This window comes from Cherax quadricarinatus, chromosome 19, assembly GCF_038502225.1.
Source record: "Cherax quadricarinatus isolate ZL_2023a chromosome 19, ASM3850222v1, whole genome shotgun sequence".
In the NCBI taxonomy this organism is placed as follows: domain Eukaryota; kingdom Metazoa; phylum Arthropoda; class Malacostraca; order Decapoda; family Parastacidae; genus Cherax; species Cherax quadricarinatus.
Window position 1 is genome coordinate 17,582,241 of NC_091310.1, and position 131,787 is coordinate 17,714,027.

General features: G+C 41.4%; 1 long non-coding RNA gene across 1 annotated transcript; it reads left to right on the plus strand.

The window, feature by feature from the left end:
• Positions 1 to 40,805: 40,805 nt before the first annotated feature.
• Positions 40,806 to 118,485, plus strand: LOC128688247 (uncharacterized). Its single transcript, XR_008406971.2, has 3 exons — positions 40,806 to 40,982; positions 49,948 to 49,967; positions 118,403 to 118,485. It is a non-coding gene; the product is annotated as an uncharacterized lncRNA (long non-coding RNA).
• The last annotated feature ends 13,302 nt before the right edge of the window (positions 118,486 to 131,787 follow it).

The window sequence follows — 131,787 nt, forward strand, 5'->3', positions numbered from 1 at the left end:
CTGTCCTCGTGTATTGCATCCAGAGAGCTTGTAGCAGCGATTCTCCCTGAATATCTTAGGGACAAGATTGGAGCCCAGGACCAAAAATTCATTGACGGAGCAATGATCTGGGATAATCTAACGGGCTCAGAAACCAGACCTGCTCCCCCCAACAACTACAAACAATCGCACTGGGATGGTCCAATAGTGGAAAATATAGCCTCAACGATGCTTCAGAGTGTGTCAGGGAAGGATAGAGCCCGCCTGCTGGCAGTGAGAGCCCCTCATGCTGGGGACTTTCTGTTGGCTGTTCCCAACTCCAGCCTTGGCACACGCCTCGACCCACAGACCATCCGCATCGGTGTTGCCCTTCGACTTGCCGCCCCTATTCTCGCCGAACACAGGTGTATTTGTGGCAGTGAAGCAGCAGACTGATTCGGGTACCATGGTCTTGTGTGCCGTAAAGCCGAGGGAAAGATTGCAAGACATGAGAAGGTTAATAACATTATCAAGAGGAGCCTCACAACAGCTGGATGCCCAGCAGTAAGGGAGCCACCCCAACTATGCAGATCTGATGGCAGCCAGAAGCGTCCAGATGGTATCACCCTTCAAGCCTGGACAGATGGGAAGCAGGTGGTGTGGGACTATACATGTGCATCTACCTTGGCTGATACCTATCTCCAATACACCAGGGAGGAAGGAGGGGCAGCTGCCAGCTTTAGGGAGTCCCAAAAGTCTAGAAAATATGGAGAACTTGCCCATCATTATATGTTTGTTCCCATAGGCTCAGAGACCCTTGGCTCATGGGGAAAGAGTGCATCTAATTTCCTTAAGGAGTTGGGAAAAAGACTCATCAGGGTAACTAGGGATCCCAGGGCAGCTAGTTTTCTGTTCCAGCGGCTCAGCGCGGCTGTTCAAAGGGGTAATGCATGCTGCATTTTGGGCACACGCCCCAGCTCTGAGGAGCTGGATGAGATTTTCGCCTTATAATCGGTGATACACACGTAACAACATGTATATATATATATATATATGCCACCTTTATATCAACAATGTATCTCTTAAATCTTCTGTGCCACATTATGTAATAATATATATATATATATATATATATATATATATATATATATATATATATATATATATATATATATATATATATATATATATATATATATATATGTTCCTCTGGTCCTGGCCAGTTTGTGTAAACATCTATTAATAAACGATCTTCTTTTCTAATGAAATATTAAAGATTTTTTATATGCCTTCATTGATTTTCCTCATAGTTTAATAACTTTTAACAGGAATGTTGAGCTACAGCTCATGAAGCCCTTAGAAACTACTGTGGATATTACAATGGGTTCAGTTTAGTTCCTGGGACTTTATAGGATGTCGAGCTATAATTTCTGTGTCTTTTTGAAACCTTCCGAGGAATCAAGATATTTTATCGGAATGATCACAAATTTTAAAAGTATCTGATACGGTTTAGTTTCAGTTATATGGCCTCTTACAGGTGCCCCTCTCCAGCTTCTGACCTCTTGAAGTATTAAGAGGTGCAGCTACCCTGCTTCCTGGTGGTATGAGGTACAGCTATTGGCCAACTTGCTTTCACTGAGGTATATGGGGCTGGAATCATTAGAGACTGGGAATAAATCTCTGATTGTGCAACGGTGGAAACTCATCTTGTCTTTTCAAATGTAAAATAACAAGTAAATCTGATGATCATCAGCAATAAACTTCGACAGTTTACAAGACACTGATACTCAAGGCTCCGACAAAACTTGGCATCAGCTGATTGAGGAGCTTTTACGGTGTTTAGATTTTACTAGTTTCGATTTTTTATATATGATCATTTGTTCATTTTGCATTAGTTAGTTAGTATTCTCCCGGCCCGGGCCTTTTCCAAGTGGTGGCCCGGCCTTGGCTCCCTCTTTAGGGAGTGTCTGAGACCTAAGTCTCCCATGGGAGGAGGCACAAGTACCTCCTCATCTTTGGGACCAACTGTCCCTAGGCCTAGCCACAAGCTAGGCCTCTCTTGTCTGCCATCCCCGCCCCAAGGGGGCAAATGGGAATGACAGTCTTATGAGCTAAAGGCTCGGGCTCAGGCACCTACCCTACCCTAGAAGGGTTAGGCATGGTGTCGATCTCATTTTGCATATAGTGATTTTGCATATGTAATATAGACAATTTAAATAATTATTTTTATGTATCAGTATATGTAAATTATGTTTTTTACTATCATTTTTAAAGTCTTCATTTCTGATGAAATTAATTATATTTCTCACATTTTTATCCTTATTAGCCTCGCGAATAAGGATAAAAATATGTTTTAAGGCATGCTTTAAGGCATATAAGCCTTAAAGCATACAATCACAAACGCTCACAAATACGTACTCACGAAAGCAACGAAACAACACGCCATCACGCTTATAACAAAACTCACCACATTAATATAAAATAGCATTACATTCACAAACGCACAGAAACACCCGTAAACAAGAGAGAATGCAAAGATGAGTATGATGAAACTATGTGGAAGAGAATTCAGCTAATGATGACGGTAGAGCCAGCCAGCTGACACTCCAACATTACCACTACCTCATGATTGCTACTTTCCCCACAACACTCGATTATCCACACTTAGATAATTGTTTTCATTATTCATGACGGTGTTCGTTACAAATTACCTCATCGACTGTGCTGCCTCGTCTATTGTGAAGCTCATTTTCACCTTTCAAAGGAGTCCTTGATTCTGAAGGAGGCTCTTGATAGAAGGAATTGATCTAGTTCTTCACTTCCTTTGTTCGAACATGATTGCCTCTCATAGCCTAGGCACTGCGTGACCCCTATTATACGGGCTGAACTTTTTCTTTTTAAATACAATGATAATAATATTGCAATTAATAAAAATAATAACAGTAACAAATGATATGCAGTTTATCCTTATTTTACTACGCAAATTTTCTTGATTCCCAAAGTCAATTTCTGTAAATTTACTCTTAACTTAAAAAATACCATTTTTCTCTAATTCAAGTTAGGTTGATTTTTGTCTAGAACAGATTACACGAGTCATCTGTACCATACCTGTATGGTAATGATTGGTTGGTTGTTATGAACGACTACTGAAAGGAAAATATGAGCTAATTAAACAATACATGACAACCAACCCATCTTTACCGTACATGTATGGAATAATCAAAATACATTAACACGGTAATCCAGGCAGACCCATAATTAGCTCCGTTGGCTCAATCACCTACAAATTACCGTAATGTCTAGTAGATATACTGAGCCCAATTGCAGGCAAGGTTTCCAACTTTATTAAGATGACGTTCTATGCTTAATTCCCAAGAATATAGATGCAAACCAATTCCTACTTAAATTAAATAGTCTTGTGGCATACTTTAATTTACTGCAGAAGTTTGAACAAAATAACTCATTAGCATTTTTAGATGTTTTAATTAGTAAAACGCACCAAGAATTTAAATTAAAAGTTTACAGAAAAAAACAAATATCTACTCTTATGAACAGTATTATTCATTACATTATGGCATGGTTAAATGTTTTGTGTTTTCTTTCATGTTCTTAAGAACGCGGAACATTTGTAGCCCAGAGTTCATAAATGAGGAAATATAGAAGAATTAAGAAACAGTATATGATCTAAAATATTGGGAAAGTTTTATTTTGAAATCTTTTCAAATTGCCAGAAATACATTTCACAATCTTAAGAAGTACAAAGTACAAAATTCAACCAGTAATTTGTTAGTTCTACTTTATTATGAAAAGTTTCTATATAAACTCTCTCTGCTTAAGAACTCGATACAATTAAAAAACTATTTGATTAAGAATTTCCCCAAAATTACTCATGGTTGTGTCTACAAGCTTCCCCATAAAAATACAATAAATTTTATCTTGGATAAATTGGAAAAAATCTTGAACTAAAATTACGCATAAATACAGCACTAGAACTGGACAAGAGTGTAATCCTCTGCTTTTTCATGCGAGAAGTTTCAACCACCCTATTGACTTTCAAACAGCGGAGAGAGATGTCTCAAGCAAATCCATAAATGAGCGAAATATAAAAGAATCGAGCTACGTAAAAATTAGTAATGATTGTAAATTGAATATAAGTTCCAGATTGTACAAATTAAAGTTATTTATAATAAACAAAATTTGTAAGGATTAAACTATGTTGGCAAGATTCCGTTTTACCTGACAAGTCGCTCTTACATTTTGCTTCACATGTGACCAAAACTTCAAAAACATTCCCATGTGGGGTGTGTGAGGTTATATCTTGAAAACTCTTGGAATATTACATTATTTTCCCTTGGTTAAAATGCATATAGTATACACCAAATTGCCACTTTGTTAGGAACACCTGTACACTTGCTCATTAATGCAAATCGAATGAGACAACACGTGGGAGCATCTCAGTGCCTAAATACATGCAATGTCTACAGGTTAGTTGTTGTTGAGACCAAATATCAGAATTGGAAATAAATGTGATCTAAGTGACTCTCACCATGGAGTGATTGTTGGGGGCCACACGAGGTGGTTTGAGTATCTCAGAAACTGCTGATTTCCTGGGATTTTCACACACAACAGTCTCTAGAGTTTACAGTGAACGGTATGAAAAGCCCAAAACTTCCCGTGAGTGGCAGTTCTGTGGGCGAAAACGCCCTAAAGCAGGTAGGTTATCAAATCATGGTGCAATTATGTTATTCTCACCCGAAGGACGAAACACAGTACAATAAACATCGCAGATGTTTTTGTTTTAGCAACCAGAAATGAATCCAATATAGAAGGATCGATGATCTTATAAAATACTTTGATCATGGATGTAAAAAAACGGAAATGTAATAAGTAGGGTCAAGGAGTTCTGGATTACCATCATCATAGAGATTTTAGGGCATGTGTCACCGTAATGTTGGTGCGGTACTAAAATCCCAAGTAACCACTCGAAACTGGTGTCCACCAGCACAGATACCCAAGCATGGGATGGTCATGAAGGCGACCATTTGGTGGGAGGAGTCGACGGTCCGTATGGGGCTTCCAAGACTTTGACAGTTCAGTTTTCAAGTTTTTAACTAGCAACATTTTCAACAAGGAAAGGCCAGCCAGCCAGCCAGCCAGCCTGCTGGACCAAAGAAACACGTAAACGCTCCTCACCGCCACGAGTTGGCTGGCTTGGGAAATGACTGGGAGAAAGTGTGAGAAGGAAAAATAAGCATTACTATATTTGTGTTTTTTAATGTGCAGACATAATTTTGTAAGAGGATTGTAAAACATTTAATACTGAATTTAATAATGGCTTAAAGTGATTTGTCATATACTTAGAGACGAATAAGATTTACTTACTTTTATTAAAACTGAAAAGCCTCATTTGTCTGCCTCTGCTTACACACTTCTAGTACATTCAGGTGAAACTGAATAAATAATCGCGTAGGAAAAATACATGCCGACAACCAAAAATTTTTTTGTACTTGATATTTAGATTGTATTATGATTTTTGTTAACTTAATTGGATAGTAATTTCAACTTAATAGATTATGAAAAAGACAGTAACCATTTTTCTTGGTCTATATAGGTACATAATTCAAACAGTCTTGCCAAGATGTGCATTTAAGAACGTGTTTTGCAGGGCCTTAATCACACGTATTCTCTAGAATGTTTCGTCATTTACATAAAAAATATCATTATGCCAAAAACAGGCAGTCTAAATCTTAAACAAGTAGGTGCAGCCATCGTAAATTTCATATATTTAATAATCATGACGCGAGACAGCGGAGCGTAAATGTAACCCAATTTAAGAGGCTAGACGGTGGACCACGCGAGCAGCAGCGGCCTGCACCCACAACCAATACATTAACCAGAAAATTAAAGCTCATATTAATTAATGATATCGTGTGAATAAAGGATGCTGGCACAGGAAAGGAGATCATTGTGCAGCAAAGTGAACCTGAGATAACATTGTGAGGTGTGTGGGAGACGAAAACTCTACCGCAGAGGTAAGAGTGTGGGTGATGCGGAGACAACGAGTGAGAGAGACTAATGGTAGGTGACTGGGGCCATCAGCGATAATTACGAAGGTGGAGGCTAAACTACATTTAGGGGAGCAATAAAATATGTGTATTTATGAGTAGGAAAGACATCATCCATTATTAATTAGATGACACCTCGAAAGATAATATGAAATATTAAGGAAACTGTTGGGTACGCAGAGTGATGCTGTGTGGAAAATGTTCATCTTGCTATTATTATATTCATGGAAAAGTATTAAAGTCACAAGTGACTTGTAGCACCTTAGGAATGGGAGATAACTGGGTTTGTTTCGAGCTTGTTTAGGTAGTTTTTATTAGCTGAATCAAGAGTTCTTCACCCTATGTATTGTAAAAATGTATAATATCTGCCTCCCTGTGAGAAACTCTAAAGCAAGAACTGGTGACACCGTCCCCCAAGGCTCCAAATTTGCATCTCGGTCTCACAACACTTTCATGAGTAAAACTGTAAACCCTGCAGAAAATGTTATTCACAAATTACCTGATTGTTAGACGTGGGACTGCTTATTCACCGTAAGTTAACTATCCATGATTTCCCACCCAGTATCAGTGGCCATGTGACTAGGGACAAAATATAGTTTCCAAAGTATTAGATAAAGCTAACACTAGAGTCGCCATTGTTTCCAACGCACTTCAATAAAGGATCTAACCAGGACAAAATCCAAGCACCATAAACCAGTCAATGCAGGGGTTTACACCATACCCTGTGGAGGCTGTGACAAGATTTATGTAGGTGAAACAGCAAGAAACCTCGAAACACGCCTCAGTGAACACATTAATGCATATAGGAACGATAACTTGAACAACGCCTGTGTATAACACCGAAATTCCACCAGTCATCTCATGAAACTCAGGGACGCCCGATTAGTGATCAAAGAAACTAATTTCCGCAGACGCATTAATCGCCGTTTCTAACACAATTAAACAAAACAAAGGCAGCTTCACCATCTCTGAAGTCTTAGCAAGAATCCTCCTGAAAACAGTAAACCCTGCCATCACATAGTCTCTCCTGCTAATACTACACAAGCACATTACAGAGGAGGAACACTGAAACAGGCCTTCTCTAATCCAACATCCAACAGAAATATTTGTCTAATCTATTTTTATGCTACCCAAGTAATAGCTTGTATAATCTTTTACTCATGTGCAAGTTGATTCTTCTACCATATTGTATTACTACTACTACACTAATATTACTACTACCACCACTAGTATTACACCTCACTCTAAGCCTACATATACCCTCTGTGTCCATGTATTGTTTGTAACGGCTTGATATAGCTCCTGGAGAGCGAAACGTTGCCACAATAAAATGTCACATTAGTTGCATTTGTGTCCTTTTACTTAACACATTATATTGCGTATGTGTTTATATTTCCATATATCATTATTTTAAGAAATATTAAATCAATTCAATTAGGCCTATGATATATTTAGCAGAATTTGCTTAAAACAATTATTTAAGGTTAAGCTAAGTCACGTGAGTTTTCTAAGGCATGGTGTAAAAAAAATTTTTTAACTCAAATTTCAGTAAAAAAAATTAACAATGAATCTGCAAAAAATATTTTTGGGAAAATCTAATTTTTAAGAGAATTCGTCTTCTCGTCAACATTGATAAGAACAAGATATCTGAGGAACCATGGGATGTGGAAGAGTCGCTGAAGACGAAGATGAGCTCCAGGAACATATGAGAATACTTGTGCAGCCAGTGTTGTAAGTTAAGTGAATGAAATTAGGTCTTGGACACTCACTGTATATATAATTTGGCCAGTAGATACAATAGGGCCCTAGAATCCAGGCAACAATAAATATGGTTGAGTACAACTACAGTAAATGAATAACCTGTTTTATGTGCCTCAGTAATTGGGCAACACTGATTGACTCATTACTAAGCTCTAATAGTATCGTTAGCAACATATTTTGGTCGCAAATGAGGATTTTATATTTGTCCCTGCTAATTATACTAATGACTGCATATTTATTCATCTTTTTTTCCCCGATCATATTTTCTATCTTCTCTTCCAAACGAACCAACTCTCAAATTATGTTTTTTTTTTATTTGCCTCTGTATGTTTCACATTTGTGTTAAATATAACTCGGTACATCTGTATGTATACGCATGAATACATTTTGTAATTATTATTTTCCTGTCATGTTTTGTTTTGTATATTGCATGGCTAGACAAATACCCTGGATCTATTTTTTTATCTAAACTGATTTTTATGTGTTTCGCATATTTGGAGTTGAGGCAGTTGTTATATATGTTTTATCAGAAGCAAATAATACACCATTCCCTTTACAATAACAATATTTTTGTAAACCAGTATATAATTGTGTTTAAATGTTAAACAATATATATATATATATATATATATATATATATATATATATATATATATATATATATATATATATATATATAGCCTCAAAACAGCCTGATGCCCAGCAGTAAGGGAGCCACCCCAATTATGCAAATCTGATGGCAGTCAGAAGCGTCCAGATGGTATCAACCTTTAAACCTGTACAAACGGTAAGCAGGTGGTGTGGGACTAAACATGTGCATCTACCTCGGCTGATACCTATCTCCAATACACCAGGGAGGAAGGAGGGGCAGCCACCAGCGTCAGGGAGTCCCAAAAGTCTAGAAAATATGTAGAACTTGCCCATCATTACATATTTGTTCCCATAGGTTCAGAGACCCTTGGCTCATTGGGGAAAGAGTGCATCTAAGTTCCTTAAGGAGCTAGGCAAAAGACTCATCAGGGTAACTAGGGATCCCAGGGCAGCTAGTTTTCTGTTCCAGTGACTCAGCACTGCTGTTCAGAGGGGTAATGCCTGCTGTATCTTGGGCACGCGCCCCAGCTCTGAGGAACTGGATGAGATTTTCGCATTATAATCAGTGACAAACACGTAACAATATGTACTAAACACTTATCTCTCACACCTCATGTACTGTATATGCCATCTTTGTATATGCCAATCTTTCGTACCATATTATATAAAAAAATATAGCTATTGGTAAAAAAGAATGAAAAGATGGAGTGGTAGGGGAAGTGGAATATTCAAACGGCTTCAGGAAGAAATCCAAATATTCTTCCTTGAAGCCTTTTTATCCACTTCTCCGAGGCTATGGGTCCCACAATTTACACCAGAGGTGGACCCCATAATATATATATATATATATTATATATATATATATATATATATATAAATTATATATATATATATATAAATATATATATATATATATATATATATATATATATATGTGTGTGTGTGTGTGTGTGTGTGTGTGTGTGTGTGTGTGTGTGTGTGTGTGTGTGTGTGTGTGTGTTCTCGTCTATTTGTGGTTGCAGGGGACGAATCATAGCTCCTGACCCCGCCTCTTCACTTATCGCTACTAGGTTCACTCTCTCCCTGCTCCACGAGCTTTATGAAACTTCGTCTTAACACTATGTATGGTTCCTGCCTCCACTACATCACTTTCTATGACTCGATGACTGAAGAAATACTTCCTAACATCCCTTTGATTCATCGGAGTCAACTTCCATTTGTTACCCCTTGTTTCTGTGTCCCATCTCTGGAACATCCCGTCTTTCTCCACCTTGTCAATTCCTCTCAGGATTGTATGTGTCGTTATCATGTTTTCCCTAACCCTCCTGTCCTCCAGCGTCGTCGGGCAGACTTCCCTTAACCATTCTTCGTAGGACAATCCCCTTAGCTCTGGGACTAGTTTCGTTGCAAACCTTTGCAGTTTCTCTAATTTCTTGACGTACTTGACTAGGTGTGGATTACAAACTGGCGCTGCATACTCAAATATGGGCCTGATGTACATGGTGTACAGAGTCTTGAAAGATTCCTTACTGAGGTATCGGAACGCTATTCTTAGGTTTGCCAGGCGCCCATATGCTGCAGCAGTTATCTAGTTGATGTGCGCCTCAGGAAATGTGCTCGGTATTATACTCACACCAAGATCCTTTTCCTTGAGTTAGGTTTGCAGTCTTTGGCCAACTAGACTATACTCTGTCTGCAGTCTTCTTTGCCCTTTCCCTATCTTCATGACTTTGCATTTGGCAGGATTAAATTCAAAGAGCCATACTGGACAGGGCTTGTAGCCTGTCCAGGTCTCTTTATAGTCCTTTCTAATCTTCATCCGATTTTATTCTCCTCCTTAACTTCACATCATCTGCAAACAGGGACACTTATGAGTCTATCCCTTCCGTCATGACATTCACATATACCAAAAACAGCACAGGTCCTAGGACTGACCGCTGTGGAACCCCGTTCGTCACAGCGCCACTCTTACAGAACGTCACGTACCATGACTCGTTGTTGCCTCCTTGTCAGATATTCTCTGATCCATTGCAGTGCCTTTCCGGTTATGCGTGCCTGATCCTCTGGCTTTTCCATTAACGTCTTGTAAGGATATATGTCGAAGGCCTTCTTGCATTCCATAAAAATGCAATCTACCCACCCCTCTCTCTCATGTCTTACTTCTGTTGCCTTGTCAAAAAACTCCAGTAGGTTTGTGACACAGGATTTTCCTTCCCTGAAACAGTGTTGGATGTCGTTTATAAGTCTGCGTCTTTGTAGGTGCTCCACCACTCTCCTCCTGATAATCTTCTCCTTGGCTTTGCATACTATACACGTCAATGACATAGGTCTATAATTTAATGCCTCGTGTCTGTCTCCTTTCTTAAAAATTGGTACTAGATTTGCTATCTTCCATACCTCAGGTAGTTGCCCAGTTTCAATGGATGTGAAGATTTCTGTTAGTGGCATACACGGCATCTATGCTCCCTCTAAGAACCCACAGAGAGATGGCCAGTCCCACCGCCTTTGAGGTATCATGTTCACATAAAAGCTTCTTCACCTCCTCCTCGGTTGTGTGCATTTCATCCAGCACTTGTTGGTTTATCCCTTGTTGGTGTACCTCCCTATTCCGACTTCCTGGAGTCCTTCCTATCTCCGCTGTAAATACTTCTTTAAATCTCATGTTGAACTTCTTGCATACTTCTTGGTCATTTCTTGTGAACTCCCCACCTTCCTTCCTCAGCCTGATTATCTGGTCCTTGACTCGTTTTCCTCCTGATGTGACTATATAACAGCTTCAGGTCAGACTTGACTTTCGATGCTATGCCATTTTCGTTTTGTAGCTGAGACTCCCTTCTTATCTGTGCATATTCATTTCTGGCTCTTCTGCTAATCTCTTCATTTTCCTGGGTCCTTTGTCTTCTGTACTTTTACCATTTTCTAGTGCACTTAGTTTTTGTCTCCCTACATTTTTGGGTGAATCAAGGACTCGTTCTGATCTTCTTATTATTTCTGTTTCCCTTGGGAACAAACTTCTCTCCCTCCTTCCATTTTGTTGCCACGTAGTCCATTTCTTTCACTGGTTTCCCTGCCAATTTTCTTTCCCACTGAACGTCTTGTAGCAAGTTCCTCATGCCTATGTAGTTGTCCCTTTGGTAATTTGGCTTCTCCCGTCCTATTTCTGCTACCCTCTCTACCTGTAGCTCAACTATGTATTCAAAGCACAGAACCACATGATCACTAGCTCCAAAGGGCCTTTCATATGTGATATCCTCAATGTCCGAACTACTCAAGGTGAATACTAGGTCCAGTCTATAACTTCCTGACAAACAGAATACAAAGAGTAATAGTAAACAGAGAAAAGTCTGAGCCAGCTAAGGTGAAAAGCTGATCCGCAAGGCACAGTACTCGCTCCCATACTAATCCCCATCCTAATATCTGGCATAGACAGTGATGTAAGCCATAGCTCCGTGTCCTCCTTTGCAGATGACACCCGAATAGCAAAGACAGTGACTTTCCATCGAAGACACCGCAAGATTCCAAGCGGATATCAATCAAATCTTCAAATGTGCCACTCAAAACAATATGAAGTTCAATGAAGAGAAATTTCAACTACTCAAATATGGAAAACTTGAAGAAATCGAAACTGTATCAGGGTATCCAACAAATTCTAACCATACAGTAGAGCGAAAAAGTAACGTGAACGACCTGGGAGCGATAATGTCAGAGAATCTCGCCTTCAAAGACTACAACACGGTATCTACCGCATCTGCAAGGAAAATGATAGGATGGATAATGAGAACCTTCAAAACTATGGACACCAACCCCATGATGATTCTCTTCAAATCGCTTGCTCTCTCGAGGCTGGAATACTGCTAGAGTAGTACCAAACTTGCACACGAAAATTACTCCCTAAGAAAGCAATAGACTCGGCAGGAGATGCAACATTCCCCCAACGAAAACCAGGGGCGCCACAAGTATACTGAGAGAAAACACAGTAAGTGTCTGGGGCCCAAGACTGTTCAACTGCCTCCCAGCATACATAAGGCGGATTACCAATAGAACACCGGCTGTCTTCAAGAAGGCACTGGACAGGCACCTAAAGTTAGTACCTGACCAGCTGGGCTGTGGTTCGTACGTCAATTTGCGTGCGGCCAGCAGTAAGAGCCTGGTTGATCGGATTCTGATCCACCAAAAGCCTGGTCTCAGACCGAGCCGCGGAAGCGTTGATCCCCGAAACCCTCTCTAGGTATACCTCCCTCTCTGATAGTGTCAACATGTTGATGCATGAACATCAAAATGGTATACAATACCGACAGGTTGTTAGGTAAGACACACATGCAACAGTTAGACAACTTTATTCCGAACCGTTTCGCCTACACAGTAGGCTTCTTCAGTCGAATACAGAAAGTAGGCAGGAACAGTAGAGATGTGAAGACGATGTAATCAGTCCATCACCCTTGAAGTCGTAGAATTTGAGGTTGTCAGTCCCTCAGCCTGGAGAAGTTCAGTTCCATAGTCAGGAACTATCTGAAGATCAAGCGACAGTGCGGAGACTTAAATACTGTCGGAAGGAGAGGTGCAGAGTAGTAGTAGTAGTGAGAATGTAGCCACTGAGAGGTCATGTCCTTCTCAGATCCAACACTTCTCACTTGAAAAGCTTGTCCAAGGTGTTTTCTGTACCAAGATGCCATGTGTTGCAGTGTCTGACAAGATGTTCATCTTATCTACCATTGCTATACATGGATCCAGGTCTGTGAGAATGATATTATCTATGAATACCGTCATGGACTCAGGTTTGGTGAAGATTAAAAAAAAAAACACACATAAGTGGGAATTAGCTCGTATAAAAGCATAACGTATTTTAACTTCCTATGGTATAGTTTTACCACAGCATCTCACACCGCACTGTTAGTAAATAGTTCACTGCTAAATAGTTGATAAATTACTGAACCTCAAATATAACACACTTATTTCATTTTAAGAGAAAATTTATAAATGAAAATATATTTGAATATAAATTAGTAAAGGGTGATACTACAAGGAAGGATATTGTTACACTTTATATGTTTATACGCAAAGGCATCATCTACAAATCGAAGTCAGTAGGAAGTAGAACTTTTTTGAAATGCAGTGATACCTCTCGTATCCGAACTATATGGGCCGAGACTGGCTCGGAAACATGGAGTTTCCGGATACGTGAGAGTAAAAAAATGCAATCCGTACCGTCATATCGCCATCCGTACCCCGTCATATCGCCATCGGCGACGGCGTTGTAGGTCTAAAAAACGAGTCCAACGTTGTCTGGCGGTGGGACCAGACACTCTGGGCTCAAATAACAGCCTCATGGATTTCACGGACCACAGGACCATAACTTTTCAAATGGTCTGAGGACAGTGGATGCTCCAAATACTCCAAAAGTGCTTCAACACCTGGCCATGATGCTCAAGTTTTTGGTCTTGGAGGCACTGGGTCGTAGTCATCACTTTCGGAATGTTCTGGGTGCAACACTGATTCTGCAATCGCTGCATCCGTCAGAGATTGCACACCAGGGTCGTCTTCATCACACTAACCAGTCCTGCACGTCGCCTTGAGTAACTGGCGATGGAAATCTTTCGCCTCGAATCCATCGAAATCAATAACTGGATTGATTCCGTGAAGGAGTCGATTCCAGCCATTGGCGAGAGTTGATGGCGGGACATCATTTCAGACCCGGGCGAGGTTATGAATGACTGCTCGCAGGTTGTACTTTTTAAGGTCGTCCAGCGTCAAGGATTCCACATCTCGGCCTTTTTCGTCAATTACAACCATCACGTCCTCCAAGAATCTTCGGTAATATAGCTTCTTAAAGGCCACAATCACACTCTGATCCATGGGTTGGATGAGTGATGTGGTATTCGGTGGCAACAACATAACTCAGCTACCAGTTCAGACACGTGGGGATGTGCTGGAGCATTGTCAAGGAGCAAGAGAGCGTTAACACGGTCTCGGCCCTTTCCCAGGGCCTGTTCGGATATTGGCAGGCCGGATATGCGAGGTATCACTGTACTCTGAATTAAGGTTAGCAAGGATATAGGATAGAAAAAAATCCACAGCCATACCAAAAGTTTGAGAATAAAATTTGCCTTGAAAAAAGTAAAGAGTAGAGGCAAAGGCGAGTCTGGTATAGAAAGACATCAGTGGAGATAAGGAAGTGAAGTAACCCTTCATTGACCTGAGAAAATTATTTCTAATTGTTTCACTACTACTACTACTACTTTCTACCATTACTTCGAAAGCATGTTAAACCATTACCATTACTACTGCTACTTCATTTCTACTTTCACAACTTTATTACTATTACTACCACAACTACTACTACCAATACAACTACTATCACTTTTACTATCACTATCACTACCACAACTACTACTACAATTACTAATATTACTACCTCTGATCATCATCCTTCTCCTCCCTCCCTTCCCTGGTTTGTCTTGTGGCCTTCTCTGATTCTTTCTCACTAAATTGTAATTTGACAATAGTCCAGAGAAGACAGGAACGTCATCCTAACGTTACTTTCACAGTGGAGGAGTTTGGTGAGTTATTCAGCCACGTTGCTCAGATTTTTTGCTCCTCTTTAAAAAAGAAATTAGTCTGTTAAAATGTTAACATACAATTAATGAATTAAGAAACAATTGAAATGTGTATTAAGCAATAATAAAAATATCAAAATTATTATTATTCACGAGGAAGCGCTATACCTGTAAGAGTCATACAGTACCTGATTAATGGAAGGTGTTATAAGCTGTGAGTCAAGGAAGGGCAGGATAGCTGGTATTCCTTACAGCAATAATCCTTCAAAGAGCATCAAGTCTCTGCTCTTGACGGGCGGCGGGAGCATAGAAATGCAAATTGTAACATAATATCGAAAGTCGCAGCAACAATGATCGTCAGACAAAGTCGCAGTAGCAAAGAAAATAGACAAAGTAGCAGCAACAAAGAACAGCAGAGAATATTAACAACTCGGCGGGTGAAGTGGCTTGTCAACACGGCTAGATGATCAGGTTCGATCCACTAAAAGGGAGCAGTTCCATTTCCTCGAATCAAAAGCACTTCATCAGCGCCATGATACAGCTGAAGGGTGTTGCCTGAGTGAAATCTCTTCAACATAGAACTAGTTATCTAAGATGCAATTTGATTAAATTGGTAAACTATACCGCTGGCCAGCGGTCTCCAGATATAAAAAAAAATATTTTACTGGCTTCTCCCTAACTATCTGTATATAATTAAGAAGAACAGTAAAAGAATTCAGTAATGTTCTTCACGACATACATTCACATGACAACATGCATGACATATCGACGAGCGCATGACACATCGACACACGCATGAAAGCGAAACATTAATAGAGAGAGAGAATAAAGTCACCGTGCCATTACCGCAACAATTCGTAACTAACACTAAATTGCAGATAAATACTGAAACACTGTGCTGGAAACGCTCGAATCGAAACTTCACCTGATATTTTTCTGCAGTTTGTGCATGAGTTGTAAAATGATAATACGAGTTGAATTAAATATTTAAATTTATATTATTTCAGTCTACCATTACGCGAGTACAGTGTCAGAGGTCGAATTACATGATGGTGCAAGTAACTTTTATTTCTGAGATCACGTAAACGGAACAGTACCAGAGGTCGATGACGGAATGGTGCAAGTAACGTTTATTTCTACCATCACATAAACATAGTATTAGAGATCAAACCACGTGATGGTGCAAGCAACCTTCTTGCCAATCTTCACTTAGGTGCAGTGTCAGGACTTCGGGAGTTCACTATATATATTTTCTGTTACTAAAACTAAAAAATTTCAGCACTTAACTCAGTCATAAATATACACGAGATTCATCTCATTACGACAGCGGCTGGAGGCTTTCATGCTGCATTATGCCTTGTCCAGTGGCTCTGTTCTCCATCTACATTTCCACAAAATAATGACAAAATTTCGTAATTATCTTTCAGATCAATATATCAACTTTCATAAAAGATTATTGTTAGGTAAGGCACATATGCAACAGTTAGGTATCTTTATTTCGAAACGTTTCGCCTACACAGTAGGCTTTTTCAGTCGAGTACAGAAAAGTTGACAGAAGAGACGTGAAGACGATGTAATCAGTCCATCACCCTTTAAGTTTTGAGGTGGTCAGTCCCTCAGTCTGGAGAAGAGTATTGTTCCATAGTCTGAAACAATATGAAGTTGAAGTGACAGGATGGAGCCTTATGTACCACCAGGAGGTGATATGTAGGCCACTAGTAGAGGTAAGAATGTAGTCGTTGGGAGGTCACGTCCCTCTCAAATCCATCCATTCTCACTAGTTGAAGTTGTCCAAGTTTTTTGTTCTGTACCAAGATAGAGTTGTTAGGTAAAACACATATGCAACAGTAAGAAGCCTACTGTGTAGGCGAAACGTTTCGAAATAAAGATACCTAACTGTTTCATATGTGTCTTACCTAACAACTTGTCGGTATTTTATACCATTTCGATGTTCATAAAAGATTATTCTCAGTACGACATCGCAAAAATGTATCCTACTTTATAAAAAAAAATCTCTATTACACCATCCAATAAATTACTTGGAATGGAGCAGCCGTAAATTAGCCATGTTCCAGCATTACAAAAGTATAAAGGTTTAACAACACTAAAATAACTGGAAGTCCAGCACTAAATGCAACAAAACTATACCAGCATCATTTAAACCATCCCAGCTCCAACAAGCTAATAAACATTAATTTTACACTTTTAACTTTTATCAAACTCAGTTCAGTTTTTTTTTTAGCTGCTAAAATGAACAAATTCGTTGTGGGGATCTTGTGTACACAAACACCCTAGGAGGAGTGAAAACTACATCTCCATCGCTCTGAGTTAATTAACCAAACTTTTTAAAGCCTCGTTTTACCTTTCGCAAGATATATTAAAACTTTACAAACTAAAATGCATTAGGTCATCTTTGTCAGGTAATTAAATCAGCGTCAGAATAAATTAATCTGTTACAATAAGAAACTAGTTTACGAGAATTTTAAGAGTGACAATGTATGTGTCAAACTTGCCTAATTCTTTTTTTTCATATATTTATGTGATAAACACACATTCAACAGAAGAGAAGTAACGTGAATACTTTTGGTCTAACTCGGACCCTTGTCAACCGAGAAGGAGGATTTTCAGTTACACTGATATATATATATATATATATATATATATATATATATATATATATATATATATATATATATATATATATATATATATATATATATATATATATATATATAATGTGAGTAGTCACGAAAGCGCTTGGAATTTCTCTATTCTTTCACAGTGGTTGTTTTGCATATTCTGAAATCACCTGTTTATTGTGATCTTATTGCATATATATATATATATATATATATATATATATATATATATATATATATATATATATATATATATATATATAGGATGGGGTCCACCTCTGGTGTAAATTGTGGGACCCATAGCCTCGGAGAAATGGATAAAAAGGCTTCAAGGAAAAATATTTGGATTTCTTCCTGAAGCCGTTTGAATATTCCACTTCCCCTACCACCCCATCTTATGATATATATTTTTTTTTACTAATAGGAATATTTTATTACATAATATGGTACAGAAGATTTAAGAGATACATTGTTGATATAAAGGTGGCATATACGGTACATGTTGTTACGTGTGTATCACCGATTATAAGGCGAAAATCTCATCCAGCTCCTCAGAGCTGGGGCGTGTGCCCAAAATGCAGCAGGCATTACCCCTTTGAACAGCCGCACTGAGCCGCTGGAACAGGAAACTAGCTGCCCTGGGATCCCTAGTTACCCTGATGAATCTTTTTCCCAGCTCCTTAAGGAATTTAGATGCACTCTTTCCCCATGAGCCAAGGGTCTCTGAGCCTATATATATATATATATATATATATATATATATATATATATATATATATATATATATATATATATATATATATATATATATGAAATGTGTGTGTGTGTGTGTGTGTGTGTGTGTGTGTGTGTGTGTGTGTGTGTCCTGCCGTATAGGCGAAACTTGCATTTATGGATTAAATAGCAAAGCACTTCTTGCCGAATAGGGCAAACGAAAATTTGTATATGGAATAATTTCGCAAAAATCATTCTAAACATAACGAAAAAAAATATATTTTATTGTGTTTATTATTAAATTATTGTAAACCTATATAAAATATATTTAGTTGGATTAGCCTAAATTAAGTTGCGTGAAGGACCGTTGCGTGGTTGTGTGAAACACCTGTCTAGTTAGGGCCGGCGGGCCTGCTGCAGTGTTCTCTTTCTTATGAGTTGCGCATCAGGTGTTTCTTTGTTATGGGATGTGATAGTGAGGTGTGGGCTACCCCTTTACATACCTTCCTTTGATGCTTTACTTTAATTGTTCCTTGATAATGTGAGTAGTCACGAAAGCACTTGGAATTTCTCTATTCTTTCACAGTGGTTGTTTTGCATATATATATATATATATATATATATATATATATATATATATATATATATATATATATATATATATATATATATATATATGTCGTTCTGAATATGTAAAACTGGTAAATTAGCAAGAACTCATTTAAAATTAAGTCCTTTCTAAAATTTTCTCTTATACGTTTAAAGATATATTTTTTTTATTAATGTTGAGGTAAAAATTTATAATTTTGTACCAAAAGGAACTTAGAAAACTTACCTAGCCTTATTATAACAAGAACAATTTATTTTAGCCTAACCCAACTAAATATATTTTAGATTTGTTTACAATAATTTAATACTAAATAAACACAGTAAAAAATATTTGTTTTGTTAGGTTCAGAATGATTTTGGCGAAATTATTGCATACACAAATTTTCACTTGTCCTATAAGGCAAGATGAGCGTTGCTATTTAAGCCAAGATCGCAAGTTCTGCCTATTCGGCACGACACACACACACACACACACACACACATTATTTTTTTTTTTTTATTATCACACCGGCCGATTCCCACCAAGGCAGGGTGGCCCGAAAAAGAAAAACTTTCACCATCATTCACTCCATCACTGTCTTGCCAGAAGGGTGCTTTACACTACAGTTTTTAAACTGCAACATTAACACCCCTCCTTCAGAGTGCAGGCACTGTACTTCCCATCTCCAGGACTCAAGTCCGGCCTGCCGGTTTCCCTGAATCCCTTCATAAATGTTACTTTGCTCACACTCCAACAGCACGTCAAGTATTAAAAACCATTTGTCTCCATTCACTCCTATCAAACACGCTCACGCATGCCTGCTGGAAGTCCAAGCCCCTCGCACACAAAACCTCCTTTACCCCCTCCCTCCAACCCTTCCTAGGCCGACCCCTACCCCGCCTTCCTTCCACTACAGACTGATACACTCTTGAAGTCATTCTGTTTCGCTCCATTCTCTCTACATGTCCGAACCACCTCAACAACCCTTCCTCAGCCCTCTGGACAACAGTTTTGGTAATCCCGCACCTCCTCCTAACTTCCAAACTACGAATTCTCTGCATTATATTCACACCACACATTGCCCTCAGACATGACATCTCCACTGCCTCCAGCCTTCTCCTCGCTGCAACATTCATCACCCACGCTTCACACCCATATAAGAGCGTTGGTAAAACTATACTCTCATACATTCCCCTCTTTGCCTCCAAGGACAAAGTTCTTTGTCTCCACAGACTCCTAAGTGCACCACTCACTCTTTTTCCCTCATCAATTCTATGATTCACCTCATCTTTCATAGACCCATCCGCTGACACGTCCACTCCCAAATATCTGAATACGTTCACCTCCTCCATACTCTCTCCCTCCAATCTGATATTCAATCTTTCATCACCTAATCTTTTTGTTATCCTCATAACCTTACTCTTTCCTGTATTCACCTTTAATTTTCTTCTTTTGCACACCCTACCAAATTCATCCACCAATCTCTGCAACTTCTCTTCAGAATCTCCCAAGAGCACAGTGTCATCAGCAAAGAGCAGCTGTGACAACTCCCACTTTGTGTGTGATTCTTTATCTTTTAACTCCACGCCTCTTGCCAAGACCCTCGCATTTACTTCTCTTACAACCCCATCTATAAATATATTAAACAACCACGGTGACATCACACATCCTTGTCTAAGGCCTACTTTTACTGGGAAAAAATTTCCCTCTTTCCTACATACTCTAACTTGAGCCTCACTATCCTCGTAAAAACTCTTCACTGCTTTCAGTAACCTACCTCCTACACCATACACTTGCAACATCTGCCACATTGCCCCCCTATCCACCCTGTCATACGCCTTTTCCAAATCCATAAATGCCACAAAGACCTCTTTAGCCTTATCTAAATACTGTTCACTTATATGTTTCACTGTAAACACCTGGTCCACACACCCCCTACCTTTCCTAAAGCCTCCTTGTTCATCTGCTATCCTATTCTCCGTCTTACTCTTAATTCTTTCAATTATAACTCTACCATACACTTTACCAGGTACACTCAACAGACTTATCCCCCTATAATTTTTGCACTCTCTTTTATCCCCTTTGCCTTTATACAAAGGAACTATGCATGCTCTCTGCCAATCCCTAGGTACCTTACCCTCTTCCATACATTTATTAAATAATTGCACCAACCACTCCAAAACTATATCCCCACCTGCTTTTAACATTTCTATCTTTATCCCATGAATCCCGGCTGCCTTACCCCCTTTCATTTTACCTACTGCCTCACGAACTTCCCCCACACTCACAACTGGCTCTTCCTCACTCCTACAAGATGTTATTCCTCCTTGCCCTATACACGAAATCACAGCTTCCCTATCTTCATCAACATTTAACAATTCCTCAAAATATTCCTTCCATCTTCCCAATACCTCTAACTCTCCATTTAATAACTCTCCTCTCCTATTTTTAACTGACAAATCCATTTGTTCTCTAGGCTTTCTTAACTTGTTAATCTCACTCCAAAACTTTTTCTTATTTTCAACAAAATTTGTTGATAACATCTCACCCACTCTCTCATTTGCTCTCTTTTTACATTGCTTCACACATATATATATATATATATAATATATATATATATATATATATATATATATATATATATATATATATATATATATATATATATATATATATGTCGTGCCGAATAGGCAGAACTTGCGATCTTGGCTTAAATAGCAACGATCATCTTGCCATATAGGACAAGCGAAAATTTGTGTATGCAATAATTTCGCCAAAATCATTCTGAACCTTACGAAAAAAATATATTTCATTGTGTTTGTTTAGTATTAAATTACTGTAAACAAATCTAAAATATATTTAGATGGGCTAGGCTAAAATAAGTTGCGCTTGTTATAAAAAGGTTAGGTAAGTTTTCTAAGTTCCTTTTGGTGCAAAATTAAAAATTTTTACATTAACGTTAATGAAAAAAATATATCTTTAAACGTATAAGAGAAAATTTTGGAAAGGACTTAATTTTAAATGAGTTCTTGCTAATTGACCAGTTTTACATATTCGGCACGACATGTATATATATATATATATATATATATATATATATATATATATATATATATATATATATATATATATATATATATATATAATGTGTGTGTGTGTGTAGTCCTGCCTGTGATCGTGGGGTTCGTGTTTTAATCACTGCCTCTTGTTGTAGAGTTCATTCCCTCTACTCCTCATGAGCCCAATCATGCCTGTTCTCAAAGCTATTGATGCAGTTTGCTTACACCACTTTTTCATTGAGGTTCTTCCACTTCTTGACCACCCTGAGGTTGAAGAAATAATTTCTGACATTCCTGTGTTTAACGTGCCTTTAACTTTCAACTCTTGTCATGTGTACCAATTTCCTGTCAATAGAACAATCAATTTCTGCTCGCCCAATGAGGAGCAACTTGAGCTCCAGAACCTCACTGTCACCAAAATGGAAATTTAGTCTGTTCAGTCCGAGGTCGGAGGTGTTACCCAAACAATATTGCCAAACTGACTTTTGACTGCTGAGAGCTTCCAGCCTCCGTTTAAACAGTAGGACAGCTTTTACAATTGTAAGAATTGCTCTCCCACACCTCAACATTGAAGACATATATTAATAATGATAGAGTTACCGACAAAATGTCATGGCTTCACAAAGCTCCTGGAGAGTGAAACGTTGGCACATTAAATGTCACTTTAGTTGCATCTGTGCTCTTTTACAATCAAGACTTTGCTGGTGCTTTGGCCATAAAGCCAAGTACAGTAAAAGTTCGATTAAACTGACCTCCCATCCACATAAAGCGGATATCGGATAAAACGACAAAAAAAAAAAAAAAGTAGCCGGACAAAGGCTCAACATGTATGTTTAATGATATGTCAGATTAAAATAGAAACGAAGCGCACCAAATCTGCTTAATTGCAAGTATATTCAAGTTGATGGAGTGCTTTGTTAATGAACACTTAATTTGGTGCTTCAGGGACAATAACTGTCTCTCCCCTCGTCAATCTGGGATTTTTAGTGGCCAGTCTACCATCGACCCTTAAATATTATATATATATATATATATATATATATATATATATATATATATATATATATATATATATATATATATATATAAACACTGACCTCTGGCTGAAGGAGACTCGAACCTACGAACCTTGGAACAAGGTACGCAGTGCAATACCATTCTCACCACACTGGACCAATACCTTGGCGCCCAGCTTGCGCTAGACGTTGATCCAAGGCAGCCAGCTTTCAGGGAGAAGGCTTACAGCTTTTCATCTCATCCCCTGCATGCATCAGCTTTACTAGAGATTTTAACAATGCAAGGAATTCGCAAGAGCAGGCGAAATAAACACAAACACTCATCTCTTGCATTGTTAAAATCTATAGTAAGGCTGATGCATGCAGGGGATGAGATGAAGAGCTGTAAGCCTTCTCCCTGAAAGCTGGCTGCCTTGGATCAACGTCTAGCGCAAGCTGGACGCCATATAAGGGGTCTGGCCAGCACCTCACTATCAGATCCCACAACGGTTAAACACCTGACGCGCGCCGACCCAACTTGGATAGGTCCTTTGCACAACTCACCCACAAACTATTCTACCCAGGAAAATTTAAAAATTATTGTTTGTCCAGTGTATATATATGTGTGTGTGTGTGTGTGTGACATAATCACTTGGTTATTGCAGACTTTCCACTTTTGTGATCTAGAATAAAGTTATAACACTACTTGTCTTTGTAACACGTTAGTTCAAGCCCATTTCTAGGTCCTCCGAGGCAATCTGTCACATTTTCTTAGGGATTTCTTTTGGGAAAGACACTTCATTGTCCATGTAAAAAATAACTACTCCCCTGCCTCATCCAGTCTCAAGGGGTATCCCGTCAAGGCTGTGTTCCTAACACTACTCTCTTCCTGCTTGCTTTCAAGGCCTGACCACTTTCTTTTCTTTTTTTTTTTAGTTGGTTGTTTCTGTAAGTCGACGATTTTACTATAGCTTGTACAGACACTGTCACAATATAATAGCCTCTCTCCAGACTGCTATTGATCGTACTTCCGACAGGGCCACCTCTTAAGGGTTTAAATTGAGTGGTTGTAGCTCTCCATGAATGGTTGGGGCTCTCTGTGTCTCCAAAAGTGATTGGAGGTTTCCATGTCTCCATAAGCGGTTAGGGCCCTCCGTGTCTCTACTATTGGTTAGGGCCCTCCATATCCCGACTATTGGTTAGGGCCCTCCACATCTCGATGATCGATTGATGCTCTCCACGTCTAGATGACTGGTTGGGGCACTCCACGTTTCGATGTTTGGCCAGCCATCAGCATCTCGAAGATTGGTTGGGGCCCTCCACATCATGAGGTTTGAGGCTCTTCCACTTATCCACGAGAGGCGTGAGCTAAGTCTCAATAGTAGGGCAGGGAGACACTCCCATCAAATATAGTCCCAGTAGTAGGGCAGGGAAAACTCCCATCAAATATGGTCTCAGTGGTAGGGCAAGTAACTCTGTGATTGAAGTGAGTCTCAGTGGTTGGGCAGGTAACTCTGTCACGAAATTTAGTGTCAGTGGTAGGGCAGGGAGCACTGCGATCAAGTTCTGTACGTCTAAACTCAAAAACAACAGATCTACTGAACAATGGTGAAAGCAGTCATAAGAAAAGCAGTAATATCGTACTCCAAGGCTCACGAAATCGTAATGACACGATTGCAAACAAATCATTCCACGGGCAGGGTTAGAACCCGCGATCAGAAAGCCGTAAAACTCCAGACCAGATTGTGGCTTCTTGGTCCTGTGGCTAACGCGTCGGTCTGGAGTTTTACGACTCTCTGATCGCGGGTTCTAACCCTGCTTGTGGTAGGGATTGTACACCAAGATGGTCAGTCGTGGTATACTCCAATGCTTTACTTCAAGGGAAGACAAGGAAATACAACTCTCTCCTTCATAGGAAAACAGCTTATTATCTTCTATTTTTTTTCAAGAGCTGTATGATCCCTGTGACTTGTTTTTCTTCCTTGGGAAATAATAATACTAATGAAAATAAATAATAATAATAGTAATGATATAGTAATATACTCTCTAGCTACTTCCTGGTTAGCTCTCAAACCATACCAATAATAATGAACATTTTTTACACTTTATGGAAATGAGAATTAGAAAGGCTTTAAAATCACAAAATTCAGTTTGGAGAAGAATTAAAAATTGCAAAACTTGATTTTGAGCAAAAAGTAATTTTTAAAATGGGGTGAGCTGACTGAAGAAGAATTATGGATTTATTTCTTTGGAGCTAGAAAGTAGTTTGTCATCACAAACTTTAAAATTATTGGTTCAAATCTCGTCTTATGATAGTTTTAAGTCTTTTTGGTTTATATTATTGCTTTCATAATTGTCGCTTTCGTATCAGTGTGATTACATATCCGTGTTTGTTTATATGTAGTGAAAGAATCAGAACTATTCGTGTAGCTTTGAGTATTTAGCCTCGCATATTTTTAGGCTAATAGGTAGTAGGTTGGTAGACAGCAACCACCCAGGGAAGTACTACCGTCCTGCCAGATGACTGTGAAACAAAAACCTGTAACTGTTTTGCATGATGGTAGGATTTGCTGGTTTCTTTTTCTGTCTCATAAACACGCTAGATAACAGGGATATCTTGCTACTCCTACTAACACTTTGGTCACACTTCACAGACACGCACATGCATATATATATATACATACATCTAGGTTTTTCTCCTTTTTCTAAATAGCTCTTGTTCTTTTTTATTTCTTCTATTGTCCATGGGGAAGTGGAAAAGAATCTTTCCTCCGTAAGCCATGCGTGTCGTATGAGGCGACTAAAATGCCGGGAGCAATGGGCTAGTAACCCCTTCTCCTGTATACAATTACTAAAAAAGAGAAGAAGAAAAACTTTATAAAACTGGGTTGCTTAAATGTGCGTGGATGTAGTGCGGATGACAAGAAACAGATGATTGCTGATGTTATGAATGAAAAGAAGTTGGATGTCCTGGCCCTAAGCGAAACAAAGCTGAAGGGGGTAGGAGAGTTTCAGTGGGGGGAAATAAATGGGATTAAATCTGGAGTATCTGAGAGACTTAGAGCAAAGGAAGGGGTAGCAGTAATGTTAAATGATCAGTTATGGAAGGAGAAAAGAGAATATGAATGTGTAAATTCAAGAATTATGTGGATCAAAGTAAAGGTTGGATGCGAGAAGTGGGTCATAATAAGCGTGTATGCACCTGGAGAAGAGAGGAATGCAGAGGAGAGAGAGAGATTTTGGGAGATGTTAAGTGAATGTATAGGAGCCTTTGAACCAAGTGAGAGAGTAATTGTGGTAGGGGACTTGAATGCTAAAGTAGGAGAAACTTTTAGAGAGGGTGTGGTAGGTAAGTTTGGGGTGCCAGGTGTAAATGATAATGGGAGCCCTTTGATTGAACTTTGTATAGAAAGGGGTTTAGTTATAGGTAATACATATTTTAAGAAAAAGAGGATAAATAAGTATACACGATATGATGTAGGGCGAAATGACAGTAGTTTGTTGGATTATGTATTGGTAGATAAAAGACTGTTGAGTAGACTTCAGGATGTACATGTTTATAGAGGGGCCACAGATATATCAGATCACTTTCTAGTTGTAGCTACACTGAGAGTAAAAGGTAGATGGGATACAAGGAGAATAGAAGCATCAGGGAAGAGAGAGGTGAAGGTTTATAAACTAAAAGAGGAGGCAGTTAGGGTAAGATATAAACAGCTATTGGAGGATAGATGGGCTAATGAGAGCATAGGCAATGGGGTCGAAGAGGTATGGGGTAGGTTTAAAAATGTAGTGTTAGAGTGTTCAGCAGAAGTTTGTGGTTACAGGAAAGTGGGTGCAGGAGGGAAGAGGAGCGATTGGTGGAATGATGATGTAAAGAGAGTAGTAAGGGAGAAAAAGTTAGCATATGAGAAGTTTTTACAAAGTAGAAGTGATGCAAGGAGGGAAGAGTATATGGAGAAAAAGAGAGAAGTTAAGAGAGTGGTGAAGCAATGTAAAAAGAGAGCAAATGAGAGAGTGGGTGAGATGTTATCAACAAATTTTGTTGAAAATAAGAAAAAGTTTTGGAGTGAGATTAACAAGTTAAGAAAGCCTAGAGAACAAATGGATTTGTCAGTTAAAAATAGGAGAGGAGAGTTATTAAATGGAGAGTTAGAGGTATTGGGAAGATGGAGGGAATATTTTGAGGAATTGTTAAATGTTGATGAAGATAGGGAAGCTGTGATTTCGTGTATAGGGCAAGGAGGAATAACATCTTGTAGGAGTGAGGAAGAGCCAGTTGTGAGTGTGGGGGAAGTTCGTGAGGCAGTAGGTAAAATGAAAGGGGGTAAGGCAGCCGGGATTGATGGGATAAAGATAGAAATGTTAAAAACAGGTGGGGATATAGTTTTGGAGTGGTTGGTGCAATTATTTAATAAATGTATGGAAGAGGGTAAGGTACCTAGGGATTGGCAGAGAGCATGCATAGTTCCTTTGTATAAAGGCAAAGGGGATAAAAGAGAGTGCAAAAATTATAGGGGGATAAGTCTGTTGAGTGTACCTGGTAAAGTGTATGGTAGAGTTATAATTGAAAGAATTAAGAGTAAGACGGAGAATAGGATAGCAGATGAACAAGGAGGCTTTAGGAAAGGTAGGGGGTGTGTGGACCAGGTGTTTACAGTGAAACATATAAGTGAACAGTATTTAGATAAGGCTAAAGAGGTCTTTGTGGCATTTATGGATTTGGAAAAGGCGTATGACAGGGTGGATAGGGGGGCAATGTGGCAGATGTTGCAAGTGTATGGTGTAGGAGGTAGGTTACTGAAAGCAGTGAAGAGTTTTTACGAGGATAGTGAGGCTCAAGTTAGAGTACATAGGAAAGAGGGAAATTTTTTCCCAGTAAAAGTAGGCCTTAGACAGGGATGTGTGATGTCACCGTGATTGTTTAATATATTTATAGATGGGGTTGTAAGAGAAGTAAATGCGAGGGTCTTGGCAAGAGGCGTGGAGTTAAAAGATAAAGAATCACACACAAAGTGGGAGTTGTCACAGCTGCTCTTTGCTGATGACACTGTGCTCTTGGGAGATTCTGAAGAGAAGTTGCAGAGATTGGTGGATGAATTTGGTAGGGTGTGCAAAAGAAGAAAATTAAAGGTGAATACAGGAAAGAGTAAGGTTATGAGGATAACAAAAAGATTAGGTGATGAAAGATTGAATATCAGATTGGAGGGAGAGAGTATGGAGGAGGTGAACGTATTCAGATATTTGGGAGTGGACGTGTCAGCGGATGGGTCTATGAAAGATGAGGTGAATCATAGAATTGATGAGGGAAAAAGAGTGAGTGGTGCACTTAGGAGTCTGTGGAGACAAAGAACTTTGTCCTTGGAGGCAAAGAGGGGAATGTATGAGAGTATAGTTTTACCAACGCTCTTATATGGGTGTGAAGCATGGGTGATGAATGTTGCAGCGAGGAGAAGGCTGGAGGCAGTGGAGATGTCATGTCTGAGGGCAATGTGTGGTGTGAATATAATGCAGAGAATTCGTAGTTTGGAAGTTAGGAGGAGGTGCGGGATTACCAAAACTGTTGTACAGAGGGCTGAGGAAGGGTTGTTGAGGTGGTTCGGACATGTAGAGAGAATGGAGCGAAACAGAATGACTTCAAGAGTGTATCAGTCTGTAGTGGAAGGAAGGCGGGGTAGGGGTCGGCCTAGGAAGGGTTGGAGGGAGGGGGTAAAGGAGGTTTTGTGTGCGAGGGGCTTGGACTTCCAGCAGGCATGCGTGAGCGTGTTTGATAGGAGTGAATGGAGACAAATGGTTTTTAATACTTGACGTGCTGTTGGAGTGTGAGCAAAGTAACATTTATGAAGGGATTCAGGGAAACCGGCAGGCCGGACTTGAGTCCTGGAGATGGGAAGTACAGTGCCTGCACTCTGAAGGAGGGGTGTTAATGTTGCAGTTTAAAAACTGTAGTGTAAAGCACCCTTCTGGCAAGACAGTGATGGAGTGAATGATGGTGAAAGTTTTTCTTTTTCGGGCCACCCTGCCTTGGTGGGAATCGGCCGGTGTGATAATAATAATAATTTTTAGGCTAGTGTTACAGCGGCAGCATGTGATGCAACACTAAGTTTGTAACACTAATTTTCTAGTATCCTTTTGACACTTTTTCTTCAGTTATATACTCTCTATGTAGTATCCCTTTATGTGAGTATATGTAATACTTTATATGTAACACTTATATGTAACACTGCTTTTCTTCAGTAACATACTCTTTATGTGTAGTATCCCTTTAAATGGTTATCAGGTTTTCTGTTTCAACATTATCAACCAATGAGAACCACTTTCAATCTCCCAGAAATATTTCTTAACCCAGGAGCTATTTTGAGGCATGTGATGGGAACTGAATTTGGGGGAAAAGGCGGACAAGAAATTTTAAAGATAAATTTCATTTTTGATCTAGTGTATAATGTGAACATATTTGATTTTTAAAATAAGAACTTTCACATTAATGAAGAAAGTTTTTAAGCTAGCCAACAACGCATGAGTTTCAGATCAGTTAATTATATAAGTTGATTGTCTGCATCGCTCTTGGGCCGTGTAGACCCCCTTGCCTGACGCTCCTCAGTAACCTGACAGCAGTGCTACGAGGAGGTGTTGTGCATTCGCTGCCTGGATGAGGTAGTGTGTGTCATGTAGGGGGGTAATGATTGAATAGGATATAAGTGGGGAATATGGGAGTAGGGGGATTATGTAGGCAGGGGAGAGGCAGGCGAGGTGGTAGGAGTGAGATGATTAGCGGAGGTAGGTAGGTAATGACAGGTCAGTGGTGACCACCACGACACTCTCATTAACTCTACACTACTCACTAACATATGCCTCGTCCATTCTTCACTCATATATAAACATAATAAAATATAAGAAAAAAAGACAGGGACAGTGAATATTACTATTCTACTCAAACACAGTTTATTATTACGTCTTTGTACCATAATATATTTGGGAACAGAACATTATTGTGGTTTAGATAAATGGGGTGGTACACATAAGCAGTGAGACAGGGAACACAATCAACTTGACCAAAATGAATGTAACTTACAATATAGCACAGAGGACAGTTCACTACAGGAACTAAGCCACAGGTCCCAAGACCTACACAGCACGAGTACTGCGCCAAGCCAGTACTCTGCCCAATGCCTCCAACAGTCTCCTCCAGAGACTTCAGCAGCCTTCTCCCGAGCCCTGCACCCCAGCAGCAGCTCCTCTCGAAATGTCTCTGCTCAGAGCTCTGCACCCAAGCCAGAGCTCTGCCCGAATCTTCTGCTCAGGAGCTCTGCGCCCCAGCAGCAGCTCTGCTCCAATCTCATGATCATGCTCTTCCTTGGGCTTTTATGGTGGTCCAAGCACCCTCCACAACCACGTGTACGACCTGACGCCTAGGTCTGAGGCGTCAAGAACAAAAGACCTCAGACGTGGGCGTGGCTACAGACGTTTGCCAAGGCAAGGTGTGACCATATAATTGGTTAAATTAGGTCTCCCCAGAGACCTCACAAGCCCAGCTGGACTACATCACATCCCCCTTTCTCCCCCAATTTAAAATATCTGAGAACTAGGACAATTTGTCCTAGTTATTAGACTATTTTAATCCTAATCCCTTAAATCTATTACAATACAAAGACAAAATTATACATAATACAATTATATTTCCCTCAACCTCCTCAACTACCACAAGGCAGCATAATCAGTACCTCTGGCAGTTGGCCAGCATAATAGTCGCTCTCTGGTGCAAAGCCTCCTTACCCATTATTTCTCCTTAAACCTAAATATCGGGCTCCAGTGCCTTCCCTACTTCTACTAGAAATGCACTAGCCAATGCTAGTCACCCTCGCACGTTAACCATCGGGCCAAACCTCTCTAGGCTTCTATGGCGTGGAAAACTGCTCCAACGGGTTGCATTCTTTCAAGTAACTGCAACTGGACCACTTCACGACCACCAAGGTCGCATTTTCGGCACACTTCACATGCACACTACAACATCTGAAAATCGAGACAGGGCAGGCATCGCAGCTAAGACCCTCCATTATCCTATGCCACTACTAGGATTCACTGGCCTCATAAAACAAGGCGGCCATAATCACTGGACCGTTTTCAAGGTCACCTTATTCCACACAGGTAACACTAACACTTCTGGCAAGTCAAAGTAGGCTGGGGACATCTCACACTCTTAATTGTCTCTCATGGCTGGCAGGGCATCCCCGCATACCTGTCGCACAGGTCGACCAGCAAGGCAGGACACACCTCCATGGCGCCCTTGAAAGCAGGCTGGTCCCAGCAGCTGGAGTCCATCTCCGCGGCTCACGTCCTTCCACATCTCCGAGGATGGCAACTCCTTCATAGTAGATTCTCCTGTCCTGGCACACCAGCCAGAATCCCTCACACACCACTGCAGCATCACCGCCATCTCTTGAGCTAGGCAGCATCGCAGCATCACAGCACGGCCACAGCATATCCATCATCACAGCACGGCCGTATCACAGCAGCACATAGCACGGCCGTATCACAGCAGCACACAGCACGGCCACAGCATCGCAGCACGGCTACAACATCGCAGCACGGTCCCAGCATCACAGCACGGCCGCAGCGTCTCAACATCACAGCACGGCCGCAGCATCTCAACATCACAGCAGCACACAGCACGGCCACAGCATTGCAGTACGGCTACAGCATCTCAGCACGGCCACAGCATAGCAGCACGGCTACAGCATCTCAGCAGCATCACAGCAGCCGACATCAGCAGTAGCAGGCTATGGTCAGTTGCTCGAGGTGAGGTGAGGTCACTTCAGGTCATCAACAGCAGGTGCGGTCACCCATCCCTGGCAACTGCGAGTAACTGGCTGTCCGTGGGTGATGGTCACAGAGGCTGGGTGACGCAGACAGACACCCACTACACTGGATGACAGACCAGGGCAGCAATACATCTACTGGGGCACATCAGCTGGGTGACTGGGCATATCAGCTGGGTGACTGGGCACATCAGGTGGACAGCAATTATAGGCAACTCTTCAATGGGTGACAGTTGTGGGTGAGTCTTCCAAGGTGGGCTGGGTGACTTCTCATTCCTCTGTAAATATTCAATTTCGGCCAGTAATTGCTTCCCCGAAAAGTCTCACCCAAATACTGATATTCTCCACCATTTATCTCAAACCAACAACCAACTCCACCAAATATAATAATACAACCAAACAATTATTCAGACCCACTGTCAAGAAAAGGTCAGTTAAGGTCACTAGGATTATAATATTATAATAACACACAAAATCAAATGGTAGCAAATGGTAGCATAAGTATAACCGAGCAGTCAAAAATAAGGCACGTGAGACTGGTTCCTACTATAAAAATAAGAAGAACCACCACCGCTTAGACACCATGTCATGTAGGGGGGTAATGATTGAATAGGATATAAGTGGGGAATATGGGAGTAGGGGGATTATGTAGGCAGGGGAGAGGCAGGCGAGGTGGTAGGAGTGAGATGATTAGCGGAGGTAGGTAGGTAATGACATGTCAGTGGTGACCACCACGACACTCTCATTAACTCTACACTACTCACTAACATATGCCTCGTCCATTCTTCACTCATATATAAACATAATAAAATATAAGAAAAAAGACAGGGACAGTGAATATTACTATTCTACTCAAACACAGTTTATTATTACGTCTTTGTACCATAATATATTTGGGAACAGAACATTATTGTGGTTTAGATAAATGGGGTGGTACACATAAGCAGTGAGACAGGGAACACAATCAACTTGACCAAAATGAATGTAACTTACAATATAGCACAGAGGACAGTTCACTACAGGAACTAAGCCACAGGTCCCAAGACCTACACAGCACGAGTACTGCGCCAAGCCAGTACTCTGCCCAATGCCTCCAACAGTCTCCTCCAGAGACTTCAGCAGCCTTCTCCCGAGCCCTGCACCCCAGCAGCAGCTCCTCTCGAAATGTCTCTGCTCAGAGCTCTGCACCCAAGCCAGAGCTCTGCCCGAATCTTCTGCTCAGGAGCTCTGCGCCCCAGCAGCAGCTCTGCTCCAATCTCATGATCATGCTCTTCCTTGGGCTTTTATGGTGGTCCAAGCACCCTCCACAACCACGTGTACGACCTGACGCCTAGGTCTGAGGCGTCAAGAACAAAAGACGTGGGCGTGGCTACAGACGTTTGCCAAGGCAAGGTGTGACCATATAATTGGTTAAATTAGGTCTCCCCAGAGACCTCACAAGCCCAGCTGGACTACATCACAAGTGCGGTCGTGCTTTGCACCCCTCTACTGTTTCCCAGACGAGCTACCCAGTCAACGACATGGCGCCAGGTGTGCGCTGGAGAGTGAATACTGTGGGCATTGAACTTATTAGTGGGGCTTTAACGCCTACGTCAGTCGATGTGTTATTGCCCAAAATTATACGAGAGACATATGGCATCAGAGACGAGGATTTATATGGAGTGGCACTGAACGGTGTATATAGAATTTTCGTGAAAGTGCTAACTGCTCAAGTATACGAGGCTTTGGTTGATCGTTACCAAGATGTCAGCATTAACGTAACACCGGCAGTGAGGGTCAAGTTGACTGATGTATCACGACATTATTCGTGGGTTAAGCTCCGCAACGTGCCTTTTGAGGCTGATGAGGTAGATATTCGAAATGTTTTCGAACGTTATGGAACTGTACATCTGGCCCAACCTGGCAAATGGGTAAAAGGTGCTTACACAGGATTTCCTGGGGGTTCTTTTAATCTCAAGATGACGCTTAGGCATCCTATACCCTCGTATGTATATCTCGAAGAGTTTAGAACCCAGGTAATGGTAGCGTATGCGGGGCAGAGACGTACATGCCGACTGTGTGGCGAATATGACCATATGGCGGCAGACTGTGGCAAGCGGAGTATGGCTCCTGGGCCGGCAAGGGGCGGAGCACCTGCGCATGAGCACCCGATGCCTAAGGAAGAACGGGGGCAAGGAGGAGGGCGTGGTCGCATGTGGAGTGAAGAGGTAGTGGCTCCTCCAGTGGAATCGGAAGAAGTGGTGATCCATGAATCACCTGGCCCATCAACAGTGGCTCCTGGGCCGGCAAGGGGCGGAGCACCTGCACATGAGCACCCGATGCCTAAAGAAGAACGGGTGCAAGGAGGAGGGCGTGGTCGGATGTGGAGTGAAGAGGTCGTGGCTCCTCCTGGGGAATCGGCAGAAGTGGTGATCCATGAATCACCTGGCCCATCAACAGTACAGTTGTCAAGTGAGGAGGTACAGGAGGGCGCAGCAGTGAAGGCTATTGAGGAGGAGTTGGAGACGGTGATACAGGCTATGTTACAGTCTACGGAGGTGGAGAGTTACAGCGAACAAGACCCTGGGATCAGGGCAGAAGGTGTGTGTGGGGAAGGGGAGGATCAGGTGGCACCTGTGGTGGACAGTGCGAGTGCCATGGAAGGGCATGGAGGCGGATTAAGGGTGGTAGAGGTGGAAGTCCATTGTGCTGGCTCCCAGGACTCAGATATGGAAACTGAGGGAGCTACAAGGAAAAGGGCAGCAGCGTCAGATTCGGACGATGTTCTGACGCCGGCGCAAAGGCCGGGGAAAAAGACATGGGGTTATGGTACCCAGAGTGACTCTGCGAGAGGGCCACAACAAAAGGGGGGGGGATGGTTGGGAAGGAGGGGGGAGTCTGTGGCAAAGGCACAGTCCAGGGGAACGGTCTGAAAGGGAAGAATCTTGACATGAGGCAGGGAAGGAAACCTTAAACTGGCCTCAGGTGTGTAACAATAAATATTAATGGTCTGTGTGATGGTGTTAAACGGGAGTGCTTCAGGATGTTTTTGAATAGGTATAAGGTTGACGTAGCTTTTGTGCAGGAGCACAATTTTAAGCTTGGTCGTGAATTAGTGGTGCCTGGGTATCAGGCTTATGTGTTGCCGTCTGAGCGTTTAAAAGGAGGAGTGGGTGTGTTGATCAGGGAGGCGAGCCCGTTTGTATTGCATAGGAAAGAGGGGGGAGGGGGGAGGGGGGAGAGTATTACGTGTGGAAGGATGGTGGATGGGAGAGAGAGTGGCGTTTGTGTGTGTGTATGCCCCAGCAGAAAGTGACGTGAAAGTGAAGATGAATTTTGTGCGGGAGGAGCTCGTGTATTACCTACGCACGTTACCGTCTGTGGCGATTGTGGGGGGGGATTGGAAATGTGTAATTAAGAGGACAGACGTGGAACCCAGAGGAGCGGGATATTTTTCCTCAGTCTTGGGGGGCCTGCTTAGAGATCTTCAGTTACGTGATGCTTTCGGGGGAGGTCTGTGGGAGGTGGAACATACGTTTATAAGAAGGGGATATGCGGCTCGTTTGGACAGGTTATATTTATCTCAGAGGGTTTTGGTAGAGTCTTTTAAAACTATTGAGATGGTGTCTTCCGATCATAGGGCGGTATTAGTGGAGGTGGGATGGGATGCTTTGGCTCGTAGGCAGGGAAGTTATTGGAAACTGAACACGATGGTTTTGGGGGATAGGGAGGGAGTGGAAGCGTTTGCAATATTTTGGGATCAGCTCTGTGCCGACAGAAGGACTGAGGAAGATGTGGTAGGATGGTGGGATAGTGTGGCTAAGTTACGAATACGTCAATTTTATGTGAGGGAGGGCAAACGCATTAATCAATTGCGGTATGGTTTGTCAAATTACTTAGAATCTAGATTACGGAATTGTTACGAGGGGGGGGGGCGGTGGCCGGGGTGTACCCGGTGGAGGATATACACATGTTGAAGGACAGAATACGGGATTTGCAAGAAGAACGTTTTGCAGCTGTACGGGTACAGGCGGGGTTGGACGAAGTACTCTGGGGCGACAAGCCATCAGCTTGTGTGCTGTGAGGACAGAAGGTACGACAGCGAACGACAACGATACCGGGTTTGCAAGTCATATCTTCTGTGGGGGGTTTTAGAGAGGGTCAGGTATTAAGGGACACCAAGGGGATGAGTGCATATGCAGATAGATGGTTTGAGGAATACGGGAAAAGTAGTGGGGTGGATGGTGAGGTTCTTGGGAAGGTACGTGAGTATGTGCCGTGCAAACTGGGGAGGAGTGATCGGGAGGCACTGGGTGGGGTCATTGAGGAGGGGGAAATATGGAGAGCCCTTATGGACATGAGGAAGGGTAAGGCACCCGGGATCGATGGTTTACCTAGCGAATTTTATGTACAGCACTGGGGTCTGCTTAGGGGTTTCCTAGTAAGGTTAATGAATGCCATGAAAGACGGAGGTAAGATGGGAGAATCTCAGGCAACGGCGGTGGTGGTGTTGGTCCCAAAGGGTAAACAGCAGAGTACCCTTCGGGATTACCGAGCCATTTCGTTGCTTTGTGCTGATTATAAATTATTTGCGAAAATTCTTGGGAATCGGCTTAAATGTGTTGTGGGGAGGGTCGTGTTTGAGTCTGTTTGGTTTACCTGGTAGGTCAATGAGCGTGGGCCACGGGATTATCAAGGGGTTCCTGGATGACATGGAAAGGGGAAGAGGGACGTTGGTGGCGTTGGATTGGCAAGGGGCTTATGATAGGGTGGAAAGAAAGGCTTTGAGGGATATTCTCCTACGACAGGGGTTTGGCGAAGAAATAGTGGGGTGGGTGGATACGTTGTACTCAAACGCGAAGGTAAGGGTGCAAATCAATGGGTGTGTGGGGGGGGAGTCAACATGGAGCGGGGTCTTCGGCAGGGATGTCCTTTATCACAAATATTGTTTGCATGTGTTCAGGATCCCTTTTATAGGATGGTGGAGGATCGTCTAAGGACGGGGGGGGAGGGATGGTGAGCTGAAGCCGTGGCCTGGTTTGGTGGGCTATGTTGATGATACCACTATTTTGGCAAGTGAGGAGACACGGTTAGGACTTTTGGGGGAAGTTGTACACACTTTTGGGAGAGCTACTGGGATGAAGGTAAATCTGGAAAAGTCAATGATCATGGGGCTGGGAGAGTGGACAGAGAGATTAGATTGGGGATGTGATGTTGTGCAGCGGAGGACCGGGAGTCTGAAAATCTGCGGTGTCATGTATGAGGCTGACCTGAGTGCTGCAAGGGTTAGCAATTCGAATAGGATGGTGGAACAGGTGCAGCGACGGTTGGGAATGCTGCGACCTCACCATTTAACCCTTAGGCAACGTGCAATTGTCATCAATGTATTACTATATAGTAAAGTCTGGTTTGTTTCGGCTGTGATGCCGTTAACAGGAACGGCGATCACAAGTATTCTTAGAATGGTGTTCAAAATTTTGTGGGGTTCAGGGTGCAACTGGTTGCGAAGGGAGGTAGTGACATTGCCGGTATGTAGGGGAGGGTTGGGTTTGTTGGACTTGAGAAAGTGCGTGAAATGTGTGTTTATTAAGAGGGAAGTGATGAGTGCAGGTGGATGGAGGGAGGGTCAGCTAGATAAGGTACATGCTCACCTGAGGAAATGGTATGGAGGGGCGGAAATGAAGGAATGCGAGACAGTGTTACGCGCTTTAATGTTAGCCAGGGAACCAGGAAAAGTAAAGGTGGGAACTTTGTGTAAATTATTAGAGAGACATGTAGTGGCGCCGGTTGAAGGGATCTACCCCATGTATGCATGGGATGTAATATGGCGAAGATTTAGTAAATTAAGGATACGAACTAGGGCGCGTGAGGTTATGTACCGTTTCCTGCATGGGATTTTGCCAACGGGAGCGATGCTCCGAGATAGGAGGGTTATTGAGGGTGGGGGGTGTGGCAGATGCAGTGGGGAAGAGACTACGTATCATGTCGTCTATTTTTGTGAAGGTTTGGAGTGCATCAGGGTATGGATGCGTAAGGTAGTGGTGAGGGTGGGGGGTCAAGGTGTGTCGGTATTGCGAGCGTTGAGTCTTGATATGAGTGGTGTGGAGGAGAGTGTGGTAAGAGGTTTAGCATATGTCATCGTGGACTACATATATGTTTTATGGGGTATGAGGGGGAAGGTGGGTGGGGATGTGTTGAGAAGGACTTTGGCGGCGACGTTTTATCGAACTTTGTGTCGCAATAGAGACATTTTTGGGAAAAGGTGGGAAGAGTATTTTTCTGAGGGTTATAGAGGACTAACAATAGGGAATTTATTGGCGTTATAAGGGGCTTTAACTGCCGGGGTGAGTAGGGTGGTAAAAGGGGGGGGGGGTTCAGGGGATTTCAACGGGCTCACCTCCTTGGGTATGCAGTGATGGGTGATTGGGTGTGATTGGAGGTACTAGTGTGTGACCAGATGAGAGGTTGTGCAAGATTAGTTTTGCTTAGTTCCCTTGATGGGGAAGGTGTAAGGAGCAGATTAAATATATAACATGTATTAATGTATAACCTATAAATTATATAACATGTATATTTCTTTGGTAGCGTATTATGTTCCACTTGCACTGGTATTGCAATTGAATTTGAATTTTCTTGAGAGGGTTTTCCTTTCACTATTTCCTTGAAGCACTGAGTTATTTTTGCCTTTTTTTGTAACGTGGTCCAGCATCAGTTTTGACGTAATTACCTATTATTATTATTCTTATTTAAGGTATTGTAATTTTGGTAGTCCTGTACCATTCATGGTTGTAAATAATGTTTCCTCAAGTGACATGTGTCATAATAATCCTAAATTGAGGATAATTAATGTCATGATTATTCAGGTTGGTGATAGGGTTAGTTTTCAATGTGTGTGTGTGAGTGGGGGGGGGATGATGGGTCACCTGTGTTGCAGCACAGGTTTCTTAATAAAGCATATTGTAGGTCTGGTGTAATTTGTTGCGAGTTGTATTATGGGTGATTGTCATTAAGCTTGGTGCATTATTGTGTTGAGGTTGTAATTTTAGGAGTTTTATTTATAGCCATTTTGTGGCCTATGTTATTATACCTTTATTCCTTCTTAAATTGTGATATGTTTTAAAAACTTGTATATAGCAGACTGTCAGATGTTGCCTGGATTGTTTTGTGTTTATATATTGTTTTACTGATGTTGTCCTTGTTCATTATTTTATATATGTACCTATTAATATTTGTACATGAAGTTTTAAATAAAATATAAAAAAAAAAAAAAATTATATAAGTTGGTAACTTGGTTTAATCCTATAAAATCATTGTCATAATTATTTAATTTCCAGTGTAATGGTAGAAAGCAGGAGCTGGATAAAGGGTTAGCGGAAGCAAACTTAATAAATGGTAGTAATTATTAGAGATAATCAGGATACAGAAGACTGGGGACCAAGTACCCCAATTTTAAGCTAAAAAGCTGGGCCAGGAGCTGCAACGCTACCCAACAAGCGCAACCAAACGAGTCAAAACACGTTTCTTCCCTTCTCTCTCCCCATATCCCAGAGTTTTGTTCTCGCTGCGAGTATGTACGTTGTAGACGTGCTCGTACACACACAAACCTACGTAAACGTATCTGCTTCCTACGCCCCAAGTGGCTACTGAAATCCTTGAGATAAAACCTTAAGCAGGAAATTCCGGCCCCACGCTCAACTGCTCAGTGAATTCTTTCAGGTTGATAGAATGTTGGCACGAGCTCCCGCTGGTGGGGCGATGCCTGAATTTGGTTCTTGGATTTTTAAACTATGTTCTATGATTTTCGGGATGAAATGTTTCAATAAGCCGTACCAAACACCTATTATGTTGCATTAATTGCAGTATAGGTCATACCAATACCAATTTATATCGAAAAATATATGAACTCCTTATTTAGGCGTCTTGCCATGTAGAATATGAAGAGTTCTTAGGATATGCAACTCAACAGCACAGGTCACGTAACCCAGGCAGGGCGGATCTACTATGAAACTGATGAAGACTAAGCTTCAGGGCACCAAATCCCGGAGGGGCATCTAGAAGCGACTTTAGTCCATATTGTTTAAAAAATTTAGGTTTACTGTATGAGAAGGGTTTGCGAAGGACTCCCAAAAATGTAAGTCCTCCACTGAACCCAGGTCTTCAGCTCCTCACCTGGCGGGTAGATGACCTCACGTACTCACGCCGTTCTTCACCTGACCAGATCAGTTATAAATGGATTCGATTATATGTTTTCTGTGCAACTTTCTTAAGCTTCCTTAACGTTAAAAATAAATATAATGAAAGCTTATGCTGTTTTCAGGTAGGGTGACTAGTAGAGCAAGAACGTAAATATCAAGGAGCACTGCAACAGCAGACCGACTGGCCCATGCTAGGTAGGTCTTTCTCAAATTCAGCTTCAACCTTTTTCACTCATAAGCAGTGTCTGACAGTAAAGATACTTAACTGTTACGTGTTTGACTAGTCTACTTGTCAGTATTGTGTACTATTAAAAATACTGAGCTCTGTGAAAGGACTGTTATGGGTTTCCGCAATTCAGTGAGTGGGACAATTATATTCGTTTAAGAGGAAGATAGCCTGACTCTGACTTTATGAGATACCACAATGATGGGTAAGAAACATGTCCAGTATTAGGTGTCATTTGATCAAGGCTGAGGAATTAATTTTCTCAAACTACATCTCTGGAAAAAAAAACACGGTGTGGATGGGATTAGAACCCATGGCAAGTGAGTCATAAAACTCCAGGTTCGACGTAGCAACACACGTACAAGAACCCCTTAAGATTCCTGAACACGGATGCTGAGATGAGACCATTACCAGCACAAGACGACATCGGGGACAGCAAGTGTCCGAAAAGACAGAGAACCTCTTCACAAGGCAAGACTATTGTGCAAGATGTCAAGAATAGAAGATGTACGACACTCCCCCAGTGGGAGCCACTGTTGGTCACCTCATGGATAAGACGGACCATACACAAAATCTGTGTATTCCCGATATTAGGACTCCTAGCCAATGCTAAGAAATGAGAATTATAAACTTATTTGATAAAAGGAGGGTTGGCAATCCTGGCGGTGGGCGGAGCTAAGCGAGGATTCAAATCTTTACAACCGTTGACCTGTCAGTTGACCTGTGACCTCCGTCAAGTGTGCGCCGTCTCTCTGTGTTTGTGTGTGTTATTTTTGTGGATAAATGATTCATTTAAAAAATAAGAATGGAAGAATACTGCAGCAGACCTGCTGGCACATACAAGGTAAGTCTTAATCGAAACCAGTAATTTCCACCCACCCACTTGTCCAACCTTTTCCCAAAGTTACCCAAGAATTTGCTCAGTACCTCAGATAACTGAATAAATAGTTTGGAAAACTAACAAGTTGATGCATAAGACACATGTACAACACTTGGGTATTTTTATTCTGGAAACTATATTTATTTTGCTATAGCTTGTGCAGGCACTAATTGTCATATTAAAGTAGCCTCTCTCCAGACTGCTATTGATCGTACTTCCCACTGGGCATCCTCTCATGGGTTTAATTTTTTATTATTAATTATTTTTTATTAACACACTGGCCGATTCCCACCAAGGCAGGGTGGCCCGAAAAAAGAAAAACTTTCATCATCATTCACTCCATCACTGTCTTGCCAGAAGGGTGCTTTACACTACAGTTTTTAAACTGCAACATTAACACCCCTCCTTCAGAGTGCAGGCACTATACTTCCCATCTCCAGGACTCAAGTCCGGCCTTCCGGTTTCCCTGAATCCCTTCATAAATGTTACTTTGCTCACACTCCAACAGCACGTCAAGTATTAAAAACCATTTGTCTCCATTCACTCCTATCAAACACGCTCACGCAAGCCTGCTGGAAGTCCAAGCCCCTCGCACACAAAACCTCCTTTACCCCCTCCCTCCAACCTTTCCTAGGCCGACCTCTACCCCACCTTCCTTCCACTACAGACTGATACACTCTTGAAGTCATTCTGTTTCGCTCCATTCTTTCTACATGTCCGAACCACCTCAACAACCCTTCCTCAGCCCTCTGGACAACAGTTTTGGTAATCCTGCACCTCCTCCTAACTTCCAAACTACGAATTCTCTGCATTATATTCACACCACACATTGCCCTCAGACATGACATCTCCACTGCCTCCTGCCTTCTCCTCGCTGCAACATTCATCACCCATGCTTCACACCCATATAAGAGCATTGGTAAAACTATACTCCCATACATTCTCCTCTTTGCCTCCAAGGACAAAGTTCTTTGTCTCCACAGACTCCTAAGTGCACCGCTCACCCTTTTCCCCTCGTCAACTCTATGATTTACCTCATCTTTCATAGACCCATCCGCTGACACGTCCACTCCCAAATATCTGAATACATTCACCTCCTCCATACTCTCTCCCTCCAATCTGATATCCAATCTTTCATCATCTAATCTTTTTGTTATCCTCAAAACCTTACTCTTTCCTGTATTCACTTTTAATTTTCTTCTTTTGCATACCCTACCAAATTCATCCACCAATCTCTGCAACTTCTCTTCAGAATCTCCCAAGAGCACAGTGTCATCAGCAAAGAGCAACTGTGACAACTCCCACTTTGTGTGATTCTTTATCTTTTAACTCCACGCCTCTTGCCAAGACCTTCGCATTTACTTCTCTTAAAACCCCATCTATAAATATATTAAACAACCACGGTGACATCACACATCCCTGTCTAAGGCCTACTTTTACTGGGAAATAATTTCCCTCTTTCCTATGTACTCTAACTTGAGCCTCACTATCCTCGTAAAAACTCTTCACTGCTTTCAGTAACCTACCTCCTACACCATACACCTCCAACATCTGCCACATTGCCCCCCTATCCACTCTATCATACGCCTTTTCCAAGTCCATAAATGCCACAAAAGCCTCTTTAGCCTTATCCAAATACTGTTCACTTACATGTTTCGCTGTAAACACCTGGTCCACACACCCTCTACCTTTCCTAAAGCCTCCTTGTTCATCTGCTATCCTATTCTCCGTATTACTCTTAATTCTTTCAACAATAACTCTACCATACACTTTACCAGGTATACTCAACAGACTTATCCCCCTATAATTTTTGCACTCTTTTGTCCCCTTTGCCTTTATACAAAGGAACTATGCATGCTCTCTGCCAATCCTCAGGTACCTTACCCTCTTCCATACATTTATTAAATAGTTGCACAAACCACTCCAAAACTATATCCCCACCTCCTTTTAACATTTCAACCTTTATCCCATCAATCCCGGCTGCCTTACCCCATTTCATTTTACCTACTGCCTCACGAACTTCCCCCACACTCACAACTGGCTCTTCCTCACTCCTACAAGGTGTTATTCCTCCTTGCCCTATACACGAAATCACAGCTTCCCTATCTTCATCAGCATTTAACAATTCCTCAAAATATTCCCTCCACCTTCCCAATACTTCTAACTCTCCATTTAATAACTCTCCTCTCCTATTTTTAACTGACAAATTCATTTGTTCTCTAGGCTTCCTCAACTTTTTAATCTCACTCCAAAACTTTTTCTTATTTTCAACAAAATTTGTTGATAACATCTCACCCACTCTCTCATTTGCTCTCTTTTTACATTGCTTCACCACTCTCTTAACCTCCCTCTTTTTCTCCATATACTTTTCCCTCCTTGGATCACTTCTACTTTGTAAAAACTTCTCATATGCTAACTTTTTCTCCCTTACTACTCTCTTTACATCATCATTCCACCAATCGCTCCTCTTCCCTCCCACACCCACTTTCCTGTAACCACAAACTTCTGCTGAACACTCTAACACTACATTTTTAAACCTACCCCATACCTCTTCGACCCCATTGCCTATGCTCTCATTAGCCCATCTATCCTCCACCTCTCTCATCCCTGATGCTTCTATTCTCCTTGTATCCCATCTACCTTTTACTCTCAGTGTAGCTACAACTAAAAAGTGATCTGATATATCTGTGGCCCCTCTATAAACATGTACATCCTGAAGTCTACTCAACAGTCTTTTATCTACCAATACATAATCCAACAAACTACTGTCATTTCGCCCTACATCATATCTTGTATACTTATTTATCCTCTTTTTCTTAAAATATGTATTACCTATAACTAAACCCCTTTCTATACAAAGTTCAATCAAAGGGCTCCCATTATCATTTACACCTGGCACCCCAAACTTTAATTTCTATTGGATAATTAGGGCCCTCCATATCTCTCTAGGTGGTTGGGGGTCTTCTTTGTTTCCATACGAACGAACGAACAAGTTCAGGTAAAATCCCAAATGGGATTAGCGGGGGAGACGGGACAGACGAAGACTAGCTCTGGAGAGGAGTCTTCTTAGTCGTAGAAATAGTGCCAGGGCTTAACCCAGCAGCTAAAGCGATCGTGGGACAAGCATTGAGAACAGAAATTCAGGTTCTTCTATTGTGACTCCGGTGGGGTGAGCGGGGAGGGCGAGACAGGCGAAGATTAGCACTAGAGAGGAGTGAAGAATTGAGCCATGTCTTAACCTAAAAACAAAGGCGAACGTGGGTCAGAGAATGGTACCTGTCAGAGAAGGTACCTCTCAGAGAATCCAAGGTTATTTGTAAATAGGGTTAGGAGCAGGATTATACAAGGAGTAGAAAAGGTTGTGTTGGTTTGCGGGTCTGCGAATGTCTTCGTCAAGGAGAGAGGTCCAGTAGTCATGTGTCTCAAGTTTGTTTGTCACTGAGCGTCTTCCAGTACAGATTCAGCGCAGGGATGTCTAATTGGGCATGGAGAGACTCTCTTGTGGTGAAGTCCTCCCATCTGACATCAAGCACTCAGCGCAGCACCTTGTTCTGGACACGCTGCAGTTTAAGTAAGTTTGTTTTAGCTGCAAGAGAGAGGGCTAGAGGAGAGTAAGTTATCAGAGGACGTATTAGGGATTTGTAGAGGTGTAGTTTGGTGCGTTGGGAGGCATGTTGTAGTTTGTAGAGGCCCGCAAGGGCCTTACTAGCTATTGCATACCTTGAGTGAATGTGTCCGTGTAAGCGAAGAAGGTAGTCAAGATTAACGCCAAAGACAGTGACAGATTGTGTGATGGGGATGTAAGTGCGGGTGTCAGCTGTTCTGAGCTCGACGGGTCATGGAGGATCACGTTTCCTATAGTTAAAATACGTAATGCTGGATTTAGCTGCATTGGATTTGATCCTCCATTTTTGTTCCCAGATGGCTATCCTGTCGACCTCATTTTGTGTTTTGTGTGTGAGTGTATCTACATTGGCGTGAGTGATGAGTTGTGTAATGTCGTCTACATAGGCTAGAGTGATGGAGGTGTGGTATACAGGTGTTGGAATGTCGTTAGTGTATAAAATGTAGAGGGTAGGGGAGAGGACAGATCCCTGGGGTACTCCAGCATTTAGTGTGAAGTAGTCAGAGTAACAGCCTTGGAATTTGATTCTCATGGTACGGCCGTCTAGGAAGTTGCAGAAGAGTTTACGAGTAGTGAGAGGCAGGATAAAGTTAGTGCAGAGTTTTTATTTGAGCCCTTCGTGCCAGACAGTGTCAAAAGTTTTTTCAACGTCTTTTGCAACCAGGGCTGTCCTGTTTCTTTGTTTTGTGTTTATGGATGTAGTTGAGAATGAAGTTAATGGCATGCTGTGTGGATCTGTGACTACTGACGCCAAACTGGCCATCAGAAAGTAGAGAGTTGTGTTCCAGGTATCTGCAATGGCTATGATTGGAGAGTTTTTCGAAGAGTTTTCCTAAAGTTTCGAGGAGGCTGATAGGGCGATAGTTTCTAGGATCAGAGTGGTCTTTTTTGGGTTTAGGAAGGAGGATAGCAGTAGCAGCTTTGAAGAGGGAAGGGAAGTATCCAGAGGCAAGGGAGGCATTGAGGAGGTTTGTGTAGGCAGTAATGATAGGAAGGTGTTTCAGGATAATATGGTTTAGGCCAGAGGCAATAGGAGCTTTGGGAGGAAGGTATCTGAGGAGGAGTGGGCGAAGGTGGATGCAGAGGAAGTGGAAGCTTTGGTAGGGGATGAGGAAGTGGGAGCTTTGGTTGGGGATGAGGAAGTGGGTATGGAGGTGAGGGGAGGGGTGGTCGTAGCAGCAGCAGTAGGGGTGTTGGTGGGTGGGGTGGAAGTAGTAAAGAGGGGTTGGGGAGGAGGAGAGCTGGTGGGTGTAGGAAGTGGGGGAGTGGGAGAGAGAGAGAGAGGAGGAAGAGGCTATAGGGGGCTTAGAAAAGAAGCAGGAAGGAGGGATAATTAAAGAGGGAAGATTGTTAGCAGACAAGATTAGGTTAAGGACATGTGAGTAGTCTGATTGGTAAGCTTGAGAGATTACCATCGCAGAGTGGGCAGCAGTGGCGAGTTGACAGTTAGTTTTGTAGCCTAGTGTGGGTGTAGGTGTAGGAGAGGTGCTTGTAGTCTGTGTGTTGGTGTTTGATGAGTGTAGAGTAGAAGAGGTAGACCAAGTGCGTGGAGTAACCCAGGCATTGGGGGTAGGGGAAGGAGGTATGGAAGGGGGGGGGGTTGGTGCAGGGAAGGGGTAGGGGAGGGAGGGAGGTTGGCTAGTTCTGAGGGAGGAGAGAATGTATTTTCTAGAAGGGCAGGAATTTGCAACTGTAGTGTGTGACCCGCCGCAGTTAGAACATTTAAGGGGGAGGTTGCAAATATTCCAGAAGTGGCCAGTTGCTGAACATCTGGTGCAGATTTGTGTGGATGTGCATGAGTTTTTGTCGTGGTCGAATTTGTAGCATTTCAGACATTGTGTGATGGGGTGGAAGTTCGGAGTGAAGAGTGTTTGGAGGTATGCGGATGGTCTTGGCAAGGATTCCTTGATTGAAGAGTGTAGAGGCGTCAGAAGGAGTTGAACAGCATATATTGAGGATGGTAGAGTTTTCAGGTCTGTAAATATCGTCAACAGAGACTTTGTTCTTAGTACTAATGTCTTTCATTAAGTCTTCTTTGTCTGTGTCATAGGCAGTCAGGAGAGAATATTCAACGGGTTTTGCGATCATTGTGCATTTGGCGCGGTGCTCAGGAGTCCAAATAATAGTGAAGCCTGCGTTGAGAAGTTTTTGTCTGGTCTCGGTTGAGGTGTACGTTTCGTAAGAATGTCTGTCAAGGGGTTTGAAGCCTTAGTTGGTTTTAAAGACTTTCAGCTGAGGTGCGCCAGTGATCTGGTACAATAAATTTCCAGGACAGATAGTGGCATGATCAGAATTAGAGTATTTGAGGTTAAGCGAGAAAGAATTGGGTTTGGAAGAGGTAGAGGCAGGGTAGGCCTTAGAGGTAGGAGTAGACGGAGTAGAGGCAGGTGTTGGCGGTAGAGGAGTGGTAAGGGGGAAGGAAGTGGAAGGCACTGAAGGCATCGTAAATCAGATGTGGCGGCCAAATCTGTGAGAATAATCGGCTAGGCAAGTGCGTGTGAAGTAGACACACGTACTTGCCTGGCTATAACTTTAAAGTTTTCTTGTGGAATCCGTCGCTGGAGGCACAGGACACTGAGGTGGTGAGCTGTAGCTTGATAGAGCACTGTATGCCCCGAACGGCGAAGAGAGGCAACACTGGCTGCGAACGGCGAGGAGAGGCAACACTGGCTGTGAGCAGTGAGGAGAGCCAACACTAGCTGTATGGCGTGCAGACTTCACATACAGGCTGAGGCGTGGAGACTTCAGACAGCAACAGGAGTGCAGAGGGAGGCTTCCTGCCCTTGGGTAGGCAGCCACCGACGCACCAATCCTGATAGTGAAGACGAAGGTCCAGTAACCACCACTCTGACGAAAGTTACTCGCAACATGGAGTAATTAGAGAGGTGAGATCGTTGGTCGATGAAGGTGTTCTAATGGTAGCTTTCTTCCAAGCTGCAGTGTTGTTTCCGTGGGTGATTGGGGCCCTTTATATCTCCGTGAGTGGGTGGGGCTCTCCATGGTTCCACAAGAGGTTGGGGCTTTCCGTGCTTCCACGATTGGTTCCCTTCCAGGTAATTTAATATTGATGCTTTCCAAGTAATTTAATATTGATACCTTCCAAGTAATTTAATATTATAAATGGCATCGAGTCATCTACTGATGCTCACTATACTATTAAATTGCCTTTGCTGGATTCCCGGTTACACACACGTTCCAGTGTTAACGTGTGCTTTTTTCTTCAAAATTATTTAATTCAACAGCATTATAAAACTGGCAATTAGGTAAGATTTCTTTAATTACACGGTGTTCCTCTAATAATTATCTAAATTACATAAGCGGTATAAAAAGCTTTTATGGGTTGTGTATTCGGTACATAGGAATAACATAAGTCGTCATCTCATTCTTAAGGTTTGACCTCTTCACAGGAACATTCTATGGTTTCAGAAATCTGCAAGAAATCATTAGCGTAGTTCGCCTAATGAAGAATTTCATGTAAATAGTTTAGAAACCCGACAAGTTGAAGAATGAGAGACCTGGGCAGCATTTGGGAATCCTTACTGAGGAAACGTTTCGCAAACCAGTGACTTCTTCAGTCCAATACAGGGAAGAACAGGTCTGTACATGAACGGTATACAATACAGGGAAGAACAGTTCTCTCTCTGTCTTCAAGAATTTTACGATGAAAGATTAAACTTCTTTCGTCTAACCCAATCTTGTTACCGCATTGGGTTGTAACACGATTTTAGGTGATTTACTGACCTATGTTGATAAATTAGACACACGTGCAACTCTTGGGTATCTTTATTGAGGAAACGTTTCGCCACACAGTGGCTTCATCAGTCCTTACAAAGGAGAATATTGAAGAACAGGAGGAGAATGAGGTAATCAGTCCCTCAACCTTGAGTCGATGTGGTCAGTCCATCAATCTTGAATAGAATACGGCATACGTGCTGAGAAGGAGCTTATAAACCGTTGGCAGGAGAGGTGCAGCAGTCATAGGTGGTGTAACATTTGTTCAATGTTGAAGTAGGTCGTGCCCAAGAATTAGGCGAGCGAATAATTCCCAAGTATTAAGATCCCAAGAAGTTGCAGTGTCTGACAGGTTTTAGATGAATGGTTCAGAGAACCGACATGTTGATAAATTAGACACATGTGCAACTCTTGGGTATCTTTATTGAGGAAACGTTTCCACATTGAACAAATGTGACACCACCTATGACTGCTGCACCTCTCCTGCCAACGGTTTATAAGCTCCTTCTCAGCACGTATGCCGTATTCTATTCAAGATTGATGGACTAACCACATCGACTCAAGGTTGAGGGATTGATTACCTCATTGTCCTCCTGTTCTTCAATATTCTCCTTTGTATGGACTGATGAAGCCACTGTGTGGCGAAACGTTTCCTCAATAAAGATACCCAAGAGTTGCACATGTGTCTAATTTATCAACATGTCGGTTCTCTGAACCATTCATCTAAAAAACTGACCTATGTATGGAAAGATTTACTTTTTTCATGTAAAAGTCTTGTAGCTGAGCAAATGATTCAATGGAACCAACATGTCATTATTTATTTGGATCACCATATTATATAATTGTAAAGTATGAATCATTAATGCACGGTGGAAATAATCGTACAACTTGAGAAAGAACCACTGAATTGTTTGCGTCAGGCAAAGGAAGAAGTGTTGCTAGAAGGAAAATTATTTTTCAGATAAATGTTAGTTGTGTAGATTGAGTTGTTACTTGACGTTATACGTCAAACAATGTAATTTTTTTTCAGAAAGTATGAAGGCTGTGGAATACGACAATGCACAGGAATGTTGTGTCGCGTCACAGGCTCTCCAGGGGGACAGTGTCAGTGCATTTAACTTATGCAGGTCGTGAGACGTAGCTTTCGTGAATGTAATTACGTTTTAAGAGCAAATAGCAAGGTGATATACCTGTTTATACCAACGATAGCATCAGCAAACTCGTTAGATTATTAACTCTCGTGCTTCGCTCATACCAGTAGAAAGGATGACTCAAAGACAAACTCAAGATTTTGTGGGTTAATACAAGACTTAAAATAGCGGATCTCCTAGTCCTATAGGCATAACAGGTAATCGCTAGTTCGGACTCCTGGGAAGTTTAGGCATCTATTAAGGACATGTAGAACATCATGCAACTTTATGGTTTGTTTTTGCATAAAGTACCAATGTGGTTTTAATCACTGTCTTTTATTGCTGCTTTAGGAATCCCTTGGTAATATTAGTGTAATATTCTTCCCTTTTTTATTAAGAATATTTATATTCAACCCACTAAGATTTTTGTTAATCTTTCCAGGAACCGTCTGTCCTCTCCAGGTGAGTAGACTCTTCCTTAGCATTTCCTACGTTTCCTCAATAAAGATACCCAAGAGTTGCACATGTGTCTAATTTATCAACATGTCGGTTCTCTGAACCATTCATCTATAAAATGGTTCTTATGACAATAAGAGAAAAAATCGAAAATCACATACAACTTTTGACTCTGTGATTTTACAAATTCATAAGGTCTACATACTCCGGAGCCCCCAACGGCTCCCTACAAATAAACTTTACCCACATCAACCACCTTGCAAACCAATCAACCTTCCTCATCAGGCTTCCAATCACTCCAAGAGGGCGCACCACTGAAGAGACCAACCCCTTGCCTCTCACCCCATACCCAAACGGAGTAGACGTTCAACAGTAAGTCCACGATAACCCTCCGGAAAACTAATTAACCACCTTCCCCCATATAATTGTTTGTTCCTACATGCTGTCCTATAAAAACTCGCCGCCAACGCTTTTATCCTAATGTTCCCCTCCACCTCCCTCATCCCCCAAGAAACATACAAGTAATCAACTATTACGTATCTGATAGCCCTTCCCACCTCTTTGGGTACCCCTCCCATATCTAACATTAAAGCTCTAAGGGGTGATATCTGTCCCCCCCCCAATAAAAAGAAAACCCTCTTCAACCACAATCTTACCACCTCCAATGCAGAACAAAAATATACTACATGAAAAGCCGTTTCAACTTCCCCACAAAAACCGCATGACGCCTCTCTCACAAAACCCATTCGTCTTAGCACCTCTTTCGATGCTAACGTCCCCATAAGAAATCTATATACTAATTCCCTCGCTCTTGCCGGTATTCTTAAATTACTAAATTCCACCCATATCACTCTCCAATCATATGTGGGATAAACTGCCATCCCTTGCATTAATTCATGACGACGACCCACACCCACTAACCGTTTTACCTTGAGTTTTTTAACATTGCATACCTTTAACATAAACCGCAACATATCTTCACACTCCACTAAGTCCCTGCCACCCCACCATTTGCGGATATCCCCCATCACCTCCCCCACCCGAAGACCCCTTTCCCCCGCTGCCCGAATATACCTCTGCTTCACATATAGCGCCTTCACCCTAGACCCTAATGCAATCAATCCCAGTCCTCCCTGCCTTACCGCAGTCATTACTACATCTTTGCCCAACCACGCCCTCCCATAACCCCACACATACCTTAAGACTCTTCTTTGCATTTCCATAATATCCTGACTTCGTAATGGGTAAATTTCCGCCACTCCCCACACCTTACTATAAATCAGCGTATTTACCACCACAACCCTTTGATGCAAGGTTACATCCCCGGCCCTTAAACTCCTGAGCCTACTCAAAGCTCTGTCCATTACCATTTCTGAATTAACCCTCCTGCTCTCCTGTGCATTTGCCAAAAACAAAATCCCACAAATCTTTAGCCTATCTACAGTTATCCAACCAAACTCCTCCCCCAAGGTCCCTCCTACCCAAGCGCCTACCTCCAGCAACCGTGATTTCTGCTTATTAACTCTCATCCCAGTAGCATTCCCAAAAATCTCAATTACCCTTCCCACTTTTCTTAAATCTTCTATCTCATTAAGTAAAACAGTTGTATCATCTATATAACCAACAATATTCCCACAATATCCTCCACTCTCCCCCATCCTTCCCATCCCACCATCAACCAGAACATAGAAAGGATTCTGCATACATGCAAAGAGTATTTGGGAGAGTGGACACCCCTGCCTTAAACCCCTCCCCATGCTTACAGAACTACCCAACCTCCCATTTACCTGTACTCTCATTGATGCATTCTCATACAAAGTCCTCACCCATCCAACCACCCTCCCTCCAAAACCCATTCTCACCATACTCTCAATCAAAAATTCCCTATCCACATAATCATAAGCTTTCTCCCAATCCAGACCTAGAATACCTCCCTTATTACTACCCTCAAGAAAATCCCGAATACGACCATGACCTACCCGCATACTCCTCCCCGGGATACCAAACTGTCCCCCATGTATCACCGACCCCATGACCTTCTTCAGTCTATTACCCAAAATTTTCGCAAAAACCTTGTAATCCGCGCACATCAAAGATATTGCACGGTAAGCACTCAACTCTCTACCCCCCCCTCTTCTTTGGCACCAAAACTATGACACCCGTACTTTGCGATGTGCCCAACTTCCCACTAGTTAACATATGGTCCAATAGCCTAACAAAACACTGCCTAATACACCCCCAATGTGCTCTATAAAAATCATTTGGTATACCGTCTATCCCTGGTGTTTTCCCGGTACTCATCCCGAAAACTGCCTCTTCCACCTCAACCTCACTTATACCAACCTCCAACCCCACTCTATCCTGCTCACTTAAAACGCTATGGAACCCCCCTTCAAAAATACCCTCCCAGGAACCCCCCTCCCTCCAACTCCATTTCTCCCTAAACCAACTATCAGCATAAAGACTCATACTTTCCATATTGGATAGGACTCGACCCACTGGAAACCCTCCCACCCCAGGGCTTGTCTCCAATTGTAGAATGGTGGTTACACTCTGTCGATCCCTAAATTTACGTAAAACATACCCAGACGGCTTATCACCCCACAAAACATCCTCTAACCCCGCCCTAACCCTAATTGCATCAAACCTATCATTGTGTAATTCAATGATTCTACTCCGCAGACTGTCCATTTCATCCCTCCTACCACCTCCCCCAACATAACAATCTTGCAACTGTCCCTCCAGATAATTTTGCAACCCAAAACGCCACCTCACCTCTTCTCGTCCCCTTACCTTAAAAAAATTCGCTATTCCAGGTTTGGCCTGCATTTCCCACCAATCTAACAGATCTATCTCCCTGTCCCTAACCTCCCAAAAAGGCAACCACCAATCACTGAAAAAAGGCCCCTCCCCCTCCTCCTTAAGAAGCCTTACATTTAATTTCCAGTACCCAGAATAAATACGCACCACTCCATCCCACATCAAATCTGCTATTACTGCCCTGTGATCAGAAAACCCCACGTCAAGGGTTTGCACCCTCACAACGTCTATTCCCTGCTTAATGTAGATTCTGTCCAATATCCCCTATGGACGAACGTGTGCTCCACTAGGTATCCCCCCCCTCCCCATCACATCTACAACCCCAATATCTCGCAATACATCCCTCAGAACACTCAACACACAACCCGCCCCTCTCGGTTCGACATCACCACTCCGAATCACACAATTCCAATCACCTCCAATTACTGTTATAGCAGGCAAACCTCTCAAGTGATACATCAGTACCTCCCAGACAAAATCTACTTTTACCCTGGTATTACTAGTTGCTGGCATGTAAACTCCTACGAAACTTGCTCGACTCTCACCCCAGACACCATCCACCCTCACGACCCTCCCACCCCCCCCCCCTCTTCCCAGCCGATGACACGCAAGGGGCTGGTCTCCTTTATCGCCACTGCTACCCCACCTTTCAATTGCAAACCACTGGTAACATACATCCGATATCCTTTTAACCTCAACACACAACCAGCCCTATGATTATGCTCTTGCAAAAAGCAAATGTCTACATCAAACCGCCGTAAAAACCACTCCAACCAAACTTTCTTAACCTCAGTCTTAAGTCCATTAACATTAAGCGTGACACTTCTGAAAATTATAGAAGGGGCGGCTTTCCCCTATGCCGCTGGGATTTACTCGCTGCACTTTTCACATTACGTATTCCCTTACCACTCGAGTTATCCTGTGCAGTCACCTCCCCCCTCCCTCTCCCACTGTGCAACTCAGGCGCACCTCTACCACTATGTGGCATCGGCTCCACAACCGCTGCCCATGACTTCTTCCCCGGCCTCTGCCCCGGGGTAATAACCTCGTCTATCTCTGATGCCGCAGTTCTTTTCCTAGAACTTCCACTTACACACATCTCACCCTCAGACGAATCCTCCTGGTGTACCTCCACGGCCACCACATGCTCCAGCCTTTTCTTACTCAAGTCTTTCTCCACAATTTGTTGTTCCTCCAGCTCTCCAACTTCACATAAACTGAGGGCACCTTCTGCACCGGGCTCCTCCCCATCCAAAAAGTCCTTGATCACATCTGCCAGTAAACCCTCCTGAGTCGAAGCTTCCTGGACAAAAGACTCCTCAGATATCACCTTCGACTCCCCGACTCCCCTGGGAGAGTGACACACGTCTCCGCCACCGCCACCTCCCGGTCGACCTCCTCGCTCCAGAGATCAGACCTCCGGCCTCCTGAGGCAACAGAGCCAGGCACCAAATCACACGACTGTTGAATCACAATCGGCGTTTCCAGAATTCGAGGAGCCCGCCTCCTAGGACACTGGGCCGCCATGTGCTCATAAGAGCTACACAGACGACATGTTTTTCTCTGACCCGCATAGTACACATAAACCTGTGTTCTACAACCGGTCATCGTTACATAGGATGGTATAGGCCTTGTTAAAGACATTTTAAGGGTGTAAGAACCTTCCGGCATTCCTTCATACGGACCATCCCTCCATACCCCCATGGTTGCAGAATGCACTGTCCCATAACTGCGAAAAAACTCCTGTAGGCCATACGCCGTGGCCTCGAAGGGTACATTCCGTACCTTCACCCATGTGAAGTACTTAGAAACATCATGTAACACAACATCCATCGCTGAATTCACACTCATGCGTTGTTCCTGGTACTGCTCAACAATTCTTGTGTAGAAGCCGGCTCTTAGAAATTTCACTAAGATTCTTGTCAAACCATTAAGAGCGACGCCATATAATTCCTCGTTGGGGATACCATATGTGTCCCTGATGATGTTAGGGAGAAGTACGTTCATCGTATCTCCACTTAACGTACCACGAACCAGCTCTATGCAGATAGTATTTACTCTTCGTACTGTATGTTCAGCCATTTTGATATCCCAAAATGAGCAGCGCACGTCCTCACTACTCAATGGTTGTTGATGTACTGAGGGAGCTCGCCTGAAGACAGCAGAGGGGTGCCGAGCACAACCGCACTCCACCGTGGTCAGGCAGCGAATGATTTAAAGGTTAATTGTCCTCATCGCTTCCGGGCCGTGTGGACGTGCTGCGCAGACGCACCTGATTCAGTTGATTTTCTGCACAGTTTGCTTGTTTTGAGCAATCAACATGGCGGATAGACATGGCAGACGTGTGAATACTCTCTGTGTGGAACTGGTCCGTGGTGCCCTAAGCAGTTCTACAATGCAGGTGCTACTCCCTACGATTATTCGTGATGTGTATGGGATACCCAATGAAAAGCTTTATGGTGTGGCTATTAACGGAGTTACGAGGATTTTCATCAAATTTATAAATGCTGGATTTTACTCTAGCATAGTTGACAAGTACCACGAGAAGAGGATGGCCGTGAATACAGCAGTGGAGGTATGTCTACATGATGTATCCAGCTATGTGACATACGTAATAGTCAGGAATGTGCCCTTTGAAGCTACAGAGTATGATGTGGTTGCGGTCTTCCGTCGTTATGGCAAGATTCATGAGGCGGAACTGGGAGTGTGGAAGGATGGGCCTTATGTGGGACTGCCCGAGGGATCCTTCAATCTGAAGATGGCGTTACGGCAGTCAATTCCTTCGTATGTTTTACTGGAAGAGTTTCGAACGCAGGTCTACGTATACTATGCAGGACAGAGGCGGACTTGTAGGCTGTGCGGATCATTTGACCATATGGCAGCCCAATGCCATAGGAAACCAGGACGGAGGGAACAGATGCCAACACTGGTGGATAAGAGTTGGGTCCTGTGGTGCAGGAGACAGATGCGGCCGAAAGGCAGGCATCGTGCAGTTGGAGTGAGGAAGTGGATAAAGCAGAGGCAGAGATGGACTCATGTGCTACGTTACCTGTGGGGACGGGGCCTGAGCAGACGACGACGACGAACGATGACGGTGAGCCTGTAATGCAACAGGATGGAATGCTGGATGAGGTTTTGAATACCTTCATGAGTGAGGTGGAGGGGAGTCTGGATGATGAGCAGCGTGGACGCTCATTGGAGGAGACTACAGTCTCATCGGGTCGTGGGAAAACCGTGTGCAATGAGGGGAAGAAGCACACGGTAGTGGCTGAGGTGCACAGAGCGTGCATGGAAGAGGTCACATGTGGAGACGGAGGTTTACGCAAGAGAACAGCTGGGACGTCTGATATGGATGACGTCTTAACGCCAGGGCAGAGACCTGGGAAGAAGTCTTGGAAGCCCAGGTTGGATCTCCTGGAGAGTAGGTGTAGCGGTGCTGAAGTACTGAAAGGTTCAAAGGATAAGGAGGGGGTTGGGGGACTGGACAGACAAGGTGACAAACGGGGCTCTAGTCAGCAGCCAGGTCACGCGGGTGCCATTCCAAGGCGGCGGGGCAAGCCGCCTTTACTGTCATAATTCAAGGTTGTAACGATCAATGTTAATGGCCTGAGAGCCGAGGTTAAAAGAGTATGGGTGGAATGGTTTTTAAAGAGATTTAATGTAGATATATGTTTCATTCAGGAGTATAATTATAAGTTTGGTTGTGAGTTGTCTTTGAAAGGATATAAGCTGTATGTGAGTGGCTCTTTGAGGTTGAAAGGTGGGGTTGCTGTGGCTGTAAAGGAAACCAGTCCATTGCGTATTTTCGGGTGGGAGGAGGGGGGGAGGGTCGTGCGGGTGGAGGGAGAATGGGGTGCAACGAGGGTTTGTTTTATAGGAGTGTATATGCCGGCGGATGGCAACGCACGAGTCAAGGAGGACTTTGTGAAGGAATTTTTGATGTACTATTTAAGGGGTTTACCTTTAGTCACTGTCATAGGGGGAGATTGGAATTGTGTTATTAGGGGTGGGGATGTGGAACCGAGGGGGGCAGAGTGTATGTTGGGCATGATACGTAATGTGTTTGGAGACGTGGGGGTTTTGGATGTTGTGGGGAGGGGTGGTTGGCAGGTTGAGTATACGCTTGTCAGATGGGATTATGCTGCAAAATTAGATAGGATCTATGCAACAGAAGCTGTACGTGTGTTGGGAGTCAGGATTTTTGATGTGGGGTTTTCTTATCATAGGGCAGTTATGGCAGATCTTGATTGGGAGCGTATGGTTAGGATACAATCGGGTTATTGGAAATTAAATGCAGGACTCGTGAGGAGTGAGGAGGTGAGTATGGCTTTTGGGGAATGGTGGCAAACTTTTTGGGATTCTAGAGAGGTGGAGTCGTGTGTCTTAGAATGGTGGGAAAGGCACGCTAAGCCGGGTATAGCAGGTTTTTATAAAAGGAAGGGAAGGGAAGAGGCAGGGTGGAGGTATGGGTTGCAAAATTATTTTGAATATCAGCTAAATGGGTGTTATGAGGAAGGGGGGGGGAGCAGTACGGAAACATGGTGCAACTCAAGGACAGGTTGGCAGAGTTACATGATGGTAGATTTGATGCTGTACGTGTAAGGGCGGGAATGGAGGCTGTGCTGTGGGGTGATAAGCCTTCGGGAAGTGTTTTGCGAGGTTTTAGGGTAAGGCAGAAGGATTTGACTATTTTAAACTTGGAGGTAAGTGAGGATATGGGTGGTTATCATAAGGGACAGATACTGAATACTACAGAAGGCATGAGCAATTATGCTGATTTCTGGTTCCAAAAGAAGTGGGGGAAGGAGGGAGAGGGCTATGCTATTGAGGAGGTATGGGGGGAGGGAGAGGTTTAGGGTTATGTGGAGAATAGGGCATGGGGATGGGAGGTGAGATTAGCATGGGGGAAGTTGAGGAGGCTGTGTTCAACATGAGTACTGGCAAGGCACCGGGTATAGATGGGATATCAAATGATTTTTATAGAATTCAATGAGAGCACATTAAGTACTGTCTGGTGAGGGTCATGAATTGTATGCGACGGGAGGGACAGTTAGGACAGACTCAGCGAACGGGTGTAGTCGTATTAGTATGCAAAAAGCAAGAGGGAAGAGTATCGAGTGAGTACAGAGCTATTTCGCTAATGTGTGCCGACTACAAGATTTTCGCGAAGATACTGGGCAATAGGATGAAGGTGTTAGGTGGGGTTATTCATAAGGGGCAGATGGGTAATCCGGGCAGAAGCATGAGAGATGGGCATGGCCGCATTAGGGATTTTTTGGAGGGTTGCAACGGGGGAGGGCTTTTGGGCATTGATTGGGAAAATGCATACGACTGTGTGGATAGAAACTTTCTGAGAGCTAGTTTGTTGCATCTCGGTTTTGGCATGGGAGTGGTGAGGTGGGTTGATATAATGTATTCATCTGAAATGGTGCGAGTACAAATTAATGGCAGGTTGGGAAGGCCTGTAAGGATGGAGAGGGGTTTGAGACAGGGGTGTTCCCTGTCTCAAATATTGTTTGCGTGTATGCAGCATCCATTTTATGGGCTCGTTGAGGGGAGGGGGATTTTAAATGGGGAGAAGGATGGGTGTATAGATGTGGTGGGGTATGTGGATGATACCCCTGTTCTGATAGCCGGAGTGGAGGGATTGCGTACGGTGGAAAGTGTGTTGGAGCTTTTCGGGAGGGCATCTGGCATGCGGGTGAACAGAGCAAAATCAAGTTTGCTGGAGGTGGGTGCCTGGGTGGGGAGGGGGCTTGGGGTTGGAGTTTGGGTGGGAAGTAGTGGCTAGGCTAAAAATTTGTGGAGTTATATACATGACAGATGTGCGGGAGGCTAGGCAGGTGAATTCGGAGGTGGTGGTGGAGAAGGCAGTAAAAAGGTTAAGGAGTTTATGGGCGGGGGACGTCACCTTACAACAGCGGCGATAATTGTAAATTCATTAGTTTATAGTAAAGTGTGGAGTATGGCTGTGGTGTATCCACTGCGGACTCCAGACGTACATGAGATTCAGAGGAGGGCATTACGTTATGTTTGGGGTTTCGGGAGGGCATGGCTAAGCAAGGTGGTGGTGATGTCGAATATACGCAGTGGAGGTGTAGGCCTTTTAGCGTTGGGGCCGAGAGTAAAGGCCTTATATGTGAAACAGGTTCGTTAGGGAGGGGGGGGGGAAAGAGGGGTTAGAGTGGGGAAAGTGATGGAGGATGAGCGGAGATGGTCGAGCGGAAAAGAATTAATTGAATGCGAGGATATGCTGAGGTTATTGTTATTGATTAGGGAGGTGGAAAAACTTAGGATGGGGCGTTTGGTGACGATGAGCAGAAGGCCGGAAATCATACAGGGTACCCGGTATCGGTTTATCCCTTGTATGATTGGGGTATGATATGGAATGACTTTCGAAAGCTTAAGTTAATGCCGAGAGTACGGGAGTTTGTATATAGATTTATAATGGGGATATTAGCATCGAAAGCTGTTTTGTGTTCAATGGGATTAGTGAGGGAACAGACCTGCGATCACTGTGGAGAACAGGAAACAGCTTTTCATGCGGTTTATTTCTGTGAAGAGTTGAGGGAGGTAAGAGTGTGGTTAGCGAAGGTTTTTAGGTTGATGGGTGGGGGTAATGTAGAGACCCTGCGAGCCTTAACATTAGAAGTACGCGGGGTCTCCAGAGAAGTGAAAAGGGCGATTATGTATGTAGTGGTGGATTTTCTGTATATTTCCTGGGGGATGAGGGACACGGGAGGGGTAAGAATTAGGATTTTTTTTTTTTTTTTTTTTTTTTTTATTTAAAACTCAGGTACAAAAATATATGGGTACATAATCAATATGTAACAAGATACAGGCAGTGAACAATAATCAACTGTGACTACACAGTACTGAAGAAGCACATATATAATGACAGAACTGGCTGCTGCACTCAAATCAAACACCGCTTGTACGTACTGTGCTTCACATGAAAAGGTGGTCATATATATATATATATATATATATATATATATATATATATATATATATATATATATATATATATATATACAACCCACCCAGTAAAGCTTACACTCCCCCCCCATGAAAACGTGCCACTTTCACCTTAGATACACAGTGACAAATCTCTTATACATACACATTTGTAAAAGCATTAAAAACTTCAATGACAATATATATATAAACACAATCCAGCCAGCTAAACGGCTGACACTATAATACAAGGAATGTCTGAACCTGATGGCTCACATCCACCATAGAACACAATCCACCCTACCCTCATATACCCTATGGTAAGAATTAATATCGTTCACGGTGGTGGGTTTAAGACACTACCGCTGACACTTCACCCTCCCCCCCCCACATGCCTAGTAACTGTCTGCCGTCACCACTCATAACTACCAACAGTCCTTGATAGTAATTAGCATCTTATAATATATCACCCTAAAAACACGCTACACACATAAACCTACCACAATAATAAATAAATTTACACATTATTCCCTCCAGCAGACAGATTATTTACACTGTCGGAGATAATCTATACATCACATCCTACAGAGAATGGACAACATTAGACATCTAAAATAATATGACATGTGTATCACATGACCTGTTATTGCAGAGATTACTTAAACTCCAACCCCTCCCCCCCCAAATGAAAAACTGACCAGTTTCACCAGGCAATACACAAGATCAAAAACTCATTCACTTGAACATATATAATGAAAATGTGAAAAAAAAACATCTGTAACAATATATAAGCAAAAACACCCCCAGGCAAGATCTTACATTATATACAATACCAAAACGTTCCACTAGTTAAAAAACAGGTATGAATGCCTCATTATTATGACAAGTTACATTGCTCATATATAGGTAGACATGTATAATTACAGGTTAAAATATGCTTATATACTAACATGCTTATGTACATCCTTACAAAACATGAAGGAATCCTTAGATAAATTATAATCATCGGTGTTCACAATAACACCAAGACATTACATTGAATATCACATTGAATATCACCTTAACATTCTTTCCTCACACAATTCCACACACACTCACACAATCGACCTCTGCAACACCCCCCCCCCTGGGAAGGCCAGCCCGTTCATTCCCCTGACCGCTTATAAAGACCATAAATCCATCAAAAGAAAGTCCCTGTAGCCCTCCGAGAAATCCCTCTCCCACCTCCTACCATATATTTCCCTGTTGCGACACTTTGTTCTATAAAAGGATGCTGCTATGGCCATCCTACGTTCCTCCGCCCCTTTGTCTCTCATTGCCCATGATATATACACAAAATCAACCATTAAGTAAGCCACTGCCCTTTGAACCTTTACCCCAACCCCACCTATATCTAAACTGAGCGCTCTCAAAACCGACAACCCTTTCCCCCCCACATACCGGATTACTTTCCCTAACCATTCCCGCACAATCCCTAGGCTTTCACAAAAATAAACTACATGAAAAGCTGATTCATCTACCCCACAAACCTGACACACCCCACCCTCCCTTATTCGCCTATTTCGTAAAACAACCCCAGACGGCAATATTCCGTGAAGAAACCTATACATTACCTCCCTCACGCGTGGCCGGATGCGTAACCCTTTTAATCGGCCCCAAATGTCTTCCCATGCGTACATCGGGTACACTCCTTCCGTTGCCACTACCACCCTAGGCCATATCTTCCTCTCCATGGACCCTACCCGCATGTTTCTCGGCTCTCTGACCATCATCAATAGACGCAACAACTCCTCACCATCTCTCAAATCTTGTCCCTTCCACCATCTCCGAAGATCTCCCTGCAGCATCCCCAACCCTCCACTCCCTTCCCCCCGAGCTCTTAGCAACCCATGTTTCACATATACACACTTCAACCTTCTTTCCAAATGAATTAACCCCAGCCCTCCCAAGGCCACCGGAAGTGTTACCACCTCTCTTTTCAACCAATCGCATCCCGAACCCCAGATAAAACGGAAAACTCTGCTCAACAATCTCCGGACATCCCCATACACCAAAGGGTACAAAGCTGCCACATGCCATATTTTACTGTACAAAAGCACATTGACCACAATGACCCTCTGGTGTAGCGTAAGATGTGTCGGCCTCAATCCTGACAATCTTCCCAATACCCTATCTACCACACCCTTTGAATTATTCTCCCTCGCCATCTGAGCATTACCCATATACACAACTCCACAAATTTTCACCCGGTCCACGACACTCCACCTCACCCCCCCACCCCCGCCCTCCTGCCCATCCCATTCACCCAATATCATGAGCTTTGATTTATGCACATTCACTGCCATACCTGTTGCCATCCCAAAAACATCTATAACTCTCTCCAGACCCTCCAATCCCTCCCTCCCACTCACTAGGACAGTTGTGTCATCAACGTAACCTATGATACTGGGACTCCCACCTCGTATGTCCTCCCTTACCCCCTCCTGTATGCACCTTTCCACTGCCCTATAAAACGGATTCTGTAAACATGCAAATAATATTTGTGACAATGGGCAACCTTGCCTCAATCCCCTGCCCATTTTCACATGCAACCCCACCCTCCCATTTATCTGTACACACATCCCAGCTCCCCGATATAAAGTACGTGCCCAATTGACAATGTCCTCCCCGAACCCTTGCCACTCCATGATTCTCCACAGAGCCTCCCTCTCGACACTGTCATATGCCGTTCTCCAATCCAACGCCAATACCCCTCGTTCCCCCTCTTGTGGACCCTCAATAAACCTTCTAATAACCCCATGCCCCTCATACATTGATCTCCCCGGAATCCCATATTGACCCCTCACTATTACCTTTCCAATGACCTTTTTTATACGATTTCCCAAAATTTTTGCAAAAAGTTTGTAGTCTGCGCACATGAGTGATATCATCCGGTAATCTCTCACTGTGCACTGACTTTCACCCTTTGGCACCAAAACTACTAGCGCTGTCGCCTGCAAAGGTCCCAACGCACCCCTCTCTTTTATGATATTAAATAATTGCACCAAAAAATCTTTTAATACTCCCCAATGCTGTATGTAAAACTCCGCAGGCAGCCCATCTATCCCCGGTGCCTTACCCCTGCTCATACTCATTAAAGCCGTCCACACCTCTTCCTCCACAATAGGCCCCTGTAACTGTTCCCTGTCGTCCCTGTCCAGTACACTCCACACCCATCACCCTGTCTCTCTTAAAGCCCCCTCTCTCACACCCACACTCCTCATATGTGCACTAAGCCAAGAATCAACATACCCTCCCATCCCCTCCGTCGTCACCAAATCTTGTCCCTCCCTATACCCCTCGATGTCCTCAAGAACTCTTAAACCCACCATTTCCATTGCAACGCGCCGGCGCCCCTGCCCTCGCAGGACACACTCCGATGGCCTATCACCCCACATGACCTCCTCCAACCCCCCTAAAACCCTTGCCGCATCAAACCTCTCATTTTGCACTTCCATTAGGCGTTCCTTCACTCCTTCTATGTCAGCCACAGGGGCTCCCATCCCCCCCCTTCCTCTCTCATAATACTCCCTTAACTGCCCCTCAAGATACCTAATAAGCCCATAAGCCAACTGATTCTCGTGCCTTCCCTGTCGGACATAGAACTCTCGAATCCTCGTCTTCGCCGTCACATCCCACCATCTCAACACATCCCCATTGACTTCCATCCCTTCCCATAAGCCTTTCCACCATTGTGCAAATAGGACCCTCCCCTCAACATCTTGAAGCAACCGAACATTCAATTTCCAATAACTCTTACACAAATAACCCGCACATAAAAGAGAGAAGCTTACGTCGACGTTTCGGTCCGACTTGGACCATTGACAAAGTCACACTAACATAGGTGGAGCAGGACGGCTATATATAGGCAGGAAGAGGTGGTAGTAGTAGTACAAGAATTGTATATAATACCGACAGGATGAAATTAAGACACATGCACAACGCCCGGGCATCCCCATCGTAGACGTTTCGCCATCCAGTGGCTGACTGGATGGCGAAACGTCCACAACAAAGACAACCAGACGCCGCACATGTGTCTTACTTTCAACAGTAGTTGTAGTAGAAGAAGAAGAGGTAGTAGTAGTGGTAGCTACCACTACTAAAAAAAACACTACCAACAACTTGAAACAAGGGCTGAGTAATACCTTGTAGTGCAGGTTTTGAAAAGGCTTTGTTTTTAAAACGCTAAACGTTAGCATTTTAGTTCAGATGGCATTTAGGTGCTCAATTTTCCTTATTTTTTCGGCAGCCTTGCTGTTAATAAGCTTTTACTAAAATTTTCCGAATAAATAATAAAAGTTTATTATCTATTTATATGGATTGTATCTAAAACTGTTCAGCTAGTGACTGATCTTTTAATGCCAAAAAGAAATAATACTTTCAGTTTTGTTAAACGCTGTGTTAATAAGATGGTGCATAGCGAAGCGCATTTTTTTTCTCTCTCCAAGACGAGAGTATCTCAACTCAGTTACGATGCCGTGAAGCTCTCTTCTTGAATTTTATATAAAAATAAGACATCAGTACAGAAAGTTTTTGTGCCTGTGCGTGTTTCTTAGGAAGATATTTATGACGTCAATAACTGACAGTTTCGAGAAAGAAAAATCTAGCGAAAATGTTAATTGTTCTCTGGTAAGGCAGACACACAGCAACATGACAGCTTCGCCTCTTCAGGCGAGCACTGAAAACTGTGCCGTCTTATCATACACCTGCCATACTAATTTTCTCCTTTCAATCTCAATAGTAATTTACGTGTAATTCATGTAAATTTAGAGACTGATAGACATAATTTGTCTGAAACTGTTAACTGTTAATGATGGCCCTTAACTAGCTGGCAGTTGATAATCGTTGTAATTACGTGGATCAATTGCCTGGAATTTAAGTGGCGCTCCTTGCGCTGCTCACTAGTTTACGAACTCCATTGATTTTTGTAAATATTGTGTAATTTGTGTAACACATGAAACTTCAAACTGGATCTCGTATACTAAATAATGCAAGATCGCACATACTCCGTCTGTTATTTATATCTTAGGAAATAAGTCGCAGAGTAAGCTCTAGCTGGGGCAATATTTTTTGTGCGCAGTTGAAGGTTTAATGAAATGACCTGATAAAGCTATGCTCAGAGCGAAACTGTGTCGATGGGAACTTGTTTGCAACTTTTCTTTTTCTCCATATTTACTAACACGCCATCTCATCCAGTTAACAGAAACTCTCTAACCTTTGGGTTTAGTAATTCTCTCGTACTTAACAAATTATATTTGAGTCACCGTTTATAATTTCCTCTTTCTATCAGTTTCACTATTCAGGTTTTTACTAAGAACTTGGGTTCGTCTCCTGCTGCCCCCGATCTCTTTTGTGTATATCTCAGCTTGTTTCTGCTTGGGACACGCACACACGCGCGCGCACGCACGCACACACACACACACACACACACACACACACACACACACACACACACACACACACACACACACACACACACACACACACACACACACACACACACACACACACACACACACGATAAAACTCCTTACAGAGCGACTCGTTGTCTTAAAAACAGCTTGTTCTTTAATATCCTTTAATCAGAATTGGAACCATTCAATTTTGAGAACCATGCAGTTACACCATCCAGTGTGACTGCACCATGCAGTCACACCATCCAGTGTGACTGCACCATGCAGTTACACCATCCAGTGTGACTGCACCATGCAGTCACACCATCCAGTGTGACTGCACCATGCAGTCACACCATCCAGTGTGACTGCACCATGCAGTTACACCATCCAGTGTGACTGCACCATGCAGTCACACTGGATGGTGTGTTATATGTAGTATGTCTCAGTGATAAACACAAAACAAGAGCACAGCACACATTCAGCACGCTTTTATGAGTACATTCTTCATATAGCAACTGCACATTTTTGGATAACAATGCCAATACATCAAGGAAACGGCAAGTGTTTCGTCCTGTTTTATTTTGTTTTGTGCCAAACTAGATTACTGTCCTATTCGAGTCTGCCCTTTCCTTTCAGACTCTTATATCTGCCCCTCCCCCCCTCCTCTCTCTCTCTCTCTCTCTCTCTCTCTCTCTCTCTCTCTCTCTCTCTCTCTCTCTCTCTCCCATATGTCGACCTCTCTCACATATGGACATTTGCATTGCTGTTGTAACTGTATTTGGTATGGGTAGCGTGTTTTGAGGAAATTGTCGAATGTGTGTTGTGGAGGGGGAGGGGGTAGGTGGTCACCCTCTTAATGACGGTGATTGTGGGGGTAGTCAAGAGTTCACGACACGTGTTGACAATACTCTGGGGCAGATTAGATACAAATGTTTCTACTATCATCGAGGTGATAATGAAGGTTACCGGTTAACACGTGTACTTCAAGAAGAATTGAGTTTCTAGTATTGTTGACGTGGTAGGCATATTCCCTCGCTTTTAATTTCACGCTTTACTCTATATTCATCATGTTTTATGTCCAAATCTATCAGAACATATTTAAAATACCTCTTATGAGACTAATATTTAAATATCTTAGATTTTACCCTGAATCAATGAACTTCTGATGCCCAAAGCATCTGCCAGGAATTGAAAAAAAAGATTAATTCTTGTGCTACCGAGGTAACACGTGGCTTTAATCTCGAAAATGATCATTACAAATTGACCCAGCTTGTCAGTTTTATTTACAGATAAAAAAAATCAATCGTGTATTTTTTTTTATTGAGAGCATATCTTGTACAGACAGACATAATACATATAATAAAACACTGTTGAGAACAATAAGTACATACATAAATTATCACACACGCACACGTTGTTGGACACAGAAGAAGAAACCCGTTACAGACAAAACGAGAAAGAAAGACCATCAAGCACACTACACACTACTCAAGCCACATATCAGTATATATAAGAAAAAGACTTAAAATTATCACGTCTCACGTCTACGTAGGTGTGATGTACAGCGGACAAAAAAACACTCATGTGGGTGTAAATACAGAAAACATCACACGTACATATTATTGTATAAAGAAACGCACATTCCTAATAAATATCCCTTTCTTGGGAGTAAGTCATACAGAAGTATCTGTATCCGCCTGGGGTACACACACACCTCCGCCAGATACACTGGCCACAATTACTAAATTATAATATTGTTGTACACATACATTGATACATCATCATGTACAGTAAATACTGTCAACAAAATCAGTTACACAGCACAGGTTTCCGTAACCTAATGCGAACACATAAATAAAAACTACCCTATCACAACCTATTCACTACACAAAAGTCAATGTGCAAAACAAAGGTGTATACAAGAGACACTATCAAGTTGCAAATTCAGTCTCTCCGACACTCCTTACCCCCCCTCTTCCCCCCATTTGGGCAACCGCCCAAATTCTCTTGTCATTACACATGACCCTGCCACACATTCTTCTAGCCGTACATGAGCATGTAACCTGTCACAGCGCGACAGCATCACTATCACTACGAACCTCACCCAAGAATCCTTAAGCGTACATGCGTACATCACCTCTAAAAAATATATACCGCCATCTTCTAACATGGGTGTGCTGGTAAGTGACCAAGCATATGCAAGGCTATATATACAGAGAGAGTAATGCAGTCATCATCCCGTGGGACACTTACGCATAAGTATAAACTGAAAACTCCCACAACCAAACTGGATCGCACTTTTAATCCAGCTGTCATCACACTTACATCCTAACACCTACCAACCACACTGAACCATCCCTCGTTTACACACACACACACACACACACACACACACACACACACACACACACACAGGACCAGGAGCTCGGACTCGACCCCCGCAACCTCAACTAGGTGAGTACACACACAGACTCCCGACGGCGAGCCCATTGGAACCCTGGATGACATCCTCAATCCTTGCCCCTGCCATGACAAGCCCCCCTCCACTACAAAGCTAGCAAGATCCCAACAGTTAAACCACGATAACCTGCGGGGAAGGCTCCCTCCCACCACGATCCTGCAAACCGTCCTAGAGAAAGTAGCTGCCAATACCCGTTTCCTTGCAACCCAATCCCCATTCCCACACATACCCCACGACAAGTACACAAAATCTACCATTAAATATGCCAATGCCCATTGTGTACTCTCTGGCACCCCTCCCACATCCAAAACGAGCACTTTCAGCACCGGTATGCCCCCCCCCCTCCCACTCGCCTCACTGTCCTACCCATCCAATCCCGAACATTCCCCAAACATTCGCAAAAATACACTGCATGATATGCTCTATCCTCTCCACCACACACCCCACACCCACTCTCCTCCACTACTCGTCTCGCCCGTAGAACCGCTCCTGATGGCAAAATGCCATGCAGGAAATGGAACATAACCTCCTGCACCCGAGGCCTGAGCTTCAACTTACGAAAACGACACCAGACATCTCCCCATCCATAGATGGGGTATATTACCTCCACCGGCACCACCACCCGGCTCCCAATCACTCGCCAACACCCCCACGCGGATCTTGCCAGGCTCCCATAGGACCATAAGGGTACACAGTACCTCCTCACATTCCCTCAACTCTGTACCCACATGCCACCTCTTCACTTCCTCATACAGAAGCCGTAACCCCTCACACTCCCCCCCCCCCCGACTCGTACATACTCCCTTCGTAAGTAAACACATTTCACCCAACGCCACAGATCCAATAACCCTAACTCCCCCTGACGTTCCGGCAGCGTTACCACCTCCCTCCTCAGCCAATCACATCCGGAACCCCATATAAACTTAAACACCCTCTTTAAGATTCTCGTAATTCTTTGCCCCGTTATGGGGTAAACTGCCGCCACATGCCAAACCTTACTGTTTACCACAATGGCCCTCTGCAACAATGTCAAATGGTAGGGTCGCAAACTCCCCAATCTATGCTGCACCCGTTCCACAATATGCTCAGTGTTTACCTCTCTCGACCGCACTTGATCCTCCATATACATTATTCCACATATCTTTAAGCTATCTACCACCCTCCACTCCACACCAGCATCCCAATCTCCCTGCCAGTTCCAATTTCCCAGCCGTAATAAGCATGATTTCCCCACATTAACCCACATTCCTGTAGCCTCCTCAAACATACGAATGATCTCTCCCACCTCTCTCAAACTCTTTCCCTCCCTCACAAGTACCGTCGTGTCGTCGACTTATCCTACATTCCCCCACCTACACCCCACCTCCCCTGTCCCCACCCTCCCACAGATATGGGCCTCAATAAGTCTGTAAAATGGGTCCTGAACACAGGCAAACAGGATTTGAAAAGTGGACATCCTTGCCTGAGGCCCCGCTCCATACACACCGCTTCCCCTATGCGACCATTGATCTGCACACACACCCGCACCCCTCGATACAATGTCTCCACCCACTCTGCAACTTCCTCCCCAAATCCCTGCTTTAGAAGGATCTGCCACAATGCCTCCCATTCCACACGGTCATATGCTCCCTGCCAATCCAAAGCAAGTAAGCCCCCCTTTTCCCTCCAAACCTTCCACAAACCCCTTAAGACGTCCGTGGCCCTCGACCATAGATCTGCCAGGCAACCTGTATTGCCCTCCCGATATGACATGCCCCACAACGCATTTCAGGCGATTTCCCAGTATTTTTGCAAACAATTTATAATCCACACATAGTAAAGATATCTCCCGATAATCCTTTAGGGTATTCTGGACCTCTCCCTTCGGGACCAGAACAACCACAGCTGTGGCTTGTAACTCCCCCAACACTCCCTTCTCCTTCATGGTATTCATTAACTCCACCAGGAACCCATGCATTAACTTCGAATTCTGCAGGTAAAATTCACAAGGCAATCCATCTATCCCAGGAGCCTGTCCCGTATACATACTCACCAATTCCCGCCAAACCTCGCCCTCATCTCTCTCCCCACCCAGTGCTACTTGATTACTGTGCCCCAATGAACATGGTACTAGCTCGCAGATGCTACGCAAAGCCTCACCTCCCACTGCGTTACTCCCCAAATACTGCTCATTCCATGCATCCACGTATCCACTCATCCCCTCTGTCGTCTGCAACACTTGCCCCTCACGATAACCCCCCACTTCAGAGTAGACGACTAACCTACCAACCTCAGTGGCCTTCCGATGGCGCTGCTGACCCCGTAAGACACACGCTGATGGTCGATCGCCCAACACCACCACCTTGACCCCCCCCCTGCACATGCACTGCATTAAAACATTCATTTTGCAGCTCTCGAATCCTTCCCTTCAACGTTTCTATCTCCTTCACAGGATACACTCCCCCATGTCCACCTCTTCCATAGCAATCCCTCAACCTACCCTCGAGGTACTGAAGGAGCTCATACGATTGTTGCATTGCGCGTTTCCCATCCCTTACATAAAACTGACGTATTCGTCCCTTAGCCACCCCATCCCACCACCCCAGCAAATCCTCTACACCCCGCCTTTCCTCACTGAGCTCTGCCCACAACGTCTTGAATCCTCCCTGCCCCTCCTCGTCACCCAAGATCCTAGTATTTAGTTTCCATAAGCTCTTACTCCTCCTGGCCAGCCCATCCCACCCCAGGTCAACCACAACCGCCCTATGATCAGAATATTCCACCTCCACTGTAAGCAAGGACTCCACTCTTACCTGCTTCGTGATGTACACCCGATCTAGCCTCCCCGCATATCCACTTCTAACAAAAGTGTGCTCCACTGCCCAAGCCCCACCCCCAAATATGTCACGGAAACACTCATCTCTCAGAATATCACCTAGGATAGTTGAAAAATGCCTTGCCCCCCATGGCTCAACGTCTGCCCTGCGAATAACACAATTCCAATCCCCTCCCACGATAGCAACAGGTGGAAAAGAATGGAAATAATAAACAAGCTCATCCCTCATGAAATCTGCTTTCAGACGTGCATCACTCTCCACGGGCGCATACACACACACTAACGCCACTTGCTCGCCCATCCACCATCCATCCACTGTTATAATGCACTCCTCCCCCCCTTCACTTTACTGAACACTAATGGGCTCGCCTCCCTGAGTAGGACTCCCATCCCTCCTTTCAAGCATCCCGTCTGCATCACAAAACCCCTATATCCATCCACCTCCAATACACGCCCCTCCTTGATATTGTGCTCTTGCACAAAAACGACATCCACTCTATGCCGGCACAAGAAACTTGCAAACCACGCATGCTTCACATCCTGACACAAACCATTAATGTTAACCGTCATATACTTTAGGCCAGCCGTGGTTTCTTCTCCCTGTGCTTTGACACCTACTTCACAACACCACCATGTCCTTTCGGACCTCCTTTACACATGTTTCTACTGGCTGCCCTAACCCCTCCCCAGTCCAGCTCCAGGTCTGAAGTCCCCGAGGGACCGCCTCCATCCGCTTCTACGAACACCACCTTGCCAGTCCTCTGTGCTGGAGTCAGGACATCACCCGAATCCGATGTCAAAGCCTCACGCTTTTGTGTGACTCCACCCGCCTCCATCTCCACCCCCTGTGATACCTCATGGTGAACCTCCACCTCCACCACATGTCCAACCTTCCTGCCATCTGGGCACATTGTCCCATGAGACACCAAGTCAATGGGCTCCTCTCACTGCCCACACAGGTCTGCAGCATTCCTCACACCAGCCCTCATTGCTGAATCACCCTCCCCATCTGACCGGGGAAACAGCGAGGTGAGCACCGTCTCTAGGACCTCATCGATGGCTTCCTCCGCCAAACCATGCCGTCCCCCACCATCAGGCAAAATGAGTCCCACAGGGCCCCCAGCCACAGGGGCCATCAGGTCCGCACCCGCCACAGCCTCTGCTCGCTCCACCACCTCGCTCCACAGACAACCAGGCCCACGTCCTTCCTGTAGCTCCAGAGCACGTCCAAACTGCCCAGATTTCCCTGTGGCAATACATTCTAGACCATGAAGTCGAGTTTGTCGTTCACAATACGCAGCAATGTGATCAAAACCACAACAACGCCTGCAAGTCCTATGTTGCCCGGCACAGGACGCCATGAGCCGAGTCCTGAAGGCTTCCAACATAACAAACGACAGTATGGGGTGCCGTATCGTCATTTTTAGCGAAAACGTGCCCTCCGGAAATCCAACATATGTGCCTTCTACCCACTTGCCGGGCTGTGCCAGGTGAACGGTCCCGTAGTCCATGAAAACATTGCGTATGTCAGTTTCATCTGCCTCAAACGGTATATTTCGCACTCTAACCCAAGTATAGTGCCTGGAGACGTCATGAAGGCAGACACCATAGAATTGACGTCCATTCGCACATCCTGGTATTTCTCTACCAGCCTCTCATAGACGCCGGTGTTCAACAACTTGACAAACACCCTGTATGCACCATTAAGTGCTATGCCATACAATTCTGCATCCTCTATACCATACGTATATTGGATGATTAATGGCAACAGCACGGTAGCAGCTTGTGGCGAAATCGCCCAGCGAACCATCTCGATGCCCACAGTATTTACCCTCCTCACACCCTGCATCATATTGGAAAAAACTGGAAGTCTTCCAATCGCCGAGAGAGGGCAGCAGGCGCACGTCTGCTCACACCAACACACGAGCAGAGTATCTCACGGCATTGAAAAAAAAAAATTCTTGTGCTACCAAGGCTTTTATCTCGAAAATGATCATGCCAAATTGACCCAGCTTGTCAATTTTATTTACAGATAAATAAAAAAAAATTCAATCATGTATTTTTATTTTAAAGTCAAACAGAGCACTGGTCGCTAAATTGTCAACAATATTAAAAATACCTGGAAAAATGGATTTCGGTTTTTATTGCGTAAAATTTTATGTATGCGTTATTTTTAATTCCAAATTCTAAATCAGTATACCCGTTTTTGTCTAAACAGATATTTTTTACCACTGTAGAAAATTGTAGTAATCCAATGAAAATCAAGACACATTGAACAGATAGAAAAATTGCATTTTCCTAAGCATTTTCTTTAGACAACAATGGACATGAACATTACAAATCAAGAAGCAACATCTTAATCTTACTGGGGAGGCGTTCATTTATCTCACCAATGCGTAGGCCCATTGACCCTCCCTCTATGAAATAAATTTTTGATAAGTAATTTCGATCTGTTATTTGTCATTAAAAGTCTTCTTTCTCTAATATAAATGAATTGTCAACTAAGATCACAAAAGCTAGTTTATTTGTTTTTAATAATAAATATGGACTGTTATGCTGGTGACGAAGTATGATTAATTCTGCCTGAATAGTCTCTACTGCAGATACATTTTCCAGGATTAGTCTCCAGTAAGAGCATAGTCATCTTGCCAGGAAGAAGGTTGTTACTATAATGAATGATTTATGTTGAGAAATGGTTTACCAGCTAAGGTTAAAGATTAAATATAGGGAGTAATTAGCTGATAAGACAGCTATCGTCTACACAGCCGCCCCTGCAGACGAGGTCTTGAGAAGCTGTCTCATCCACTTCTTAATGGGCTGTAATAGATTACATTATGTTAATAATAATTTACCCCTATGGGGTGTTATGTCAGCATATATCAGACACTGATGGCTGACGACACTTACTTGTGTGGACTCAAAGGTTCACTTTTCACCGGGGTTTATGATAAGTGACTAACTCATAACTTATACTCAACTGCGCAGTCAATAGTAGTACATCACGAGTTAGAACACTTACCTGGGTATATGTATTTGACCCGTAGTTAAGCCCGGATATCCGATGAGTTGATTGAAGAATAGTGTTGTTTGAAGAATGTCGCACTACACTCTGTTGGATCGCAACACTCGTTGTTACACTAAAGAATCTGATCACACTTCTCTGTAAGTGTTTATCGTGTTTTGTGAGACATTTTGTTCACACTAACACACGAATCAGTATTCTTTGTTGGTTATCCTGGCGTCAGTGTGACTCCCAGTAGGGTGAAAAGTAATCTGACCTCACAGCGTCCTACGCCGCTGCAGTGCCCCTAGAACATAAAGGAAAAGCTGATCTAGTACTTTTTGCTTCCTTGCCAAACTTTCTCAATGAAGCAAAGCAGAATGCTTGATTCTTGCTGTCTTAAGCATAGACAACAATGTACACTATCTTTACCATGGTAATAAAGTGGGAGCAGGATTTTCCTTAATTGTCTTGCTAAGGTAAGAGATGGACTGTCTCTTATTAAACTACACTTTGCAACACTGGACTCTTGAAAGGAGCGGCAGTCGTTTGACCACGTCACATACTTGTACTGCATCTGGGATCAATTACTTGCTGGAGCAGTAAACAAGATGCTTGCGCCTCCTGAGAGGGCTGAGCCCCCTCAGGGCTGAAAGGGACTGAAAGGGGCTGAAGGGGGCTGATACCTCCCTCCTGGAGAAAATTTCTCCACAATTTACATTATTATTTCACATCAGTATGTTCAAGACCATGATATTTAAATTCCATAATTTTTAAGCTAAATAAATGGAAAAATCAATAAATACATAAAGTATTCAATAAATACTTTTAAATTTTAAATATTTTGAGTTAACTGGAGAGTTAAGAATTGTCTAGTAAACACAAGTTCCACAAGTTATATATAATTATATATATATATATATATATATATATATATATCTATATATATATATATATATATATATATATATATATATATATATATATATATATATAATAATATCTGCCTCGTTAGTAATCCTTGAATTTTTTTCCACACCCAAAACGGTGGGTACTTTGCAATTTGATATTTGTGATGCTTTAATTTGCATAATTTAACATTGGAAAATCACTTACAGTAAAATTAAATTATGCTGGATATTAGCATGCAAAAACACATTAATCGTCGATGTTCATGAAAATAAAAAAAGTAACTTTGTGTAGTACACATCCATATCATTAGTTTTAAAATATACTGCGTGCATTATATATGTAGTTACTGTACATGATAGACCGGGTAAATATAGCAAATTAGATATATATGCCAAAATCAACATGATTTTCGCTTCTTCGCTTCTAATGACCAGAGCTTTGGTAAGATGGGGAAGGAAGAAGGATGGGTAAGGATGGAAATATTGGAAGAGGGTTGGAGGGGGGGGAGAGGTAGGATATAAAAGATAAGTGGCCCAACCACTTTGGTGTAATTTAAAAAGTGTATTTAAATTGATAAGATTATTTTTTAAGAGGTATAATACTAACCCATCAGAGTCACATAAATATAATAGGTATATAAGTACATGCCTCTGAATTGGTTGTAGTTATACAAGTTGCAATTGCTTTTTTTTTTTTTTTTTTTCGCGATTGCACAACGGATATTTATACGACAGGAAAGGCAATATTTTCTGGCCAGTTTATGAGCTCGTGACAATAGCTTCTTAATGGTGGTGTCCAACAATAGTCAATAGCATAATTTTACATTAGAAAGTTATTTAAGATGTCTCCCTAATTGGGGGCGATGATTTTTTCAGTATACATAGAAGGGTTCTGGTAGTATCCAATCTTCTTCGTCAGGTAAGTTGCTCAAAATCATGGGTCGAGGGTAATCATCTTTATGAATAAAACGACGAACCCTCTGTGGGAGAGTCATTCTTTGAGTCCTGTGAGGCGGAGTATTGATGGTGTAATCGGTGGTATTTATCACTTGTATAGGATGTTCTCTATCTGGCATGTATAGTTCTTGCATTGTATAAAGTTGTTTCTTTTTTAGGGTGTCAAGGCGTACATTTATGGCAGTGATATCTTGTTGTGTGTGTAAATCTGCCATTTTAACTCTGTCTCTCCTCCTGGTATTGGTAATAAATCGAAGAGCTCTATTCTGGACCCTTTGTAACCGTAGCATGTTGGTCTTTGTTGTTAATGACATTGGGACACAAGGGTATTCAAGTATAGGTCTTCTTATCATTTTATACAGATGTTTTTTGACATGTTGAGGGGCTTGATTGAATCGAAAGAGTCTGCTAAGACCGGCTTTGGCTGTGTTTATCTTTTTAGTTACATGAGATGTTGAGTGGAGCAGCCTGTCTATTTCATATCCCAAGATCTTGTTAGGGTTTCTAATGGCTACAGGTGTACCTCTGATGGAGATACCCCCTTTATCTTCAATGGTTGATGCAAAACATCCTATCGTGCTAACAAGGACCTTGTCAGGATTAGTCGTAATTCTCCATTTCTTCTCCCAATTAGATGTTCGACGAAGTTCAATATTCATTTTTTCTATGACTCTCTCATACTTGTATTTTCCTGTTACTGGAGTTGATGAGACGACATGAATAACATCATCTGCAAACTGTGTCACAATTGTGTCATTAAACTCTGGTTGAGGAAGGTCATTCACATAAATGTTAAACAGAAGTGGACTGAGACAAGAACCTTGTGGGACACCAGCCGTCGGTATAAAAGGTTCTGTCGACTTGCCATGAAAGGTGGGAATGATTTTTCTTTGAGTTAAGAAATTATAAATTACTCTGAGAAAAGTCCAGTTATGGTCTGGTAGGTCAATGAGTTTGTATATAAGGCCATCATGCCATAAGCTATCAAAAGCTTTATGAACATCTCTGGTGGCAATTAAGGCAAGATTGCCCTGCTGTTTTAGACTTGCTACAGTGTCAAAAATAACATTTATTGCATGATTGGTACCTCTATGTGTTCTAAAGCCAAATTGTTTTTCAGTAAACAAGTGATTAAACTCCATATAGTAATTCAATCTGTTGGAAATGACTTTCTCAAGAACTTTTCCAGTGACTTCAAGTAAAGATATAGGTCTATAGTTCCCAGGTTGGTGCATGTCTTTATTGGGCTTAGCAAGAAAGATCATTCTAGCAGTCTTAAAAACAACTGGAAAATGTCCTGAGGCCAAGATGGCATTAAAGATATTTACCAAGGACTGTTTGCAATTTCTAGGTAGGTACTTTATTTGTTTCATTGTTATTCCAGAGAGGCCAGGGGCTCTATTTCTCATTCTTCCAATAACCTGACTTATCTCTAGTAATGTAATAGGTCTAGTAAGCGGGTGGGTACATGATTTCTCATTGTTACATTAATGATGAATTGTTGCAGACTTCATGTCCGTCTGGTACAGACTTTGGGTATCTGTTCAGGTCCCTCTTGAAGACAACCGGGTGTCTGTTATGTATGCTGGGAGGCACTTGAACAGTCTTTGGCCCTTGCCACTTATTGTGTTATCTTAGTTTATTCATGGCACATCTACTTTTCATTGGAGGTATGTTGCAACGCCTGTCGAGTCAGGCACATGCTCCCAGTACTCAAGTACTCTAGGTACTTGACTGTACTTGAACGTGCAGAGAAGGTTCTCTCCATATTCTCCAGATATTCAGTTTCGCCTGCCTTGGAATGGGCCGTAAGTGTACAGCAGTGTTCCAGAACCTCTTGTTCTGAATAACAAAAAGGCACAATACCGTGACTGGAACGATACACAAATAACCCGCACATAAAAGACAGAAGCTGACGACGACGTTTCGGTCCGACTTGGACCATTGACAAGGTTCTCATTATCCATCGTATCATTTTCAAAGCAGATGCGATAATGACGTTGTGGCCATTGAAAGTGACATCCTCTGATATTATCAATCTTAAGTCCTTCACACTAGTTTTCGTCTACCGTCTGGTTAGAATTGTTTTATATTCCGATGTAGCTTTTATTTTCTCACGTTTTCCATGTCAGACTAATTAAAATTTGTCTTCGTTAAACTTCCTATTGTTTTCTGTGGCCCATCCACAAAAAAAACAATAGAAAGATTTGCAGTGTCCTCATTGGATGACAGTTTTGTATATATATCCTCAGTAGTTAATGCCGTTGCACTGGGTTCGAGGCAGAGTATATAAAAACGGACCCTATTCTCTCTATCAGCGTTATTTTTCGGGGTTAAATTTAAAGAAAAAAAATGTCCCAATATTGCTGCAGTATGGATACAATTATTTTCCACAACAGCACAAAAATTTTAGAATCTCATCAAAGGATCAGGTAAACCCATTTTTTTTTTTTACACAAATTGAACGCCTCGCACCACAGCGCGCGTATAAAGCGCAAAAAGAGAGAGTAAATAAATTTACTTTCCCTTTGACATACAGACCAGGAAAATATTGTCCAGCTGGATGGATTATGTATATCTCGAATGTAGAAAAAAAAATACTCGCGTGCTGCTCATAGTATTGTCCTGACTATGAATGCATGATAAATTTGTGAGAAAATTAAATACTTATGGGTAGCTGTACCTGTGACTTTTTAGCTCAGCCTACAACTTTTTCGCTGTTCTTGCGGATGGTTGTGTTGTGGGTAATGGCTGCTTGCTGTATAAGTGTTTGGCTGTGAATGCGGCTGTCATTGTGCAAGTGTTTTTTGTTGTTGTTGTTTATTGTGCACATAACTGACTGTACTAGTTATTGTGCATGTAACTGGCTGCAGTAGTTGTTATTGAGCATGTAAGCGACTGGCAGTAGTCGTTACTGTGCATGTAAGCGGTTGGCAGTAGCTGTTACTGTGCATGTAAGCGGCTGGCAGTAGTTGTTACTGTGTGTGTAACTGACAGTAGTTGCTGTTGTGCATGTGGCCGGCTGTAGTTACTGTACTGCTTGTGTCTAGTTACCTGGTGAATGCCAGAAAATTAACATGAACGATTGAGAATTGGATTACCTAAATTTCATATCAAAAAGTATTTTCTCACTAATGGGGTGATTTTTTAGATCAGGAACATCATTGTAATAATGAAGCAAGTTAGCTGACCACTTTTTCTCCAGGTTCTCTTCTTTATCTCGCGATATATTGACCAAAAACGAATAGTTAGGCTGAGAGTTCAGACTAACGATTTCGTGATTTACTGAAAATATTTCTCAACCTGTACAGTTGACAAATTCTGGGAACACGGCTACAGCATTGACAGCAGACAGATGTGGATGAGCGAGATGTATATTACTTTCCTTTAAACAACACCTGCTCAGCATTAGTTGTTTGTGCACCTTGGAGCAGAGAGTAATTATCAAACCAATGAAAATGAAGTAGTAATTTGTTCTTACCCCATCAGTGGCATGCACTGAGTATATAACGTTTATATAGCTTACATCACGTAACCACATTTTGCGTTCCCTCCATGATTAGTCAAAGCTCAGTTTATTGCCATGTATTACCAGATAGAAATGTCAGATCATGGTAAAGGGGCTGAACTCCGACCGAATTGATTTTATACCTATTACATTAGAAGACTAAGGACAATCTTGAAAAAAGTCCAGGACAACTTAAAACAGACGTGTAACACTATCTAAACACCGTTTCATTTAAATAGGAAACGGTTATGGTCTAGGAAACTAACTGGTTAATCCTAAAAGGCACGATTTCCTGGCCCTTTGCTGGTGGTAGAGAAGTAGTTTGTCCTTAAATATGTTTCATCCACACTTGACAAACCAACGATGAGTAAAGTCAACCACATCACTGAGATCATTTTTGTTAACCTTGATCTCCTATAATGATCATATCTGATGCTCCTTCAGGCATCAACTAGGAGCTTGACGCCTTACAAGAAGTCGGGAGGGGAGGAAGGATAGGGGTTCGAAATAAGATTACCTAACACCAATCCACTGAAAGAACCCTGACCGCTCATGTCTGGCATCACTGAAGCACAGATAGCTGTTATTAAATCCTTCCTGCAAATTTAACCTAACATATTTTCGGATATTCCTAAGGAATGAAACCTTGAGATTCATGATGTACACGTGAGCACCGCTAAAACAATCATCCTTTCTTTACAGAGCTAATCTGGAGAAGACGGAATTATTGCAATAAGAGAGGAGGAAGGGGAAGAGGAGAGGGGATGGAGGGATGAAGAAAGGAAGGAGAGGAATGGATGAAGGGGGTGGAGAGGGAAGGAAAAAATAAGGAGAGGAATAGGAAGCAGCAATTTGAGGGAGATTGTTGAGAATGCAAAAGGGAAGAGGGAAAGTAATGAAGAGATGATGGTGCTGGAAAGGTGGCTCAAGAAATCTGAAAAGGAAAATGATGAAGGGAAGAAGAGAGCAAGAGATGACTGAAAAGCATTTGGAAGAGTTGGGAAATGGAGAGAGAAAGAGTGTGATGGGAGGAAGGAACGGTACACAGTGTCCTTAACATGCGTGCTTTTACTTTTCTTCCTTTCCACAGTCATCTAATACGTATCCCATCGTAAAAAGAGCAAGGCACAGAAAATGACTGCGTTTTACATGAATTTAAAATGCGTGGAAACACAGCTAGGTAAAAAAAAAAGTATCCTATGGCCCATCACAGATAACTCTTCAGGTACACAAATTTTAGCCGCGACATACTAAGATCTCAGAATGCTGGTTGGTGTCTAGAAAAAAAAATAGTTTAACGTTTCTTGAAGTATAAAACTAGCCCCCAAAATAACATCATGCATCACAAACAAGTAAAAACGTTAAGTCTTCAATAAAAACTAATTATCGGGAAACCTAGATGATTTCTTTTTTAAATTATTACTAAATTTATATACTCTCATTTATACAAAGTTCGAAATGGTTCGGCAACTAGAAATGACCATGACACTCAGGAGAAAAATACACAAAACAAACCTTGGAAATGTTTGTCAACAGTCACACAACTCAAAATCAGAGTAATATTTTCATTCGTCTCTCGACCTCCAGGGAGAGAGGATGCTTGCCAGGTCTACTACACCTGCCCTCTGGTGGTGACTTTTTGCATCAACGCCAAGATGGCGGATCGACGAGGACGGAGAATGAAGTTTGTATTGAACTGGTACGTGGCGCTACAATGAACATCTTACTACCGGCCATCATCAGGGACGTCTATGGTGTTCCCAATGAGGAAGTATATGGTGTGGCTTTGAACGTGATGTCCAGGGTCTTCGTGAAATTGAACCGGGCTTTGCTTCTACAACAGGATCGTCGACGAGTATCAAGAGCGGAGGATGTCTGTGAACTCGGCGGTGGACGCCGTTTTGCACGACGTATCTAAGTACTATATGTGGGTGAAGGTGCGAAACGTACCTTTTGAGGCGACTGCATATGGCATGTAAGAGGCGTTCAACAGTTATGGAAAGGTCCATTCTGCTGCGATGGGAGTATGGAAGGATGGGCCATATGAAGGACTACCGGAGGATTCCTATACCCTCAAAATGACTCTGGCTTGGCCTATACCGTCCTACGTCACGTTGGTGGGTTACAGAATGCAGGTCTTTGTGTACTATGCCAGCCAGAGATGGACCTGCTGCTTGTGTAAATCTTACGATCATGTGGCAGCACAGTGTCCTAGGAAACAGGCTCCCAGGGAGCATGAGATGGTGGGTGTGGAGCAGCGTCCTTGTGAGTTGGTGTCAGAGATGGGAGATGAGGAAGCAAGGTCGATGGGTCGTTGGAGTGAGGAGGTTGAGCGAGAGGAATGGACGGCCGCGGTAGTGTCACACTCCCAGGGGGGTCGAGGGAGTCGACGGGGATGTTGGGGGCTCCAACGAGATGGGAGGAAGTGCCTCAGGATGGCTTTCTGGAGGAGGTGATACAAGGTTTTTTTGGATGGTTCAGGGACCTGTGCCTTAATTGTTTGTGAGGCCGAAGTGATGGAGGACCAGCCGCCTGATATAAAGACCTTGAGTGGGACTTGCTTGGCACATGTGGCGGAGGTGGAGGTCCACCAGGAGAATTTGTCAGACGTGGACGTGTGTGGGTGGCGGCTCTAGGAATAAGATGGCTGGGAAGACTGAGGTCGAAGAGGTTCTCATGCCAGGGCAGAGGCCAGGGGAAAAAAGCTTGAGCAATGAAGGAGGTGCCGTTGGACCGGAAGGAGCCAGTGGAGACAGAGTTATGCAGTGAATGGGGAAGGGGAGAGGAGGGGGTCCAGGGAAAAGTCAGGCAAGGTGTCTGGTCGACGTACTGGTAAAGGTGTGTTAGGTAAGCCACAGCAGCATAGAGGGAAGCCGCCGTTTCTATAATCTTTCAGGTGTGTCACCCTTAATGTGAACGATCTCAGGTCTGAGATCAAAACTGTGTGGTTCGTTTGGTTTTTGCACAGATTTAAGGTAGATGTGTGTTTTTTGCAAGAGCGCAATCATAAGTTTGGTAGTGAGTTACTGTTGAATGGGTATATGTTGTAAGTTGTTCTTGGCAGTTGCAAGGGGAGGGCGGTAGCGATAATGGAGACCAGCCCCTTGTGTGCCACGAATTGGGAGGAGGAGGGGGTGAGGGTTGTGTGGGTGGATGGGGTATGGGGTGAGAGTAGGGCATGCTTTTTAGGAGTGTATATGCTGGCATTAAGTAATGTGCGAGTGAAGGTGGATTTTGTGAGGGACAAATTATTGTATCATTTGAGGGGATTGCCTGCCATTACGATCATAGGTGGGGATTGGAACTGTGTGATACGTGGCCGGGATGTGAAACCGAGGGGATGGTTGTGTTTTAAGTGTCCTGAGGGATGTGTTGAGGGACGTGGGTCTCGTAGATGTTGCGGGGGGGGGGGGGTATATGATGGAACACATGTTCGTCCGTAGGGGTTATGCAGCAAGACTAAACGAATTTGTCATGCAGGGGTTGGAGGTGGGGAGGGTGCAGACATTCGATGTGGGCTTTTCGGATCATAGGGCGGTGATAGTAGATCTGTCATGGGAGGGTGCTGTGCGTATTTACCCCGGTTACTGGAAGCTGAGCGTGCAGCTGCTTAGGGGGGATGGTGGGAGTACAGGCTTTGAGGAGTGGTGGTTAAGACTTTGGGAAACAAGGGATCGGGCAATCTAGCTTATAGACTGGTGGGAGTTGAGGGCAAAGCCGAGGATTGCATATTTTTATAGGGTTAAGGGACTTGTCGAGGCGAGATGGAGTTATGGGTTTCAGAACTATTTGGAAGGCCAGTTGCAGACTTGTTATGAGAGGGGGGGGGAGGACATTGCACTTCTTCGAGGTAGGATTGCAGATATTTATAATGAATGATTTGACGTGGTCCAGTTTTGATCGGGGTTGGAGGATGTGTTGCCGGGTATAAACCATCTGGGTATGTCTTGCTTAAGTTTAGGGAACATTGGAAAGTGATTACGTTATTGTAATTAGCGGCAAGCTCGGGGGTGGGGGGGCTATCCAGACAGTACGGTCCTTTCCGCCACAGACAGTATGAGCGCTAATGCCGATGAGTGGTTTCCGGAAAAAATGGAGAGGGTGTGCGAGACAAGGCACCTGGCAGGAGCTTTTTAGTAGGGGGGTTCATGATGTTATAGAAGAACAGGACAGGGTGGGGTTTGAGGGTGGCATTCGTGAAGCTGAGGTGGCGGATGCAGTCTTCGGCATGAGCACAGGCAAGTCGCCGGGGATTGATTGTCTGCCTGTTGATTTTTCAATGGCTCATTGGGGATGCATAAAGTATTGCTTTGTTGTGGTTTTGAACAGTATGCTAGATGGTGGGAGGATGGGTGAGTCACAATGTATGGGTATAGTAGTTTTAGCACTAAAGAAGGGGGGGGGGGCGCAGATTCTGAGTGCTTTCTGGGGGATTTCTCTGATGTGTGCTGATTATAAGGTGTTCGCAAAGATTCTAGGTAATAGGTTGAAGGGGGTTCTGGGGTCGGTTTAACAAAGGGATCAGTTCGGAATTCTGGGGAGGAGCATGCGGGAAGGCCACAGACGCATCAGAGGGTTGTAGAGGTGGGGGGGGGGCTCTTGGGTTGGATTGGGAGAATGCTTACGACAGTGTAGATAGGGTTTTTATGTGTGAGAGCTTGAGAGGGATGGGCTTTGGTGCCAAGGTTGTAGGGTGGGTGGATTCCTTGCATGCGGGAGTGACGATGCGGGTACAGGTGAATGGTAGGTTGGATTGTAAGATTAGTATGGAGAGGGGTTTGCAGCAGGGATGCCTGTTTTCCCAACTTTTGTTTGCATGTGTACAGAATCAGTTTTATGAGCTTGTAGACCGTGGGTTGAGTGGGGCGGGGGGGTGAAGGGAATAGGGGGTTGTGGGTTATGTTGATACGACGATTTTACTTAGTGGAAAGGAGGTTTTTTCCAAGGTGGGTGAGGTCATCAAGAGGTTCGGGTCGTTACGGGGATGAGGGTTAATAAGAGCAAGTCGATGTTGTTAGAGGAGGGCACTTGGGTGGGGGGGGGGGAGTTTGGGTGTGGGGTTTGGATGGACCATGGTGGAGAGGATCAAGATTTGTGAGATTTTGTATACAGCGGATATGAAGGAGAGCAGAAAGGCTAATTCTGAATTGGTTAGGGACAGGGCGGTTGGTAGGCTACGTGGTCTTTGGGCCAGGGATGTAACGTTGCACCAAAGGGTAGTGGTAGTGAATTCGCTGGTATACAGTAAGGTTTGGGGGTTGGCGGCAGTGTACCCCTTGAGGAACTGTGATGTCATGGAAATCCAGTGGAGGGAGTTAAGGTATATTTCAGGTTATGGTAGGGCATGGTTGGGATGAGAGGTGGTAATGAGTGGGGTGCTTAAGGGGGGATTGGGTTTGTTGGCACTGGGGCCCAGGGTGAGGGCGATTTATGTTAAGATGCGATACCTCAGAGAGGGGGGCAGGGGTCGTCATGTGGGGGAGGTGATGAGAGACGTATGTTGTTTGTGGAGTGGGCGGGACCTGGAGGTGTGTGAGGATATGTTGAGGTATATGTTAGGAGTCAGTGATGTAGGTCGTCTGTAAATAGGGAGGATAGTGGGAGTGGAGCACCATCGGGATATGCTGCAAGGGGTAGCTGTTTTCCCTACATATGATTGGAAGGTAATATGGGAGAAATTTCGAAAGCTAAGAATGCCAGCCAGGGCGAGAGAAGTGGTGTACAGATTCCTTATGGGAACATTGGCATCAAAAGAGGTGTTGAAGCAAATGGGATATGTGAGAGATGCATCATGTGCGCACTGTGGGGATGTGGAAATGGCCTTTCATGTAGTGTATTTTTGTCTTTCTTTGGAAAATGTAAGATTGTGGTCGATGGGGTTTTTTGGGATATTGGGGGGAGGGGGTCCTCAGGGCTTTACTTTTAGACGTGGTGGAGTGTCGTGTGAGGTGGCGAGGGCGTTAAGGTATATTATGGTAGATTTTTTGTATGTCTCTTGGGGCATGAGGGAGGTGAGGGGAAATATCAGAATCAAGGCGTTAGCGGCAAGTTTTTATAGGTTGGTGGGTAGGAATAGACGCTTATATGGGGGTCGGTGGGTTACTTGTTTTCTGGAGAGTTATCGGGGTCTGACGGTGGCATGTGAAGGATTACTCAGCCCTGTAAGATCTTAAGTAGGTCTTACCAAGGCTGGCTCCTCCTTAGGAAAATTAATGAATAGAAAAAGAATAATAACATACAAATCTAAACACTTTATTGTTATAATTGAAAATATAAACATTTAAATGTGAACTTTTATCTTACTTGAAAGAGAAATGAAAAATGAAATATAAAAATGATATTTGAATTCAACGCTAATATGTACAGTTACTGTGGTGTCTGGTTGATGTTGACACCGCGCCTTCTAGAAATTGTAGCTATTGCTGATGATGTGGGGGGGGGGTCACAGCTGTTTTGAGTGACAACCCAACGACTAGTTCGTCACAGTCTCTAGCCTTGAATAATCCATCAAGATGATAGGAATGCAAGTCGTTCACCACTGCAAAGATGAGGTGTAGTTGCCTGGGGTTGGCTACACTCCAGTACGTAGATCAAGGGTGACGTCCCAGAACTCATGTGAAGTTCGTCTCCTTCAACACTGTCTCTGTAGTTGCCAGATGACCCAAACTGACATTCCAAGCTAGAAAGCGACAAAAGTTACCCACTGCTCGATAAATCACTCTCCATGATAAGTGTAAGGCACTTAAAAGGATGGTAGGATTTAAAAGCAAAATGTGAAAATCAAAGCAGTATAAATTAAGTCTTCACTTTTAACCAATATATCCACTAGAATAGGAGCAGAGGATTTTACTTAAAGTTGTGTTGGGAGCTGTGAGTTAAGTGTTTATACATTTGGTAGGAGCCCCACACATCACCTTTCCGAGTGGAGAAAATGGGGGGAGGGATAGCGGGAGCTAGACACTGACCCTACCTTAAGAAGCAGGCTGGCAATCAAACTATTGTCACCATATATTCGCTCGCTACTCCTATCTGTTGAACTTTTCCCTCACATGGCACGACTGCTAAGGTTGGTGCTGGGGTAGGATGGTAAGGGGTTGGTATCCGGTGGTGAGTGATGGAGTGCATGGGGAATGGATGTTCTCCGGTAGGGCGGTGATGGTGGCTAATAGTGTGGTGTGGCGACGTGGGATAACTTTTGTATTGGTGTTTTTCTTGCATTTTTGTCAGAAAGTGGTGATGACTTACACGTCACACAGGGAGAATGTTGTAGGGTATGAAGACCTATTGTGTTTATGTGCGCCTTTGCCAAAAGGAGCGGTGACGTGGACGTTGGATGCTACACGTCATCTCGTTTGTAGGGAGAGTAGGGTTTTGTCGTGGCAACAGTAACAGAATGTTTGTATTGTTCATTGTGGTTGGTGTGAAGCTTTTGAATGCGCCAGGGATGGCTTGACATCTGTGATGAGAGTTTTGCATCACGTTCCAGGATGAGACCGGCCTGATGGCTGTGTCTTGTGTTCACTGTGGGTCTAATTTAGGGCTGCCCTGTTGGTCCTGTTTGCAACGTGGGGTATGTACTGTTGAAAGGTATATAATGTGCCAGATGTCCTTGAGTCTAGAGTACTGGCAGTGAGATGGGGGCTAGTATTCCTCCATAGTTTTGATGGGGTTCCAATGTTTTTATTTCTGCTTTAGCGGTACCTTGCCTGGTAATTAATATATGGATGTGCTTTCATTCATAGTGTGGAAAGAGTGAGGCTTCTAGTATCTCTTTGCTGTACATGTTTGGTACATCATGTATATGGATATAGTGTGGTGTTTTTGTTTTTGGTATTGTGTTGTTGCGAGTTATTTATAATCTTGTATGCTTAGGAAAAGGAACCCAGAGTTTTGTTCCTGTATGGTGGCTACAGCGTCAGTCCAGAGAGTATGGTTCAGGGTTTAGGCTGTAGTAATATCGCGTCTGTCATTCTAACGTACCATGTTATGACATGGAGTAATGCTCGTCTATTTGAAGGTCTTTGTGTGTGTGTGTGTGTGTGTGTGTGTGTGTGTGTGTGTGTGTGTGTGTGTGTGTGTGTGTGTGTGTGTGTGTGTGTGTGTGTGTGTGTGTGTGTGGAGTGTTCAGATATGGTAAAGTGGTTTTCCGCAAACGAGGTTGAGGTTTTTCCTTTGTACATGTATTCTCCGCACCCGGATATTCGGCCAAGGTTTTCTCTTAGATGAATTAGCAGAGAGGCCCAAATGGAAGACACTTTTGCAATAATGTTACGAAGGCATGTGTTGAACAAGAAGCTGGGATTTTGCTCTTTTGCCCCGGATGTCAGTATTACTATTGGTTCTTAATCTACAATACTGTTAAAAAAGCTTTACTACTGTACTGTGGGTGAGGTGTCTGCGTGCGCCGGGGACATATACTCTCTGTATTTAGGTTTATTTTATCAATGTTAGGATGTTATACGTGATAGGTGACTGTAATGTATGTTGCCCCACTATGGGCTTCTCCCCGACGGGAAGGTAGAAGTGGTATATAAATAACAAAAAAGGCACAATACCGTGACTGGAACGATACACAAATAACCCGTCGTAAGCTTCTCTCTTTTATGTGCGGGTTATTTGTGTAGACGTGGTATTAATGGATATGTACCTATGCAACACTGGGATGTGTTAAATGTTCATGCTGTGCCCTCCTGTGTGTTTGGGAGGAGGAGGGTTCTCCAATTAAGGGGGGGGGTTCTTGTATCCAGCCGTTGATAATAACTTGTGCATTGGTTAGGTATGAAGTATATTAACATGTCCACAATGTTTATAGCTATATTTTCGGCTTATTTACTGCACTATGTAAGTGCTTTTTAAATAATTAAGACGCTTTTGTATACGTAGGTGATACTTATATAAAAGTGCACCTATAAAATATCCCTGTATGAGTCAGTTTTTCTGATGGCCCCCAATTATTTTTTTTCGGGAATAACTAGTCAAAGTAATATTCATGCCACATAAACTGTCACACTTAATCCAGTTGTGCGAGTTGGTGAGATCAGTGCTGGGTGCTGGTTGCGCTTACTAAATTAATGCTAATTAATTCTTCTCTTAAAAAAAATATGTATAAGTTTTGCATGTTATAATATTTATTAATAAAATAAGGCAGACAATATAAAGCATTTGTGCTTTTCTAAGGGTTTTAGTTCTAAGTCACCTACCAATTTCATCGGTATAATCTGACTTGATAAAACTCATTTACTAAATAATGATTAACAGGTTTATTGAGTTCGTTGTTTCATTAGATACTGGGGTACATTTATTGTTTCTTTTAATAAATAATGAGATGTAACTTTTTTAAACGGGTAGGGCGCTGCACTACATACTGGGGTACAGTTTGATTATTTTGGAAAGTTGCATGAGTAGATATTGGGGTGCAGTAAATTGCTTTACTGAAGACTAGTGGTACAGGACTTTTGCTGTTGCTTCAGTAGTTCATAAGGAACATGTTTATCTGGATAAGTTTTCAATAGATTCACAGGTACAGGTTTAGCTGGATAAGTCTTGTGTCTAACTTCTGCCATGTACCTAGCTACACTTCTGTCTTAATTTCTCTGGTTAAGTCTGTCATAAAATATTGTCCTTTTTCTTTATCACCACTCTGTTTTGTCTATATTTTTTAAAAATTATTCAATTACTAAACGGTCCTTTTTATTTATCACCACTCTGTTTTGTCTACATTTTTAAAAAATTATTCCATTACTAAACGGTTTGTGTTCAGTTTGATGGTTACAGTTCACAAATAACCCGCTCTTTAGAAAGAAAACTTGCGAAGTTTGAAGAACGAGACCATTTTCTCGTTGGGTTGTGACTTTTCAATAGTTCAGGAAAACTGTCGTAAGTTTTCTTTTCTAGTGTATGTTATTTGTATATTCGTCCTGCGTTGAAATTTTGACATTCTCTTCTTTATTGGTTTACAAATTCGGTTCTAAGAGAGAACCTTTTTCTTCAGTATATCAGCCGTTTCTCACCAAAACTGAATGATCTAAAAAGATAAAAACTCATAAATCAGCAGTACTTTCAATGTTGACAGTCTGACTCTCACGAGTGCTGACAGCGTGTTTCCCACACCTAACACTTACGTCCGGCTCCCTGGTTATCTTTAATCCCTTCACGGATATCCCTTCAAAGATTAACACCCCTAAATAACACGTAAGCTACCCCTCCTTCGACGACCTATGTAACCTTACATCATCTGTAGAACAATATTTCTAGTTTTTGCCTCGTTGTACTGTGGACAAAAAAAGTGACACAGCTCAACCGCTACAAATAGTAGTCGACTATGAGCCATCTTCAAAGAACCGCAGTTAAAATAGGTTTGGCATTATAATATTACTGATATATAACCTGACTACTGTTGGAGTGTGAAACTCTTGGATTAGGCTAAATTAAATTGCGCTTGTTATAATGTTTTGAAAAGGTTAAGTAAGTTTTCTAAGGTTCTTCTGGTACAAAATTATTAATTTTTAAGTTAACATAAATGAAAAAATATATCTTTAAACGTATAATAGAAAATTTTAGAAGGGATTTAATTTTAAAAGAGTTCTTGCTAATAGGCCATTTTTACCTATTCGGCACGACATATATATATATATATATATATATATATATATATATATATATATATATATATATATATATATATATATATATATATATATATATATATATATAATATAATATATATATATATTATATATATATATATATATATATATATTATATATATATATATTATATATAAGTAGTGAACTTTTCTACAGGGGGAGGAACTTCCGGTTTAGGCTTTTTCCTGGGCGAGGAACTTCCGGTTTGGGCCTTCTACAGAGCGAGGACTTCCGGTTTGGGCCTTCCACTGAGCGAGGTATCCGGTCTAGGACCAGCAGCTGGAGGGTCACCTTTTTTCTCACCTAGGTGTTACTTCCGGTTTTGACCATGACCTCGCCCTCGAGACTACCTCACCCTTGACCCCCCCACCAATACCCCCACCCCCCACGACCCCCCCCGCCTCGCGACCCCACCATCGCGCCGCGCGCCCGCCCGCGCGCCCGCCCGCGCGCCGCGCCCGCGCGCCCCGCCCGCGCGCCCGCCCGCGCGCCCGCCCTTCGCGACCCCCGCCCGCACCTTCTGCTGCGCCTTCTGCAGCGTCATCCGGATCGCCCCCGCGCCTCGAATTTTTTTTCTTATGATCTCCTAAGATCAAGGTTTTTGGATTCTCCCCCCTATGGGGTTTTCGAAATTCTCCATCTCCTTGGATCAAATTTTTGAGGTTCCCCCTCTCACTTTCACTCCCACCCCAAAATTTCTCGATAATACAAGTTTTGGATTCCCCCCTATGGGGGTTTCGAAATTCTTATGATCTTCTCGGATCAAGTTTTTTTTTTGGATTCCCCCCTATGGGGTTTTCGAAATTCTCCATCTCCTTGGATCAAATTTTTGGGTACCCCTCCTTTCACCCCAAATTTTCTCGACAATACCATGACTCCAATTCCTCGGATCAAGTTTTTGGGTACCCCTCCTTTCACCCCCCATCCCCAAATTTTCTCGATAATACAAGTTTTGGATACTCCCCCCTATGGGGTTCTCAATATCAAAGTCTCCACTTCCTCGGATCACCCTCCCACTTTCACCCCCCTACCCCAAAAATTTCTCGATAATACAAGTTTTTGGATTCCCCCCTATGGGGTTTTCGAAATTCTCCATCTCCTTGGATCAAGTTTTTTTGGATTCCCCCCTATGGGGTTTTCGAAATTCCTCGGATCAAAGTTTTTGGAATCCCCCCTCTGGGGGTAAGCATTCAAAATAGACTCCTCCTATGGGGGCATGCTTACTACAGGTCTAATGAAGGGTGTTTACTCGGCGGTCAGTGACGTCATTATTCCTCTCATTAATGTGTTTACTCGACGGTCAGTGACGTCACGTGATGACCGCACACACAGGTTGAATCTTGTCTACCCTTTTACCCACCCTCCCAAACCCTCACACTCCAACCAACACCTCACAATTTTCACTCATAACCCCCAATTTTTCTCGTTTTAACCCTTTTAGTTCATTAAAGTTAATAAGGGGACACATGCATCAGAAAGTCACCACATCGCTTACATCCACTTTCGTTAAATTCACTACTCACAATTTTACATATTACGAAGTTAATACGCACTTTTACTTTGATCATCTTCAAAACACTCATAAATCATTTGAATACTCACAAAAAAAATACCTTTATACATTTCCAAACAACACTGAAATACTCCAAAAACATCATTCGAACACCCCCAAATCACCTCTGAATACTCCCAGAACACATTCATAAGTACTCTTGCACATCATTTGAACACCTTCAAAAGTACTCTTGCACATCATTTGTACACCTTCAAAACACCCTTGAACACCTTCAAAACACCTTTGAACACCTTCAAAGCACTCTTGAACACCCTCAAAAACACTATTTGAGTACTCCCAATTACACCACTGAATACTACTAAAACACCGCTGAATTCAATCAAAACACCCTTCAACACCTTCAAAACACCCTTGAACACCTTCAAAACACCCTTGATCACCTTCAAAAAACATTTGAACACACTCAAAACACCTTTGAACACCTTTGAACATTTCCAATCATCATTTGAACACCTTCAAAACACCCTTGAACACCTTCAAAAACAACATTTGAACACACTCAAAACACCTTTGAACACCTTTGAACATTTCCAAAACACTATTTGAGTACTCCCAAATAAGATTTGACATCTCTAATTTATCTGCACTTACACATTTCATTAAATTACAACTCATCCCTCAGTCTCCAGACTAGGCATTTTCTCGTTTTTACCCTTTTAGTTCATTAAAGTTATTAAGGGGACACAATACATCAGAAAAAAAAGACACAAAAACTAACTCAAACACTTTACTTTGAACACCCCCAAAAACACTCTCATAATCATTTGAATACTCACATAAACACCCTTGAACACCTTCAAAACACCTTTGAATATCGTTTTTAAACTAATTTCATCACAACCCACTTATATCATCTTTTTTCGGTAACTCTAATTCGACTACACTACCCTCATCAATTACCAACAAATTTTACTCGTTTTAACTAATGTCATCACTGTAACCAAGATTTTCACAAAAAAAAACTCTATGTCACCTATCACACACGCACACACACCCCACAACACCCACAATTTTTCTCGTTTTAACCCTTTTAGTTCATTAAAGTTAATAAGGGGACACAGTACATCAGAAAGTCACAACAACAACATCCACAACCCACAATTTTTTTCTCGTTTTAGCTAATTTCATCAGAAAAAGTCCCAACAACAACCCACTTATAACATCTTTTTTCGGTATCTCCAGTTCGACAACAACACCCACAACACCCACATCCCACAACACCCATGAACATTTCCAAAACACTATTTGAGTACTCCCAATTACACCACTGATTACTACTAAAACACCGCTGAATTCAATCAAAACAGCCTTCAACACCTTCAAAACACCTTTGAACACCTTCAAAACACTCTTGAACACTTTCAAAAACACCTTTGAACATTTCCAATCAACACTGAAACACTTCCAAAAAACACAATTTGAGTACTCCCAATTACACCACTGATTACTACTAAAACACCGCTGAATTCAATCAAAACACCCTTCAACACCTTCAAACACCCTTGAACACACTCAAAACAGCCTTCAACACCTTCAAAACACCTTTGAACACCTTCAAAACACCTTTGAACACATTCAAAACACTCTCATAATCATTTGAACACACTCAAAACACCTTTGAATAACCTCAAAACACCTTTGAACACCTTCAAAACACCCTTGAACACCCTTGATCACCTTCAAAAAAACATCATTTGAACACACTCAAAACACCTTTGAACACCTTTGAACATTTCCAAACAACACTGAAACACTTCCAAAAACACCATTTGAGTACTCCCAAATACACCACTGAATACTAAAACACCACTGAATACGCTCAAAACACCACCAAAATCACCATAAACTAAGATCAACACCCACATCCCACAACACCCACAACCCACAACCCACAACACCCACAATTTTTTCTTGTTTTAACCCTTTTAGTTCATTAAAGTTAATAAGGGGACACAGTACATCAGAAAGTCACAACACCCACACCTCCCATTTTTTTTTTTTTCTCGTTTTAACCCTTTTAGTTCATTAAAGTTAATAAGGGGCCACACTACATCAGAAAAAGTCACAAAAACAACCCACTTATAACGTCTTTTCGGTATCTCTAGTTCGACAACAACACCCACAACACCCACATCCCACAACACCCATGAACATTTCCAAAACACTATTTGAGTACTCCCAATTACACCACTGATTACTACTAAAACACCGCTGAATTCAATCAAAACACCTTTCAACACCTTCAAACACCCTTGAACACCTTCAAAACACTCTTGAACACTTTCAAAAACACCTTTGAACATTTCCAATCAACACTGAAACACTTCCAAAAAACACAATTTGAGTACTCCCAATTACACCACTGATTACTACTAAAACACCGCTGAATTCAATCAAAACACCCTTCAACACCTTCAAACACCCTTGAACACACTCAAAACAGCCTTCAACACCTTCAAAACACCTTTGAACACCTTCAAAACACCTTTGAACACATTCAAAACACTCTCATAATCATTTGAACACACTCAAAACACCTTTGAATAACCTCAAAACACCTTTGAACACCTTCAAAACACCCTTGAACACCCTTGATCACCTTCAAAAAAAACATCATTTGAACACACTCAAAACACCTTTGAACACCTTTGAACATTTCCAAACAACACTGAAACACTTCCAAAAACACCATTTGAGTACTCCCAAATACACCACTGAATACTAAAACACCACTGAATACGCTCAAAACACCACCAAAATCACCATAAACTAAGATCAACACCCACATCCCACAACACCCACAACCCACAACACCCACAATTTTTTCTTGTTTTAACCCTTTTAGTTCATTAAAGTTAATAAGGGGACACAGTACATCAGAAAGTCACAACACCCACACCTCCCATTTTTTTTTTTCTCGTTTTAACCCTTTTAGTTCATTAAAGTTAATAAGGGGCCACACTACATCAGAAAAAGTCACAAAAACAACCCACTTATAACGTCTTTTCGGTATCTCTAGTTCGTCAACAACACCCACATCCCACATCACCCACATCCCACATCCCACACACACACATCCCTAACCTAGCCTAACCTAACCTAACTTATCCTAACATAACCTAACCTAACCTAACCTAACCTAACCTAACCTAACCTAACCTAACTTATCCTAACCTAGCCTAACCTAACCTAACCTTACCTAACTTATCCTAACCCAACCTAACCTAACCTAACTTAACCTAACCTAACCTAACCTAACCGAACCTACCCTAACCTAACCTTACCTAACATAACCTAACCTAGCCTAACCTAACCTAACTTAACCTAACCCAACCTAACCTAACCTAACCTAGCCTAACCTAACTTAACCTAACCTAACCTAACCTACCCTAACCTAACTTATCCTAACCTAACCTATCTTAACCTTACCTAACCTAACCTAGCCGAACCTATCCTAACCTAACCTAAAATATATTAGAACACTTCCAAAATACATTAGAGTACTCCAGAATTACTTTGAACGACTCCATTTTTTTGGATATTTCCAAATTAGTTTTGAAAACTTTATCGTAAAATCGAACATTATTTTCTTGTTGGTAAACACACTCAATGGTAGAAATATTTACTCGATTTCCGAATAGAAACACTTTCCTCGCTCTGAGAGACTCATTGTGGGTCACCCCTTCCCCCCCAACACCACTGGGGTAATGCGGTTCACACCCAAGGTAGATTTAAGATAATCATGAACACCTGCGTCAACTCAGGACAGACAGACGCCATGAAATGCGGGTAACATCCAAGGTAGAAAATCATCTCTTTCCAGACCAACTGTCTATCCTAACCTAACCTAACCTAATTCCTAACCTAACCTAACCTCACCTAACCGAACCTAACCTAACTCCATCAATCACCTCTATCCTAACCTAACCTAACCTAACCTAACCCAACCTAACTCCATCAAACACCTCTATCCTAACCTAACCTAACCTATCCTAACCTAACCTAACTCCATCAAACACCTCGAATACTACCTAACTTAACCTAACCTAACCTTACCTAACCTACCGAACCTAACCTAACCTAACCTAACCTATCCTAACCTGTCCCAACCTAACCTAACCTATCCTAACCTAACCTAACCTAACCTAACCTAACCTAACTTATCCTAAGCTAACCTAACCTAACTTATCCTAACCTAACCTATCCTAACCTAACCTAAACACTGACTAACTTTGAACCAACTCTGAACACCACTGATCTTCTTCAAAAAATGCTCTGCACATCATTTGAACACCTTCAAAAAAAAACACCATCAAACACCTCCGAATACTCCCCAAAAAAACACTACTGATTACTACCAAATCACCACTGAATACTACCAATCACCGTCAAAATCACCAGAAACTAAGTTTAACATCACCATCTAACATCCTTTTTATAGAAATCCCCTCAAATCACTATAACCAAGAACTCCCTCCCCATTTGGCGCATAAAAAAAAAGCATGAACACAAACCTAATACGCAAACACTTAGTACATGATCACCATCAACTGAAAACATATCTTATACACACACATAATATAAGACAATCACCAACTACAATCACCCATGTTTCACTTACCTCAAAATCACTAATATCACAGAAAACAATCATTTTTTATAAACATTTCACACACACACACACACAAAAAAAAAAAATATTTGACAATATCTAAGCGCACTCACCTCACTACCACCAACACACGATGTCTCACCTCACAGGACCGACGAGCTCACATCCAGTGACGTCACACTCCCATTGTGTTACTTGGTGGTTGGTAACATCACACCTAACCCCCCCTTGTTTCAACCTGTTGTACCCTACATTATCTAAGAACACTATATCCAAGACGATTACCAGATTTTATGATCCCCAACACCAAGATCACAGAAAACACACATTTTTATAATTATTCACACAAAAATCACGATCACCAATTCCATATCATGTTTACCATCATCTATCAACACTAATCACCAAGATCACCAAAAGAATCTAAGATCATGCATCTCAAAACTACTATGATCACTGAAAACACTTATTTTTTAAACATTCGCACAAAAATAAGACATACACAAAAATACCACAACACTTCCACCAACATCTATAACATAACATGAGCACTATAACATATCACTATCACAAAAAAAAATAATACACAGACACCCACATATTATACATTTCAATTGCAAATTTAAGACATGAGACATACACACCAAATCTAAGACATTCACCTCCAACTAAGACATACACATCACCCCTAAAACTTCCTTCCTTATTCATTCCGTATATCTCCTAGAGCTGTTTTAACCCCGACGGATCCATCACGACGTAGGAGGCAGAGGAACCATCACCACTCCAACACCACCTACTACACTCTGGCTCCTACGTCGTGATGGATCCGTCGGGGTTAAAACAGCTCTAGGAGATATACGGAATGAATAAGGAAGGAAGTTTTAGGGGTGATGTGTATGTCTTAGTTGGAGGTGAATGTCTTAGATTTGGTGTGTATGTCTCATGTCTTAAATTTGCAATTGAAATGTATAATATGTGGGTGTCTGTGTATTATTTTTTTTTTGTGATAGTGATATGTTATAGTGCTCATGTTATGTTATAGATGTTGGTGGAAGTGTTGTGGTATTTTTGTGTATGTCTTATTTTTGTGCGAATGTTTAAAAAATAAGTGTTTTCAGTGATCATAGTAGTTTTGAGATGCATGATCTTAGATTCTTTTGGTGATCTTGGTGATTAGTGTTGATAGATGATGGTAAACATGATATGGAATTGGTGATCGTGATTTTTGTGTGAATAATTATAAAAATGTGTGTTTTCTGTGATCTTGGTGTTGGGGATCATAAAATCTGGTAATCGTCTTGGATATAGTGTTCTTAGATAATGTAGGGTACAACAGGTTGAAACAAGGGGGGGTTAGGTGTGATGTTACCAACCACCAAGTAACACAATGGGAGTGTGACGTCACTGGAGGTGAGCTCGTCGGTCCTGTGAGGTGAGACATCGTGTGTTGGTGGTAGTGAGGTGAGTGCGCTTAGATATTGTCAAATATTATTTTTTTTTTTTGTGTGTGTGTGTGTGTGAAATGTTTATAAAAAATGATTGTTTTCTGTGATATTAGTGATTTTGAGGTAAGTGAAACATGGGTGATTGTAGTTGGTGATTGTCTTATATTATGTGTGTGTATAAGATATGTTTTCAGTTGATGGTGATCATGTACTAAGTGTTTGCGTATTAGGTTTGTGTTCATGCTTTTTTTTTTATGCGCCAAATGGGGAGGGAGTTCTTGGTTATAGTGATTTGAGGGGATTTCTATAAAAAGGATGTTAGATGGTGATGTTAAACTTAGTTTCTGGTGATTTTGACGGTGATTGGTAGTATTCAGTGGTGATTTGGTAGTAATCAGTAGTGTTTTTTTGGGGAGTATTCGGAGGTGTTTGATGGTGTTTTTTTTTTGAAGGTGTTCAAATGATGTGCAGAGCATTTTTTGAAGAAGATCAGTGGTGTTCAGAGTTGGTTCAAAGTTAGTCAGTGTTTAGGTTAGGTTAGGATAGGTTAGGTTAGGATAAGTTAGGTTAGGTTAGCTTAGGATAAGTTAGGTTAGGTTAGGTTAGGTTAGGTTAGGTTAGGATAGGTTAGGTTAGGTTGGGACAGGTTAGGATAGGTTAGGTTAGGTTAGGTTAGGTTCGGTAGGTTAGGTAAGGTTAGGTTAGGTTAAGTTAGGTAGTATTCGAGGTGTTTGATGGAGTTAGGTTAGGTTAGGATAGGTTAGGTTAGGTTAGGATAGAGGTGTTTGATGGAGTTAGGTTGGGTTAGGTTAGGTTAGGTTAGGTTAGGATAGAGGTGATTGATGGAGTTAGGTTAGGTTCGGTTAGGTGAGGTTAGGTTAGGTTAGGAATTAGGTTAGGTTAGGTTAGGTTAGGATAGACAGTTGGTCTGGAAAGAGATGATTTTCTACCTTGGATGTTACCCGCATTTCATGGAGTCTGTCTGTCCTGAGTTGACGCAGGTGTTCATGATTATCTTAAATCTACCTTGGGTGTGAACCGCATTACCCCAGTGGTGTTGGGGGGGAAGGGGTGACCCACAATGAGTCTCTCAGAGCGAGGAAAGTGTTTCTATTCGGAAATCGAGTAAATATTTCTACCATTGAGTGTGTTTACCAACAAGAAAATAATGTTCGATTTTACGATAAAGTTTTCAAAACTAATTTGGAAATATCCAAAAAAATGGAGTCGTTCAAAGTAATTCTGGAGTACTCTAATGTATTTTGGAAGTGTTCTAATATATTTTAGGTTAGGTTAGGATAGGTTCGGCTAGGTTAGGTTAGGTAAGGTTAAGATAGGTTAGGTTAGGATAAGTTAGGTTAGGGTAGGTTAGGTTAGGTTAGGTTAAGTTAGGTTAGGCTAGGTTAGGTTAGGTTAGGTTGGGTTAGGTTAAGTTAGGTTAGGTTAGGTTAGGCTAGGTTAGGTTATGTTAGGTAAGGTTAGGTTAGGGTAGGTTCGGTTAGGTTAGGTTAGGTTAGGTTAGGTTAGGTTAGGTTAGGTTGGGTTAGGATAAGTTAGGTAAGGTTAGGTTAGGTTAGGTTAGGCTAGGTTAGGATAAGTTAGGTTAGGTTAGGTTAGGTTAGGTTAGGTTAGGTTAGGTTATGTTAGGATAAGTTAGGTTAGGTTAGGCTAGGTTAGGGATGTGTGTGTGTGGGATGTGGGATGTGGGTGATGTGGGATGTGGGTGTTGTTGACGAACTAGAGATACCGAAAAGACGTTATAAGTGGGTTGTTTTTGTGACTTTTTCTGATGTAGTGTGGCCCCTTATTAACTTTAATGAACTAAAAGGGTTAAAACGAGAAAAAAAAAAAAATGGGAGGTGTGGGTGTTGTGACTTTCTGATGTACTGTGTCCCCTTATTAACTTTAATGAACTAAAAGGGTTAAAACAAGAAAAAATTGTGGGTGTTGTGGGTTGTGGGTGTTGTGGGATGTGGGTGTTGATCTTAGTTTATGGTGATTTTGGTGGTGTTTTGAGCGTATTCAGTGGTGTTTTAGTATTCAGTGGTGTATTTGGGAGTACTCAAATGGTGTTTTTGGAAGTGTTTCAGTGTTGTTTGGAAATGTTCAAAGGTGTTCAAAGGTGTTTTGAGTGTGTTCAAATGATGTTTTTTTTGAAGGTGATCAAGGGTGTTCAAGGGTGTTTTGAAGGTGTTCAAAGGTGTTTTGAGGTTATTCAAAGGTGTTTTGAGTGTGTTCAAATGATTATGAGAGTGTTTTGAATGTGTTCAAAGGTGTTTTGAAGGTGTTCAAAGGTGTTTTGAAGGTGTTGAAGGCTGTTTTGAGTGTGTTCAAGGGTGTTTGAAGGTGTTGAAGGGTGTTTTGATTGAATTCAGCGGTGTTTTAGTAGTAATCAGTGGTGTAATTGGGAGTACTCAAATTGTGTTTTTTGGAAGTGTTTCAGTGTTGATTGGAAATGTTCAAAGGTGTTTTTGAAAGTGTTCAAGAGTGTTTTGAAGGTGTTCAAGGGTGTTTGAAGGTGTTGAAAGGTGTTTTGATTGAATTCAGCGGTGTTTTAGTAGTAATCAGTGGTGTAATTGGGAGTACTCAAATAGTGTTTTGGAAATGTTCATGGGTGTTGTGGGATGTGGGTGTTGTGGGTGTTCTTGTCGAACTAGAGATACCGAAAAGACGTTATAAGTGGGTTGTTTTTGTGACTTTTTCTGATGTAGTGTGGCCCCTTATTAACTTTAATGAACTAAAAGGGTTAAAACGAGAAAAAAAAATGGGAGGTGTGGGTGTTGTGACTTTCTGATGTACTGTGTCCCCTTATTAACTTTAATGAACTAAAAGGGTTAAAACGAGAAAAAATTGTGGGTGTTGTGGGTTGTGGGTGTTGTGGGATGTGGGTGTTGATCTTAGTTTATGGTGATTTTGGTGGTGTTTTGAGCGTATTCAGTGGTGTTTTAGTATTCAGTGGTGTATTTGGGAGTACTCAAATGGTGTTTTTGGAAGTGTTTCAGTGTTGTTTGGAAATGTTCAAAGGTGTTCAAAGGTGTTTTGAGTGTGTTCAAATGATGTTTTTTTGAAGGTGATCAAGGGTGTTCAAGGGTGTTTTGAAGGTGTTCAAAGGTGTTTTGAGGTTATTCAAAGGTGTTTTGAGTGTGTTCAAATGATTATGAGAGTGTTTTGAATGTGTTCAAAGGTGTTTTGAAGGTGTTCAAAGGTGTTTTGAAGGTGTTGAAGGCTGTTTTGAGTGTGTTCAAGGGTGTTTGAAGGTGTTGAAGGGTGTTTTGATTGAATTCAGCGGTGTTTTAGTAGTAATCAGTGGTGTAATTGGGAGTACTCAAATTGTGTTTTTTGGAAGTGTTTCAGTGTTGATTGGAAATGTTCAAAGGTGTTTTTGAAAGTGTTCAAAGGTGTTTTGAAGGTGTTCAAAGGTGTTTTGAAGGTGTTGAAGGCTGTTTTGATTGAATTCAGCGGTGTTTTAGTAGTAATCAGTGGTGTAATTGGGAGTACTCAAATAGTGTTTTGGAAATGTTCATGGGTGTTGTGGGGTGTGGGTGTTGTGGGTGTTGTTGTCGAACTGGAGATACCGAAAAAAGATGTTATAAGTGGGTTGTTGTTGGGACTTTTTCTGATGAAATTAGCTAAAACGAGAAAAAAATTGTGGGTTGTGGATGTTGTTGTTGTGACTTTCTGATGTACTGTGTCCCCTTATTAACTTTAATGAACTAAAAGGGTTAAAACGAGAAAAATTGTGGGTGTTGTGGGGTGTGTGTGCGTGTGTGATAGGTGACATAGAGTTTTTTTTTGTGAAAATCTTGGTTACAGTGATGACATTAGTTAAAACGAGTAAAATTTGTTGGTAATTGATGAGGGTAGTGTAGTCGAATTAGAGTTACCGAAAAAAGATGATATAAGTGGGTTGTGATGAAATTAGTTTAAAAACGATATTCAAAGGTGTTTTGAAGGTGTTCAAGGGTGTTTATGTGAGTATTCAAATGATTATGAGAGTGTTTTTGGGGGTGTTCAAAGTAAAGTGTTTGAGTTAGTTTTTGTGTCTTTTTTTTCTGATGTATTGTGTCCCCTTAATAACTTTAATGAACTAAAAGGGTAAAAACGAGAAAATGCCTAGTCTGGAGACTGAGGGATGAGTTGTAATTTAATGAAATGTGTAAGTGCAGATAAATTAGAGATGTCAAATCTTATTTGGGAGTACTCAAATAGTGTTTTGGAAATGTTCAAAGGTGTTCAAAGGTGTTTTGAGTGTGTTCAAATGTTGTTTTTGAAGGTGTTCAAGGGTGTTTTGAAGGTGTTCAAATGATGATTGGAAATGTTCAAAGGTGTTCAAAGGTGTTTTGAGTGTGTTCAAATGTTTTTTGAAGGTGATCAAGGGTGTTTTGAAGGTGTTCAAGGGTGTTTTGAAGGTGTTGAAGGGTGTTTTGATTGAATTCAGCGGTGTTTTAGTAGTATTCAGTGGTGTAATTGGGAGTACTCAAATAGTGTTTTTGAGGGTGTTCAAGAGTGCTTTGAAGGTGTTCAAAGGTGTTTTGAAGGTGTTCAAGGGTGTTTTGAAGGTGTACAAATGATGTGCAAGAGTACTTTTGAAGGTGTTCAAATGATGTGCAAGAGTACTTATGAATGTGTTCTGGGAGTATTCAGAGGTGATTTGGGGGTGTTCGAATGATGTTTTTGGAGTATTTCAGTGTTGTTTGGAAATGTATAAAGGTATTTTTTTTGTGAGTATTCAAATGATTTATGAGTGTTTTGAAGATGATCAAAGTAAAAGTGCGTATTAACTTCGTAATATGTAAAATTGTGAGTAGTGAATTTAACGAAAGTGGATGTAAGCGATGTGGTGACTTTCTGATGCATTGTGTCCCCTTATTAACTTTAATGAACAAAAAGGGTTAAAACGAGAAAAATTGGGGTTATGAGTGAAAATTGTGAGGTGTTAGTTGGAGTGTGAGGGTTTGGGAGGGTGGGTAAAAGGGTAGACAAGATTCAGCCTGTGTGTGTGGGGGTCATCGCGTGACGTCACTGACCGTCGAGTAAACACATTAATGAGAGGAATAATGACGTCACTGACCGCCGAGTAAACACCCTTCATTAGACCTGTAGTAAGCATGCCCCCATAGGAGGAGTCTATTTTGAATGCTTACCCCCAGAGGGGGGATTCCAAAAACTTTGATCCGAGGAATTTCGAAAACCCCATAGGGGGGAATCCAAAAAAACTTGATCCAAGGAGATGGAGAATTTCGAAAACCCCATAGGGGGGAATCCAAAAACTTGTATTATCGAGAAATTTTTGGGGTAGGGGGGTGAAAGTGGGAGGGTGATCCGAGGAAGTGGAGACTTTGATATTGAGAACCCCATAGGGGGGAGTATCCAAAACTTGTATTATCGAGAAAATTTGGGGATGGGGGGTGAAAGGAGGGGTACCCAAAAACTTGATCCGAGGAATTGGAGTCATGGTATTGTCGAGAAAATTTGGGGTGAAAGGAGGGGTACCCAAAAATTTGATCCAAGGAGATGGAGAATTTCGAAAACCCCATAGGGGGGAATCCAAAAAAAAAACTTGATCCGAGAAGATCATAAGAATTTCGAAACCCCCATAGGGGGGAATCCAAAACTTGTATTATCGAGAAATTTTGGGGTGGGAGTGAAAGTGAGAGGGGGAACCTCAAAAATTTGATCCAAGGAGATGGAGAATTTCGAAAACCCCATAGGGGGGAGAATCCAAAAACCTTGATCTTAGGAGATCATAAGAAAAAAAATTCGAGGCGCGGGGGCGATCCGGATGACGCTGCAGAAGGCGCAGCAGAAGGTGCGGGCGGGGGGTCGCGAAGGGCGGGCGCGCGGGCGGGCTCGCGGGCGGGCGCGCGGGCGGGGCGCGCGGGCGCGGCGCGCGGGCGGGCGCGCGGGCGGGCGCGCGGCGCGATGGTGGGGTCGCGAGGCGGGGGGGGTCGTGGGGGGTGGGGGTATTGGTTGGGGGGGTCAAGGGTGAGGTAGTCTCGAGGGCGAGGTCATGGTCAAAACCGGAAGTAACACCTAGGTGAGAAAAAAGGTGACCCTCCAGCTGCTGGTCCTAGACCGGATACCTCGCTCAGTGGAAGGCCCAAACCGGAAGTCCTCGCTCTGTAGAAGGCCCAAACCGGAAGTTCCTCGCCCAGGAAAAAGCCTAAACCGGAAGTTCCTCCCCCTGTAGAAAAGTTCACTACTTATATATATATATATTATATATATATATTATATATATTATATATTATATATATATATATATATATATTATATATATATATATATTATATATATATATATTATATATATATATATTATATATATATATATATATATATATATATATTTATATATATATATATATATATATATATATATATATATATATATATATATATATATATATATATATATATATATATATATATATATATAATGTCGTGCCGAATAGACAGAACTTGCAATCTTGGCTTAAATAGCAACGCTCATCTTGATATATAGGACAAGCGAAAATTTGTGTATGGAATAAGTTCACCAAAATCATTCTGAACCTAACGAAAAAAATATATTTCACTGTGTTTGTTTAGTATTAAATTATTGTAAACAGATCTAAAATATATTTAGTTGGATTAGGCTAAAATAAATAACTCTTGTTATAATAAGGTTAGGTAAGTTTTCTAAGATTCTTTTAGTGCAAAATTATAAATTTTTACATTAACATTAATGAAAAAATATATCTTTAAAAGTATAAGAATTTTTTTTAGAAAGGTCTTAATTTTAAATGAGTTCTTGCTAATTGACCAATTTTACCTATTCGGCACGACATTATATATATATATATATATATATATATATATATATATATATATATATATATATATATATATATATATATATATATATATATATATATATTATATATATTATCCTACAAGAACCAAGCTAAGTGTGTTACTCTTGGTCCGAGGACATACGGAGGTGTGGGAGCTTTCAAACTAATTTCATTCTCATCCCTGTTTGGTCTATTAGCCTCACGAGCAGCGCACACACACACACACAAACACACACACACACACACACACACACACACACACACACACACACACACACACACATATATATATATATATATATATTATTCAAACAGCTCCGGGGAGAACCTTGAGTTTTCCCCGAGGTACGTTTATTGTCGTCTCTGAGGATGAGGGTCCCCAGTGAAGTTCTAGAGGTGGTACTTCCTTATATATATATATATATATATATATATATATATATATATATATATATATATATATATATATATATATATATATATATATTACACCATACACATACATGCATACATACACAAAAATAAAAGATAACTAGCGATTCCTGATTTTAGAAATTATAAGTTTCTCAAATATCTAAAGAAATGTTTTCGGACAACATTTTTTTTTTCTAACCCCTGATGTGTATGGCTTTCTGCAACCTACCTTGTGCTATATTTTGTTAAATCACATCCATTCACTTTTTTCACTGCACATGTCAATTATAAAGTGTTACGAAAAAGGGGTTTACTGTTGTAAATAGTGGAGAAAAGAGACTGCCGAAAAAAATCAGTAATAAAAGCATGTTCTGCAGTTTTTTTCCACACTATTTTTATTTCCCTTTTTTGGTGACTTCGGAAGAACACTTAAGACACAAGTGAAGCTCGGTCTCTCTTACTTTCCTTGAATCTCAAATTCAAATAGACTGTGGAGGCTAGGTGGGTCCCACTGGCTTATATTCTTACTTGCAAACTCCGTGGAGAGACGAACTTAGTCTTTTTCTAAAATATATTTGAGTTCACGCCCAGCCATTGTCGCTGGAAGAGAGAGAGAGAAAGGGAGAGGGAGAGGGAGAGGGAGGGAGGGAGGGAGGGAGGGAGGGGTAGGTTTGGCGACACTGTCTCCTGGTTCTCAAAAGTTTAATGACTTTTAATGAGGGAGTCTTCAAAGTTCAGGATACCGATCGAGTCGAGAGGAAAAAAAAATAGTGAAACGCAGGGAAGAGGAAGTGACTGGAGGAAAGTTTAAAGCATGGAGAGGATAAAGGGGGAGATTCAGAATAAGGACGGGAGAGAGTGGTAAAAAGTTGAAGGGAAGATGGAGAGCGCTGGGATAGAAAAGAGATAACAAGAGGGGAAGGGGAAGCATAGATGTATAAAGATTAAGGATTAATACCCACTTAACTTTGAGATATTAGCAAATATTAGCCATGTATCAAAGGAGTCGAGAAAAGTTAACCAGATATCAGAAATTTTCTGCCTAACAGGGAAGCGGATAAATATTTAGTTTCTGAGGTAAAGTACTAGAAATGTTTTTTTCATTGCAAAATCAAGAAAAAAAACGGAGGATGCCCAGATTCGAGCAATAAGTTGAGGGTTGATGAAGAAACTGGAAATAAATCTTAGAATTGCCACAGATTAAGAAGCAAATGTAAATATATTCTCAAAGATAAACTAGTCACTTGGCCAAAAAAAAAAAATGGTCTTTTTTTTTTTTGCTTACCCCTTTATTACTGTATATCACCACTCAATCTGCTGTTCTCCTTTCCCTTCCTACCTCTCTTTCTCGTTCTCCTTTTCTATCCAACCTCATCCCACTTCCCTTCCTCTTGTTTCCTTTCTCCCTCCAGTTCCCTTCACTTTCATTTTATTCCCTATCCTTACCTCCCTCTCGTTCTTATCCGCGCCACCTTCGAAATCCCTTCCTGTCTCCCTCTCTCGCGTTTCCTTCCCAACCTCTCCATTTTCTCCCTTGTTCACATCCCTATCTTCCTCTCGTTCTCCTCTCTAACGCGCTGTCCTTCTCCCATTTACCCCTCCCCCCCCCCCTCTCTCTCTCTCTCTCTCTCTCTCTCTCTCTCTCTCACGCGCGCATACGTACACACACAAACTCACACACACGCGTATATACACACACACACACACACGCGTATGCACACACACACACACACACACACACACGCAAACCTACGGATAGCGTTCCGATACCTCAGTAAGGATTCGTTTAAGACTCTGTACACCATCTACGTCAGGCCCATACTGGAGTATGCAGCACCAGTTTGGAATCCACACCTAGTCAAGCACGTCAAGAAATTAGAGAAAGTGCAAAGGTTTGCAACAAGACTAGTCCCAGAGCTACGGGGATTGTCCTATGAAGAAAGGTTGAGGGAAATCGGCCTGACGACACTGGAGGCCAGGAGGGTCAGGGGAGACATGATAACGACATATAAAATACTGCGCGGAATAGACGAGGTGGACAAAGACAGGATGTTCCAGAGATGGGACACAGACACAAGAGGTCACAATTGGAAGTTGAAGACTCAGATGAATCAAAGGGATGTTAGGAAGTATTTCTTCAGTCATAGAGTAGTCAGGCCATGGAATAGCCTAGAAAGTGATGTGGTGGAGGCAGGAACCATACATAGTTTTAAGGCGAGGTATGATAGAGCTCATGGGGCAGGGAGAGTGAGGACCTAGTAGCAATCAGCGAAGAGGCGGGGCCAGGAGCTGTGACTCGACCCCTGCAACCACAAATAGGTGAGTACAAATAGGTGAGTACACACACACACACACACACACGCACACACACGCAAGTGGCAGGCCATTAGTCACAGAGACAACAGACAGAAAAGAGACTGAAGGAAGGGACGGGGTTTTACGACAAGGTGACGGAAATAAGACAAGAAAGAGAGAGGGATGGGTGGATAGACTGCATTTTCTTGGATTGCAAGAAGGCTTTCGATACAGCTCCACACAAGAGCCTAGTTCGAACGCTATAGGATCAGGCATGTATAACACCAATAGGATGTCTTGCTGTCTTTGTATCGTTGAGAACCAAGCTTAGAGATCCACTTCGAAAGCTTGAAGGCAATCACTGAGGAGACAGTGTAGAGCCTGCAGTTATCAGTACTTTCAGTTTTGCTACGAGTCCCTGGTGCCATACTCGTTCGAAAACACCAGCAATCACTATTGCTACTTCACAGCTGACTTTGAATTCTTCCATTATATTGTGCCACTTTGTAGAGAGGTTTAACAACACAACAGCAGAGTAACCTTTTCTGAAATCATATTTACGGTCACAAATGAGTCAATGGTAGTCGAAAAACTGTCATCTGCCTTGAGATTGTCTCAAGAAGCTTGTCAGTGAATGACAGGAGTCTCTCTCCCTCTGTCATATAATAACACTCTCTGACACACTCACTTTGTCTGACACTTTCACTCTGACACACTCTCACTCTCCGTCCCTCTCTCGGGCGGCCTCTTAACTCAGTCGGTTTCCTGAGATTGTATATTCATTAAAAGTTATCAAACTTTTGAGAACCAAGACAATCTCCCTCGCTTTAATCAAGAGTGCAGGTAAGTGCAGCTCAAGCGCTAGAGCTCACGAGACCATCACGGAGCGCACGAAACCATCCCAGAGCGCCCGGTAACGTCACGGAGCGCGCGGTAACGTCACGCCAGGCGTTGATAAATGGACACGAGAAATGCGCAGTGGGGCATGAAAAAGTTACTGCACGGCATGGATAAATTATCAGGTAAAGATGATGTACATAATGCCACATAAAAATTCAGCAGGTCAAGGGAAGTGTTCAGCCGGGAATGAGAATGCTGCAGGAGGGAACGGAAAGTGTGCATCAGAGCACAGAGAATACGCTAAACAGCATAGGAAGGCTTCTTCATATCAGAACGTCGGAAATGCAGTAAAGAGAACTAAAAATGTACAGTAACTCCCTACAGATACTTCGAACATATTATAATATCAGTGAGCAACTACTGAAGTAAATATATAGAACAGGGTGACATTCTCTTAGTGTACTTATCGCATAAAGGGGTTAAAAATGAAATCGAAAAGTGCTTCTCTCAGGATATCTTTTAATTACAGTTCAAAGAGTGTTAATAATGGTTCAAGTATGAATTACTGCCTAATGACTGGATCATTTTTCTCAGGAAAGGCTTGCAGATGGCAGACAGACAGGGACAACAACGTGTGTATGGCTGTCTGAGTCCTTTGCTACAGCAAAGGCTCACTTGTGCATTTCTTAAGAGTATATGCAAAGAAAGGATGAATGGATAATTTTATATGGACAATTTGCTTTGGGTAGCACAAACTGAAACAGAATTAAAAGTAATAAACACTAAAACAAATAATGTTATGAAGCAAGCCAATATGTTTCTGAGGGAGTGGACCAGTAATTCCCAAATTTAAAGCAGATCATCACTATAATCAACATATTAAGCTAAAATTTTAATATTGAGACAGATGCATTAAACCTGTTATATATATATATATATATATATATATATATATATATATATATATACACTGGAGTTTATTTCCAGTTACCATAATGGGTGCAGAGGAGTAGAAACTCAAACTGGCGTAGGACGAAGGTCTATCTGCACGTATCAAAATTAAGGACAGATAGCTAATTCAAGTTTACACACAAAGTATCTAACAAATCCTAACAAATATTTTTCGTATATTTTGTGATGCATTCCCTGTAAGGTTATGGTGCCATGCCTGCAGCTGCTCCTGTTAAAGGACGAAATTTGTCACTATTGAAACAAAGAGCATCATACGTCCCAGCGACTTTGAGCGTGATGTACGCAGCACTCTGAAGTCCAAAGAAATCAATAAGATCATAATTTGGCCTGCACAATGAACTTGCTTCTCAGTGGATCTGAAACAATAACAAAAATAAGTTTAAAAAATCGTGTTGTTCAAATAAATCAAATACAGGACAAATTATGTAGCGACCAACAACATATCTTCTCATTTATTCATTTTCCAAGCATGGAAAGAAATGAAACTAAACAAGTTACAAAGGAAGAAAGGAAGGTTTAAGTGGCTGAGTTGATAAGACAATGAGAACTGGCCTAAATATGAGATTAATTTAGAACTGGAGGCAGATGTAGCAACTAGTCATTCAGACACACTTACCCACTACTCACATAACACGATTTTCCTCCTTGTTTTATTAAGTATTTAAATTATTTGGGTTTGTGTTTAAATTTATTAGGAAAATGAGTATTAATTTTAATTCCAATAACCTGTTAATATTGGATAGAAAGAGCCTAAGAGGAGGTCTACACAGATGAATTAACAATTTTAAGAAGAGGTACATACCAAACACTAGGTCCGTTTTATTCAAGACTGGATTTGTGCCACAAGGATTGTTACTAGGAATAGGAACACGTTGCAAAAAAAAAAAAAAAAAAAAAAAACAAAATACAGTAAAATGAAACACCCTATCCTTCCTGCTATGGTTCTTTCTCTAACTAAATTCATTGTACGCAATGTTCATTCAATCATTAAACACAGAGAACTGCACGATACACAACCTAATATCAAACTTTCTGGATCCCTAAGGGACGATAATTTGTGATAAAAGATCCACATTCTTGTATTTTCTGTGGTCGAATCGACGACAGAACATTCATGAATCCAGAATCTACGCTGCTGCAGGAAGAATGTGAATAATTACTTAAATCATTTGATTTTAACAGTGTACTACATTGCTTCACTTGTGCTGGCATCCAGATAAGGAAGGTGTCCGTGTCTCTGTCTAAATAACTATGACAATTAGCCAAGAGATATACAATAACACTCGCAAAATTCATAAAGAAATCGATGCATATATATTGTACCAACAGATTCCATATTATTAAAGGAGATACAAACAAGACTTGGAAAATACTTATTCTGATAGTAAGGTCTCTGACACTAGTAAGTTCGCCAAATCCAAAGAACTAATACTGACTAAACCTAATCTACCTTCCCTCCAAGCCTCGGAGACAGCACATAAATTAAATAATGTCTTTGGATGCTTGGAGCAAATCTTTCCAGCAAAATTCCAAACTTCGCTGCTCAAGTTAGAGTTTACCTCACTGATAACCATCAGAGCTCACTCTAATTATCCCCAACCACTTCATCGGAAACATATCACATATACCACCACTAATATACAAGAAACTTATCATTTGTTATCATCAATTATTAGATTTGTTCAATAAATCAATCAGTGCCAAAACGTTCCCTAACATCCTTAAATAATATGATAGGTCTAAATTTAAGTAGTATGTAAACATTATGATTGCCTCAAGTGCATTGCATAATTAGTGGCTTTCTTTTGTCTCTACTTTTGTATCAAAATATGTATATCCACTGTAATATTTGTATAATCAGAAGACTCACTGCTATTCGTTCCTCTCCTGCCAGTACTATTATTATTATTATTATTATTATTATTATTATTATTATTATAGTCTGAGAGGTATTTGAGCCAGTAGTTCGTTAAATTCAGAATTGTCTCTAAGCCAGTAGTTTGTGTTTAGGATCCATCCAGCAACGTGGTGCTTCTCCTATTTCTGTGTTTCCAGAAGTTCATCTGTGACCGCTGGTTCGGGATTTTCAATGGTCAGAGGTCACCTTTGATATCCTCCTCCAGTAAAGTTTATGCCTCTTCAGGCCCATATGTAGTAATTTCTGTGAAACTAGTTTCACATCATCCTTGAACAAGGGCACTTCTAACCCTAAGAAGGAAGAGACTCAATCATGTGTGTGTTTAAACAGCATCATCAATTTCTGGTCTCTGGTCCGTCTTTAGAATCCATCCACTATTATCTTCAGAGTTGTATAGGAGCCCGTGGTTCGTCTTTAGGATCCATTTACCTTTAGCTTCAGCGGTATCTCTGAGCCAGTGGTTCGTCTTTAGGATCCATCTACTTTTAGCTTCAGAGATATCTCTGAGCCAGTGGTTCGTCTTTAGGATCCATCTTCTTTTAGCTTCGGAGGTATCTCTGAGCCAGTGGTTCGTCTTTAGGATCCATCTACTTTTAGCTTCAGCGGTATCTCTGAGCCAGTGGTTCGTCTTTAGGATCCATCTACTTTAAGCTTCAGAGGTATCTCTGAGCCAGTGGTTCGTCTTTAGGATCCATCTTCTTTTAGCTTCAGAGGTATCTCTGAGCCAGTGGTTCGTCTTTAGGGTTTCTTTCAGGTGGACCCTTGGTGTTCAGACATTCTCCCGTCTCTCTGGTTACCTCCTGGTAAAACTTGGAGCCACATGGGGGACCAGAAACGTGGAGGGCTAAGATGATGAGACAATACTGGAAAACTTCCTGCACCAACATGTTAAGGTCACTACAAGAGAGAGAGATGATGAATATGCAAAACTGAACCTTGAATTCACCATGAGTTCATACACTGGGGGATACCACATACGAAAGGTCTCTCAGATCTAATGATCACGTCGTCCTCAGCTTCGACTGCATTGTAGATTTAACAGTGGAGAGAGAAGCAGCACAAGAAAGACAACAAAAGAAAGGACTAGACAGAAATGAGGCAATTCCTGTTTGAAGTGCATTTGGGAAGAGAACTAGGAGGAAAAACAGTATATGAATTGATTGTTCATGTGATCACAAAGTGCACGGAGGCAGAACGAACCCTTGGTTCACCCGAAGGTATAGAGGTGTCAAAGCGAGGTGTGCTAGAACATTGAAAAGTATAGAAGACAAAGTACCCAGGAAAATAAGGAGACGAGTCGAAGAGCCCGAAACGAATATGCATGGATTAGGAGAGAGGCCCAGCGGTAACACAAGAATGATATAACATCGACAGCCAGATCTGACTGAAAGCAGTTGTACAGCCACATCAAGAAGAGAATAACAGGCAAGGACCAGGTAATCAGGCTGAAGAAGGGGAGATCACAAGTAATGATCAAGAGGTATGTGAGGAGCTCAACACGAGATTTAGGGAGGTATCTGCAGTGGAGACAGAAAGGCTTCCAACTAACTGGGATGGCAGGGTACAGCAACAAGTGCTGGACACACTATACACAACCGACCAGGAGGTGAAGAGACTGCTAAACGAGCTAGATAGCCCGAAGACGGTGTGACCGGACATCAATTATGTCTCCATGGGTCTTGAGAGAGGGAGCCGAGGCACTGTGCGTGCCACTAACAAGTCTTCAACACACCTGAGGTGTGGAAGACAGCAAATGTTGTCCCACTTTACAAGAAAGGAAAAGAGACAGGCAACATTAAATTTCAGACCAGTATCACTGACTTGCATAGTATGAAAAATCATGGAGAAGATTAATAGGAGAAGAATAGCGGAGCACCCAGGGAAAAAAATGAGCTTAAACACAATAAACCGGCATGTTTCAGGGAGGGGAAATCATGTGTCACAAACCTAATGGGGTTTTACAACAAGGTAAAGGAAGCAAGACAGGAGAGAGGGAGGAAGGGAGGGAGGGAGAGGGAGAGAGGGAGGGAGGTGGGAAGACTACATTTTCTTGGACTGTAAGAAGGCTTTCCCCTCACTTTCGCACGAGAGATTAGTGCAAAAACTACAGGAGCAGGGAGGAATAACAGGAAAGGTACTGAAATGGATCCAAGAATACATGACAGGAAGGAAACAACGAGATATGGTACGTGATGATGTGTCAGTGGGCGCATTTGATGATCAGGGTTCCATAAGGGTCAATCCTAGGACCAGTGCCGTTTTTGGTATATGTGAATAACATGACGGAAGGGTTAGATTCAGAGGTTTCCTGTTTGCAGACGATGTGAAGATAATGCGGAGAATTCAAGCGGACCAGGTTCAGGTAGAGCTACAAAGGGATCTGGACAGGCTACAAGCCGGTCCAGCAATTGGTTCCTGGAGTTTAACCCCGCTACGTACAAAGTCATGAAGAGTAGAAAGGATCAAAGATGGCAGACGAAGTACAAGCTAGGGGGCCAAAGAATGCAAACCTCACTCATGGAAAAGAACCTTGAGGTGATTATCATACCAAACACATTTCCTGATGCGGACATCAGAAAAATATCTGCTGCAGCATACGGGCGCCTGACAAAGTTAAAAATATCATTTCGACACCTGAGTAAGGAATCATTCCAAATGCTGTACACACTGTACGTCTGGCCCATGCAGCACCAGTACGGTAACCAAACCTGGTCAAACATGTCAAGAAATTATAGAAAGTCCAAATGTTTACAACATAACTAGTCCTGGATCTAAGAGGTATGTCCTACGAGGAGAAGTTAAGGGAGGGAAAACATACATACACACACACACCCACATACACACACCCACATACACACACACACACACACACACACACATACAAACCCACACCCACATACACATACACTCACACCCACACACACACAGACACACACAAACTCCCACACCCCACGTACACATATGGACCCTTCACCCCCACTCATTATATATATATATATATATATATATATATATATATATATATATATATATATATATATATATATACAAAGAATTGTTTATCAAATTATACAGAAACTGTTCTCTTAATCTGCTGGGCGAGGTGAAGTTAGTCTTTAAAAAAAAAAGAGATAAATTAAAGGATGGAACTAAGGTATTTCCAGCCAAACTGTGGCGTAGGTGCGTCAAGTAAATTTACCAAAAAAAAAGAACAAAATTAATGCCTCAATTACTGGAAAAGCAAATGTTGGTTAGAAACTGGAATCATGACAGAAGATAAAATTGAAATCAAATTGGTTTATATTTTATGAATGTAATTCATGAAATGACAATACTGAGGGAATAAGGAAAAAATTAGAGTCCATATATAAAATTGCTGAGGAACCACAACAACAAAATCACTATGCCTAATACACACACATTCTCTCTAGTACTAAACGTAATGGAGCGTTGGTAGAAATTTACGTCCATGTGGTATAACAATAAATTTCGTTTATGTAAACTTTTATTAAATATCGCGAAAGGTACAAGAGTATCTCTTCGTATCTGGTATTTGTGCGTGTTTGTTTACATGCCAGTTATCTTACATGTGCATTTGTACAGATTTACACCCACTAGAGACTTCAATGAGGTTCTTGAAAAAGGTTCGGAATACTGAAACCATGTGTAAATCGGTCTCTTTATTACGAATGTCCTTATATTGTCATGGGAAGGCATTAGAAAAAAGATGAGTTGTCTTATTATTAATATTTGTTAGTAGTCAGTATCCCAACAGTGTTCATCACTGTGTTTGCGATAGGTATTCATACTGTATCATTGTGACATTACTGGTAGGTCTTGTAAATATTATTGTTATATTGCCTGGTGTTACACTGCAATTATTATAACTAGTGCTAGATGGTTAGACTACTGGATCATTAATTAATATACCTGTATACGATGCCGTAATATTACAATCCCCATTAACAGCTATGCTGGGAGTGGAGATCAGACGAGGTTGGGAGGTGCTCCTACTCTGAGAAGACCATGAGGGAGGATTACTTAATGGGAATTTAGGGCAGTCTTGGCCTGCCATTGAGATTAACGCCCTAGCCGGTGTTAAATTTCAGCACAACATCTTTCCTCCTCTGCTTTCCCTGTGTCAGCAAGGGTCGATCCTCGCCAACATAGAAACTCCATTAACGTCAGCCTCTCCACCTACCAAAAGCTTTTTCTCTTAATCTATTCTCTCATCTCTCGGGGAGACACACTCCTCTTCTCACGTTCGTCGATGATCTAATAAGTAACGAGAAATGTTTCATTCTGCGAAATTTGAGAACAGATATGGTGTAACTTTCGTAATTCTTATGAAATTAATCATAAAATATAAATTTAGATATGAGAGAAAAACAGTGATTAAAAATATCTTATATTTAATATATTTTTCGGTGTATGAATGAAAGATATATTCTTTGTATGAAAGATATTACTGATTTCCTACTTTCAGATATAGAAGACAAATTATGCTTGTTGTATCTGTTTTATTGTTTGACATTTCCCAAGATGCACCTTGTCTCTTATTTACTGTAAGGTGAACATGCACAGCGGATACAAGAAGACTTGCTTTAACCACTCGTCTTTCTCATTATCTCCTAGGCCAAAAATTAGGATACTTTACCGCGGAGTTTGAGAGTCATCATACCATATGAAACACCTAGCAATCCTTCGCTTAATTAATTTGACCTACATTGCAAGACTTTTGTCCTATTTATAACATTTTTGTTTCGAGGGATACTGAAGAGGTTATCCGTTGCTTTGTTATTTTGTCAATTTTCTCTTGGTTTCGCTGGAAGCCTTCAGTCCTGATGCCTCGTGCGTGGAAAATGCAACCCCCGTCTTCTTAAGTAACAGTTCTAATAAGAATTGTAAACAGTAATACCTTCGCTGTTGAAAATCCATTGTCAGTGAATGGCTAACTGTTACTCTCAACCACATCTTTTTATTATACAATATTTTTTTTAGGGATTGCATTAATGAATTATCTTTAGAGAATTGTTAAAAAAAAATATATTTATATTTGCTTATTTGTATTGTACATTATGGGATATGTCCAGGAAAAATAGTGAAACATTTATTCTGCTGCTGCTACTATATAAATTTGCGATCGCTACAGCACTGCTTCAGGGAGTCTGCTGCTTTTGAGGTGCTTCGTATCCGTCTAGAGTATTCTCTAGTCTAGTTAGTTCCGCTATTTTCTAGCGTAAAGCATATTTGTTGCAGTCTTAGTATTTCAGTTTAGTGAGACTGCTCATCCAGATGGGTTGCTGTGATTCTCTCTGCATTTACAATCCTTGCCACATTCTTCTATTTTAGGAATCTTAAATTAGTCACCAAGCAGTACGATAGTTGGGGACGGATATGAAATGTTTTCAAAAGTATTCAATTTTTCTTAGTAGGTGTTTGATTGCTGGGAAATTCAATCAGTTTGTATAAAAATGCTTTACCTTGATTTTGATTTTCAAATTTAGCTACCAAAACTTCGACTACATCATTTGTGGCACTAAGTAATTTTTCCACTTGGATCTGATTAGATTCTACCCAGGTGTCAATATTTCATTGTCAAAGTAGACTTTGATGCGAGTCTCCATAAATAACTGCAATCATTACATTTGTCTTAAGAAACCACTGATGAAGGTTACTCGGTTTTAGACCTTGAATGTTTGCAAAGACAAAAGCTGTTATGTTGCTTGTTACTAAGCTGGGGAATTTTTGTGTTAATTATAATATATATGGCTCTGGTGACACACCACTGTCTTCGTTTCTAGTACAGGATGGTTACTGGACTGGAAACATTTCTCGCCATTATTTTCTGTTTCCTGGCACTACAAAATCTCCGGGAGTAATTTTTGTTTGGTAATATGTTCATGTTGATTTATGACAGGTTTCCTTCAAGTGAAAGGCTGAGTAGTTTACATAATAACATTCTCTCGTGTATTAAGTAGCAGCTCAGTTGTAGCGTAAAAGTATGTGCAGGTCCTGGAATAACATACTTCTTTAATAAGGAGTGTACATAATTTCTCTGGGTTGTCATATTACCACATTCCATTCCTATTTCTAGTTGGTCAGTATATGCAAATCCCTCAAGGGTAGCGGTGACACACTTGGATTTTCTGGTGACTTTTGTCGTGTACTGGTTTAATTTTGATTCATTTTCAGTTATTTCATTAAAGTCGTGTGCTCCTTACTCTGTAATAGTTTGTAGTAGAAACATTGCTCGAATTCGAACTGTCGGGTTACATGTACCCGTCTTAGAGTTCAATGACGAAACTTGAATATTCTGTGTACTGTTATCAGCAGCATCTTTCATTCCCCTCCTGTCGGAGTCAACCCTTGAGTTTTTTGGTCCCTTTTCCAATATATGCTTTTCACTTCCATTAGTCATATATCCCAGGTAGACTAGACTGCTTCATGTCATTGTTGCAAATAAAGTAGCACCTCCCTTGAAAAATGTCATGTTTGAAAACTGTTTCTTCTTGCACTAGAGAAATGGTGTTGAGGCAATATAAGTCACATATAACAACACATCTTGTAATTTTTCCCAGGAGCGCTCCACACGCTCCACAACTGCTCCTGTATACCATCGTATCAATATCTTGTAAAACATCGTGACTCACGAAATCGTAATAACACGACCGCAAACAATTCACGGAACGCAGTGGTCTGAGTTTTAGAACTCAGCTGCCATAGGTTGAAGCCTCACCCGTTCCATAACTTTTTGTTGAATAATTCCAGTAGACTGAGGTAGTCCTGACTGGGCGAGTGGGTGGGCGGTCTGTCGAACAGGGTGTGTTGATGGGTGTAGGTGGTAGGGTGGGCGGCCATTTTTGATTTCCTGAAAGGCATGGCAGAGAGGCGGAGGTTGAGCAGTGGCAGTGGTCGGAGGGGAGCTACATGAAGGTGGGTGGCAATTGGTTCAAGACAAGCAATTCTTGATCTCTTACCCGCAACAATGAGGCGTGGCTCAATTATGTATAGCCTTCATTTCCCTTATTTCCTGATTACTATTAATATGAACCACCTGTAAAGAACTCTTCTTCCTTTCATAAACTATTCCTTTCATGATGCACATGGTGTGTGCCTCTAACTCGTTGGGCTGGGAGGTCCGCAGTATCTGCATCCTAGAATCGGTCTGTCTCTCTTTTCCTTCCCGGGAGGAGAAGATCGGGTGTTGCCGGATAAGTGTTTGTAGTGTAAGTCCCAGATGAGCAAGCGTGGGTGGTTCTTTCAATGGGGGATTCACCGTCAGCCACTAAGTAGATGGGACCCATCATCAACCCATGCAGAGAGAGCACCCACTATCATTCCCTGTGGAGAAGGCACCCACCTCGGCCACTGTAGTGGGTCACCCTTTATAATCGCCAATAAATGGACATCCATTCCTAGCACCTGTAATGGTACCCATACTTGCATTCCCTGTAGAAAGGAGGGGGGTCGTCACCCACCATCGGCCCCTGTAGAGGGAGTCACCCACCTTCGGCACCTGTAGAGGGGGGTCACCCACTATCAGCCCCTGTAGAGGGGGTCACCCATCTGCTGAAATAAATGAGTACCTACAGTCAGTCCCGATTATGAACGTTCGCTGTTAACCCATTGTGAATTGGGACACCCACTTTCAGCTCCCGGACTGGGGGTAAGTACTACCATCCCCGGTAAAGGCAGGTGTTCCCTCCAATTTTTATGATTTGTTTTTATCATAATATAATTTATTGACGTGCTGTTGGAGTGTGAGCAAAGTAACATTTATGAAGGGATTTAGGGAAACCGGCAGGCCGGACCTGAGTCCTGGAAATGGAAAGTACAGTGTCTGCACTCTGAAGGAGGGGTGTTAGGTTGCAGTTTTATAAACTGTAGTGTAAAGCACCCCTCTGGCAAGAGAGTGATGTAGTGAATGATGATGAAAGTTTTTCTTTTTCGGGCCACCCTGCCTTGGTGGGAATCGGCCGATGTGTTAATAAAAGAAATAATTTGTTTTCTTTTTCAGAATTTGGTACTAGAGAGTCCTTGTGACTGTGAAGGATCCAGCATGTGACTGATGGCTGCTAGACCGAGCTACATGGGTGGTGAGTACCCATTTCTCAATTATTTTTAACAAGGGTGTGGCGCGAACATCCACATGCACATTGGTTGTGCTGATAGAGGGGGACGACAGTGTTCCTGGTACCTAATTGTTCAAGAACTTGTGGTGATGTGTGTCAAGGCTTTCGTTCTCTCAGGGTCATCTATAATTGCTTCGTGAACCCTTAGGAAATATTGAAAAACGTAAAAACTTCTGTCAGATATGTTGAGTGACGGCCTGTTTTGTGCTCTTTATGTAACAGATCGACCATTTTCTCAGTGAAACTAGACAGTTTGATACTCTTAGTGAATAATAAAAAATTACTTTGTGTAATTTGATACCTATTCGGTCATATAAAAAATGACATTCTATATTAATTACGAACTGGAAATACCTATGATCGATATCTGCTGCGTGTATCATGTGTATCAAGTATTTACTCTGAAAAAATCAACAAGATGCTTTGAGTTTGTGATTATCTGAATACGAGACAGTTTTATCCCTATATGACCCTTGATCATTCCAAGGGTTTGGAAACTCCAAGCTAAGAATATTACCCGACCTCTGTATATCATGCAGTCGTTGATGATATTCGTGCCTAAACCGCATTTGCGTTTGCATTAATTTTTAGAGCATGAAAATAGTATTTATTTCTTCGTGTTAACATTCGCAGCACATGAAGATTTCAATACTAGCCAGTAAATGTTATCATGAGCAGAGAGTTTCAAAATATCGAATAAGCGTGTATTATTGGTGGGTCGTGTCTTGAAAATCTCTGCAAGTGATAGTTGACGGCTGACAAGCGGCGTAGCATCAGAGTTTCACTAGGGCAATATCCATATCACCTCGGCTACATGTACAAGGCAAAGAGCCATTCACGATTTTCCTCTAATTTGATGAATTTTAGTCTGATGCTTATGTAACATGCTTTACTTCCTAAGAATGTCTTATACACCTCGCATCATTATTGTGCTATCTTCACTAGACAATATTGAGAAAGTTCTAGTAGTCGCTGCTTTTCTTCGATACAGAATAACCTGTTAAATACTGGTTTCTCAGTGTCTTTAGTTCTTTTTAAAACCAGGTTTTTTAACGTTTTCTATTCCTTTTTTATATAATTAGAATGAGTTTACATTCTAACCGTACATTATATTTGCATCCACTACTTGCTTTCTTAGTACATTCAATACTTGCAGTCCTCCTGCTGAACTTTTTTCTCCCATCTTTCTGGCTCATTTTAGTTTACATTTATGGTCAGAACATTTTTGGAACAAATCACCTTTATCTACCATATACTTTTTTTTCTGAGTACGGTTTCTTTAATAGCATTATTATATCACATCTGGTCGTTTTTCAAAAAAGCATTGAGAAGTTTAGTTCTCCATAGACAGTCGTCATAACTCCGCTTTAATGACGTTAGTGTATTCAATAGGCTTTAAATGCCATTAACAAACCAGTCTGATATGATTTTGTAAAAAGAAAATCATTGCACAAAGAGCTGGCTGAAAGATCAGAAAGTTCAAAATAGTCAGTGAGTTGTGTACTTTAAAGAATTTGTTTCCCAGAAAATATATATATTGGTAGTGGATGGCTGCAGGACTTGTCAGATATTAAAGTTGAAGTGTGCACACTTCCTTAAAGAGATACACCTAACAGAGTTGTAGTAAAGTATGATGGCCGCGTGATACAGAAACCCCTGCCAGTATTGTAGTGTAATACCTTCCCAGTGTTGCTGCTCCTGCATTATGATAGCGTTATGCAATTACATCTGCCAGTGTTGCAGTATAGTGACTGCCTTATACAATTACATCTGTCAGTGTTGTGTGAAGGCTTCCATATACAGTTGCACCAGCCAGTGTTGTTGCGTGGTGGCTTTCATATACAGTTGGACATGGAAATATAAACACATATGCAGTAAAATGTGATCCTTTATTGACAACGTTTCGCCCACACAGTGGGCTTTTTCAAGTCACAAACAGATCTGTGTGTGACTTGAAAAAGCCCACTGTGTGAGCGAAACGTTGTCAATAAAGGATCACATTATACTGCATGTGTGTTTATATTTCCATTGTGTCGGTATTTTATACCATTTATTTCCACAGTTGGACATGCCTGTGTTGTTGTGTGGTGGTTTCTGTATACAGTTGCGCCTGCCGGTGTTGTGTTGTCTTCCTTATACAGTTGCAACTGACAGTGTTGTAATGGCGGTGTTCCCTCCAGGGTTGATTTTCTATTTTTAGGAAGATACAATACACAAGCAAATACTGAAGACAATCTAATGAGAAAAAGCTTTGATCCACGAGCCTTTTACACTCCTATAATGCATGGGGTAAAGAGTTACATCGAAACACTGTGACATGTAGTGAGATCATGTTAGTTGCAGCTTTATCTTCAGGTGAAAAAACTAAATGTGCGGGATTGAAATATATTCAGATTTACGGAATTTCCCGTTAACTGCAGCTAGATGCTAGAGATTCGTCGTCATATCCCTTAAACAAGATAAAAAGCTTTGTGATGTTTTATAAAGTCAAAGACAGTTATAGAATAATTAAAAAAAATAAAATTAAACTTTTGTAAAACAGGCTTTTGGCAGGTTTAAAATATTGGAATTAAAGTAAGTTGCAAAATAAAGGAAACGGAAGCCGTTTTGAAACTAAGCAATTAAAGTAAATGGAACAATTGTAAAATATGAGAAACGGAAACACTTGTAAAATATGAGAAACGGATGCACTTGTAAAATTGGGGAACACCAAGTTGACATATAATTAAAAAAATAGATGCAAAATACTGAAATAAAAAACAATTGAAAATAGTAAATAAGTAGCAGTTTTAGAATGAAGGAATCAGTAGCTGTTGAAAATTAATGGATCTGACACATTTGTAAATCTTGGGCCTCTTTATTGTTTCGCGTTTCGCCCGCACAACAAACTTTAGTTGAGTACAGATGAATACAGCACTGGAAGTGGTACTAGTATTGAAGTTATCACTCCGTCACTGTCGGTGGGAGGTGACCAGACCATATATACTAGAGTAGAGGTGATATGAAGCAGCTGGAGTTTAGGCCACAAGTGAGCGTGGCCCACGAAGGAAGGTAGGTCATGTTAAACAGTTGTTCAGGAAAGGAGTTGCAGAAAACTTCCACTGTTCCTAAATATCAGGGTAACTGCTGTGTCAGACAAGCATTATATTGTTGATGTACACAATACCGACTAGTTGATGGATGAGACACATCAACTTCTCGATACTGTGTACCATCAATAATATGATAAATGTCTGGCACAGAAAAGCCTGATGTCTTATTCGTCAATTTTTCGGTATTGTATAACATTAATAACATGATGCAAATTAGGTTAATCATTGTATATGAAAATAAGAGAATCCGAAGCAATTTAGTTGTGTTATTGGTATACATGTAGCATTTCGATGAAGGAAAGTCATCTTACTTCAACGCAATTGAACCGGCAATCCAGTTTACACTAGAAGAAGAGCCCAATGACAAGCTACCTTTCCTAGATGTCCTTATTCACAAAGTAGATAACCTAAGATTTCAAGTTTATCGGAAATCTACAAATAAAAATGATCTCACACACTTATATTCCGGTTAAGATACTAAAACCAAAAGAGGCATCATCGGATTTTTCCTAAGAACTTATCGAATTTGTAGTCCTGAGTTTCTTGACGAGGAATGTACATACATTCACCAGACCTTCACTGATTTACATTTTCCTTCCTTTTTCATCAAAGACTGCAAGAAAAGAGCTCTTCAGATCATTAATTCTCTACGCACCAACACCTTTTCCTAACAAAGTTACAATTCTTCCCAACAGCCAGGTTGCACTGAACGTTTCTAGAGTACTTTCACAAGCTAACACCAGAGTCGCCATCGCTTCCAGCACTTCAATAAAGGTTCTAACCAGGACAAAATCAAAGCACCACGAACCAGTCAACGCAGGGGTTTACACTATACCCTGTGGAGGCTGCGACAAGATTTATGTAGGTGAAACGGCAAGAAACCTCGACACCCGCTTCAATGAACACATTTATGAATGTAGGAAAGATAACTTGAACAACGCCTGTGTACAACACCAAAATTCCACCAATCATCTCATGAAATTCAGGGATGCCCAATTAGTGATTAAAGAAACTAATTTCCCCAGACGCAAGTGTCTTGAATCAGCACTAATCCCTGTTTCTAATACAATTAAACAAAAAGGCAGCTTCACCATCTCTGAAGTCTTAGCAAGAATCCTCCTGAAAACAGTAAACCCTGCCATCACATAGTCTCTCCTGCTAATACTACACAAGCACATTACAGAGAATGAACATTGAAACAGGCCTTCTCTATCCAGCCTCCAATAGAAATATTTGTCTAACCTATTTTTATGTCACCCAAGTAATAGCTTGTATCCTTTTACTCATGTGCAAGTTAATTGTTATACCATATTGCATTACTACTACTACTACTACAACTTATATCACTACTTCTACTACCACTAGTATTGCACCTCACTCTGAGCCTATATATACCCTCTGTGTCCATGTACTGCTTGTAACGGCTTGACAAAGCTCCTGGAGACCGAAACGTTGCCACAATAAAATGTCACATTAGTTGCACTTGTGTCCTTTTACTTTACACTTACTTACGTTAGTAAGGGACTCGTAAAAAGTTACACATGAATGCAATAGTACAATACTTAAAAGATTATGAAACACCTCCAGCTCCTCTGACGCTGAATATGAGCAAAGTATGCAGCAAGTATTACCTTTCTGGATGGCCACATCTCAGGCTAAGACACTGGAACATAAGTGGCCGCCCTTGAGCCCATAGTGGTGTCAGTAACTCTGGAATCCAATTCTTAGATGAAACATGTGGCATTCTTTTCCCATGATCCCAGGGTCTCTGATCCCACACGGAGAAATTGTTGTTGATGGCTTATGTCTCTGTACTTGATCTGGTACTCCTTCCGGCGATTTGCAGTACCTCCCTGTTGTCTAGTGCTGTGACGGGCGTAGGTGTCAGCCAGCGTCTACAAGCAGGTATAGTGCATGTTAAAAGCTTGGCATTCTTCCAGTGATAGATGGTGATCCCGTTGGGATGGTTTGTGGGGTTGATGCTATGGATCAGGGCTCCCTCTCAGCCAGGCACTCAGCTGAAGCAAGGCTCCTCTTTATGATGCTGTTGATTTTAATTGTCTCGCAAGCCAACCCTGAGGTTTGAAGCATAATGGTCGGCTTGCCTATCTCCGCAAATAGTCTAAATGTGTGAATTGGGGCAGCGAAGCGGACAGCCACTTCAGTACGGAGGGTCTATGGATCGAAATGGGAACTGTTAGGAGGAAGTCCCCAGAGTGATGTGCACTCACAGCTTGGAGATGGGCAATCTCCCCGTTGGATGTTGCGGCCGAGAGTATGTTGTTATGCATCTTTCCAGCAATAGGGCCATCCCATCTGAACTATCCTTAGGCCAGTGCTGCACTGGGTTTTGGCTCTGGAGTAGTGAATGTCTCCCACTCGGTAAGGGCCCTGATGCAGCTTGGATTCTGTGTTCCTGAAAAGTCACTTAGCTCGTCTGGAAGAATTTGCTTAAGCTTGTCTGATGATATGGAAGGATGGTAAGAAAGCTGGTAGGGCAGTTTGGGGGGATTTACGTATTCCTGGCCCTTCAAGCCTGACTGGAAGAGAGCCTTGTAGCCACTGTCCATCTTCAATGAAATGAATCGGTACACTTTCTAACATGGTCTTTAGGTGGGAGTCATATTCCTTGAGTTTTGGACAGTCGATAGCTGGGTAGCATTCCAAGAAATAAGCAAGTTTTGGGAGGGACAGGCATCTGGTGAGTAAGTAGAAAGCATCATGAGTATCAGTGCCTATCATCCTACCTTCCATCATACTGAGGTTAGAGATTTTTTTCCCTATAATAAGATCAATAGCATTGGATCCGAGAGGAGCACCAAGGAGAGTGCTATTGGCAGGATTAATCGCTCGTGCTCCTGGCAAAGCAAAACTAATATCTTCAGTGATCTGCCAGATGGTATAAGAGAAAATTTTAGAGAGGACTTAGTTTTAAATGAGTTCTTGCCTATTTTACCTATTCGGCACGAGAGAGAGAGAGAGAGAGAGAGAGAGAGAGAGAGAGAGAGAGAGAGAGAGAGAAAGAAAGAAAGAAAGAAAGAGAAAGAAAGAGAGAAATACACACACAGACAGATACGCATACACACACACACACACACACACACACACACACAAACACACACACACACACATTATATATATATATATATATATATATATATATATATATATATATATATATATATATATATATATATATATATATATATATATATCAATGAAACCTCAAAACAAGTGGTTTTGAATCATTTACCAAACTGCGGCAGGCCAGGATTCGACCCCACGACACATTGTCCCGCCTCAAGAGGCCACACAACGTACATGTCACCTTACCATCTGAGCCATCGACCGTACAAACATGAGCCTAGCTTCATACCTAGGCACGATGCTAGGCATTGAAATATTAACAATTTTCACCCCAGGAAATCTCACTTCGTTGCTTTCAACGTTTTGGGGGCTGTATCTAACACCAAAAATTATTTTTGTTACGCCCCTCTAAAAGTTCTACCCACCCCGGGTGCATTCCTTTTGTTTTTGCAATAATTTTTATGCAGTAGTTCAAGTTTTCTCGGACTGGGTGCCACCTCTGAATGTGGCATTAGGCAGCCAAGTCTCGACACTTTAAATTAAACACAACTCTTCCGAGAAACTACGATATTTCATGTTTGATGTACCTTACAGACTGACACTCCTCAATTTATATAGTGTATTTGCTAATTTGTCGATATGCAAAATAGGTTAAAAATGAAATCGATGAAATTTGTGCGATATCTGGAGAATGATTACAGATCACTGGAACCTTTTCTAGAGTTGATTTATTATTTTACGCAAATAGTCCGATCAAATTTTATTATTCCACATACACCTTTAAATTACACCAAAGTGGTTGGGCCACTTACCTTTTATATCCTACCTCTCTCCCCCCTCCCACCCTTTTCAAATATTTCCATCCTTACCCATCCTTCTTCCTTACCCATCTTACCAAAGCTCTGGTCATAAGAAGAAGTCCGATCATAGACTGCAACTTATGAATACGATTCTGTCCAACTTGGATTATTAGTTAATGGTCCAAATCGGACCGAAACGTCGTCTTAAGTTTGAGACTCGTATGTGCGGGTTCTTTGTGTATTATTCTGGTCACAGTATTTTTTTTATTCTTTCTGGTGTATTTTGTTGAGCACATGGTTGGCAATGATACCGGGCACCATTGGACTTCGTCAATTTTATTAAATAACCTGTGATAGTGGCATCCGGTCAATAACTAGACAATGCCTCCTCTGATCAGCTTTAACATATTAACTTGTGACGTATTTGATAAGGATGAAGGAACAATTGGAAATTATACTGACAGTTTAAATGAAAAAAAAAACTTGGATTCGTTGGATTCAGAGCAAGTACAGTATATACAGCTTTCAAACCTTCAGAGTTGGTGGGTGAAGGAAAACATGCACAGTATTAGAGTTTTTTTTCTTAAGGGACTGTTTCACTGCAAGTGGCTTATTCACTTCTGAAGAACTGAAAAGAAAACCCATTCATGGCTAAACATTTCCTCAGTAATGTCCTCATGGTGAGCATGTGTCTTTTTCTGCATTTAGCGTTATTTTACAGCAAATCTTACCTAGTGCTTTTTTATTTTTAAGTCTTGCATTCACTTTGAGCTGTGTAATGCTTAATTTGCCATTTTTCTTTAATAAATTGGTCACCATGTAATAATTAGAAAATACGTATTCTGGTCAACTTCAAACATTAATTGCAAATATAACTTATCGGCAAATATTGTTTTATTAAATTGAGCCGTGTTGTAAGAGAATTTCAGTTTTATTATAATATATATCAAACTGGATATTCTTCAAATTTTGTTTTCTGGTACATTTGTATAGATTTTGAAATAGAATTTACCTGAGAAAAGAAAACTAAGAAATATTGGTGCCTCACTTTTATATGGCTTTTTCTAAATTTCAGGAGTTTGTACAATTAAATACTGTATTTTCGTAGGTTTTTATGTCGGTCAGTATTTTACATAATGCATTCTTGTGTTCCATTAACTTTTCCCAAGGCATAAGTTTCCAGTTTCAGAACACCTTATCAGATTGGCATCAAATTTTCCACTTTGGTGAACAATAACTAGGGAAAGACTGGTGGGATAGTTGGCATGTGCAGGAGCCTTGTGGTTAATATTATGTAGACTATTCCTTATTCAGGATTGCATGTGGTAAATTTTGAATGCCTCCTCTGGCAGTCTTCAACCTTTCAACACCAGGATGTACTACCTACAAGGAAGTGGCGTATTGTTAGTGAAATCACTACAAGAGGGCACCGCTCTTTTTAGTGTTACACGTTTTGGCCATCAGTTATCGCCATTTTCGTACAGCAGTTGTGTAAGGGAAAGACTACCGACGCCATATTTAGAGATGCATGAACGGGGTCCTGTAGATGTCATTTTTTTTAAAATGGTATAACATTTAATGGCTGATGCATCTTATGGAATATATTAAACTTTTTTGGGGGTATAGTCTGCGTAGGTACAAATTTCTGAAAATTATTCATGTTAAAAAAAAATCTGTAAATGTGGTAATCTGTTGGAGAATGCAGCTTTTGATCGTCTTAAAGCTTCTGAAAGAAAGCTTCACCTTGTTTTTGGGTTGAACAACTTTGCTAATTTTTTGATAGAACTGGTTTCTGTGAAATAAATGAAGAATGTCTTGATCAGCTAAAATCTTAAACGTTCGTGAATCTTAACTAGAGAAAATTTTCTGACTGAGTTTTGTCTAGTGTGAGTGTCAAATTTGCCATTTTTTCATGAAATTGGGAACAATGTCAATATGGTTTTTCATGTGAAAACTTGTGAATGCCAGGTGCGATTAGTTTCAAATCTTCAATTCTGGTAACTTCTGAGAGATGATTTATCATAAATTAATTTGTTTCTTAGTGGAAGATTTGAATTGTTTAAGGTGCATAGGTCCTCATTTGTAATTTTTATTAAGGAAATTAGAATGGGAGTTTCCAAGAGATTACCTGTGAATGTCTCATTGATAGGCATTAGGTGTTTAACGCTAATATTTAACTGCATTAGAAACATATACTGCACTCTGCACTATTCTTGTAGCGTGTATCAAGGCACAAGGGTTTGGGATTATTCAATACTTGGATATCTTTCTCGGATTGCGCAATTATTTTAGTAATCACTGTTTGCATCAATATTACGTTCATTTGAGTCATCCTTAGAGGGGTGACGGGACTGAACCCCCTTCCTCCACCGTTGAGTCTGTTTCAATCCCGGGAGGGTGGGGACGATGGGAAATCTTGCACTTGTTGGTCCTGTTCACCTAACAATAAATAATTTCCTAGGTATTAACTGTCAGTTTTTCTTCGCACTGAGGTGAGTAGTTAGACCTAAGATGGGGTAGCATCTGAATTGAAATGGTATAGGATAACGGCTCTTATCCCTTGAATTAAACGTTGCATAATTAATGCTAACGAGACGCCACTTGAACGTGTGCATACACTGGCGAGTTATTTCCTGGGTGGGTCGCGCTGGCTATGGTAATGCTCTAAAATTATATTTGTTCCTGTCAGGGGTCCAAGCTCTGGGTCTGACAGCGGCTGTGCACTGATCCGTGGCCTTTTTTTATCAACATAATACATGTTTTTCCTAAATTATTTATAAGTGAGCAGGAAGATTGAGTATCTATATAGTTTCTTCGCAGCGATTACCTGGAGAATGTCTTAATACTAAGGCATGTGTTAGCTAGAGGAACTTTAGAGAATTCTGAATTTTTTAATTATTTATGGACAGCGTCTTTATCTCTCTCCCCTGCTCTCTCTCTCTCTCTCCCCGCACACGATATGCTTATAAAGCTTGCTTGGTTCCGGCGTTATGCCCGTTAAATATCTGAATTAGCCCCATACACGCACTATTTTCCTTTCCCCTGAGTCCTCTCAATTTTATTCCAGTTTTTTGTTTTCTTACTTCCTTCTCTTTCTAGTCTTTCTTTCGCCCTTTAAATTTAATATATATATATATATATATATATATATATATATATATATATATATATATATATATATATATATATATATATAATGTATATATATATATACTATAATGTCGTACCGAATAGGTATAAATTGCAATTTTGGCTTAAATAGTAGCCCTCTACTTGCCGAATAAGGCATGCGAAAATTTGTGTATGCTATAATTTCGCAAAAATCATTCTGTACCTAACGAAAAAATATATTTCGTTGTGTTTGTTTATTACTAATTTATTGTAACCATTTCTAAAATATATTTAGTTGGATTAGGTTATATTAAACTGTACTTGTTATAGTAAGATTAGGTAAATTTTCTAAGGTTCGTTTCCTAAAAAATTTTTAATTTTTGCATTAACATAAATGAATCAATTTTACCTATTCGGCACGACATTACACACACACATGTAATATATATATATATATATATATGTAATATATATATATATATATATATATTACATATATATATATATATATATATTACATATATATATGTATAATTACATATATATATATATATATATATATATATATATGTAATTATATATATATATATATATATATGTAATATATATATATATATGTATATGTAATATATATATATATATATGTATATGTAATATATATATATATGTAATATATATATATATATATATATATATATATATATATATATATATATATATATATGTGCAATAAGATCACAGTAAACAGGTGATTTCAAAATATGCAAAACAACCACTCTGAAAGAATAGAGAAATTCCAAGCGCTTTCGTGACTACTCACATTATCAAGGAACTATGAAAGTAAAGCATCCAAGGAAGCTATATAAGGGGTCCGGCCAGCACCTCACTATCAGATCCCACAACGGTTAAACACGTAACGCGCGGCGACCCAACTTGGATAGGTCCCTTGCACAACTCACCCCCAAGCTATTCTACCCAAGAAAATTTAAAAATTATTATTTGTCCAGTGTATTATTAAATTCTTCCCAAATTCTATTAATTATAAATGGATCTAATTTATATAAACCAAAGGAAATATTCATATTATTGTCAAAACTGCTTTTTATGAAACAAGATTCAATTATATTCCTGTCGACCATGGACTTGCTTGATACTACTTTCTCAACTTTTTGAAAATCAATTGGATGGTTAAAATCTCTTTCATGAATAAATAGAGCATTGGAATCTTGTCCAGTTCTAATGCTATATTTATGTTGTTTTAATCTTAGTTCGAGATTTTTACCAGTTTGACCGTAATAAACTTTATCGCAAATTTTACAAGGAATCTTATAGACACATCCATCAGCATTTTGGGGGGAATTCTTTATCAAAAGTTTTTTCACTGTATCAAGATTTTTGAATACAACTTTAATATTAAAAGTCTTAAGAAGAGAAGGCATATCAACCAAGTTTTCATGGTAAGGGAGAACCAACATATTTTTAGTTTAATAAGGCTGGTTGTCCCTTTTTGGATTATAAAAAGTGTTTCTAGCAACTTTAAAAGATTTATCAATTACATTTCTTGGGTATTTTAAATCATTACCTATTTCATAAATAGTAATTATGAAAGAAAATGATTACCAAGAAAAAATGAATAATCTCTTAGATGATACTGAAACCTATTCTAAACTTAGGAAAAATCCCCTAGAAACCGTTAACAGCAATTTCAATAAAACAATAAAACTTCTACTGAAAGGCAAAGATGAATTAGTCAAACAATTTACTTCCACTAATCCATCTTTACCTTACATGTATGGACTAATAAAAACACACAAACCAGGGAATCCAGTCAGACCAATTATTAGATCCATAGGGTCAGTTTCATATAAATTATCCAAATGGCTTGTTGATATTTTGAGCCCTATTGTTGGCAAAATTTCTAACTTTAATGTTAAAAACAACATAGACTTGGTTGATAAATTAAGCTCCTTGACTGACTTAAATGATTTTAACATGGTTAGTTTTGATGTTACTTCCTTGTTTACGAAAGTTCCTGTTGATGATTTATTAAGTTTCTTATCTGAAGAACTCGTTAACTATGATTTACCATTGCCAGTTCCTACTATCATTAAACTTATTAAATTTTGCATTGTTGATGCAAAATTTGTATTTAATGATAAGTTTTACACTCAGAAGTTTGGTATGGCAATGGGAAATCCTCTTTCACCTGTTCTTAGTAACCTATACATGGAATTTTTTGAAACAAGGTTGCTTAACACTATCCTCCCTAATAGAGCTAAATGGTTCAGATATGTTGATGATATTTTGTGTCTTATGCCCAAAAATGTAGATATACACCATTTCCTTGGAAAATTAAATAGCTTAGCCCATTCTATAAACTTTACTGTTGAGTTTGAAGAAAATAACTCATTACCTTTTCTAGATGTTTTAATTATTAAGGGTAATAATGAATTCAAATTTAAAATTTACAGAAAACCTACAAATAACTGTTCCTATGCCCACTATTATTCCTCGCATCAAGATAGAGTCAAACTGTCTGTTTTGTCATCAATGTTTTTGAGAGCTTTACGAATTTGTAGTCCTGAGTTCATAGATGAGGAAATATCCAAAATTTATGAAATAGGTAATGATTTAAAATACCCAAGAAATGTAATTGATAAATATTTTAAAGTTGCTAGAAACACTTTTTATAATCCAAAAAGGGACAACCAGCCTTATTCAACTAAAAATATGTTGGTTCTCCCTTACCATGAAAACTTGGTTGATATGCCTTCTCTTCTTAAGACTTTTAATATTAAAGTTGTATTCAAAAATCTTGATACAGTGAAAAAACTTTTGATAAAGAATTCCCCCCCAAAATGCTGATGGATGTGTCTATAAGATTCCTTGTAAAATTTGCGATAAAGTTTATTACGGTCAAACTGGTAAAAATCTCGAACTAAGATTAAAACAACATAAATATAGCATTAGAACTGGACAAGATTCATGTAAGAGATTTTAACCATCCAATTGATTTTCAAAAAGTTGAGAAAGTAGTATCAAGCAAGTCCATGGTCGACAGGAATATAATTGAATCTTGTTTCATAAAAAGCAGTTTTGACAATAATATGAATATTTCCTTTGGTTTATATAAATTAGATCCATTTATAATTAATAGAATTTGGGAAGAATTTAATAATA